Source organism: Typopeltis vanoorti, chromosome 20, assembly GCF_054136105.1.
Source record: "Typopeltis vanoorti isolate ZY-2024b chromosome 20, IOZ_Tvanoo_1.0, whole genome shotgun sequence".
Taxonomy (NCBI): Eukaryota; Metazoa; Arthropoda; class Arachnida; order Uropygi; family Thelyphonidae; genus Typopeltis; species Typopeltis vanoorti.
Genome location: NC_143568.1, coordinates 52,338,171 through 52,482,349, shown reverse-complemented (window position 1 = coordinate 52,482,349; position 144,179 = coordinate 52,338,171). Strand labels below are relative to the sequence as shown.

General features: G+C 34.2%; 1 long non-coding RNA gene across 1 annotated transcript; it reads left to right on the top strand.

The window, feature by feature from the left end:
• The first annotated feature begins 28,181 nt into the window (after positions 1-28,181).
• On the top strand, positions 28,182-94,995 carry LOC150095435 (uncharacterized). The gene is made up of 4 exons (XR_016550071.1): positions 28,182-28,424; positions 61,220-61,330; positions 92,602-92,681; positions 94,625-94,995. It is a non-coding gene; the product is annotated as an uncharacterized LOC150095435 (long non-coding RNA).
• The last annotated feature ends 49,184 nt before the right edge of the window (positions 94,996-144,179 follow it).

Sequence of the window (144,179 nt, the reverse complement as noted above, 5' to 3'; positions counted from 1 at the left end):
CGCTTCGCAAGACACGAGCAGCAAGAAACTGCAAAATATTAAAGCAAATGACCATGGTGTCGACATATGATGCTGGAGAGGGTGACACAAAAGAAGGATATCATTTCCAATCTTACGAGTTACATTATTCGCTTTCCACTTCGCGAAGCAACTGTTGCATACAGAACGCAAATTATTAAACCTGCAGGCGCAATTTTTCCATTCTGTAATAACATTGCATCCTCTCCCAGATTTCCATACAGATGCCCTGAGATGGGAAGATCTGTTTAAGAAATAGAGAATCTGTTAAAGAAATAGCTTAAAGGAAAAAAAAACTTCCAAACATTCAGCTATCAGCGTGATGAATTTTCTTTCTTTTTTTCCCTTCTTATTTTTAATATTGAATTAGACGATAATATACGCAATAATTATTATAAAATTGCATTAATATATTAATATTAATATGCATTAATATGTGGGTACAGCAGATCGAGAACGATTTAAAAGGAAGTGCTCTGCCCTTTCGGAGAACAAGTGGTAAAAATAAGAATGAAATTAAAATTAGTGTGAAAAACAGACACAAGGATGAAAATATAACACACAGCCAGGGATAATTAGACTGGGCACTACACAGCGGGAATTTAGAATTAAAATAGGCATATCTTTATTCAAAATACATATTTCTGTCTTTTCGAACAATATATTGAATTCTAACATGTCATGCGTTCTTAATTAATAAAATAATCCACTTCAGTGCATGATAACTGTGGCATAAATGTCTCCTTAAAAACTCTTGATAAATCACTCTCATAACTTCTGTGTGATTTTATCAAGTTATTTTTCTTGTTTTCACTAAATTTATAGCCCTAACAGAAAGGTTCCCATCATCTCTGTTCTGTACAAAAAAACCACCTCGTGGTTTTTTTGTACAGAATTTTGTACAGATTTGTACAGATTTGTACAGATTCATCTCGCTTTATTCAAAATCTTTCATAAAATTTCTCATGTGATACGATGGAAATCTTTTACTAAGTTTACCTCAAGTGTCACACCAGAACAGTGTGTTTAATATATGTTAACTATGAAAAGGGAAGAATGGACTGAACGTGAAGACCGATTAATGAAGTTTATCAGTTATCTCATTATTTATATTCCTTACTTAAACTCTTCGACCTTATTTATATAAACTAATGCAAGCATATCTACTTATCTGTAAATTTTAAAAAAAATCTTTTTGATAAAGCTGACAAAAAGTACAGGATTTAAGGAATAAAAAGAAGCAAAAGACTTTAGCTGTCAATATTACTACAAATGATTTTTGTAATAATATTGCGAAAATCATTTTATGATTCATCAGAAGCTGGATTACTCATGACTCATTGAATTTTTTTTATGATTTGTTGGAAGAAACGATGGTGTAACCGTTACTAATTATTAATGATGTTCACTTCACAATGCGTAACAAAAATTACGTTGCGAAGGACTTTTTTTAACTTTATAAAGATTTTCTTCAATCAACCCGAATAAAATGCCATAATTTTAACTTTCCTGAACGTTTTGTGCTCTTGCAGCGGAAGATTCTTCTGAGGGATTTTTTGCATTTTCTTTACTACGTGCTTAAGTGCTTAGGGAAAAACGCTTCTGTAACGCAGCAAATATGCTGTCAGGTGGCTTAATTATTTCTATACCAATAAAAGGGAAGAGCTGGTAAGGAGCACATTTAAATCCTTTCAATGTTATGGAGCTAATGGAATTTTTAAGATACGTAAATTCCTTTAAATTGGAGTTGACAAACTATGAAAGCGTTTTTACGTTAAGGTGCTGCTTCAAGTATGTGCATTCACTGCACTCAACTTACGGAGTTAAGTGAATAACATCGCTCCTAAGAAACCTTCGGCAACTGCAGCAAATTTTCTTTACTTTCAGTTCTTTTCATAAGGCGAACTTTTTTTTTAGTTTTTTTTTTTTTCTTATTTGATTTCATGGCAATTCCCGCAATTCACTCTGCGTCTACTGGTATTAATTTTTTATTTATTCATTCATTTTATTTGTAGGAAAATCTACGGATGAGGAATTTGCATACTTACCAAAACTCGCTTAATATTTTTACTGCGTTCCCAGCAAGGTGAGAGTAACAAAATGGGAAAATTATTGCAAGATAATTTAAATTATCTTGCAATGATTTCACAAAACTGATGGTTTCATTAATAAATAAGCTGAATATAAAATATCAAAAAACGTGAGCGTAATCATTGAAGGTGAATATAAATCTTCAATATTTCAGAAATTAACATCCAAAGATTTGATTGTTGGTCAGAGTATTTTCCCCATTTTTGACATTTATATCATTATATGTGGCAACTGCAAGAATATTATGAATTATATGTTACGTGATACATTTGGCAATAGTGAGACAAAACACGAATTTAATATCCCATTATTATATTATTTAATTAATATATAAATTGACAGTTGGAAGATGCTAATTAAATGACAATTTAACTTTAATTTGTATATTTTTCCAATTCACTCAGCAGTAGTTTAGAGACTGCTATTGTGGTGGGAAACACGTGACCATACATTATCGGAAGTGACGTCGTCGAGTGCTTACTGAACAGATACAAGCCAACAGAACCCGAATGAAATTTTTCTGATTTTCATGAAAACAGCCCCATATTTAAACTAATATCGCTTTCAGAATATTGTTTTCTTTGATTTTAAATACTTTTAAAGGTTAGACTAAAATAATGACTTGATTTCGTGTTTTCATGTTAAGTTATCGTATAATTTCATTGCAGATATTGTGTGCAGTTCTACAACCCTCTGCATCTGTCTATCATTGTCCATCAAAAGTAGTTCAGGTTAAAAAAAATCAAGTGAAAACATCTGAAAATTACTCACTCGAATTTAAGGAACCGTGAGGGTTTCAGAAATGTCATCCATGTGAAGTTTTGAATTACATTACTTGGAGAAAAAAACTCTTTGGTAACTGACGTAAGGCAAATTGGAAAATAATATTGCTACCAAATAGCATAAGAGTAATTTCAGTACTCCGTTGAAAACCTTTGGAGGTTGCTTGAATTCATATTTGATTAGATCTTGAACAGTTAAACAATATGGTTAGCAAACTCTGATGACTTTCTTTTCAACCATTTTAATCCTGATTGTCATGTTGCTCCTTTCTTCAGATTTTCATGCCACTGATAGCGTATTCCAAGGCTCCATACCTTTTCTGAATCTATTCTTGTAATGCATAAATTAATCTATTCTTGTAATGCATAAATGACCTTACCACCAAAATTATTTGCACGTGAAAGAAAGCGATGGTAGCTCATAGTAAATATAAAGTGAGAATCGTGTGTAAAAGTCGACTACATAATTACTAAACTTGATTGATCATTCTGCGTATTGGGATTAAAAACTTGCATGTGGCTCATGATATGCTGATCTGCATTAGTAAACGGAATATAAAATATATTTAGGAATCAGAGTTTTGAACCTGCTGTAAAACATGCCATGAATTTTGTTTTAAATAATTTCATTATTATTATTTTATTTATTTATTTTTATTTTGATTAAATTTACCTTTGCTGTGATACCAGCTGATTAAGTTTGTGTTAACTGCGTGGGTTAGCCTGGTGGTTTGCGCAATTGGAGTAACTCACCCGAAAGCAGTCAAACCAAAATTAGTGAAGAATCAGTGAAAATAAAAACTATATAAAATTATTAAAATTAAAGAACATTTAGAGATGAAACTTATGAATTATAAGGGGATTTTAATTTAAAATGAGCATCTGCACCTTAGTATTAACCGTTAAAGAACCAGTTTAAAAGTTCAGGTTATTTCCTACTATTAATTTAGTAACTATATTGGAAGAAACGCGCTTCAGAGAAGGGCAGCTTCTCTCCAAACAGTTTGTGCGATTAATTTACATTTTAAAGAAAACATTATCTCTATAGTACACTATGATCGGTTTCAAAGATGAATGATTGTAACAAGGCCCCTTATTTTAATGAATATAATTCAAAATGGGAGACTGTGACATTAAATTCAAATATTAAGATACGGAAGTAACTGTGATCAAAGTCAGATATTCTATGGCTGGAAAGTGATTAATTCTTGTTCGAGTTTCCTCCTTACATGTGAGTAATCAGGACACTTTGTTTTTACTCCTTACATATGAGTAATCGGGACAGATAATGATTACAGAGTCTAATTTCTAATTAGGCTCTGGAATCATTATCTGTCAAGCAACCACCATTTTGATTAAAGCTTGACGATGATTACAGCAAGAGGAGAATCTCATTTCGACTCGTAAAATGAAGGTTGATCGATGTATTGAAAGAAATTTCGTCACTGCTGAGAAGTGGAAACGCAAAAAAAATTCCTTCTCCTGAAATGTACAGGAAAAGGTATGTGAACAAGCCCCAGACAATCCAATAGGCGAAGGAGAACATTCGTGCAGAAATTACGGCGCTGCAGCCAGAAATATTAACAGCTGTCATGGAACATGCCGTATAAAGTGAAGTCGAAAATGGAAGGCAGTTACATGATGTGGTCTTTCATAACTAATTTTTAAAATAATCTCCAGGTTCTGTATTTCATTATAACAAAAAAAAATTTTTTTAAAGTAAAGTTATTAAATGTTTAAACTCCTTCGTGACTTATGGACCACCCTGTATAATTAAGGTTACAACGACATCCACTCGCCCACTGCAGGTTCTACTTTGCGGTTTCATCCGTATGAGATCTGAAGTTAGATTTTCCTCATAGGAATACACGTAACAATAAGAGAGAAGCATCAAGAGGGAATATCTTCGTATTGGGAACTTTCAGTTCTAATTTACTTTTCTGTTTTCCCGTCATTTCCTACTCTTTCCCTCAGGCACTTCCATCTTCCTCACAAGGCAAAATGTTAAAGTTTTACAAACTGGGGAAAACAAAAATTCCTTACCCCCTTCTGACAACCTCTGTCAACACTTACTCTGACAACCCGTACGTAGTAGTCAGATGATGACCATTCACTGCAGTCGCTTAGAATGGCTGTTATAGTAAATATAAAAGTTTAAAAAAACGAATCGATGCTCGTAGTCAACCCAACACCAACCTGATGACACAAAGGAAAACAAATATAATAGCCGTATTTGAACTATTTCGACTCTGCAAACTGGACTATGGAAATCCAGCCAGCAGTCATTAGTAGATTTATTCTACATCGGGGCATGGCTTTATTCGATTATTTTACATTTACTCAATCCTTTATTTCATGAGAACCGTTTGAGAAGAATGCTTATTCCAGATTTAGATTAAAAATAACTATGAGAACAATGAGAGTTTCTACTTGTTGCCGTGCAGAAAGGAGGTAAAATAGCATATTATTTACGATTCAAAGCAAATAGAACTGAACAGTGAGGATAAAACAGGTAATAAATCGGTTTTTGATGGAATGTTAGTAGTCAGGTACGACGTCATGCGAACTAGCATAGAATATCTTAGTCTGTGATGTTGTTTGCAGAAAACATCAAATGAATATCAGTATAGGAACAAGCCGTTACTCATAGGTCACAAATTTTGATATTTTACGTCTTCATATAGAATCAAAGTCCTGCTTTTAAAAACTGCTGTTGATTCGAAAAGATATATATTCCTAATTTAAAGAATTCGCTTTTAAAATCCCCACCCCCTAAAAAAGGCTTCTTACTCGTGATAAAACAGAAGTTGAAATGAAAATAATTGCACCTGTCAAGGTAGAAATTCATTTTGTTTTAAGGTTTTCCAGGACACCGAATGCGCTTCATTGCTTTTGATCATGTGATATTCATGTCCGGCAGACTTACGATTTGTGGTGAAGGTAATCATCAAGTCACGTGTTCTCGCGCTGTGAAAAACCACACTGGCTCTCACAGAATGCAAAACGAAACATTGGAGCGAAATTATTCCCTCTGGAGAGAGAGAGAGAATGAGATTTAAACTAATTACCAGTCTTGAATTACCACGTGGAGGCCATCACGGCGATATTATCGCGAAATAAATAATTTCATGTGTCCACCCCGATGGTCGGTGTTGTTTACTGCACCTTAAACAGTAGCTCCATGAATGCAATGAATGCACTTTAACGAAGTCAAATGGTCCGTTGCTGTCCGCAGAGTTGTGTCTATGGGAGCATTTTACGATTCCCACACATAAATTAGTAATTCTGCTAGACGTTTCTTGCAGTTCTTTAGAATTAATTTCTAGGCACCCAAAAGGATGGAACAAAAAATTAACATCGTTTAGAGATGGCAGAGATTTTTAATTTACCGACATTAAGTGGAATGAATATAACAGCTGTCTTTTGTATTCAGTCATGTGGAAGAATATGCAATACCACTACAAATGCAATGGGGTTCTCTTAAGTGTGAATCGTAGAGCACTACTCTAAGGGCACTTTTCATCTCACGGCAACTCTCATGTAATACGAGAATTCCTACTCCAACAGTGCCTGTAATCTCAAATTAGCGAATCTGAGCTCGACTTACTGATTTCTAGTAAACAGGTGTAAGATAAAGGCTGCGGTCTGTAGTGCAATATCCCAAACAAGAACGTCTGCAGAAGTCCTGTAGACTTCTGAGAAACTTGTGTTTCTCTCAACAGAGACATTATCACCTCTTCGCTGTTCCCTGGCTAGCCAAGAACGTCCCACTGCAGCTATAAAACTAACCAGCTATTTAGAGGAGTGTGATTTGTATTGCGTGGCAACATGACTGTACGGAAATTATTTGGTAGGAAACGCTAAAACTGATAGTGGGAAGAATGAATGGACAGGGACACAAAAGAAAGCATTGAATTGAGGAGAGCGAAATTATCGGTTGAGACATACAAAAATGTGAGAACACTCGGAATCCGAATAGTGGAAATTGTAAATGCATATATATTTTTTACGAACTAACAAAATTATTAAACCAAAAAAGCAAAATATTCAGGGAAAATATAAGAAATTATGAAATACATTTTAAATATATACCGTATGTAGCGGCATCTTGTGAGTCCATTATTAAAAACCAAAAGTCACTTCCATTAAAACAAATAGAATGCCATTAAGAACAATGCAAACGTAATTAATTCTTCGTGAGACCAGGAATAATTAACGTCAATTACAGCAATTGCAGATAATTTAATTTATGAATCAAAAAATTAAAACTGCTGGTAAATAATATCAGAGCTTTTAGTCATATATTCGCCTCCAAATGCATGTCAACATTAGTTTTGTATTTTGCTGATATTTATTTAATTCAAAACAAATTATTCTTAAACTTTGGTCCAAGCCGATATCCCGCTTTTCACATAGTAAACTTTTTATATAACAGCCCGTTTGTAAAGAAACAGTACTATATTGTAGAGCGTGACGACGACGTTTCTCTTGCGTGAGGTGTTTTGTCCGAGAATTACATATACTGTACAGCTCGAGTTACATTTCAGCACGTGTCTGGCACTAAAGGTTCTACTTGCTAATATTCATTTATTGGCTTTGCATGTATTGTACTAACTGTTATAACTAACATGTTATGTAATTCATGATAGATTTTTGTTCCCATAATAAACAAAACACAAATAATTGTGAAAAGTAGATACTTCTTAAAAAATGAGTTTTTAAGTCTAAATCGAAGCCGAAATGAAATATTTGTAATTTATTATTATAAACAATATTTCCACGAGATTCAATGTAGAAGGAGTTCCAAAATGACACACGGACACAGTCCCCAAAATTTTAAATACTTCGAAAATACGTGTTGACTTCCTCGATTAAAATTTGAGAATTATTACATTGTACTTAATTTTGGTGGACTAAATTCTATTATGAGAATAAATGGATAATGTCTGAGATAACTGAATTACAATATCTCGTCCTTATTTTGAATTTTTTTTTTTTTGTTGTTGTTGTTCTGTTTTAAATTTATTGGTTTGGGCCACAATCATTTTACGCTACATTGTCTGATATTAAAATTAAGTTACGAATGCTAATAAAAATACAGATTACTATTTTAATGGATATTACAAAATTTCCTGCAATAACGTGTACTTGAACATGAATTTAGAACTGAATTTTTTCCTAGATGGAATATTGAATTTTCTATGAGAGGAGAGATGGTTTACCTTAAACTTTGTATTGTTTTTCTCGATTATTCAAAGTTTGTTAGTTCTGGTGAGGATCAAAGGCGATACTCTAAAGCAGGAGTCGGTAAAGCAGCGCCCGCAGTGAATTTTTAGTGCGCCCTCATTGAAATTATTGTAAAATGCTTTATTTGTGCCTGTTAAGACGAGAGACCACTGATCATAAGTAGTTTGAGTTGTTGACGTCATCTAATTATCAATGCTACCGCTCTAACTACCCTTCACACCACTTCCAAACGTTGTTAGAACCCTTTGTGTTTAGTATGAGTGTTTGTTGAATCACTCCCGCTTCAATGCAAATATAAAATACTTTGTTTACAAAGATATTTTAACCCTTTATAATGGATTAACTGGATTTATTTTCCTTACGAGTCCTGTCTGGCCAAGCAGACAGGACTCTTTGTTTCCTAAATTTATTGCATATCATTGTCTTATTCATCAGGAAATGTTAAACGCTAAAACTGTCAATTATAAACATGTAATGTCAATCGTAACAAAAATTATTAATTCGCTAAAATCAAAAGCAACTCAACACAGGTTATTTAAATTACTTTTGAAAGATGAAAACGCTGAATATGACCTACCATTACATACTGAAGTGAGGTGGGTGAGCAAAGGTAAAATACTTAAGCGATTTATTATGCTTTTGCCCCAAATAAAAGAATTTATTACATCAAAAATCGATTTTTACGAAGAATTAGAAAATGAAAATTGCTTAGATATAATGGTCAAATATAATGGCAAATTTTAATTATTTAATTCTACATTACAAGAGAAAAATTCCCATATTGCTGATATGATTAGCACAGTCAATGCTTTCAAGTGTAAGTTGGAACTATTGAAATCCCATCTGATGAAAAATTCGTTGTCCCATTTTCAAAATGTAAAACATATCAATGAAAGTTTGAATAATGAAACATTTAGCACTACATCGTATATAAAAATCATAGACACACTATTAGAAGAGTTTTCTTCCGGCTTTCAAGATTTTGCGACTTTAGAACCTGTTGTTAGATTTTTCCTAAATCCGTTTAACGTTACTGAAGATGATATACCTGCTAAAATTTCCAATTACTTCGAGCTAAGTAATACAGAAGACTTGGAAATGGAAATAATTAATTTATAAAACAACGTAATTTTAAAAGCTCATCATGATGACAAAATGTTCTGGAAGTTAGTAGATAAAAATACTTTTCCTATTCTGAGGAAATGCTTGCTAAAAATGTATTCATATTATGCAACTACATATAACTGCGAGACCCTTCTTTCAAATATGGCATATTAGAAATCAAAATATCGATCTCAACTTACAGGCTCACATTTGGATAATAGTTTCAGGTACTTCAAACTACATGCTTGATTATAAAAAATTAGCAGATGATGTACAAGGCCAGGTTTCTCATTAAATCCTATTGAATTTATATTTTTTATTCATTTACTATTTTATTTTTTATAGTATTTGATATTCATTCATATATGACAAAAATATGTTGTAAAAGCGAGTTAAATAAAATAATGTTAAAATTTGAAATCTCATTTTTTCTTAAAAATAACTAATCATAGATTCTCTAAGCCTGAAATGAGAAAAAAAAATGCCTGTGCCATGAGTCCTCTGTAATTTTCAAATTTTATATTGCGATCTTCATATTAAAAAGGTTGCCAACCTCTTCTCTAAATCAATCACTTAAAAGCTAATGGAAATGTTTCGTACAGGTGCTCCGCTTTGCCTCGTAAGTTTGTTAAATTTCTTGAAGGGTTAAAAAATCAAAGTGCTTACTCAAATGAAGGCTTTACTATACAAAGAAGACAAATATCCTCCAATGCTTTTAAAGCTTCACCTCAAATCTGTAGAGATAGCTACACTTCCTCTGCTAAGGAAAATTTTGAACTTGCTAACAGTGGCGGCAGGTGAAAATTTTAAGTGGGGATGCTACATATACAAAAAAAAAAAAAAAACTTTATTTTCCTAATCAGTGACGAATTTATTAATAAATAAATTTACATATTAAAAATTGCTTTATTAAAAATATTTCATCCTCACCACGAACAAACACCAATAATAAAAGTTTCGTATCAATAGCAATGACAAGGTCAAACGAAGATCGCAGTGGGTTTGTTTCGTGTAACGATAATTGGAAAAATATCATTCTTTTCATATTTTCAACAGTGACACTCGTCGTAATTTAGCCTTGTATCTAAAATAAATAAATCATTATATGTTATTTTAATAAAATAAAATAATATTTACAAAATATAGTTCACCACGCACACGCACCAATAATAAACGTTTTGGTAGAGCCTCTGCTACTAATGGCTCAGTTAAGTCAGTTTGAGCGAGGTTAGTAGTTGGAAGGGGCCAATCGTTCGATGCTGTTGGCACACTCTCCCTCGATGAGTCTTTGGACTCCCTGTAGGTGTCAAATAATAATAATAATAATAATAATATCTCACAGAAATAAGGCGCGTAAACATACTAAAAATACACTGCCGCTTGAGCAGTTACAGTTGGGAATGACGTACCGTGCAATGACAAGAGCAAACTATCGGCGTTAGATCACAGTGCATTTGTTTCGTACTCTAAAGCGTTAATCGAACAATTCCAATTATTAACTATTCAATCAATGTCAAAACATAAGCTGTAACCTTTAATATGTTGTATTGCATTTATATAATGTTCTAAGCATTGTTATTATTTATAAACACAAACAAATTTTAATTTTTTCATTTTTTTCCTTGGGGATGCTGCAGTGTCGCAGTGCTTATGTACGGGCCTCCGCTGCTTGCTAATAAACAGAATACTTAGGGCGAGCTCTGAGAATGCTCATTTCCTCGTTTGAGTATTTACTTTCCTTACAATCAAATGAAGAAATAACTTTTTTTTATTTGAACAAATGCATTGAGTTCCAATTTATTTTAACATCGTTAATCTTCTTTAGAAGATACAAACGAAAAGAAATAATTAAATATGTAAAATTATTAAAATGTACATATTGTAATTATTAATATTAAAATTATAATATAAAATATTAAATAATTAAATCAGTGATTCTCAACCTATGAGGCGCAAAATACCTAAGGGGGAGGACAAAGAAAGCGAAGATCAAAGAAAAAAATTGAAAAACTACTTCATCATCATCATCATCAAATTCCTGCCATGTACCCACAAGGGGTGTACAGGATATGATAGTACTACATGAAAAAATTATATCATTACTAACTTCCTATCTACAATTTTCCTCCAAATCAGTCTGTTACTTGTCAAGACCCCAACATTATCAGATCTTATATAAAAACGTGAAATGCACTCTTAAAATAAAATAATAAAATGTATAAAATCCACTGTATTGAATAAACTAGTTGCGCTTACGGGAACATATCAGCATTACAAAATATATCGAGCAACTAATTAAAACTAAACAATAACAATGGATCTAACAATTAATGGCTTCCTTGGACCTGTGTTGCGGAGCAAACCTGCTCACATGATGGTGATACATTGGAAATCAATACTCTTAGTTCCCTTTCTATATTTAAGTGAGACCTATACAGGAAAACCTCGCTTAACGCGAATTCGATATGCGCGATAACCTGTCAGTGCGACTCAGTGAAATGATGTTATTTCCCGCTTTAAGCGAGTGATTAATCAGTTAACGCGATTTTTTTTTACTTTACGCGAAACTTTTTGTCGCCAATCTGCACCGAGCAGCACTTGTCAATGTAGCAGCCAGTGGGCAGTGCTGCGGACGCTGGAGGCGACAATCGGCATTTGACTCAAAGCTATCATCGCAAACGCACGTGCAAACTTTGTTCTCTGGGGCTATCCCTTGTCCGTTTGGTGGTTTTCCGTCCCTGTAGGGCAATGTAAAGTAATCTCTATTGATTCATTCTGTTCGCCAATATTAAGAAAGCTGCTAAGATCAACAGCCTTCAAGATCTTTCAAAAAAGACTTTATTAAGAGAAGAATGAGACTCATGAAGTACTCGACTTGTCTTGAGGGAAGCGAATCAATCATAAGGCTTTATTATATTCAACCCCTGATATGGAAAAGAGAAAGACTGTTAAAGAAAGTGGCAGTAATAAAAACAGAAGAAAAGTAATTACATTACATAAGAGCAAAGAATACGAAGAACAAGGAAAAGTTGCTACTGCTTCTTTAAGCATGCTGATCACCCGAAATCGAAGCTATTTAATAATCGAGATGGAACGTCTTCTATCATTCTGGATTGAGGTTTATAAACTAAAAAAGAATACCTTTTAGTAGAGGGAATATTCAGGCAAAAGCTCTCAATATTTTTACCTTATTGAAAGAGACCAAATTTCAAGAGGAATGTGAAAGTTTTACTTCGAATTTAAGATGGTTTGACCGTTTTAAAAATCGAACTGGGCTGCATAACGTAAGAATAACTGAGGAATCTGCTAGTGCTAATAAATATTCTATGGCCAAGTTTCCTGAAGAATTGCAAAGGATGAGAGTAGTAATTCAGGAGAGTAATTATGACGATCGGCAAATATTCAAAGTCTACGAAATTGGTCTATTTTTGGAAGCGTATGCCAACAAAATCTTTCCTAGCTAAAACTGAAGCATCTCCACCAGGATACAAAATATCTAGAGATCGTCTTACGCTTTTATTAGAAGGCAATGCAGAAGGCGGGTTTAAAGTCAAGCCTGTGTTAGTTTATCGTGCGCAAATTCCAAGATCAAACATTATTGAAGAAATCAGCACAATTGGAAAAGAACTAGGATTTAATGGATAATGAAGATGTGCGAAACTTGCTTAATTCCCATTCAGAACAGTTAAACGATAATGATCTCCTTCAACGAGAAGAATGGCATGAAGAAGAAGAAGAAGATAAGGAGTGCGAACAAGAAGAGAATGTTACGACTAAGACGCTAACTGCAAAATAACTTGAGCTTCAATCACATTTTCAATCACATTGGGCATGCTAAGCAAATTTTTGTTTGATGCTAATCCTGATATGGAACGAAGCTTCAAAGTTGGCCGAAATCTTGATAAAGCGATCTCCAGCTATCACGAAGTGCATGACAAGATAAAAAGTCGACCACCATTCAAACATCTTTAATTTTTTTTTTTTTTTTGTAAAAAAGTAGCTCAATCAAATGATTAAACATTAAATGAAAATTTTAGCAATCGAATTTTTATTCACTTTGATGATTTTATCCTCTAATATAGCTTATACTGTAATCTTGTTTTCAAATTGACACTAACTGCTGTAAGAATTATAATCATTCCTAATGTTTATTGTATTCGAGTAACGCGATTTCGCTTAATTGATGAATTAATTAAAAACCGTCCAGCAAGGTTTTCCTGCATTTTTTAAGGCACCCAATGCAGTAAACTCGATTTCGCAAAGATAAGATGCTCGAAATGGCAAAACTGCACGAAAAGGCTCTTGAATTTAGTGCAGAAAATTCATCTTCAACAGCGGTCCAAAATTCAAACAGCGATTTAAATACAAATTGTCTTTTGATTTCGCCGCTTGACGTGACGTCTATAAATTGTTCCTCTTCTTCAATTGAGAAACCTTAAGGAGTAATTTGAAATGGGTTTCTAAATTTCTTCGTCAATATTGTTAAATGATTTTCAATAGTTGCAAATAACATTTTGATGTGTTGCTCTTCTGCCTTGTAGGTTTTGATAAATTCATCCAAATTTGAAAACATTTCTAATTTTTGTTGCTTTACCTTTTTGTTCCATAACGCTAGTTTTTTTACAAAAAAAAAAAAAAAACGTTAACTTTGTCACTCATCTCTAAGATATGGGTATTTTTCCTGGAGTTGTAGGTTTAATATATTGAATATATCATATTCAAGTGTTACTGCCGTCTTGCCGTTTCAAGACTTATTTACACTCGCAGAAACATTTCCAGAACATTCGAGACTTCCCGTGATGAATCGCGAATGTTTCCGAAAGGCCGATACTATTCAGAAGTCTGTGCAGTGACCAGATATATACAATTTTCAGCAGAATTGATGACGTTTTTAAATGTGTATGGATGTTTTTATTTGTTCTCTTTTGTTTTGCTAACTTTTATGGGTTTTATCAGTGTCTCAACACAAGAATTGCAAGTGGGGGAAGGTGGGTGGGTGCCACAACTAATATTCAAAAATGGAGCACACATGAAAGAAGGTATGAATTAAATGCATTAAATAATTTAAATGATTAATTGTTTAATGCTGCCGGGAATTGTGAATATGTCTGAGACTCATTATAGCCGATCACAATATTTACTTTTGGTTGCAAACACTTCGTTTGAGGACAACGTTAGTGAATTCTTCTTGAAACATGTAAACCAATAACTTGTCTCTTATCTGCATAGTTCTAGAAACAGAAAAGTAATTTACTGAAAACTAGTTTACTTGCTTTTAAGTGTGTCTCTAACCCCGAATGAATACAGTATTACTTTGGAATCTCTCAAACTCTTGACGTTAATAAACAAATCTTCTTTTTCTTTTGGCACTACAACCCCAAGTAGGGCCCTGGCCTCCGATTTTTTTTTTTTTTTTTGGTTTCATAACTCACTACGAGGTGGGGTCGTTACCCCCACGCTCAACCATGTGTAATTATCTGTGAAACGTTATGTTCTTAAGACCAGTTTGTCTGCTTTGCAGGAGGAAAAACTCCAGATAAACTTGGGAGAAAAACCCTGCACTCCTTAACCAAGACCGGATAGCTTGCCTATGTCTGAGAAAGAACCTAAGCTCCTCACGTCAGCGACGAGAATCGGAGACTCCTTTCATAGGCTGCGGAGCGCCTAACCACTCGGCTAACCGCTAGGACTAATAAAGAAATGTACGAAATTTAACCTTTCTTTATTTGCATTATACAGAAATATATTTCTTAATGTAATAATAATAATAATACATGAAAAATCTCTCCAAAACAGTATTTATTTATACAAAGAAGAAGGAAATGTTGAATTGCATTTCTTATGAAGTTAAATTCTCGGTTGGATTGGTCCCGCGATAAATCTGACTTGTTTATTTTCAGTATCTACATATTTGGACTGTTTTATTATTAACTTAGTTTATTTATTCATTTTTTTTTGATAAATTTCAAGAAACTATCTGAAGCCTACAAGCTATTTATAATATTTGATATAAGATGTGCTTATCACACAATTTGGACGAAAATAAAGTTGGGAGTCATACTTTATATGGATGCGTGCTCATGCATATTAAGATATCCTCCATTGAGGGAAGCAAATTCAACGGAAATAAAAACGAACGAAACAAAATGAACAAATTTTTATTCATCATTTCATTCCTATGTTACTTTTTTTATTTCTTTTATCTATATGGATACAGCACGCTTTCTTTCAAGCGATAATTTTTCAGAGAGAAGACGTATCATGGGATCAGCGAGAAAATTGAAAGAATCCAAGGGGTGCTCTGGAAACACGGATATATTCATAAGGTTGCTTTGGTTTCGTAATAAATGTACAATACAATGCTAAAAAAAATCGTACTTGATGATACTTGAATTTAAAATATATATTTTTTTAATTCAAGCATCTATGGAACAGGACAGAATAGTTTAGAGAGAAAAGAAAAGAATTGATGGAATAACGGATAATATTAATAAAAAAAAAAAAACTTGTAGAGGAGTATATCAGAACTGAAATGGATAAAATGTAATTTATTCTCCCCATCAGTTATAGGAATGTGTTAAAACTCAATTCACCTGGAATGATTTGTTGAAGTGTTTTTGAATTTATTTTACTATACTTCTCACTGATGGCAAGAGTTTAGTTGCACTCCTCGGGGTTTGTATTTTAATGTATTTCATGTGTTTTAATGAATTTTCTCAATGCCTCATCGAATATTATTAAGCTGTAATTGAATATTAAGTTTTATTATTATTATTATTAGTAGTAGTAGTAGTAGTAGTAATGCTCAGCTGGTTTGAAGAGCATTTGTTTGATTTCTTGGGGATTGAATGGTTTTTTTTTTTTTCTATCGCAGCATCGATCATTATAATTGAATAAGATATGCCAACACAGTGAGAAATAGAGAAGCAACTTAAAATATTGCCAACTCCTTTGCACAATTTGGGAGCGAATACGTGTAATGAATTCTCTCAGAATCAAATTACAGACAAAGCATCTATTCTACATGAATATTTAGATATTTCTAAATAATCATATTAGTTAATTGCGTATGCTTATTAAACTAAATAGATAAAACCAAATTTACATTTTCCCCGCAAAATTCTTCACATTCAAGAGTACGATAGTGATTGATGAGTAAGAAAGAAATTACATGAAACAATTTTAAAAATGCAAGAGCCGAAAATAATATGAATTTATTCATACACTTTCTTGCTTTTCGGGTAGCTACTGACACCTGTTTGCACACTTTTTCTGATGACAATTTCAGCCAAGAGACTAATAATATACAGTATTATGTAAAGATTAGTTTGTTGCACTGGATTTGCTTCACCACCACCAACCAAATATATGAGGCAAACCACCTTCCGTGGTTTGCCTCGTATATTTGGTATATATATATATATATATATATATATATATATATACATGAAATATAAATATATTTCATGTATTTCCTTATGTTCATTATTCTCATATTATTATAAATGACAATCTCGCAGTTTATGGATTACACCTTCACCAAATCTCCGTATCTTTGTTTTATATTTTTTGTTTCCTATTCCGGCATTTAAGTGTCCCTTGCTAGTAGTAAATAGTCTATTTCACTAAAAACTAGTAAAAAGGCTTTCCTGACTTCTTCTTTCCCCTCTTCTGGTGCATATGTTCCAATTATTATGTGTGTCCTTTTAATGTTCTGTGTCTAATTTCTATTAACGTTTCAGTCTTGTAATTATAACATGCAACATTGTTATTCATAGATTTCTGTATCATTATACTTGCCTTTGCTCTTTCTCTCTTTTTTTTTTTACTCCGCTATAGATTTGTATATATAGCTTTTGGTACATTTTTCTTTTTCTTTTTTCTGTTACTATACATATTTTTACATTTACTTGGCTTAGTTGTTCATCAAGTTCTTCTTTATGTACGATTCCTTACATTCTAAGTTGCGATTTTCATTATATGTTCCTTCTTACAGATTCGTTTTCCTTTATCCGTATAAAGAAAAACGAAATCGTGGTCGTTTCCCCTGACTGTCTGTTCAGCTTTTCTTTGGCTAAAACTTGAAAGTATATGAAATCTCCCTAGGACAGGTTACTAGCCTTTCGCTGAAAAAGGCTAGTGACAGGGTTGTTACCTTATGCCTCTTCACAGACAGTTCTAACAGCATTTGCTCTGTTAGCGTTATACCTCCAATATCCGGTTACAAGCGTAGTTTATCCTTTTAGAACAGAACTTTTTATCCTTTTAGATCACCAGAAAGTGAGATTGGCATTTGAGTGGGTGAGGCTATATACTGCGCTTCACAACCTCTTCGCACCCTCGTGAATGTATATATATTCACGTGGAGTATTTTCAAGCTACTCTGAACTCCATTAGTGTTTATCTAGAGTTCATCGAGATAAAAAAAAATGTTTCAGCGTCATTTATGGATCCAAGAATTAGTCTTATTCCTCTCTCTCTTTTAAAGATTGCTTCGGACTTGTCATTTCTGAGTTAAGAGAGTTAAAAATTCTTGTGCAAGGAATGTGAAATCGCAGGAGACTTTTTTTCCCTGAGGTAACTGGAAAATTCGTTCATCGTGCCTGAGGGTACGGTGCAGGTCAATGAGGCTAAGCCAATGTTTATTTCTATTTAAGAAAATAAGAATGCAATAAAAGTATATATATACCTGACGTTGAGGAGAATTTAATTACAGTTGTTAACTGCAGTGTGATTAAACATGAAGTTTTCTTTAATATTCTGTAGAATATTTAAAAAAAAACTTCTCTTTAATATTCTGTTGAATATTAAAGAAGTTGTCTTTAATATTCTGTAGAATATTAAAAAAAAAAACTTTAAATGTTTAGAATGTACAATTCGCCAAGGATATTTTTGTATGCTCTGCTAATCTACAAATTCCATACCGAATTTTTCAGTATTACAGTGCATAATATAGTCTTTAAAAATGTACTATGTGCTATGTACTATTTTTAATGTTACGCGTTCTACACAACGTTTACCTTAGGTTGTTTATAACAGTTTGGATATGGGATTTCCATTTTAGATTATGATCTACGTGTATCCAGATCCCGGATACTGGTAGTTGTAAACCTATTGAGTAGATTCGCAACTACAGTCACTTCTGGTGTCGTAGAAGTGGTATGATATTTAATTGGCAGGACTGCTTCTCTACCCTTCAGTTCAAATAGCATAAATTTACTTTTGTGAATGCTCATTTTGATTTTGTTTTCACTGAACCAAGAATTCAAGTTTAATAAATCAGATCCCCCGTTACGCTTTAAGGTTGACATGTCGCTTAATGAGAAAACTATTGCCGTATTATCAGCATAGCTGATTAGGTTCTCTTTCAATTTCATTGAATAGAGCTCGTTTATATTGATAATAAAAAAGTCCCAAGGTCTTGAGGAATACTAGTTTTGATGAACTTGTATTAATTCAAACTGCGTTTCTTTCAACTGCGTGCTTGCCATCAATTTTCTAAATAAGATTGAAACCATGGGTGGTTGAAATTCTGAGAAAGAACTTTTCCTTCCAAACTAATTTGACTTAAGTAATCTAATCAGAGAAGAAGAAAAAATTCAATAAACAAAAACTGCGATACAGATTAATTATTTGTACACGTACATTCAGATTACGTTACTGGGAGTATTTAATAAAACAAATCTAAATGTGTCAGCAACACGAGTACCGTTATGACCTTGCATTACATTACATTACGTTATGACCATGTGTTGTTATGCTGTGTAAACAGCATAACAACACAATATAACATTATGGCTATCGTGATGGGAATAAGTCTTTTATCCCCCGCTGGGAGGTCTGTAAAATCAAAGGGAAGAGCAGGTTGTTTATTTATATACAACCTGCTCTTCCCTATATATATACAACGTGTGTAGAAAGTTTTTTACCTTGGGTATAATATATGTTAAAGATACCAAGTTATTTTAAACCTGGTTTTTACTCCATTTCCCAAGTAAGCAAACAGACAAATCAGTCAAGTTTGCGCCTGCAAGTAGTACAAGTCTGGGTGACCCGTAAAGTAGTACAAGTCCAGGCAACTCGTGGTAAAGTTAGAATAAGCTCTGATCATTATTCTTAATATTTAACCTTATGCAAAGCCCATCTCCTTGAGGAGATGTATGATGCTATGCATTAAAGGCAAAGGGCCACTACCCAGACCGGTTTCGACCTTTATTGAGGTCTCATTAGTGTGAGCCTGCAGGCGCAAACTTGACTTATTTGTCTGTTTGCTTACTTCGGAAATGGAGTAAAAACCAGGTTTAAAATAACTTGGTATCTTTAACATATATTATACCCAAGGTAAAAAACTTTCTACATCTATCTCTCATCCTGAGATTTTTATTTAATAAGGTCAAAGCACCTTTTGGTAACTTGTTTTGGTAAAATACTTATAAGCTCTATATTACTTAACCTTGATATTTCTAAGCCTGGCTCCCACTGATGAGACCTCAATAAAGGTCGAAACCGGTCTTAGTAGTGGCCCTTTGCCTTTATTGCATAGCATCATACATCTCCTCAAGGAGATGGGCTTTGCATTAATTATAAATATTAAGAATAGCGATCAGAGCTTATTCTAACTTTACCACGAGTTGCCTGGACTTGTACTACTTTACGGGTCAGTTTGACTTGCATTACATGCAGGCGTAAACTTGACTGACTTGTCTGTTTGCTTACTTGGTAATGGAGTAAAAACCAGGTATACATATATATATATATAGGTGCGCACACAAGCACACACACACACACACACACACACACACACACACACACACACACCAGCAATAGCAAAAAACACAAGGAGCGCCGTGAGTCACCCCGCTTATAGTCACAAACACAAATATGCGAATGTTTTTGGCATGAAACTATACGACCCCCTGTCTGGTTTCTTTGAACCAGAATGGTTGTATGAAATATATCCACTAAGCCCATTACACGTCTAATCAATAATCTCCGGAGCGCATGACAAGAGATATAAAATTTCACACATATGAAAATAAAATAAATTACCGTACGTCTATTTCGAAATATGAGGTCAATCTTAGCACTAGGTTTATTATTACTGGCAATATTTGCTATTTTTACAATCAGTGCAATACACAAGATATTTTATTCAGGTTCTTTCATTTTTCTGATAATATTGAAGAAAAACGTTTTCGTGCTATTTCAAATGCTTGGAAGAAAATAATTACTTTAAACATATGAAAAACATGATGGTTTCAAATAATATTTATTGAATATATATGCATTTTTTTACGTTTTTTTTGTGAGTGCAGTATACTTTGTCATTATGCTTACATTAAGATACTTGATTGTTAATTAGGTGTGACTTGGAATAGGAAAGAAGAAAAGAAGTTTAAACGTTCGTTGCAAGCAGAGGTGTGCCGAAATCATTTTTAACAATCGGTTCGCTAAAATTAAATAACAACCAACAAAAAAATTAAAAATGAGTGCCATTCTCCGTTTGTGAGAATGGCACTCAACTCACCTGGGCTTGTCAGAAGATTCCAATTGCATCGCAACACCAAGATGCCGGACATTTTGTCCCTCCTGAAAACCTTTTGTTACTATACACAACCATGCCAGCCAACTAATCCGTCAAGGTGCCAACTACAACCCTGGAGACATCAGAAAATATGAAAGACCGAAATCCATCACTGCAGACGCAACACCAGCAATCGCAAAAACTCACACGGAGCAGCCATGAGTCACCCCCGCTTACACTCGCAAACACAGATGACGGGATCAAATCGGCTCCCAAAAATTCTTGAAAATTCAACAACCCACTGAGGTGAAAGCCGGCTCCAGTATTGGATGGAAGGCTTTAGAAAACAGGGACAGAGAAATCATTTATTTCAAGTGCATTTATCGTAAATACATTTTACCTCAATGTACAGAGGCTCGTAAAGAGAAAAAAAAATGGAAAGCGCTTACTTCAAACATCATCCTGAAATAGACAGTTAATTATTTGCTATACTAGATAACTTTTATTATTAACACAATTCTTCTGGAGTCAAAGACTCATCGAGGGAGGATTGTTTACAACAAACCTCTTTAAGTACAGTAACCAATCGTCCCGGCTTTCCTGGCACATGTCAAATCGTCATCCTTTGTAACGGAACGTGTCTTAAAATCCCAGATTTTGTGAACGAGGCATAGGAATTCTCAAAGAAAATAATAATAAAAAATAATAATAGAAATGAATTTTGTAAACCAGAACCTGTAATAGAGTATATTGTTTTGGGTTCGAGCTATTGTTGTGATTGATTCTAGCAATAAGCAGCAATTTTTACGTCGCTTATTTTTAGGTTCCACAGACTGATAGTGAGTCGCGAACGCACTCTTTTAGTAATACTTAAATCATTCTTCATTAGAATGTAAGGGAATTCCAATTATAATTATTAATAGTATTATTTATCAGTACAAATGTAAACCATATATAATATACATTTTATTCAGTTGAATAATACATATACATTCTAAAAGAAACGACAAAAGGAAATAACTCTGGATGGGAGATTTATTATTCGATACTTCCAGAGAGTTGACTCATCGATGGAAGGAATGAATCCCCTACACTAGACATGATACCTTCTCTTAAACTCATTCACGCTGGATTCACTCACCACTTCCACAGGCAAACTGTTCCACTCACTGCTCTGTGAAAGAAAAATCTATCTCTTGCTCCCTTTGTTAGTTGCCCAGAAACTTAACTTCCACGGATGCCCCCTTTGTTCTTTACCCACCTTCCATATAAAGAAATATTTCAACAGTTGATAACCTATAACAGGCCCTCACGAAACATTTCAAATGCCTAGGGCAACAGTAAAAATGAATGCCTGCATACTATTCCATAGGTCTAAATATTTATTAAGTTATAAATCAAGATAACAAACAGTTAAATAAAGTAAGTTATATTCTCCTTTCTTGAAAAATATGCCTTCATAACGACGAATCGAAAAATATCTGTAAGGTTATGGTTTTTCCATGACTCATTAAAGATCGCTGAATTTAATTATTAATATTCATGTATGGAGGTTCGGTTGATGCGATTTGCATAATTTTGGAACAGTACAAAATAAATTATGATTTTAAGGTTTTGTTTTTTTATTTAGGATGGGAGAGGAATTATTATTCTCCATTTGATTGAAAGAAGGTATATTATAAACAGTTCAGGAAAACAACGGCTTTCCATAAAAAGCAGACTTGTATATACAGTACTGTTTATATTTAAGTGAAACTACCGTTTTTGTTTACAGTTTGTTTTGATAAATATTTCTCCTTCTTCGAAAATCTTCTAACAGCTAACTTTTGTTTGTCTTTTGAGAAAGCCATTATGCCGAAAATGTCATTTACTACTTTGTTTTTTATTTTTTTAATTGATGTAACCAAGAAACTTCAGTAATTATATTTTAATTTAACAATAACTCGAAAAGCATTTATTGACCACAAGACTAGTACTTGTCGGCAGTGTACGAAGCGTTCCTTCAAGTTATCATATTTTTCATCATATTATAACGCTTCACTTTATGACGATCCACTTATACGACTCAGTTATGACGATTGTTTATTTATACGACACAGCATTCGCTCACATGATTGTTTTAGCCACAAAACTTCCCACGAATCAACTGATGCGCAGTTTTCGTGACTCATTCAGAAAATCTCGTTCGCTCATTCAGAAAGTGTTATTCTAGTTCACTTGTGCAAGGTTACAACTTCTATTGTACTCCTCATAATTCTTCCCAACTTTGCATCATCTGCAAATAACTATATATCACCATTCAAGACCTTCCCAATATCATTTACATACAAATTAAACAAATTAAATTGGGGTACACCACTAGTGGCTTTCCTCTTCTGGAACATCGCGCTTACATACTCAACTTGCTGATACCTGTCAGACAGCAGTTCTTCAATCAACTGCACTAGTATTCAACCCATCTGTTCCAGTTTAATTACTAGCTTGTGATGTAGCAATCTATCGTTAACTTCTTGAAACATTCTCGAGACACGAGGTGTTATACTATCAAGTCCTACAGCTTCTTATCATCAAGTTTACTCAATTCCTCATATACCTCCTGATCATTCACTATTGGCTTTTTTTTTTCCTGTCTGGTCTCGAGAAAAGATATTTTACATAATCGTTTCCAGATTCTGTCAAATACACATAAAATACGCGAAACGCATATACTGACTAAATACAATATTCCTCTCCTCTCCAAAAAAAAAAAAAAAAAAAAAATGCCACGCACAGCTACATAACATATGCACTACTTGAGAAACAGTCAACGGACACCCCCATGGGCAAGGTGCCCATACCAGCCAGTATAAATTAGAGGAATACGATGCTACCAAGTCAGTGCAACTGCGTCCGGGTGAAATGGCTGCGAGAAGGGAACTGAATGAGTTTGAAAGAGACGTTGTGATAGGATGCCATGATGCAAGCCTGTTCGGCAAATTATTAAAAAATTGGGCAATCCAAGGTCAACAAACAATGATGACATATTGAAGGGAGTGAAGTGCAGGGAGTCAACTTCAAGTGCTACCGCAGTGGTAGCACTCGCCGAACGTGACCGTAGGGTAATACAAAGGATAATATGTAAAATCCGCCATTCGTCGGTCGACACGTTGAATTTAGAGTTCTGGGCATCGAGTGGAAGACGAATCTGCAAAAAAACGTTCAGAACCTACCTAACTCACAACATGCATATCCACTGTAGAAGAGCAAATATGTAAGCCCCACATTACCCGAGCCAACATGCAGCATCAGTGGTTCAAAGAACGTGTACGGTGGGACGTTGAAGCTTGAAAAGCTGTGTTACGGAGCGAGAAATCACGCTACGCCCTCTACAGAGCAAATGATCGGGTGTGATGCCCGCTGAATATCTTTTACCAGAGTGTGTAATTCGGAGGTGGTGGTGGGATGGTATCGTCCTGTCCTCTGTGCCACGATCATTGAACTCCGAGAGGTATCTAAACATTCTGGACAATGCGATGTTTTATGGCGTTTCTGCTAAATAGACCATTGTCTCTCTCAGCAAGGCAATGCACTATGTCATAATGCTGCTGATGCTGTAACTGCATGGTTTGTGGACATGAACATCAACACACTTGAATGAACTCCACAGAACCCTATTCTCAGCACTATTGGACATCTGTAGGATGAAATGTAGCGTTGAGTGTGATCAAAGAACATCTGTCCCACAACAGTCCAGGTCCTCATTACAGTCTACAGGAAGAATGGTCTAAATTACTCATTTATCGCTATCGTACACTTGTAGAAAGTATTTCCGCAGGATTGCTGCACTCACCTCCTTTCGATGCAGTGTCTGCAGTAATACTACGGACATACTTTCCACAAGTGTACTATAGCGATAAATGGGTAATTTATACAATTAAACTATTAAAATGGGCTCCATGGCTGTATGTTCATCACACTATGCTCTCATTGACCTCTTTCGATGCAGTGTATAAGGGGAATGACATGTTAAAATTCAACAGCATGACAAGTTAATCCAATACAAACTGCAGTTCATTTTTGAAAAATACACTTCACTTTATATGTCTTATAATCATTTTTGGTGAACTGTTCAGTTCATGATTCGTAGTTTCGAAGAATTGTTATTTTTCGAAGAATTACCATTCGATAAATTATGTTTTCGATTAATTGACGTTCGATAAATTACTTTTTCGATTAACTATTGTTCGACGAACTCTATTTCGATTAATTGTTTATTCGATAAATTGCTTTTTCGGTAAACTGTCGTTCAGTGAACTCTCCGGATAATCACGGGTTTGCGTGGTAGGACCGCAATATGTAAGCTCAGATTACCCGATCCGACATGCAGCGTCGTCTTCAGCGGTGCAATGGTGCAAAAGAGCGTGTACAGTGAGACGTGGAAGCTTGGAAAGCTGTGTTATGGAGAGCCAAATCACGCTTCAACTTCTACCGAGCAGATGGAAGGATGTTGCGGATGCCCTGTTAACATCTCTTAACCCCAACTGTAAAACTCATAGGTGGCGGGGTGACGATATGGTTCTGTTTTACTTGGTTCGGCCTCATTCAACTCCGAGAAGTTTCGGTACAATGCAATCTGTGGCGTTTTAAAGGAACTAAACAAATAACCAACTAAACTGTCTCTTTCAGTAAGACAATGCACAGTGTTATAAGGCTGCTGTTGTAACTGTGTGGCTTGTGGATATGAACGTCACCACACTCGACTGGCTTCCATAGATCTCTGATCTCAACCCTATTGAACATCAGTGGGAGGAACTGTAGCGTCGGGTGAAGTCAAAGGACGACTGTCATACAACACCTCATTACATGCCTACTGAATGAATGGTCCAAAATCCCTATTGATCGCTATTATATCATACCATTCTGCAAAGTATGGCGAATATGATTGCCGCAGTCAACTCAGCGAAATGAAGTCCTACATCTCATTAAGGTTGGCATCAGCTGCTTGTGCCTCACACTATGGTGCCTTTTGATTTCTTTCCAAGCAGTTTACAGTACCCTGGGTGCGCTAGGTTATGATTTTGTGTTTTTATTTATTTTTTTATATAACCTGGACCAAGCATGGAACTTTTTTCAAGTCCACTCCAAGCCTCCAGTAAGCTGATCGGTGGTTTCAAGCTGGAAGATGAAATTCGCCTTCTATCTAAAATATGGAGGAACATCTTTACTGAAACCCATTATATTAATGTTCAGCTTAGTGCAGTTTCAGTCAGTACTTAATATTTTCAGATTAATATTTTATTTGACTCACAGACATACCCAAAATTCTGAAAGTCCCGATTCATTTTTGTATGACTATCGCTACTTAAGGCAAGAAGAGCGGAGATGGCTACCCATCTAGGTTCAAATTGTTAGGAGCTCACACCTAACAATTTTGTGTGTGCTCCCTTTCGGAATAAAAAGCGTTACAGAATTTATTATATAAACACTAATAAAAATCGCCAATGATTTCCATCACATCATACTTTTATTTCCCATGCGTCTGTTTCCATTACAACATGACACTGGAAATAATGGCTAATTTACTTTACTTTAACGAGTCTTAGAAAATTTAGAAAAATATACTGATGTACTAATCTTCAACTATTAAAATCTTAATATATTAAATATTAAGATAATTGATATAATTTTAAATTTGTCAAATACTTTGTCTTCTTCTTCTTCCTAACACAGAATTTAGACCAAGTGGCCTGTTCCGGTCTCATGCCATCTCTTTCTTGATCTTCCGATTCTTCTTTTTCCACTTATTTTGTATCTGTATAATATTTTTGGCAGTGTCTGCTTTTGTCCATTCGATTTAAATGTTCTAGCCATTTTTGTTTATACTGTCTTATATAGTAATTAACTGGTTTTATTTTCAGGGATTGTAAGATTTCTTCCTTTGTTTTGTGGTCCCACTTGGTACACCCAGCTGTTTTTCTGAGGAACTTCATTTCTGCTGTTTGAATGTTCATCTTTCCTTTTCATGGTTCATGTTTCGCTTCCGTATAGTAGAGTTGGTTTTCACAAGACATTATGTAGTCTGATTCTAGTGTGTTTTTGTACCAGGGATGGCTTAAATATATTATTTATTATGCCATTTACTTTGACAAAGTTTGATATTTTAGTGTCTATGTCTTTTTCTTCTTCGTATGATAGATCACATCCCAAGTAGCTGAAAATGTTTACTTGTTCTAGTATTTTATTATCTATCACTATTTTACTTCTTACTGGGTTTTCTCCTTTGAATGCCATTATTTTTGTTTTTTCTTTAGATATTGTCATATTATATTGCTTTGAGATATCATTTATTGGTTTTAATGATATTTGTAAGTCCTCTTCTGATGTAGCTATACTATTTGATCATCTGCAAATAGTAGTATATCTATCTTCATTTGGGGGGTCATTTGTATACTAAATGGGTTATGCTGTTTCCAGATTGTTAATATTTCATTTATATATATATATATATATATTGAGAAGCAGAGGTGAGAGGGTACATCCTTGTCGTACTCCTCTTGATATATCTTTTCATTCTGAGATGTGTTCTAATTTAACTGCTATTTTATTTCCTGTATATATTTCTTGAATAGATTGTAAAAGTTGGTTTGGTATGTTTAAATCGGTTAAATGTGTGAGCCGATTTTAGGAACGCTAGTAACCTAGACGAAAGCTGCTTACCAAGTGACAGTGAGTTTGCAGCCTCGTGTAAAACACACGAGGTCTTCTCTAGATCTAGAGAAGACCTCATGCTCCTTTTTAATTTGATCTATATTTTGAGCTTGTCAATTAATATACAACTTCATTCAAAAATAAGAAAAGCTCGCTCTTCAACTTCTTAGAGATGCTTTACTGAACATAATTGCAACGCATTTTTTATGTGTGTGTGTTGGAGAGGGAATGCTGTCCTGAGAAATTTGATTAGCAGTACTTCGTGAACAAGTAACTCGGATTTTTTTTATTTTATGAAAAGCGTATACAACAGATGACACTGAACATTTTTTTGTATCTCAATGTCTCAACAAATAATAGGCCTTTTTTAAAGCTCTCTCTTCTAATTATAAGTGCAAATTAATGTGAACTTAAGTGAACTTAAGAACTCAGCTCTACTCATTTAGTTATATTCGTGTATTGTTTTTTCTTTTTTCCCCAGAGTTGAAATATCTTTCTTTTTTTTTTTTTTCAATTTTTCTCAAGTCCACCAGAGTCAACACACATTTGTTTACTTTCTTTCTCGTCTTGCTCACTACGTAACAACAGATGATACTGACACTTCACGCATCTCATTTTTATTTCTGCTTGCAACCCAAACAACGGCAGTGGATGAAAACAAATATTTACAAAGTGCGAACAAAATTATACGCTCATTTTATCGCAGTTTTTCCAACTGTTTACAAAAGTTTCATGAGATGTTTTCAAATTAATTTGCAACACTCAAATAAAATACTTCTGAACTAAGAAAAGTTAGGGCTGTGTTTAATGTACGCTTTAAAAATGTCGGCTGGAAACAAAATGTTGTGTATAAAGCATACAATCTTTAAAAGTTGGCTAAGAAGATATTATATCTGTCACAAAGGCACGTTTATTTACCAGATGCTTTGTCGGTCGACTGTTATGTAAGCAACAAAAAATAATTTACTGAGGTAAGTCACACCTAAAAAATTATAACTGTAAATGCTATAAACTTACGAAAAGAGTATCTTAGTTGCAAGCAATGAGTGTGAGGAAGGGAACTACTGACAGAAATAGCCACGTGATTTAGCTGTTAGGCAAGCAGTAATTAAAGTTGCATATAAATGCCACGTTTTAAAATTAATTAGTATCTACATATGATTGGATAGCATATATTTAAGCTTGTGAAAATGACTATGAGGATACAGTAATAAAGTCCGTTATATCACTTTAAATTATCTTTAAATTGGAGCAAATAAATGTTGGTTACCATGGAAGCCATATACATTGGCGTTTCACTTCTTTTCACTTACTTGACGCTTAAGATAACAGTTTCAATATGCGGAATTCTTCATTTACATGCAGCGCATAGAAACAGGAATGCATATAGTTGAAATGTGAAGAAATGAAATATGTCTCGAACTTTCTTCCAGAAAAAGTACCTTCAGGAAGTATTTTATTCTTTAGTAAGAGCTTCCGTCTCTCATACTACTAATATTTTTTGTAATTCGTTTGCTGTACATGAGGGATAGAAATACACACACACACACACACACACACACACACACACACACACACACACACACACACACACGTAGAATATCTAATTAAAACATTATTGTAGCGTTTTTAAATAATAACATACAGACAAATACCAAACGTATTTGACCTCGTCTGATCGTGAAGGTCAAATACGTTTGACTTTCACGATTACTATTACACTTCACGATACATACAATAAGCACAGCGATTACTGCTATCGCTGTGCTTATTGTATGCATGAAAACAAAAACTTCTCTGCACATCAGATTGGCTTTATATTACGTAACTTATATTAGAACTCTTAACTATATTTTGTAGGAAAAATTATCATCGTCATAATTTTTTTTTCCATGGATGACCGAACTTCATAACGGGAGAGTGGGAATTCATTCTGTGAGGCAGAGAAATCACTTCGTGTTGTATTTCTACAATACACGAGACTATTTTATATTTCTATATATATGACTATATTGTATACTACAATACAATATAGTTTGCTGCGTTAACTAAAGAATGACGCCATAACAGGAGAAGTGAACTGTTAAATGTACATGGAGTATAATAAGTGTATGGTGATTATATAGGATACGATGGTTAGGCGTCGGTTTCAGAAAATCATGCGTTCCAGGAAAACACACCCACATCATTTATACTCATTTGATCCCACTAGATAAATAATCGGCATATGTAGAAATCAGCACAAGTCAATGAATCTGTTGATTAAACTGGAATCTATCATCATCAGACCAGATAACCTCTTTTCTCTATTCTTCTTCTGACCAGCTTCCTTGTTCCTTTGTCCACTGTTTTTTTTTCAGTTTTTTTTCCTGTTTTGTGCACCGCACGGAGATGTCTGCTGTCGTAGTAAAACAAACAAGACATTGTGTTATTAACCCTGTACGTATTCGGACATTTTTATTGGATACTGTTCAATGGCCGATTGTAATTTTACTTCGCCATCTTAATTTCCCTCAAGTAATGATTTCTGAAATAGGCGTATATCTTTGCTAAATCGGTGGTGAATACACTTAATCGGAAGCACCTAATTTAACTAACACTAGTTTTCTCATTCTCAAAATGTTATTGTTAATCTGCTGGCTTATCTATTCTTTAATTGAAAACGCCTCGTTAAACTTGTTGGTTGTCTATGTGGCAATCTTATATCTCTGTATGGAATCTCCTTGATGTTTCACTGCCAAACCGAAAAATTAAACACCTTGTCTACACAAAGTAGCACAATAGCAACGTAATTAGATTAAGTGCTAGGAGGAAAGTGAATACATAATCGGAAACAATATTTTTTTTTAATTTTAAATTCGATCGAAAATTCGAAAAAAATAGAAAATTTTCCAAAAATCTTTTCCTAATTAAAATTCTTTTTTTTTTTAATTTATGTTGTGTCGTGTCTTCTATTTCTATACTACTTATGAATTAGCGATTATTGAGATGCTCAGTCATAGGTCGTATGCGATGTGTGTAGTGTGTATTCTCAAATCGTCTAGTCAATTCGCCCCCCCCCCCAAAGATTAAACCTTGAGTGCGCTACTGGTAATGGTAGGCATATTTGCTTAATTTTGTTACTAAAATTGTCTAATCGAAATGAAAACTGAAATAACCTTCCAAATACAAACTTTCATCGAATTCCAGAGCAAAGTTTTGTGTTGTATAATTTCAAAACATTTTTCCAAATTTAAATCAATTTTTGAATTGCTCTTCAAATTATTATAAGCATCAGAATTTCAGTAAAATCGATTCAGCCAGAAGATAGGAATAAACTGCCTAAATCGACACGGATAATATAAAACACATGTGCAGGTGCCTATCTTTTTCGTTTCGCAAAAAATAAAAATAAAATAAAAAATTAAGTTATTAATATTGTTTTAGGCAACAGTATATAGTTGCAAAGTCATATATTGGCGAATAATCATAGTTCCATAGAAGAGAAAAAGAAAGGAAGAATGAAGAAAACGAAAAGTTCATTCTAAGAGTCTGGTATAGTATTATTAAAAGGAAGGCTTATATATATCTACTCTATAATATAAAATGATAAGGCTTTTTTGTAACGTTTTTGTCAAGTTATTTGAAATGTTTTGAAACTCAGGGCTACCCTGAGTGTTCAGTCTTTAAACTTCGAGTCATCAGAATTCAAGGAGATCCAACCTACCAGTCCGGAACTCGGAGGATGTGCGCCGTAGGCGCCAGGGGGTCCCCTTTCGAGTCTTCAAAATTTGAGTCATCAGAATTCAAGGAGAACCGGCCTATCAGTCCGGAACTCGGGGTTGGGCGCCGTAGGCACCAGGGGGGATGGCTAGTGTGTGTATATATATATATATATATATATATATAACGGCTAAAATATCGATGCCAATTCAATAGAAGAATTTTGAATTTGTATGAGTTATATTAAAGTATTTATAATGCATTTAAAACGACCTCATTGACCGAGTGAACTGTTTGTCCACTTTTCAGCCATCAGGCAGTGATTTGAATCCCGCCTTCGGTGTGGATGTTTGTGAATGTCCTTAAAGTTGAAGATGAATTTAATCATCTGTTGACACCGATCCCCTACTTATTGGAGGCACAAACTAGTTGTATGTTTTAACTAAGATGAAAAGCCAAACGGCTATTTTTTTCGGCGAAGTTAATTAAATTAAGGGGATAAAAATCCCTTATTATTTTACAGCCAGTATGCGAAACTCTAAGATCGAAAACTACGATCTAAGAGTTTCATGCCGACGAACTATCGGCGAATCCAAGCGTAAGTGACCACCTGGTAGTACCACACCAAGGCAACTCGAAGCAAAGGTGGAGCAAGCTCCCTCACTATCCTTGATATTTTCTCATAATGTAAAAACACACAGCTCCTAGGAGATGTAATATTGCTTTACATTATGAGGAGAGGTCACTACCCAGACCGGTTTCAACCTTTTTAGAGGTCTCATCAGTGAGTAGCTAGACCTTCAAAATAGCCGTTTGGCTTTTCATCTTAGTTATAATATAATATGTGCACACCTTTCTGGCATTCGTATAGTGAAGGTATGTAAGTTCTTTTCCCTTAAACTTTGATGTCATCCAGGTCTAGTTACTCACTGAGGAGACCTCAAAAAAGGTTGAAACCGGTGGGGGTTAATAATATGAGTTCGCTCTCTTAAGGTTTTTGCCTTAAGGGAGCAATTTGATCTCCGGGGAAAGTGTTTTCCTGCACGGCCCGGTGAGGGGCTTTGTCGGTGAATGCTTTTCTTCGGAATATGAGCGGTTCTGCTTGGTGGTGGGTGGAAGGCCATCACTGAGTGGAGCCAACGCTGAGATGGACGGTCTTTCGTCCACAATTGAGTGGCCTTGGGATCGTCCGAATTTTTAGAGACGCTTTACTTATTCGTAAGGGTGGAAACCGGTGCGCGGCGGATCTGGCTTTGAGAGGCTCCACTTGGAGGTAGGTTTTTGCCTGTATCTGAGTGGGGCCACTGCTGAGATTATGGCTCTGCTTGGTGGTGGGGTGAGCCTGATAATGTAGAGCCAATGCTGAGAAGTTCTTCTCGGTGAAGGGGTGAGCCTGTCATCGAGTGGAACAACGCTGAATTGGGCGATCTTTCGGGATCGTCTTATTTTTAGAGCCTGCTTCACCTATACAAAAGGTTGAAACCAGTCTGAGTAGTGATCTCTCCTCATAATGTAAAGCAATATTACATCTCCTAGGAGCTGTGTCTTTTTACATTATGAGAAAATATCAAGGATGGTGAGGAACTTGCTCCACCTTTGCTTCGGGTTGCCTTGGTGTGGTAATACCAGATGGTCACTTACGCTTGGATTCGCCGATAGTTCGCTGGCATGAAACTCTTAGATCGCAGCTTTCGATCTTATAGTTTCGCATACTGGCTGTAAAATAATAAGGGATTTTTTTATCCCCTTAATTTAGTTGTATGTTTTGTTTCTGGATCACGGTATTTGATTTGTCTAACAGCCTCCCCTCTGTACTAATAATAATGTGCTATAGGTTTACAGCTTTCGGCGGGATAAAAAAAATGCCAGAAAGAAGTTAACGCTATTTGAAGAATAGTTGCTTAAAGAACCGTGTACCTTTGAAGATTTGCCATAAATACTGAACATTGAAACTCCATAACAAATATAATTATAATCTCAATTTTAGTTTACACTGAACCTTTGATGTTACATTATCAAGAAGAGTAGATCACTTGTCAATACGATCAATATTATGATTTTCTTTTCATACTTCGGCAAGATGGAACATGTTCCTAAATGCGACTATATGAAGATTGTCAGTGGAAAAGGATCCTAAATCTTCCTAAATAGAAGTAGTGCAGCACAACATTCTACAGTGTTCTGACAGTTACAAGCTTGGGTAAAATCGCTTAAATTCTAGGTCGGAAAAATCTTTTTTCTAAAGAGCAACCGAGGAAGACTGATTTATGCAATATTTGTTGAATGCACTTTGGAAATCAAACACTGCAGTAATCAAAGTTAATTGTAAGGGTGATTCATTTATGACACGTTTAGTATTTCTTTTCAGATAACGAGTTATCATTTGCTAAATAACAGGGGGAAAGCGATTTGTGAATGTTATTTTTTTCCACAAGAGTATCTTAAATTAGTTTCTTTCTGGAGACAAAACGCTAAACCTACTTGCTAACAAAGGCAAACTACTAATATACATTTTGAGTTTTGGCCGAGTGAATTGTTTAACCGAATTTCAACCAACAGGCTGTGATTTGAATCCTGCCTTGGATGTGGATTCAAGTGCATTTCCGAAAGACTAACATTCATGAACTTAGCGAATAGAATTTTTGCTCCAACCAACCTTCCTTAAACGCAACAATTAAGGATAATATATATTCTAATACTTGGGCTTGATAATTCACTAATCACACGTATATGTGTTTGCTGAATTATAAATGTCTAGTGACACCAATTTTTAGGAAATTTGACTACGGATTATTCTCTCAGTCATTTAGTTCATTTGATCGTTCATAGCGAGAAAACTTTTCGAGTCACTAAAATCGTAAATAAGCTTAAAGCAACCCTGGTATTGCTAGTAATATTCCTAAAGAATTATAGACTAATTCTAGCAGGTCGTCCGGTGTAATTTATAATTTTATATAATTACGTAGAAAGTTCATATCCAGTCTATTTAAATCAATGAAAAAACATGATTCTGATTATTTCCACGTCATAATTTCATTACTTCATTTTCAGCGTAGATGGAGTATATTCATTGAAAGTGCAGAATATAATGTCTCTCTCTCTCTCTCTCTCTCTCTCTATGTCTCTCTCTCTCTCTCTCACACACACACACACAATCTTTTCATAAAGACTCAAATACAAACTATCGAAGGGTAGTGCCACATGCATGATGCATGTATTCAGTTACAGTTAGCAAATCTATAATGTACTGGCCTCATAATATTAGCCTGCTTTGGCTGTAACTACAGTCAAACTAAACCAAAAATTTAAAGCGGAACGACACGGACTGCAGTATACTCGTGCTGCAGTCAGTGTCGAGAACTTTGTGCCTCGGGAACTGCAAAGCAACGGTAAACAGATGTACTCTGTCTAGTTTTATAAATAAATGGCATCTCATATATAGACTCGAGGATTAATGATCACCAATAACACAGTATTCAATCATTCTCGAAAGCTCTTCAAATTCAATGATGCCCACCATTTTGATAGGCTTGCTCGTAATTATAGAAATTTAGGGTGAAATGTTTAGAAAACATGCATTTGTTTGCAAATTAAGCTTGAATGTAATATCGGGAAACTGCGATAGCGGATAGCACCCCTGTCAAATGCATCATGATATAGTTGTTATGCATAATTTATATACAGTATGAATGCTCTTTTTTTTTAAAAGTTCTTAAGATGCTTAGAAATTTAGTACAATTAAGAAATTAATCATTTTGGGTGGACAGTCTGTATCTTATATTTCGTTAAATTTTATGGCAGGAGCAATTGTAATTTGGATTGTGATAGAAGACTATGATGTATCAGAGTTGTGTGTGTGTACATATAACATTCTATACGGAAAGAAAATATGGATATAATCGGAGGCTTGCACAAAAACGTGCATTTGTCAATATGATTCTTTAAAGTGATGCCAAGAACTATCAAAGCAGCTATACTTGAATTCATTGTTGGCTTTACTATAATGTTTATTATTGTAATTTGTAAAATATGTTTGTAACATTCGGTATGGTTTCATTTATTAATGATAATCTGTAGATAATTCAGGAATAAACCACGCTGTAACAGTATCAGACACGGTACTGCTGTAAGCCATTTCTTATTTTACATTTTACGAAAAAAAAAAAAAACCAGTATAAATAATCACTAAGGTAAAAATCATACAAAAGTATGATTTTTACTTTACATGGATTAATTCAAAAATTAAAACAAACTTTACATTGAAAATCGGTCGTAACATTTAAGACTGCCACCGATTTTTAATCGTAAACTTAAATACCAAATTGTTTAAATAATACCAGACAGCCGGCTCTCTTCACCGGTGCCATGTACAATTAGTGATAGTCTTGGGCCATCTATGATTGGCTAACGGAGGAGATGGGACTTTCCCCTCAGTCTCCAAAAGTTAGATAGGGCTAAAACGGCCTCGCCTACTCCCCATAGGGAAATAAAAGGCGTTACTGATTTTTTAATAGCAGCCAGCGCAGAGTTATCTTTCTGTATATTTTTTAAAAAACGTGCATAATTTTGACACAACACTACTATGATTTAAACCAAAAGTGAAATTACTCCAAGATGTTTCGCAAATAAATTTGAATAAAAGTGACATAGCTAGAGTCGAGTTATTATATGATAATATAACAGTGTAGGAGGTATGGAGCGGGAGGAGAAAAAAACAAACAAACAATGGCATATGCATTTTGCAAAACACCTGCAAATTTAATTTTTGTTCAATCACTAAATGAAACGTGATCTGTAGTAGATTTTAAATTGTAGCAGTTGTCCATTTTTCAGCATAACTGAAAAGATCAGTTATGCTGATCTTTTCTTCCTTTTGTACACGTGTAGAAAACAGCCGCTTGAATTATTACAAAAACATATTAAACTTGCGATAATTTAGTTCCAAGCGATCACTTGAAACCTTAGAATTCCTCAATTAATCAAAATTGCTTTTAATTAGCAACTCGTAATCTATGCCAAGATGTACCCTTAACTGCTAGTAATTAATTAGAACTCTTAGTTTCATATTTTGATAAAAGATTTTGACAGTATTCTCGACGTCAAAATTTAAAATGCGCATTTATAAGACGCAGATTTCCGGAGCAAGTGTTAAATAATGTGCATCGCATCCTTTCTAAGATTAACGGCTTTGCTTCTCTGTTCACTAGCACTTAAATATCTTTATCACCGAAAAGGAGTTTTGAACAAATACGTGCCATAATAATTTGCGCTTGATAACCAGGCTCAAGTAGACAGCAAAATCGATAGCAGTATTATTAATGCAAGGGAAGTAATAATAGGATTCAGGTGCACTAAGCATGGACGACGGCATTAATTATGTGGGGTTATGAAGCTAACATTCTCGGAAATCCGTTCAAACAAAGAAATGACGAATGAATTTATTCAGTCAGAATTTTTGGCTGATACGTACTGGAAATCGCAGAAGGAACATTCAACAGTCAGACATCTTTTTTAGATATGTAATAAATAAGTACATAAAAACATAAGTGTCCTCTCACTATGAGTCCTTGGAGGCATCAGGTAATGATAATAATAATAATGAATGTTTTTTTTTATTTATTTATTTGCTACGCTATCTTATCTGAAAAAAAAACCACATCCCTTGTTGAAGTTGTTTATTAACAGAATTTAGTAAATTGCATTTTCGAATGTGTGGTATTGTGCTTTATATTGTACAATATCTGTTACGAGTACGTGATAGAATGTAGTCGTACCAATTACAATGAAGTAGCCAACGACCTCTTAATATATCTGTAAATTAATATTTAATATTAAAGATAATTACTGAATTAACTTGAATATGGGTTATTGCAAAAAAAAAAATAATAATAATAATATCCGTATATTAAAGAACATTTGAACTGGAAGTGCTCATTTGAAGAGTTTTTATATGGTAATATTTATATTTTGGTATATAATTACAGTGAACTCAATTTTTGGGAGAAAATAAAGGACAAATCAGGAATTGTTTTATAATAATAATAATAAAGAAGAAGAAGGTTGCGTTTATTTGTTTCACTAAAACTAAAAAGCTTTATAACATTTATTATAAAATATAAGCGTATACGTAGCATTTTAAACAATTTTAAACATTATTACTAAAAAAAAACCAATTTAATTTGATACTTTTTACAATAATGAATTTTTTTTAATAAATCAGGTTTGTGCTTTCAAAAATCATAAACCTGTATACCATTCTTGTCAAAGTTGCATTTGGTATAAATGCATTCTTTCAATTTTTCGATTTTTAATTGCGTCTTTTCACTGGTCCACATATTGTTTACTAATGAAAATACTCGTTCAGTGGGGCATTAGATCGAGGGAGACAGAAGCAAAATTCAACGACTTTTAAAATGTTTTTAAAACACACGTGTTTATCTGTGAAATATTTAAAAATTTAAACAAATCTATTGGAACGACTCGTCATTTTGGCGCCATTCTTCTATCTTTTCTTTGGTGACATAACGACGATTGATCAACGACGCAGCCATATATGCCGTGCCTGTGATATGACAGTTTCATGTTTCTATGGGCCGTGTGCTGCACGCAAATATTCAATTTACTATTTCAATTCACAAAATAAAGGACAAAATGGCCAGTTTAGAAAAAAATATATATAAAGGATAGAGAAGTGAAATAAAGGACTGTCCTCTTAAATAAAGGACGTATGGTCACCGTACGTATAATACAGAATAACTACCATTATGTAAATTTTTGCAACCATTTCATTCATTACGGTTCAGTAATGGAAAGCGGTGAATACTATTCTAATTATCTAAAAGCCATTCTTAAATTTAGAGAATTTTTTCACAGTGTCATCATTAACCGGCAGTTAATACTAAGTGAGCGTCAGGAAGTTCATTCGTGAATCCAAGTATTCCACTGATGGCTCTGCACAGAGCTTGACACATTTCATAGCTCACCTGCTGGAGTGGCTAATTGATTACTTTCCCGCCACCTTTTAGTGGCTTCGTGAACTTAAAACCCTTTCTCGGCGGAACTCTTTCCCCTTCCCTCCATTCATAAATTACTCACCCTAGTCGCTGTAATGATCGTTCCCGCATTAGATGGAGAATGCATACTTTCGAAGAGAGAGATGAGAGAGCACTGTTTTACTTTAGGCCAATTGCTCACAGTGGATAGAATTATAAAGGACTTAAAAGTCACCATCTAATAAGAGAGAAAGAATGGTTGAAAGAACGAGTAGTTTTTTATTCCTGAATGACGCCATACATTTGGGATTTTCACAATAAAATCTATGTGAAATTTGAAGACAGTAATTAGTATTTTTTTTTCACTTGGCTTCATAGCATATTTTAAAGAATATTTTGCGCGTGAAATACCGTTAATAGATTGTTAACTTTAAAAAGTTTTGTAAAAAATACTTAAACACGCCGCATTTTTTATTGTCTGTCAGTTTAGTTTATCGTGAAGAAGACAGAATTATGTGAATTATATGGATTTGAATCTATTTATATTTGTTCTGAAATGAGTTACTGAGGACGAACAACAAAATCGATTGCAGCAAACTCATTTTAAATAAGAGCGAAAAGTCGGTGCTCCATCCGTCACTTTGCTGCGCATAATAGTATACCCTCATACTTAACACTCGGGAGGTCGCATCTGATCTGACAGATAAATGCTAATTGTTAACATGAATATTCTTTAACCTATCTATTTGTATAGATTGAAGGTCATGAGTAGCTGTGCATTCATATGTTACAAGTGATATTCCGCGCTTTTTTTTTGCTGTCAGTTTGGTTTAACACATGTTACGTAAAGGTTTATGATGTTTGACAGTAAATGTTATCTGAGAGATACCGCGACGCTCAATGTCAGTATAGTATAGTTTAGTTTTTTTTTTTTTAATTCTTTGTTCAATAATTTCTAGATTGTAACTGAAAATAAATAAACCATCATGTATTACTGAAATAGAGAGCGAAGGGCTTATTTTTATCACACATGTCCTCTAGGAGATGTGCTTTACTTTTATGGAAAATACTGAGGACAGTACTCTGGAGCTTTCCGCACCTTTACTAGGATTGCCCAACGTTGCACTACTTATGCTTGTTCCGAAGAAAATTTTAGTTTCTATATATATATTCGGCACGAAACTCTTGTAGTTTCTATATTCCGCTATGCAATAATGTTGGATTCAATAGTCACTTAATTTGTACTATCATGAATTATATTTGCAGTGTTTGGTCTTTTTTTTTTTTTTTCATTTTAGCACATATTAGTAATGAATGTTATCTCTCAGATATACCGCGTCCTACACTGCAAAATTACCACCGCGACCTCCCGAGTGTTAAGTGCACCAAATAATTCTCCCGAGTGTACCTGCTGAGGTTTGTTTATAATCTTGAAAATGCACACATGTAATAATATTTATCTTGTTTGGAGCACAATGCAGCATCATAGTTGCGATGAAGTATTTCAAAGATAAAGGTGATTTTGAGTCTTTGGTATGAATTTATATACGGAAATCAATGATAAAATGAACTACTAACATCTTATATCTTACAAGAAGTGTAACTACAGTATATTAGTAATAGGATGGAAATTTTGTAGAGGACAATACTTTTAATTTCAGATGTTTATCACTCCGAGATATATCAATGTCAATCACATTAGTTGATTTTAAATTTTGTTCATATTTTAATTCATAGCATTCAGAGATAGCAATGATATTGTGATCTCTAAATGCTATGATATCCAAAATTCTAAATCTGCAAATTCTTGATATTTCAAAATCTGTATTTTTCGTAATAACTAAAAGTATGCGATCATCTTTTAATAGATGATGTATAATTGGAATGCATTTTTTTTAATAGTAAAATATAGTTGGTAATGTCAAATTATAGTGAAAAGGTGTATCTGTTTCCATGACAATTATAGGCATCAATAAGTATACGTATACCCATTATATTAATATCATGATATTTATTACTTTCTCATTCTTATATAATTCTGTCCAATCTTTCTGTTCTTATCCATGAGGAATCTATATTGTTTAGATTTGAAAATCTACTTTAAAAGTTCTAACTGTATACATTTAATTTGGATTGTGGTTCATTAAGCGGAAGATGACTATCATACATTAAGAGCACTTCACTTGCTTGAAAGCTGGGATTATATGAAAACTGTGGTCTGAAAAATTATTTTGTACAGTGAATATTAATTATTGTTTCTCCGATAACATGATTCATTTTTCAAAAAAAAAAAAGAAACCAAAAAAAACTGCCATACTTATACAATAAAGTCCATAATATTTTTCATAATTTATACTGCAAAAATAATTAAAAAACCTCGAGAGTAAGAAAGCTGCTCTAATCTGACTACTTTGTGTGTGTGTGTGTGTGTGTGTGTGTGTGTGTGTGTGTGTGTGTGTGTGTGTGTGTGTGTGAAGAGGGCCCCAATTTAAGAAGAAAGATAAATTCGTTACTTCAAAATGGAATCGATGTTTTTTTTTTCCTCTACATAGTTTTTATCGCAATGTGTTTTTCTTTCAATTTGTTCATTCAAAGAAACTATTATACGTTATAACTAAATCTTTATTAGCAATGCCAAAGCCTAATAACTCTTAAGCATATAATAGCTACATATTGCATTATGCAGAAATGGGGGGGGAACTGCGTGCTTAGCAATTCATTTAAAAGATAGTTGTTGTTGTTTTTTCATTATTAAAAAACTTACTCAGATAGTTGCAATTTTTAGCCCGTGTGATAGTTTATTCTTTTAATACGTTCGCTTCCACAAAGATTCAATTCGCAATTGAGATTAACTTTCGGATAATTCAAGACCTACAGAAAATAAAGCTAACAGTCAGAGCAAAACAGAATTATAATGAACACATTTACTATTTAATTATGGTATGCAATGACCTTTCGAATTTTTGATTGCGTGAATTGTTTTTGGCATGCATTCTTTGAAATGAAGTTCTCTCCAAATAATCAGCAACTGAAAATATTTCTAAACACTGAAACTGCATCTTACTGTAGCAGCTACTACATCAGTATTTTCAAGATTACAGTAATAGACTTCATATAGAGCCTCCGCAGCTCAGCCAGTATAGACGAAGCCCTTTGGTCGGAAAGACCTGGGTTCGATGCCCGTCAGTGACGTGGGGAATCTGGTCTCTTCCGGCAAAAGGTGAGTTAGCCCGTCTCACATGGAGATTATGGGTTTTTTCACCTGGAAACTCGGATTTTTCGTCCCCCAGAATAGGCAAACCGGCCCAGTGATACACATGACTGGTAGTGAGGGGGGCTTTGAATCAGATAAGATAAGAATTTGTGACGTCATTGCGTGATTAGATAAGTGACGCCATGAGTATGGAATGCTTGGAATTTCCCTGGGTGGACACATCTCTCTCTCTGTGATGTCACGCTGTGTCTTTCGGTTCGCATATTGGATTCTGGGTAATTATTCGCGTATGGAATTGTTAGTGATGTTTAGAGATAAAATAAGGATAAGTGACATCATTCTTTGGTTCACGTATGGAATTGAGGGTGACGATTAGAGTATGGAATCCTTGGAATTTCCCTGGGTGACACATCCGTAAATGACGTCACGTGGTGTCTTTGGTTCGAGTGTGGAATTGTGGATAAAGGTTCGAGCATGGAATTCTGGGTGATGGTTAGAGTATGTAATCCTGGTTAATGGTTACATTATGCAATTCTGAAGACTGAGATGTTGATAAGATAAGATAAGAATTAGATAAGTGACCACGTTGTGCGTTTAGTTCGAGTGTGAACTTGTGGGTAATGGTCAGAGCATGGAATTCTGGGATGTGATATTATTTGTGAGTGACATGAGATGAGGTTTCTGTTTGCATGTGGCATTATGGGTAATGATTAGAGATTGGAATTCTGGGAGGATATTTGGTCAAGTGATGGGGTCTTTGGCTCGATTGTGGATCTATGAGAAAATATTTATCAATAGGTACCAGTAGACATTTTCTAAAATAAATAACTACTGGATATCAGTGATGTCCCCCTCATCCCCTCAAACACACACACACACACACACTTTTTTTTCTTTCATGTTCACATTTTCGATAATAATTAATTACTGGATATCACTGGTGTCCCCCTCAACTACTCCTCAAACAGACACACACATTTTTTTCCTTTCATGTTGACATTTTCTTAAATACTTAATCACAGGAGTCTCAGTTTTACTGCTTCTAGGTCATATTTAAGATTTTAAAAAGTTCATTACTTTTCTAATTAAATGTTAATTTTATTACAAATTCTAAGCAGAATAAATATTCTTAAATATAGAGAATATGTCAACAACACTTAAATTTTTTCATGTAAGTTTTTACAAATACACATTTATTTGACTGAAATATTATTTACAAATATATTCAATGAAAAATTCAAACATGTAATTACCTAGAAATAGTTCACAAGATTTGTCTCTCTTGCTATTTTCCCGAAGAAAGAAAAATTGCAAAGGGTGTTGAGTTCGCTCATTTTTTTACTTTATGAGATACACAAAACAGTACAGTACAGCACAACACACACACACACACACACACACACACACACACACACACACACACACACACGCAAGATGATCTGTGGCCTGAAAGAACAAATTGCAGTAAATAAACTGAACATGCAGTTGATTCTTGTTCCTTATAGATTTCTGTCGATTTCCTTAATATTTCTAAAATAATTAATTACAGGAATCTCAGTGTTACTGCTCCAATGTGATGTTTAAGATCTTTAGAAGAGCCATATTTGCACTGTGGCTCATGGCGATGTTTTCCCACAGTTGTGGATGTAACCTCGAAGCAACGTCATCTGGGCAGTTTATTTATTTGTGTCCATGGGAATTAAGATCGTAAACAGTTCATTATTTTTTTCAAATTAAATGTTAACTTTATTACAAATTCTAACCAGAATAACTTGGCAAAAAAAATGCATGTGAATGAAAAAAAAAAGAAAAAAAATGCATTTTGAATTCACTGTGAATTCAAAAATAGACGTTTATTTATTTATTTTAAAATCGATATTTGAATGGTTTTCTATTTTCTTCATCCTTATTATGTTACATATTTTTTCCACTACAAATAAATATTTATTTATTATTATTTCAACTGAATATTAGGTTTGGTACTATAATTTTCAACTTATTTCCTCTGTTACAACTTCCAAAGATTATACTTTAGAACTGTAGTATTTTTCTTTAGCATCAGTAAGTTTGACTAAAGGAATGAGACAAACAAGGGATTGGACTCTGTGTTAGTGTTTTCTTATTAGAAAGGCCCTATTATCATATTCTGTTAATTTCCCACTGTTGTGCAAACAGATGGGCACTACAACTTGGTAATTTGAACTAGTAAATATTTTCCCATGCATAAATAAACAGAACTCTTTATGTTTCCAATAATCTTTCCCCACTTTTTTTTCTTTCATTCCCTGCATTAATTTCACAATAGTGATAACAAATGGCAGTATGATTTTATGATTTGTAGCGTGCGATATTTCATGTCTACATCTGATAAGAACAGAGTGGGACGACAGTGGCATTCCATTCCCCCTCCTTCATCCTTAATCCTATTTGGTTCTTAGTGCCCGAATTGTTTTAAGGGATAATATTATGAATTGATATAACAACTTCGAAGCAGAATAACTGAGTAAAAATCTTAAATATTTTTTGTATGCATAATTAAATAGAAATCTATGTTTCGAATAATCTTTTTACATATATAACTCAACAAAATTAACTTTCTTTAAAAAAAAGTGTGTCATTTTTATCTATTCATAGAACTCTGAGCAATTCACAATTGAATTCACTTATTTGAAGGAGACAAACAGTGTTTTCCATTAAAGAGCAAAATAATTAATTACTAGATATCAGTTTTCCTACTTTTGTTTCCTTTCATTCCCTGCATTAATTTCACAGTTGTGATAACACCTAGCAGTACGATTTGGCGATTTTAGGGTGTGATATTTCATATCTACATTTGATAAGAACAATTCGTCTGTTACAACTTCCAAAGATGATACCTTAGAACTGCTGTATTTTTCTTTACCATTAGGAAATGTTAACTAAAGGAAATGAGATAAACAAGGGACTGGGCTCTGCATTAACGTTTTCTTATTAGAAACTTCTTTTGCCATCACAAATAAATAGTTATTTATTAATTGAATATTAGCTCTGTGGTATACTTGTATAATTTCTATTTTACAAAACACAAAACTTTGTTACAAAAACAAAAAGCTTTGTTCATTTAAGTTTACAAATGTATATTTTATTTTGCTGAAATATTATTTACAAGTATATTCACAGAGAAAAATCCGAACATGTAATTACCTAGAAATATTTCACAAGATTTAGTTTACACTCAACATTTTCCAAAGAGTTCAATCAAGAATATGTTTGTTACTCACTGTCTCTTGGTTATATTACATCAAAATAGCTAGACACACACAAAAGAGTCTTAAGAAAGGACAACATAAGAAGCACAGCTCCATAAACTTTCCATGTATTCTTTTGTCACATGATATGCACAAGCAGTCTTTGTATATTATTCGTAAATGTCCCAAAATAAAGAATCTTTATCGAATTGAATAAAATCTTGAAAGACTAATTTTACCATTGATGAATTTTGATGGTTAGCGATAATTTTAACCATGATACAAATACAGGGTAATTGAGTTTCCAAAAATAGTAAACGATTATCAATGTCATACATTTTTGATGAAAATATCTCAGCTTCTTCACAAATAATAGAGACAACTTTACTTCCACCATCTTCTGTATCATCGACCATTAGTTCACCATCTTGGCATTTGAGAATATAACAGTCTCCGATGTCCACTTCATAAGCTACTCTTCTTTGCAAGCAGGCGAGGATATCAGACCATTTCTGACATAACTTTTCCCAAGTGCTCCTGGATAACCACATCACAATGTACGTATCTTCCAAAATAATAATTGGTTTCCATCCTTTTAGAGCTATGTGGAGAGTTTTGTCTCATGCTGTTTTCCTAAAGAAAGAAAATTTCAAAGACTTTTGTGGCTCACCCATTATTTTACTTTACTGGGCACAAAACAGTACAACACAATATGATAGCTGCACTGTATGAACGAATTGCAGTAACTGAAAAGGCACTTGAAAGAAAAAAAATGTGTATGTATGTGTGTGAGGGGGGGATACTACTGATATCCAGTAGTTAATTATTTTAGAAAATGTAAAAATGAAAGGGAAAAAATGCGTTTGTGTGTTTGAGGAGGACATCAGTGATATCCAGTAACTACTTATTTTAGAAAATGTCTACTGGTGTATTGACAAATATTTTGCCATAGTTCCACAATCGAGCCAAAGATCCCAACACTTGACAAAATATCCTCCCAGAATTCCAATTTCTAATCATTACCCATGATCAAAATCCTCATCTCACGTCACTGACAAATACCATCACATCCCAGAATTCCACATTCTGACCATTACCCACAACTTCACACTCGAACCAAAGACACAATGTGATGTCATTTATCTAATTCTTATCTTATCAACATCTCAATCTTGTCAGAATTCCATACTGTAACCATTACCCAGGATTCCATACTCTAACCATCACCCAGAATTCCATACTCAAACCTTTACCCACAATTCCACAACCGAACCAAAGACACAACATGACGTTATTCATGGATGTGTCACCCAGGGAAATTCCAAGGGTTCCATACTCGAACCAAAAGAATGACGTCACTTATCCTTATCTTATCTCTAAACATCACCCACAATTCCATACGCGAAAAATAACCCAGAATTCTATATGAATCAAAAGACACAATGTGACGTTACAGAGACATGTGTCTCCCAGAAAATTTCCAAGCAATCTATACTCATGACATCACTTATCTAATCACACAATGACGTCACTGATCTTGTCAGCCAATGTCGTCAGGAATCTTATCTTGATCTTGATCTGGTTCAAAGTGCCCCACTTCTACTCACATGGATTACACTCATGAATACAACCCAGCCATATGCCGGTTCTGAGCCCGGATAAAATTCGGGGATGGGGAAAGCAATGGTAACTACCCTGTAAAAATCTCACCAGGAGTACAGTGTGGGCAATGCCTACAAAGCCACCTACGTTCGGAAACGACTGAAAGGGAAAAATCAAATCAAGCAGGATTGCGCATAGTATTCATTTCGCTTTCATCGATCTACCATCATAAGCCTGAATCTTGTTTAATACTGACCACCTCATATGACATCTTTAATAAATTTTTTAAGGAGATGGATTTAGGGAGGTCTTTATCGATCAATTTTTAGAAACCCAGAACTATGTATCTTACAGAGACAAGGATTGAACTTGAATACAAATGTAAACTGTCATTTGCAAACACGAATAATGTACAGGATGCACTTTTTCTATGGATGGGAAAGTATTTCTAGGCATGTTTCACTACGGCTAATTAACTGGACATGACACGAAAACACCAAAATCTATTCATGTCACATTTAATTACAACTGCAGAGTAGATGATATCCTCAGATTCCTTATCAATAAGAAATTTCTACAACGTCATTTGCGTGCTGGACAATCTAATTTCTTTCCTGGCAGATAGGAACAGTGGATACGATTAACCCAAATATTTTTTTAAGTAAACATTCCGAACTCCACTTCTGGTCAACAAGCTTCTTCATGTTCGTAGCTTTAATGGAATTGAGTAAACAGTTTCTATAAATGGGAAAAGTGAATCGCTGAATGAAATATTTTCTAGTTGAAGTGATCTAAGTAGTCTTATTTATGCAATAAATGATTTTATTTTACAGAAACAAAAAAAAAAATATTTTCGTGAAGTTGTGGTGATATATGTAGAATAATAATTCTAATATCTATTGATCTCTGTGTTAATACACTTAGAGATTAGTATTTGAAGCTGGTTTTTTATGCTCGACATAAACGCACTACAGATTCTACATTAATAGGTGTGGCACACCTGTAAAAGTGCCATGTGGGCAGCAAATATGCCTAGTTTGGATATGCAGGAAGAACTGCACTTCGGCCACCAAGGCGGATTAACAATTCTTCCCGAGTTATGTCTTGTGGACCCTGCTTCAAAATAAACTTAAATTTTTCTTTCAACTTCTCTGGTAATAATCTAAGACTATGTTTCGCAATACTATTTTTTATGTTATTACTTATTATCGCAGCAAATGAACTTAGAATTCAGTTGTTGAGATTTCCGTCTTTCGTAGTATAAAGAGTTTACCGTCCTCCTTTATTGCGATGGATTTAGAAACTGATGAAACAAAATTAACAAACTTTCTTTCGTTCCAAATCTTTGGATTCGATTGATTGACTAAAATAAACTATCCATACAGAATAAATTTGTGTTCTTTTCGTTCTGAAAACTTCAAATTTCGAAGTAAAAAGAAGTATTAAAAGAAATCCAAAATATCCAAGTTTTTTCATTCCTTTCGTTTTATTGAAAGTAACTTAAAACAAACCCATGAAATGGTCGAAAAAAGTACTCGATTGTTTCACATAGATTGTAGTGCCTATTAGAGTAGTGAATATTTTTAGTATAAGGAGATAATCAGAAAACTGTAAATTGCAGTATGAGGGCAAGAAAACAGCAGACTATGATCATAATGTGTCGCTTTTTATAAGCGTTGCTTCATTAGAGAAAATGAACGCAAAAGCAAAAAAAAAAAAAAAATTAAAAAATCCGTAACTCATTAAAAGCTAATGCGCTGACAGAGAACTCGCGTTTTATTGGTTGCAAAGACTTCTGTGCAAATGTGTACACAGATTTCATGTTATTTAAACCATCGCGATGTACTCGAAGAAGAGAGGATTTTATGTTTAATAACAGTAGTCCTGAGTGTTCCTTTGACAACAATGAATAATGGAATGCTGTCTCTCAGAGTAAAGCTTCCTCCTTTTACTAATAAAATTCAAATTTCTCAGATGAATATAGAAAACAAATCAAAGCAAAATTTATTCACATAACCAAAGCTATTTACATCCTCTCTCTTTCTTCCATGACATTACATACACTTGATAAATACTCCTGGATGCAAAGAAGGAAATAAAAACATGCGCACTAAAATCTCTAAAGTTACGATAGTCTGAGGTTAAACAGAGCCACAAGTATTAAAATACAACGGAGGTATTGGCGAGTGTTCATTGTGCAGGCATTCAGATGTTATCTCGCAGAGCTTCTGCCGAATGAGCTCAACCGCATAGTCACGAAACACAAAAACATCTTCATTGCATCTCCTGGCTCTAAGTCTGTTAAATCCATTTTGATGGCATTCATACATTCCAAGCATTATTTTTGCATTCGCCTAGCCTGCATCAACGAACGACATTCCTTCAACTCAGAGAAGTAAACCATTCTGGAAGGTATGGACTAAATTAGAATCTTGTCTTTCTTCTAAGCCACTATTTTTTGCATTAAAGATATTGTTTGAGATATTGAACAATACGTTGCGATGAATTTCGCGGCGTTTTTATTTGTAGTAGCTAACTGAATAGCCAAATGTGTTCATGGCATCTGAAAGATTAAAGTGTTCACATAGTTCTCAGGCTTTTCCACTTTAAAATACGGTGTTTATTACTGCGAAATGTTGCTATTCCGACCACCTAAAATAGAATAGATTTTTTATGGAACCAAAAAATATACGAAGATTTCTTTGTTTTTCTTTATGATTTGAAAAAGAAAGCATTTATTTAAAAATTATCCGCTAGAGTCAGTTATAAATTAGCTAACTTCTAATTAATATTCAGAGATCTCTTTTAGTAATTCTTTCACAAAATCGTTTTTTTGAGTTCATTTCCCACATTCTGATGCTATTATTGATGGATAAAACCCCACCAACTTAATTTGCCATTGCAAGTAACTATTGTTACTTGATACTTCGGTTACCGAAATTTAAATACGATATAATATTCAGACCGTATAAAAGGAAGAAAAATATTTTTCTTTTTCGAAAATTGTAATATTTCATAAACCGATAGGAAAATATTTATGTTAGATACTGAGAAGGAAAGAGTGATTGGAATTTGTAGGTGGCTGATATTATTTTATATGTTAAGAATGGGAATTGGAGAAGTTGTCACATTTGTAACAACTGCTAAATAATATCAGTAAAGTAGGTGATTCTGATGTCAGTCAACCTCCTAATTGTTAATTATTTGACTGTTTTTACATATGGATTTCCACTTTATATTACACTAAAATTAATCCTTGAGAAGCTAGACTTTTATTTTTACGTGTTTCTCTAATGCATAAATTAGATGTAATTTTGGTTTCTGTATTCACTGTATGAAGGCCAATCGATTCAAAATACAAAACACCACATTGGCAAACAACTCTACTGATTCAATTAGAAAGAATTTCTGCTATTTGAAGGAATGAGTTGACTATTGAACAAGTTTTGTAGGATAATTGCACACACTTCTTTGAGATTATTTTTTCAGTATTGATTCACGTTTATTACTAACATAATTTAAATAAGAATTGCACTGTAAATATTAAAAAATTGTAATTCATTCAATGGCTTTAATGACCAGTTTTAGGATAAGGTGGTCCAGTTTTATGTCCAAATATACGCGCGCGCGCGCGCGTGTGTGTGTGTGTGTGTGTAAATTTCACGTGGTCTCTCAATATATTTTTCCAGCCATTTTCAACGGTAAATAAATAAAATAAAAATAAAATAAACCAATACTATACTGACATCGGAGGTCGCGGTATCGCTCAGATACAATTTACTATCAAATATCACACACCTTTACATAACACGTGTTAAACCAAACCTGACCGCATAAACAGTGTGGAATATCACTCGTAATATATGCATGCGCAGCTACTCATGACCTCCAAGTTATACGCTGGATATGTGTAAGAATATTTATATTAAACAATTTGTTTATATCTGTCAGATCAGCCGCGACGACCTCCGCAGGGTCAATAAGGGTTGAAAGTTTGTTTTATCAACTGCAGCGACTTCTACTTAAAAGCAATCCCTCAGTTGTATCTCTGAAAACACATAGTAAAGGAAATAAATCTGCATTAAGTTTTAATCAAGGAAAAGTTAATAAAAGAACAGATTGAATATCTTCGAATGTGTAGCAGAGTTTTGTGTGTTGCTGCATGGGTATTGAATTTAGTGACGGAAAGCAACACCGTTCACTATTTTGAGACTAAAAGGTCATGAGCAGTCTTTTTCCTTTCTCTGTGTGAAAATCAATGCAGTAGAAATAAAGGAAGGATAATTTTTAAATCTAAATGAGAGGGGAGGTCTCTAAAAGAGATTTTAAATTGAGTTAGTTAAAAGTATTCGGGAGTGTTCTACTTTTCGCACTGCAGTCCTTTACTGTCTATCAATAGAAGAAGTGCATTCCTTAGCATGTCACAATGTTTTCTTTCCACATCTTTGGGCTACATGTAAAGTCGAGACGTTGGAAAGAAAGCAAAGAAAGGAGTATAACTACATCCATCCCTGGGGTAATGAAATATGCGTCGACGTGTGCATGCATTACACATGCAGTTTTCTCTAGCATTAACCTCCTTGAACATTCTTAAAAATTTCGTTAGAATAACTCACTTTAAAGACGTGAGGTATTTAAAGTACCGTCTGCGTGACTCCATTGAGTCACGTAGACAGTACTCTATGTAGTTTCGCTATACATCTACAAGGAAGTAACATCCATAGCCAACATCCTCGAATCCCTTCAGGGAAAATCTCGGCAGATTACTGAAGAGGATTCTCCAAACTTTAAGGTGTTTTACAGGAAACGTGAGAGGGAGATATAGGAAATCTATCCAGTTGCGAAGTATCGGTTGTATTTTCCTTTATTCCTTGAATGAGCATTTTGTTCAAGCCCCGATTGTAAAGGATGTCTTGACAGTTTGGTAACTCTGATACCTCCTTTAAAGAATTCGGTAAATTTAACATATTTTCTTTCCATATGTTACTGTCATAATACAAATATCTGGGACTTAATAGTTATGAAAGTTATGAATCATATTTAGGAGTTTATTAAGGATACAATCACCACCCAAGCCCATGTTAGCAGTCGTATTCAGATACATTAAAAACTACTGTATTTCATTATGGAAGTATACTAGAGCGTACAGAAGGTATGTTTTATTTTACTTCAATTATCTGTAGTCTTTTAGATGCTCGTGTCACAAGGCGTCTCTGTGAAGCACCGAACTCTTGTGCAAGTTTCCTCTTCTCATATGCTTTTCGTAATGCCACATCCACAATGATCTTCTCACTTTGGCTATAGCAGAGTTAGTTACACTGATGCATTTCTACGACTTTTACTTTAAGATTCATTGAGTTCTCATTCATAATATAAAATAAAATTCTTGGAACAGACCAATCAGTAATGATGGCATCTTTTTAACTTTGCCATAACTTAGCCTGTTCATTAGGTCGATCTTAACAATGTACTTTTTAAAAATTAACATTCTTAACAATTTAACTTCGTCTCTTCCTTTCCATCGAGAACATAATCTTCACTATAGAGTACTGGAGCTGCATCCATTAGATGAAAATGCGGCACTAACCGAAAGGGCGATACAGCAAAAGACTATTACGGCGGCTACAAAACAGTCGTCTGCAAGTTTCTTCTTCTCATATGCTTTTCGTAATAACACATTCACAATGAATGTGGATGTGTCATTACGTGTCAAAGCTATGATAATTAATGAAACAGCTGTGCTTAGTTGTGTTTATTTCTTAAACGCACTTCACTGAACAGTACGTTGTACCTAATTGTGTTCAGCTACACATTCGTGAATTTAATAAAACGCGTGTGAATATGAGACTTAGCACCTTCATTTGTATTCTTATTTTATTACGAATTCCAGAATCCCTCTGTTAGTTGGATTACTTCCGTTTGCGGAAGTAAACAATATAATTAAATTTATTTTAAGAGAACACTAAAGAGAAGAAATATAGCACATATAATTATAAAAGGAAAAAGGAAATAAAAAATGTCTCAGAGTAACGCAATTAGGTATTGAAATGACAACAACACTCACGCAAAGCAAATAAACAGAAATCTATTGGTTATACCAGCCGAATACTTATGAAAATACCTTTATAATGAATTCGAATCAAACGATAACGTTGTGATATGCGAGTTTATTTAAGTTTCAATAATGCTTATCATAAATTTGAATTTTTGAGAAGTTTCATAGTTTAAAGTAATTTTCAAGACAAAGCGTATTGCCAACTTGACAGATGAACTTTGCCTATCTTCATTTCTACAAAGAAAGGTCTAATTAATATACGGTGAGAACTGCCGACTGATATCTGTATGATTTGACATAATAGGTTTTTATGCAGCTTGGAGGACTTTTTCTCTTAGAACCAAAACCGTAAATAAATTTTACTGGCGTTTATTTTCATAAATAAAATCTCTCACGAATATACAGGGTGTTCGGGATAAATTTGACAGTTTCGTAAGGAAAAAGAAAATCTTCTTTGTATCTATTAAATTTAATGAATTGACAAAAAAACATTACAGGCAGAGTTAATTACAATACTATCAACAAGATTTACTCAAAATAACCACCATTAACATCGATCACAGCTTCAATTCTGCTTCGGAACCTCGAACAAGCTGATGCTACAGTCTCCCTGGGAAGGGCCGCAAAAACTGTTTTAATTTTATCCATTAACTGGGCTTTTGTATTACTGGAAGTGCGATTGGTGTCTTTTTCAACTGCGCCCCATACAAAATAATCCATGGGGTTAAGGTCTGGGGAGTTTGGAGGCCAAACATTTGGACTGGTGAAGTCGTAGAAATTTTCAGACAACCATTTTTGACTTTTCCCAGAGGTGTGGCAAGGGGCCGAATCCTGCTGCCATACATACGGCCTACCATTGGCTACCCTTGTTATCCAGGGCTTGACTACAGTTAGCAACTCCACGAACAAAGCCCGAATTCCAATGCCAGGGTTCTTCAACACCTGTTCCTGCAGATTTGCGAGGAATTCTGCTGTACGAACGCAATCAGATCGTCTGCTAGGGATCTTTCTTCTTGCTACATCCTCGTAGTCACCATTGCAAGTCTCTAGTTCATGCCTGATTGTTTTTACTGTATTCAGGGAGCATTGGGCAGCAGTCGTAATATCCTTATTTTGATGGCGGGCACGAATCATCATGATACAAGTTATTCTCTTCCATGATTCAGGTGGGTTCCAGCTATCCATCCTTTCTGACATCTTGTATATGAATGAAGAAGGGTCCAAACTTTTAAATGAAGAGAAGTGTGTGTTAATACATGTAACTTACGGAAAAATATAATTAATTATAAATATGTCAAATTTATCCCGAACACCCTGTATTTAATCACGAATATATGCTTCAACTGCTCTGTTAAATGGAAAAGAACTACGGTGGTTTAGGATTGCTTCCAGACTTATGAAATTGTCTGAAAGAGATTCGACATGCACACGTAGAGTTAGTTATGGAAGGATATTTATTATGGAAGGATAAAATTATCAAAAAAAGAAAGAAAGAATCATACTTCAAAACCATTCATATATTTAGCTACAGGAAAACGTAAGTGTATTTCTCGCCAACATATATGCTTTTATAATGACACAATCTGTTACTCTTTTATAGAAGCTGTTTGAGCCAGAGCTTCATAAGTAACTCTGCATAAGATCTCTGTTCTCTAGATTACATTAACGCTAATGTATCTACTTTGTCTTTATTGTAATCTTTAGCGTAAAGATCACAATAAACATAAAAGTTTCACATTTTAAGTAAGCTATATTAAAATACCAAATTAAAATTGGATGCGTAATATCCAAGTACTTCAAAGATTATATTTATTTCAGTCTTTTAAGCTGGTGTAAAATCCCTGAAGCATTTATGCAAACTACTCTGACTATTGGCTCTCTTTAAATATAAGCGTATTATGTCGTAACAATATTATGCTAGTGAGAAATGCAATTTCAGGCTTTTATTTCGATATCAGCATCGTGTTAGTTATTACAACAGAAAAACTGTGCGATTTCAGAGAGAAAGTTCAGCTATATATCTACTCTAATTTTTGGTCTATTGAAAATATTATTGGTATGTCTATTAGGTTAAGTTTAAGTGGTTTTTTTTATTGGGTGGGAAATTGTTTTGTGAACGGCACAAAAATTATTTCTATTATTTTATGCAATTTTTCCTATTAAATATGCATCTACATTTAAACACAAAATGGGCAATAGACATTCCAAAAACCCATTCCAGAAATATTTTAACAATGATGCAACGATGAACAAAGTGTGTTTGCTCATCGTTATACCTATTTTCAAAAATAACTTATTTTTAAAAATATTTTCCTTGGGAAAATAGAATTTTAACTCTTGCATTTTCAAGCTTATGTTTCCAGTCCTTATTATATTTGAGGAAAGTATCTTTATGATGGCGAAGAGCATGAAACCATTGTGTCGAAGGTCAGTAGCATACCGGTCACTTTAAACCAGATTAAGATGTAAATAAGATAAGGAGAAGTGACGACGTTGGCTGATTAGATCAGTGACGTTATTGGGTGATTAGTTACGACGTCATTCTTTTGGTTCGAGTGTGGAATTCTGGGTAATAGTTCTCGTATGTAATAGTTTGTGATGGTTCTCGTATGGAATTGTGGGTGATGGTTAGAGAAACGATAAGGATCACATCTCTCTCTGTGATGTCACGTGTCTTTTGGTTGGAGTATTGAATTCTGGATGATGGTTAGAGATAAGATAAGGATAAGTGACATTCTTAAGATAAGGATAAGTGACAACGTGACTTCAGAGATGAATGGGCCCTCAGGCCCATCCATCTCTGAAGTCACGTTGTCTTTGGTTCGAGTGTGGAATTCTGGGTAATGGTTCGCATATGGAATTCTAGGTGATGGTCTGTTGAGCCCAGTTGCCAATGACGTCACGTTGTTTCTTTTTGGTTCGAGCATGGAATTCTGGGTAATGGTCAGAGCATGGAATTCTGGGATATTCCGCCATTTCGAGTGTGGAATTCTGGGCAATAGTTTTCGCTTATGGAATTCTGGGTGATGGTTAGAGATAATATAAGGATAAGTGACGTTATTGATTTTTGTTTATTTGCAGATTTGAATAAACAAAAATCAATAACCTCACTTATCCTTATATTATATGGAATTCTGGGTAATGGTCAGAGCATGGAATTCTGGGATGTGCCGCCATCTATTAGTGACGTGATGTTGGAGGCTTAATGGATTTTTTACAACACTCAAAAAGAATTAAAATAGAATTTAATACTTTCTATATTTCATCCTAGTCACTAGGACATCTACGGGGATTACAAAAACAATTAATGTAACATGCACACACAGATCTTACAATACTAAGCCCAACCACGTGGGTGACACTAAAGAAGATTTAGCACGCAAATCCAAGCAATACGGTAAGTCAAAACTACGATTATCTAGGCAACTAAATAGGCTGGCCTTTTTAAAAAGATGTCGGGATACAAGAGTGATACCGAACTGCGTTAAAATGAAGATCAATTTCCATTCCAAAAAAGCACTCCGTATATATAACGTGCCAGCCTGGTATTACTACGCGAGCAAATCGCCTCTACTCGTGCCACCCTCTCAGTGACGAACGCCGCCATTGGCTCTTTACATTCAGAGCTCTCCACCGTGCTTAACCCTGAACTTTGGTCGATTCTCTCTGGCATTTCGGAAACTTCCGCACAGAGAGAATTTCAAAAAAATAAAAAATAAACACGTCAAGATATATAGCAACCTGGTTAAAGACAAGCCACAACCACAAATTCAACCGCTCCAGACAGTAGTAAACCTCTCTTCCAAAAGGCTCAATGATGATGCCGTCGTTGAGCCTTTTGCCTCGGCCGTAATTTTGCCGTCGCTCCGAAGGAAGTGCTGGTGCTCGATGTTATGGTTAACATCGAACGGGGGATCGGTCGCTTACCGTCGGAGATAGCCAACATCAGACTTGACGTCGGAGATAGCGAACACCTCGCTCATTCTTCGCCTCCAAAAAGCAACTTATCGTATGCCCAACGCATGGCTATCCTGAAACTACGCAAAGACAAAAGTATGGTCATCACCAGAGCGGATAAGGGTAATGCCACAGTCGTTCTTAATACCAGTGAATACAATCGTAAAATGAACATTATCCTCCGCGATCGCGCTACTTACATCCCGCTAGAACACGATCCCACAAAAACACAAGTTAAGAAATTAAAAATCTTACTTAAACCCCTGACGTCACGAATAAACTTAAACCTTTCCGCCCCCCCCCGAATATACGGTTTACCAAAAACCCACAAACCCAATTCCCCACTCACAACCTATAGTAGATGCCACCAATGCATCTTGCTACAGACTGTCTAAACAGCTGGCCAACTCTCTGACCCCCCCCCTCCTCACCGGAAGGTCCACTTCCTATATAAAAAACTCGACCCACTTTAAAGCCCCTCACAGAAAATTTAACCTTGAATAATGCAGACATATTGATAAGCTTTGATATCTCCTCTTTGTTTACCAATATTCCCTTAACTTACACCTTATCTCTCTTAGAAAACGTTTTTCCCTCTGACATCTTAGATCTCTTTTCCTTTGCCATTAACTCCGGGTATTTCTCTTGGAAGAACAAAATCTACAAGCAGATAGAGGGAACCGTCATGGGTCCCCCCCCCCTCTCACCCCCCGCCAATTTCTATATGGAAGATTTCGAAAAACGAGCCATAGACTCAGCCCCACTCAAACCTTCTATCTGGCTAAGATATGTAGATGATGTGTTCTCTATTTGACCTCATGGCCCAAACACGTTAGACTCCTTCCTCGGTCATCTCAATAGCCTACATCCAAGAATCCAGTTTACTATGGAAAAGGAAAAGAACAATTGTTTACCCTTCCTAGACACCTTAGTCACACGCCTGCCTAATGATACACTTGCCTTCACTGTATACAGAAAACCCATGCACACAGGCAGATACATTCACAAACTCTCCCACCACCACCCCTCACAACAATATGACATCATCAAAACTCTTACCAAGAGAGCCCACAATCTTTGTTCCAGTGGAACCGCCCTTACTACTGAGCTTAATCACATACACAACACTTTCCTCTCCAATGGCTACAGCGAACACAGTATCAAAAAAATAATCAGTTCCTCCCCTATTCCCCGTCCTTCTCGTCAACAAGATTTTAAAAATGCCATCACCTACAGCAAATTCAAGAAAGAGAGACTTTTCTTAGGAGCAGCAGCAGCTCTCAGAAACCAACCAAATCTTAATAAATACGGTTGCATTAAGCTTCCGAAGATTTGGGAAACACTCATCACCAGAGGTCCCACCTTACATTCCAGACCACCTACTACCGCCCTTAGAGGGCGCTCCACCTAGATAGGACTTCAGTGTCACCCTCGTGGTATTGTAAGATTTGTGTGTGCATGTTACATTAATTGTTTTTGTAATCCCCGTAGATGTCCTAGTGACTAGGACGAAATATAGGAAGTATTAAATTCTATTTTAATTCTTTTTGAGTGTTGTAAAAAATCCATTAAGCCTCCAACATGATGTCCTCATAGCACTTAAGCCTCTACACACGAATATTAGTGACGTGAGGTGAGCCTTTGGTTCGAGTGTGGCATTATGGGTAATGATTAGAGATTGGAATTCTGGAAAATATTGGAATTCTGGAGGAACACAACTATGGCCATTCAGGCTTGGCTGACCATGTTTTGGGCACCACCCACAGAGTATCATGGAAAAAACCACCATGCTCCACCACAGCAAATTCAAGAAAGAGAGACTTTTCTTAGGAGCAGCAGCAGCTCTCAGAAACCAACCAAATCTTAATAAATACGGTTGCATTAAGCTTCCGAAGATTTGGGAAACACTCATCACCAGAGGTCCCACCTTACATTCCAGACCACCTACTACCGCCCTTAGAGGGCGCTCCACCTAGATAGGACTTCAGTGTCACCCTCGTGGTTGGGCTTAGTATTGTAAGATTTGTGTGTGCATGTTACATTAATTGTTTTTGTAATCCCCGTAGATGTCCTAGTGACTAGGACGAAATATAGGAAGTATTAAATTCTATTTTAATTCTTTTTGAGTGTTGTAAAAAATCCATTAAGCCTCCAACATGATGTCCTCACAGCACTTAAGCCTCTACACACGAATATTAGTGACGTGAGGTGAGCCTTTGGTTCGAGTGTGGCATTATGGGTAATGATTAGAGATTGGAATTCTGGAAAATATTTGGTCAAGTATTAGGGTCTTTGGCTCGATTGGAACCATGTAAGGATATTTGTCTATAGGTGGCAGCACGATTTTTCCAATGTCAGTGTGTGGTATTTCGTTTTTCATATTTAATATGGGAATTTTTAGTTTAGAGTCAAGAGATGCCACGAGCATTTTTTTTTCTTTACATTCACGTTTTCTTATCATTAGGTACCAGGTAGACATTCTCTAAAATAATTAACTACTGGACATTAGTGGTGTTCCCTCTCACCCACACAATCGCACACATATACTCATTTTTTAAAGTTTTCTTATCAATAGCTAGCGGTAGATATTTTCTAAAATAATTTTAACTACTGGATATCAGTTGTGTCCCGACTACTCACCCCCTCACACACACACACACACACAAAGTTCTTTTTTCTTTTTTCACGTTTTGTTGTCAATAGGTAGCAGTAGCCATTTTTCTAAAATAACTAATTACTGGAATATCAGTTTTCCCGTTTTTTCATGCATAACTAACCAGAAATCTGTGTTTCCAATAATCTTTTATATATATATATGTTACTCATCCAAATATTTTGATTTGTCTATAAGCAACAAAATTAATAATAAAAAAATGTTCGGTATACTCACTGTTTTTTTTTTTTATATATATAGCTGGTCACACAAAAGAATCTTAAGATCGGATATCATATGAAGCACAGCTAGATACGTATGATACGGTGTTAGTCTCGAAACGACACCATGCCTGTTATCGTTTACATGTATCTTTTTCTTGCTTGGTCTTACATGATATGCTGTTATTTCTATTTGCACTGTGTTTAAGTATTTTGATTTATGGGATGATATTCATTTTTTCTTATTCTTCTTTCATTTTATTTCCTCTTTCCATTTATTTTAACTTTTCTTTTTCAACCTGGAAACATTTTCAATGTCCGGTTATTATCTCTGATATATGGCGCAACACGGGGAGCGAATTACTTAATTTAATATCTCCGCGGGATTAAAGGCTAATTAACTTTCTGATCGCCCACCGCTCACTCACATCCTAGAAAGTAAACTTTTAATTGCATTTCCCTTCATTTGCGGAATCACATGATCATTTCTCTTCATCATTAGCTTTCCCCCCCCCCTTAATGTTCTTATAAATCAACCTTCAGCTGTCATTAGAGGAACGAGCGTATTCGGATAGAAAGCACTTCAATAAGTGACAGTCAACTTAAGACGCTTTTTTGAGCATCTCAACACGAATAAAAAGCTCTAAACTCATTCGCAACAATAATATCAGTTCAGACTATAAGTTATGTTTTCTAAATATTCGATTGTTTTTCTTGTTTTGTTATTTTACTTTTCTTTTTAATTATCATATATGGCGCTTATTTCTCTTTATTCAGAAAGACCAAATGCTTTGCCAACTGATATAAAACATAGCACTAACAGCATAACTATAAGCAATAGTAGCATCAATAGATGATCCTCAGTATCCAATGGAAAGAACTAAATTATCTCCATTGGATACTCATGGAGTATCTTATGAATTTTGTTATTGTTTTGTGATTCATTATTTAACTTCGTGATTTTTGCCAATTTTGTCATTCATTCAAAATATGATCTTTCAATTTGTCCTACATTTAAAAACCAACCATAATCTCGAATTGCAGTACACATCTGTAGGATAAAGTGAGCATCTGCGCTTTTTTCAACATTTAAAATGTGCAGAAATTTAGCAGCGGAAATTTATACAAGAACTCGCAACATACACGATGAAGCAAAGCAAACCCACACAATCTCTGATTGAAAGATAAGTAAGATGATTATATAGAAATATGCAAGTAGCTGAATGCTGCTTTACTATATGAATATCAACGCCAGTTGCGTATCACGTGTGTTGTCTAGTGAAAAACAGGATCGAAAGAAACTGGTGAAATGCACTGTATATTCTTCTTTTCTTCTTTTAGGTTCAATGCGTAGCTTAAAGTAATTTCCTTGCATAATAATTTGGGTGTAGTTAGTTTGTTTTAGCTGAAAAATTAATTATCAATGTCGAAATACTATCAGGAGAAACGGTTTTAATTAGTGATATGTTCATTAAGTCTTCATTAGTTAATGCAATGATGTTTTGTGGTTTTGAGATACCCACATGTTGCTAGATCATTGTTTCAACCAAGACCCTTTTATATTATGTGGGAAGGCACGGAGTGTTAACGAGTTCCTATGCGGAGACACTGCATATTGTCTAAATGAATGAATATTTTCAGAGAAACCATAACAGTAAATATATGTGGTAAGAGGGGGAAATCCTTCGATCGCAGTCCCAAGTATTGTTAAAAGGCTGCTTTGAATCAATTTAAGATAAACTTTAGAGATTGTTTGATTACGATAAACATGTTTTGAATTAATACAATACTTGTTACCTCTGTGAAAGAAATAAAAAAAGGACGTACAGCATTGTTCATACAAAACTATAAATGTTCCTTTTGTATCTTTACAATATTATCGCTACACTAAAAAATAGTGTAGCGATAATATTTAACGAATATCTGCAGCCGAGTTTTTTTTACGATGTTTACTGTTCATTCTAAATTTTATTTAGAATTTTATTTTAGTACTAAAAGTTCAATCTTTAATTTTTTTTATTATTATTAAACTTATGCCAGATGTAACAATTCTTTAAAGGTAAAATCGAAATTGTTATACATCAGTAATACCGCTTGTTTTGTTATTTTCTCAAAAGAAGTAAAACTCACCCTTCCCTTCCAGAGTTCCATGGCAACAGCGGTGAAGCCTGAACGAACAACTCCACACTTTATAGAGAACTCCGAAAATAAACGCGGATGAATTTACAAATTCAAAGCGAATAAAACGACAAAGGTGAAAGTATTAAAGTATATTTCTTTTAAATTATATTTAAATATTAACACCCTTATGACCAAACATTTGTTGTGTCTAAACTGTCAATATACTTTCTGGTCCAGAAAACTGCTTAAGGAATTTTTCTGTTAATTTATTACCCAGTATTTTCTCAATGGAAGAGGTTTATAATCCTCGGTAATCAGATTGTCCTCCCGAAAGCAGAAATTATCTGAAAATAGGAGAAATTGAGAAGATAAACTACTGAGGCCTTAGTTACATTTAATAATATTCATAACTTTTATTATATATTTTTCTTCTCTGAATAAAAAAAAAATAATAACACACATACCTTTCTCGATTTATTCAGGATCCAGAAAAAACAGTTTGATCGAGAGAGAGAGAAACTCCGTACTGTCAGAGTTTAATACTTTGTTACTTATCTAAAATAAACATTGAAGTAGTCTCATAATTTGTAGAGCTTATTTAAATAGCTTACCTTTAACATCAAGTTATATAAGATAAATCCCCATATTTATTAAATAAATAAAGCAGCTATTGTCAGTAATAATAATAATAAAAATTACCGAATACAAACTGATATCAGAGTGGAAGCGTTTTATGATCGAGAGTTTTAGTGAACATGTGCAGATCATAAACCACAAACCAATTTTGTTGCTTATTAATTTAAACCTGTGGAGGTCGCAGCTAATCTGACAGATACAAACAAATTGTTTAATATAAATATTCTTACACATATCCAGCGTATAACTTGGAGATCATGAGTAGCTGAGCATGCATATATTACGAGTGATATTCCACACTGTTGTTGCGGTCAGGTTTGGTTTAACACGTGTTATGTAAAGGTTTGTGATATTTGATAGTAAATTGTATCTGAGAGATACCGCGACCTCAGATGTCAGTATAACATTGGTTTAGTTTTTATTTATTTATTTATTTATCGTTGAAAATGGCTGGGAAAATATATCGATTGGATAATCCATCAGATGTTAAAGAGATTCAGCGATTTTGTTATTCGAGTCCGATGATGAGAATGATAGAGTCGAATTTGAAAGTGATAATTGATAGTAAATTGTATCTGAGAGATACCGCGAACTCCGATGTCAGTATAGTATTGGTTTAGTTGTTGTTGTTTTTTTGTTTGTTTAATAATTACTAGATTGTAACTGAAAATAAATAAACCGTCACGTATTATATTTGCAGTGTTTGTTTTTTAAAGTTTTATCGCATTTTAGCACATACTAGTAATGAATGCATCTCTCAGATACACGCGACCTACGCTGCATTTTTCGACCGCGACCTCCGCAGGAGGTTGGTTGGGAGGAGGAGGATGATCAGTCTGATTTTGAATAAAGAATGTCTATCATTTGAATTTAGTTTTTTTGGTCTTTACATATTCATGTTTTTTTTTTTTTCAATAATCAATATATGGACATAGTATTTAGCAATTGTTAATTGCTGTTTATTTCAATGATTAAGTAACAAGCATAATTTCTACTCTTTTTACTGAAACTAAGTAATGTAAAAGAAAATGTCTTTACTGGACTCGTAAACATTCCTGACAAGGAGTTCTGAGCGCATAGATGTTGAACAGAAACAAATTAGAAAGATGATGCCCAATGATTAGTATTTGATATTTGCGAATGAATTTTCATTCAACACTGACATTAACATTAAAAAATATTTGCACCCGCACTTCCAAATGCGTGTGTAAATATTTGTTAATGTTAATTAACAAATATTTGCTAATTATAATTAAACAAATATAACAAATAAAATTTCTGCTATTTTATTCGTTTGTTCTTTAAACTCATCAGTGAATTAAGAACCACGTGCAGGGTGAGTCTGATCGAAAAATAAACGTCGTGTTTTCTGTGTCGAAAATTACTTTCGGTATATATCTTTCATGACTTTAAATGACCTGTTTTGTGCGGTCCAAACTAATAAAACTCCCCGTAAATTCGCATTACAAAACGCGGAGGACAAGTTCTGTTTAGCAATATCGTTAATCATGATTCAAAATGTGATGATTCTCCAAACCACTCAAGATAGACCAAGAAAGCGAACAGGCGTTGTCGAAATGATACGAACATCTGTAAAATACAACTCAAAATGGTCAGTTAAAAAAAAAAAGTCAGATACTTGGAATCGCCAGAGGAAACGCCCAGGAAGACCTTGTCCGAAATTAATAAATGCCCGTATAGACCAAGCAGAAGTTCTCTCTGATGAGGAGAAACTAGAAGAAAAAAAAAGAAAAAAAAAGAAAAGAAAAGAAAAGAAAGAAAGAAAGCAATGGCTGACAAACTGCTTACTGAAATGAGAAGAGTACAGATTTTTTTTGTTCTAGGCTCAATCTTCTGAGTGGGAGTAACCACCTCATTACAGAAAGACCTTCACTTCAAGAAGATGTTTTTGGATAACAATTTTCTTAAGAGGTCTATGGACCATAATGTCACCATCACATGCGAGCAGTATGTGGATATGACTGAGACATTTCGGAAAGAACTGGCATCACTTTATCACTCACTTCCGGATAAATTCGTGTTCCAGAAAAAACGATGATCCACCTTACATATCAGTTATGACTAGAGAATAGTCGTCAAATACTTTTTTTTTTCGGTTGGGGGAGGGGGATAATCAGTCTGATTTTGAATAAAGAATGTCTATCATTTGAATTTAGTTTTTTTTTTTTTTTGGCCTTTTTGTACATATCATCATACATATTCACGTTGTTTTTTCAGTAATCAATATATGGATATAGTATTTAGCAATTGTTAATTTCTGTTTATTTCAAGCGTAATTTGTTTATTATTTACATCATTCTCACGACAGATCAAGGTTGAACACCGCCTGCACACGAAAAGCTTTTATAAGCGCCTTTTCAGCTGAAGGTAAGCTAGCCCATTGCATATGGCAGTGATACAGTTGGTTTTCCAACCAGGAAAATCGAGTTTTTCATTTAGCATTAGAGGGAAAACTGTCAAGAAGAACACTTGCGATTAAGAGACGACACACTACTTTCATAGCATTAATTGCTTTTGCAGTAGTTCAAAACAATAAAACACAGCAAACCTATTTATAAAAATATTGTTCGAAACCTATTAAAATAAATTATATCAATATCCATTATTATTTTACATTCGTAGCGAAACAATTCGACTTTGAAACTAAACTTTTCAATAGAGTTCAGTTTACTGGGTTCCAAATGGCATCAAGAGTTGCTCATCTACTGCACTTCTTAAAAGACGACGAAATATGCCAGCTCTATTTGACACGTAATGCTTTTGATCAAGGATTTCACTAGACTGGCAGCGTTATATTTTTGGAAATTTTCCTGAATGTTTTTTAGAAAGTTTCCGAAGTGACCGATATGGAGATGAAATACTTCCGACTAGAACTTTTTTCCATGACTTTTTTTCTTTCTCCTTTTTTCCCCAGTTGATTAGTGAGTTCGTCGACCGCTGATATTGGCAAGTAGGATTTTTCCCTCCAGAAATTTGAGTTTTCAAATCCCCTGCTCAATAAAAAAAAAACGATCAAGAAACTCACATAATATATACTTGTTAGGACGACAAAATGAGAACACTTTGCCATATTATCTCCCCTAATATCTATGAAATCACTGACAGCTTAGTCACTGCTGTCGATAAGAGATGAATGCAGAATATGGCGACCTCCCCTCTCCCAGAAGAAAAGTCAATTTGGACTAAAAGAACTGTGCGTACTCAGTACGCACAATTCATGTGTATATGTATTATTATTTCCTTTATTAATTAAATTTATAATCACGTTTACTTTTTAATTTAAAAATCTGCTTATTTATAATTATATACATCTTTATTTCCTCCATAATGAAAATTATGGAGGAAATTTCCTGCATTATTTCCTCCATAGAGGAAATTATGGAGGAAATAAATTTAAAAGAAAAATGAATATTTTTATTTTTAAATATTTATTTACCGCTTAGATCCTGAAAATTTGAAACTAGGCTTTACTAATTACTAAAGAACCGCTACTTTGACTCCTACATACAAAGATAAATAACAGAACCGATTTGGAAGTAAGATTCAATGCCCTTTTGATAAGGTAGCTTGTTTCAGGTATGGAAACTTGGGCGCCTGTATATCATGAAAAGTTATGAATCATTTCGAAGGTTGTCTCACTGTCTCTCTCTCTCTCTCTCTCCGTGTGCACTTTTCCGTATTTTCCAGTTCGGGGGGGGGGGGTAAAACAAACATATTTGTTTGTTGAGTATAACGTTCTCATTTCCAAAAAAAAAAGTTAGTTGATTTATTTTTATATTTTGTAAAAGAAAATGGGAGGATCATATTTCTTTAAGCACCGTTTGATGTTGTTCACTTTGAGAAAATGATCGCATGTAGGAAAATGCTGGTGATTCCACGTAAATGTGAGAGGAGTAATAAATGTTCTCATAAGAGCAAAATGCATTTTAGAGTAATATGAGCTTCTTCTACAGGCACACTGGGAGACAACAAATGGCACATGGAAGTGTTTTCTCATTTCCCCTAAGCCTTACAAATGTATTTGAAGGAATAAACAAAGCAAATTCCACTCGAGTAATCGTCCCACTCCTTTTTAAAAATCACCGCCACTCTGATGGGAAGCAAGGAAGCAAGGGCGCTGTATTTAAGCACGTGACCGAAGCCTTGTTCAAATCCAACGTTCAATTTATCTTTGACAGTGAAAACGCTTTTTATTTTTGCTTTTATGGGTGATCACAGTGGTATTGTTAACAGCTTCTCTTATTCCCGCCTCCTGCTCACACAACAAATTTACGTTGAAGAGCCATTTCTTTCCAGGTTAGTTCACCAATAAATTGACAAAAATAACATTGAGCTGTTATTAAATTTGCCAACAACTTCGATTTGGTTTATGGGCTGCAATTGTTTATTATTCATAACATATATTTTTGTTTGAAATAATTTTGCTACTAAAGTGGCAAGATTTTGAACCAAAATTTAGTTCATTAATCTTTGATATCAATTTCAATAAGATCTACTAAGTCAGAGGATGGATGGGCAAAAACATGTGATATATACCTAAGCGTTTTTACCAAATCTGCGTATTACACATTACCAATTAAGAACTTCAACCAGTATCATATGGATGTGGCTAGCGGATCTTCACAGAAATTCGGGTCGTTCAAACAAAACAGGTAAACTGGCCAAAAGAACACACGCAGTTCAAAGCTATACAAACAGGTAGTAGTCTGACTTCACAGACTTAGCTGATTCAGCAGCAATTCCATGGCGCATTTCAGTTCTATGCCTCAATCGCGTTAATATGATTCCAATGTAACTATACAGGTCATTACAGTCGAAAAGTTCGAGTTTCTCCTTAGAGCAGATCAACACTGCACCAATATCTATATTTTGCGATCTCTCAGACTTGCTGGTGACACCACAAGCAATGAAAATGACTTGCGGCACTTGGTTCAGTAGCACATTTCAGCTGGTTCTATTGATGAATAATTGAAACAAGATACCAAGGCACAATCGAAATTATGTAGGCCAGCTGATGTTTATAGCCCTATTAAGCTATACGATATCTGTACCTATGACTTAGATTAGTTTCAGAAGTGTACAATTATCCTCGCGTTATGAATCTATTATCTGTTGTGCTCATGAAGAGAACTTAGAAGACAGCGAATGAAATTAAATAACAACTCACAACGTTATTATGTTTCGAATGCATCAGACAGAAATCAACATAGCTGTTCTTTATGGATATTTTGTAAATGATATCGTTAGGCCGCGAGAATATTCCCATGCAGGAATTATATTATCGAAGAGGTAACAGTATTATATTTTAGCCGCTGGATTACAGTGACATGTGAATAACACGGCATCAATCACCAAGTAGTTCACACTCGCCAGAAATGCTTTGAGAGATGTTTATCACTATGTGCATCAAAGGTATAGTAGTTGAACGAAGAAGATTGAATGAAAGCATAAGAGAAAAAAGCTAGATTAAACAGTTAAAGATTTTTTTATCCATTAAATTAGTTTTGTTAAAAACATACTTTTTTGCAGAGAAAATAGTGTCCAGAGAAAATCTTACGAAGATTTTTTCTGCACACTCCGTGAACAGGGTTCTCTTGAATTCCAAGTATTCAAAATAAAAATCTACATGTTTACTATTGGAATATCTGTGCATTTCAAGAATTTGAAACAGTTAATTAAAATAAATCAGACAAAGAAACTGAGGCAGTTGGGCGATGTTTTGCAGGTGTTGTAAAACACTTGCAAAATGAAATTAGATAAGATAATAGTCCACCTTGAGAAACCACAGTTTCGTGGAGGGAAGAAGTACATGAACTTATAAGAAAGCAGCTAACTTCGCTTTAGGCTATAAGCCACACAGGGTCCTCAAATATTAAACGGATTTCGCTCAAACGAAGCGCAAATATTGAACCATGACTGATTTACATAATGAAATGCTTGTGAAGCGCGCAATTTCATATTTGAACTTCTCTATTAGGACGCAAGCCCTGTGCTTTCGCGATGTCTTTACTGTTTGCATTGATCTTTCCGTCAATACCGATATGATTCATACATAAAAATTAATTTCACGCAATATTACTTTTGACACCATTACGAATCTCACGTGGTGGTGTCAAAATACTCACGTGAATCTCATGTGGAATCTCACCACGAATCTTTTCTTTAGGTACTAAAAAAACCATTGCGTTCTGATGACTGTTAATTGTATACAGTGATGAGCTATAAGAGGCTCGCGCGAGCCATTTGTTAATTTTTTCTCAAATTTGCGAGTCCCTTGGTCTTCTTGTTTACTTTTTTTTATTTATTTAAAAAAAAAATGTTTTTTTTTAACCATATTAAGCGACAAACCCATACGGTACCCTAACAAAAATTAGTCTACTCGTCAGTGTATAGATCATTTGGAATTATTATTTCAACTCCTCTATAACGAATGCGCCCAAGTTTGAAAATAAAATAAGCGCATGCGCTATCTTTACCCTTCTCCATTCTTGTATCCAATCGTATGGTAAAACCAGCAGCCAATAAAATGTTTTATAAAAGATTTCATTCTTATTATATTTTGATAGATTAAAAATGTTTTTCTTATGTAAGATAATTAATACAGTAGATTGTGTGCAAATATTTAATGTTTAGATCATTAAATATTTGTTTGAAAATGATAGCCTTTAGAGGTTGATCGTCCTCTCATACTTTTTGATTGGAATTTGTACACAAGCTGTATTAATAAAAGTTTTTGTGTGAAATACGGCATTTTTTTCCCTCTCGACGATGTGAGCCCTTTGTTAAAATTTCCATAGCTCACCACTGGTTATATATAACGACAAATGATTTTATATTAACAGCTATCTCGAAATGCATGTTGATCTGTAAACATTATCCGAAGTGGTGCTGCCATCTAGGGAGCAAAGTTACCATTAATTATTTAATGTAGTGATTATAGAAAATGCACAGGAAAAATTATTACAACTATTGTAATTGAATCATATTGTAATTGTAATTATTGTAAGTGAAGTATTACAACTAATGTTGTAATGATTCGCTAGTAAAAGATGAAATCCGTCCACGAAGTATTTTTTGATGGAATTAAAACAAAAATGATTATGAACATTATATATATATATATATATATTTAAAATTTATATCTATATAAATATAATTATATAATATAAATTATATAATATATATTATATATATTATATATTTTTATCTCTCGGGGGGAACCCTGTAACCCCTAGAGAGCGCGTCCCCTGGGTGCCGGATAGGGGAGCCCACCATGTGTGTGTGTGTGTGTGTGTGTGTGCGCGCGTGCATGTGTGTGTGTGTGTGTGTGTGTGTGTGTGTGTGTGTGTGTGTGTGTGTGTGTGTGTGTGTGTGTGTGTGTGTGTGTGTGTGTGCATGCGTGCGTGCGCGTATATGGTGGGATGGTCCGAATATACTGAATAAGGATTCGTGGACTAACAGGGCCATAAGGGGCAATCATCTTGATTGTAAGGGAAGCGGCACTCCCATGGACCCCTAGCTGGATCTATCCTCTCCTTCTACTACTTTGAGGAAGACCCACTTTAATCTTTCCTATAAGGCCTTATCAGCCAACTCTTTTTATTTTATGACCCCCCTATGCTATTAGAGTACTCGAGGGCCATGGCAGTCTTTTCATTTCGGGCCTTACAACTATGCCCTCTCTATAAACTTTACTATAATTCTTCTGTAATCTACTCTTTCCCCCTTCAATTTATCGTATTCCTCCTATAGGTTTAAATTCGGAAGAAGGCTAGTTCAGAAGCCTTAACGTAGCAGCCCTACCACTGAACTATTCCATCGTCAGGCTAGTCCCCTGACATGGAGAACATAATTCTACTAGTAAGCTGACAGAAAAAGATAATCGGATTGAATCTATAGGAAACGACCCTGGAATGGAAAAGGTAAAACAAAAATGGAAATGACAAAATATAATACACATAGCAAACTGGAATGTAAGAGGAATAGCATATAAAGAAATAGAATTAGACCAATTATTAAATCAAAGAAATTTTAAAATAGCAGTAATCACTGAAACAAAAAAGAAATTAATAGGAACCATGAGAACTGAAAAATTTAATGTGATATACTGTGGAGTTGACAGAGACCAAAGAGCACAAGCAGGAGTCATGATTTGGATTCATAACTCCCTTTCAAAACAGTTAAAACATTATAAATTATGGAATGAAAGAATAATAGAAGCTAGAATAAAATTAAGAGGCTATTTAACAATAATTGGTTTATATGCCCCAGAAGAGGGAAGAGAACAAGACAATATTGATTTTTATAATCAGTTACAAAACATATATAATAAAATAAATAAAAATGATTTACATAATTTTAGCAGGAGACTTAAATGGAAGAATTGGAAACACGAAACTTAATAATAATATAGGAATACACGAAGAACATACTCTAAACAGGAATGGTAAAAAATTTGATTGACTTTGTAGTTTATAATAACCTAAAAATAATGAATTCCCTCTATAAACATAAAGAGATACATAAATATACTTGGGCAGCAGGAGGATGGAAATCAATATTAGATTACTTTATACTAAATGAAAAGACATCAAATTTTCACTAGATGTTAGAGTTCACAGAGGATATGAAATAAGCAGTGACCACTCCTTGTTAAAATAAAATTAAGATTACCACCTAAATGGCTACAAGTAACAAGAACAGAAAGAAAAATTGAAACATTTGTTTATAAAACTGGACTCTTGAATGACACAAATGTACAATGGCTATATGAACAGAGAATTAACCAATATCTAGGCAAAATAAAACAAAATGAAGAAATAGAAATAGAATGGCTTAATATAAAAATGATGCTAAATGCAGCAGCAAATGAAAGCTTAGGAAAGACAAAAAAATTCAATAAAAGGAAAAAATTGAAGATCTGGGATGATACAATGAAAGAAATAATCAAAACGATAAAAGAAGCCTATCACAAAGGGTTAAGCAGTAAAAGATTAGACGATGAAATAGAATATAAAAGAATAAGAGCCACAGCTAAAAGAGAAGTCAGAAAAAGACAGAGAATCATGGAACAAATTTGTTTCTAATTTAGAACATGATTTATATAAAATAAGATATATAAAATTTTGAAACACTTAAATGCAGATACCAAAGAAAACATAAAATTAAACACTGAATTGAAATTAGAAGAATTTCTAAATTACTATACAGAATTGTGGACAGACAAATATTTTAAAAAAGACAACTGGCAAACAATTAACGAAAATGAAAAGGAAATAAGTAAAGAAGAATTAGAAATCAGCCTGAAAGAAAAAAGAAACGAAAAATCACCTGGAGAAGATAAACTAGGTTCAGAACTATACAAATATGCAGGAACTAGATTCAAAGAAAGACTCTTATTATTTCTAAATAAAATTTATTCAACTGGTATCTCCCCAATAGAATGGAAAAAAGCGATTGTGATTCCTATCTTTAAAACGAGTAATAGAGATGACCTTAAAAACTATAGAGGTATCAGTATACTAAATTCCTGTTACAAAATATATAGCAGAATCTTAAATATCAAACTAATGAAATATTCCGAAAACTTTATTTTAGAAGTAGAGAATGGATTTAGAAAAGGACAATCATGTATAGACCCGACCTTTTCCCTAAAATTAATAATAGAGAAAAGAAGAGAATACAATTTAGAAACACATATTGCATTTTTTGACTTTGAAAAAGCATTTGATAAAGTTAAAAGAAACATATTATATAACATATTAAAAGAAAGACAAATACTAAATAATATCTTAAAGCTATCACAAGTATAAATGAAAATTATCAAATACAAATAAGATTAAATCACGAGCTATCATACACGAGAGAGATAAACCAAGGGGTCCGACAGGGATGCCCCCTCTCAGCAACTCTTTTTAATATTTACCTAAATGAAATAATAATAAAATAGAATAAAAATTTCCATGAAGGAATTAAACTTTCTCCTACAGTTAACTTAAACACTCTCCTCTTTGCCGACGACCAAATAATAATTACAAATTCTGAAGATAAATTACAGAAAGCTATTTTAGATCTAAATGAGATATCCAAAGACTATGGTATGATGATATCAACAGAAAAACCCAAACCTATGGCCTTTAAAGAACAAGATCCAGCAAGAACTAAAAGAGTAATAGATAAGATCTCAGAAGAGGTGAATTCATTTAACTTCCTAGGATGTACGATCACATATTAAAATGAAAAAGATATAAATAAAAATTGCAAAATATTTAAAAATAATAGGTGTAATTAACTCTATATTTAAACCAAACCTAGTTCAAAAACAAACCAGGCTAAAAGTATACAATACATTAGCCCTACCAGTCTTAATGTATGGAAGTGAAATCTGGACAATAAAACAAAAAGACAAACAAAGATTAACAACAGCAGAAATGAAGTTTATGAGAAAAACTGCAAAGTATACCCTATTTGATCACAAAAGAAATGAAGAAATTATGAAAGAATTAAACCAAAAACCAGTAATAGAAAAAATTAAAATATAAACATAAATGGATGGAACACGTTCAAAGAATGAAAACAGAAAGATTACCAAAACAAGCCTTAAAGTACAAGCCATTAGGAAAAAGAAAACCAGGACGCCCTCTTAAACGATTCAACGATGACTTCTAAGATCGGAACAGGCCATGCTAGGCCTAAATCCTTGATATGCATGATGATGAATGATATATTTTTATGTGTTTAATCTTGTAGTTATAAAATTAATTGATAAAATTGATAAAATTATAAATAAGCACCTCAGCTACAAAGTGATGAATAAATGGAAATATTCAGACAGAAAATAGAACTAAATTGAAAGAAGATGAGTGGTTTCATAACTTAACAGCATAAAAACTGAAGAAACAACGTTATTTTCAGCTATATAAGAATAAGCACAGAAGCTGACTTCAGCACATTAAATAAGAACACAATAAATTTATAGAAATCCAAGTGAAGAATAAAACAGAATTGCCACCCAGTATTACTCACATAACTTCGAAATCTTTAAAAACTTTGATTCAGCATTTTGGAAGTTTAACACAATTAAAGGAACCCGGAAGGACATTTAAGATCAATCAATTTTCCTCAAGTAGACTTATTCTTGTATTTGTTCAACCACAAGATGTTCATTCCTTCCCCTGACATCAGTCGAAGCCTTACGACATGTAACCATGGCTTTAGTGCACCGCTGACGATTAGCTGGAAAGAATACTTCGATGTTCTAAATTCACTATGATGAAAAAAGGAAAAAAAAAAGTCTGCTTTTTTTCTTTCATTCTTGAGTTGGTCTATATCGAGAAAATTCTGATCTAAAAATGCAAATCACTTCTAATGCTCATGAGCTGGAGAGAAGGATTATCGAATCAACAGAAATTGTATAACAGTACAACACTATGTTATAACCTCTCTGATTATCACTCCCAGCTATCCAACTTTCGCATACCAGAGATCATGCTCACGCGAACTTGCTCAACAATAATACTGTGACATCCAGAACGCCCTCAGATGTCTGCAGTCCGTATATAGCTCTTGTAATGTATGATTTTTTTATATTTCTCTTTTCACGTTCCACGCCCACTGAAATAATTTAAGAAGGCGAAACTATTTATGCGTACAAATATATTTTTTTCTATTTTCTATTATTTTTTTTCTATTTCCTATTTAAATTTCTAATGGATAGCAAGAGGACATCTGCTGTTGCGGAAGCCGTCATCTGAGGTGAACAGTTGCAAAGATTGTCAGCGATTTCAGAGATCATTTGAGTTGTAACCGAGCCGGCAAATCGTCAGTCGATGTCTGGATAAAATTCCAAATTCTATTTTCTCTCTTTGTCTCTTTCTAACACACTGAAGTATATCAAAGATTTTTCCGAATCTATATATTCAGTCTATTCAAGCATTTAACTCTGTGACATTTACCTAAATATAAGTTTAGGTGTCTCGCACCAACGAATCGATGTTTACGATCTCATCTCTTAATGGAGATGAGAACTGAAAACTCTCATGGAAACTGAACAAACTTTCAGACTGTTATAACAAGAATATTGCATTCAATTATATCAACAGGAACATAAACTAAACACTTGCCAACTGTTACAGCACTTATTAAATTATTGAAGGGATTTATATAGTTTTCTTCGTATAACAAACTTTTTTTTGTTTCAAATTCACTTTATTTTCTATCCAACTTTTTAAACAGTAAAAAGTGAGGCATTCCTTGATGCAGATCTGAACATCTGTATTATCATTCTTCTGTCATTTAGGAATGAAACTGCCCTTATACCAAGGCATTTTATCGAGGATTTCCCCCCCGCCCCTTCTGAATACTCTTTTTAAACCGTTGGGGTTTTACAAGAAAGCATTAATCAACAAAATTCTACGTCGATTTCCGAGACAAAATATAAAGGTTTTCTGCCTCTCGACAAGATTTGTAATCTCACGAAACCTTCCCATCAACCTCTCAAAAAACCTGGCGTCTACAAAATCAACTGTACCTATGGTTTGTGATACATGGGACAGAGAGGTAGATAAAGAGAATTACGACAATCTGAACTCAAAGGACGTGGAGAACGAAAGGAAACACAAATCAGGACTAGCAGGAAACCAAAATGTTCAACAGTGTTTACAAATTTTTCTCAGGAGCATTGAAAGAAACAACTGAAATGATCAAACATCGTGAGCAGTACAACTTAAAACAACGGATGATTCCACAGCAACTCTAGTCTTTTCTAGTTAAATATGACAAGCACGCGGTTATCTGCAGTTCGCAGATGAACACGAATTAGTTTATGCAACAATTTCTTGATTGTGAAGAAACAAGACTTTTCATGAAACTAATAAACAAAAAAAGTTCTATCTCATCAGCTCCTTTCATGTGAGAAAAGATATTTATGTGACCCCACTATATAGTAGCTTATGCAACGTTACTTTTGATTCGCTTACTATTACGTGGCGCGGCTTATAAAGTTGTAATAACTTTATGGAGTCCTGTCTGCATTCGATGCTGTTCGATGTTTTATTCCAGTGACTAATTAAACGATCAATTAATAGGCATTTTTCAACCGAATGAACAGTCAGTCGATCTTTGCACAAGAAAATATAATTTTTCCTCTGAGGATAAAAATCAGATTTTTAAGCAGTCGGCTTACTGATTTTTTTCACCCATTCACTTTCTTCTATATTGCTCCTCTATTTGTTCTGATGTATTCCTTCTTATCTTCAACATTCTTTTCTCCTGTACTAACTTCAGTGTTTCTTGTCTAATCCATTTCTTCTTGATCTTCTCTTCTTCTGGTACTGTTTCTTCAACTTCATCTTCTATCGTCTTCATTACTCCTTTCACTCTTAGATCCAAATTTTTTTCTTCGTCCACACTTTTATTTTTCTCCTCTAACACTGTTCTGCACCTTCGTCCTATTTCTGCTTCACTTGTTCTTGCTCTCTTCGTTTCTGATGATGGGGTTTATATTTTCTTTTTTAATTTCAACTTGATGTTTGCAACCACTAAACTATGATCCGAGTCTATATCCGCTCCTTAAAGAGTTCGACGCTACTGTACCGATGTTATCCATCTTCTTTTAATCATAATCATATCAATCATGTTCTTGATTTTCCTATCATTTGATCGCCACGTCCATTTTCCACACTCCTTTTGCTGGAATATTGTGTTACAGATCATCATATCGTGGTCCAGAGCAAATTCTAACATTTTTCACCTCGTTCATTCCAGTCTCTTTCAATAATTAGTACATCTTGCTTTGGTACTGTTTCTATTATCTCTGTCAGATCTTTGTAAAATAAGTCAACAAACATCCTAATCTGTGCTGTCAGGTGTGGGTGCATATATCTGGACTATTGATATATTAAATCGTTTTGCTTGAAATCTTGATGGTATGATTCGTTCATTGACTAGTTTGTAGCCTGAGAGTGCCTTTCTAGCAATTTTATTAAGAAGGAAACCAACTCCTGCTTCATGCTTAGTGCCATGCGTGAAATTATTTTTAAAGCTTAACTACAATAATTCATAAACCAGATAATTTAACTGATAATAAAATTTCTGATGCTTCGTAGAGGAATTGGAACCAAGATCTTTCCAAAAGACATCATCGAAGTTCATTGTGATACAGAGGAACGGGTTTGAATTTAAAATAGAACAAAGTATGTGAAGCGTGTCGGCACAGTGGGTTAATACTGCGCTATGTGAGAGACAAACAATGGAATGAAATAAAGCTAGAATAGAAAGAGAATTTTATTCTTGAAATCCATGCGCACCCCATCCATCCACAGCGACAATTGTTACCTGTGATGCTGCTTAAGGTATAAAAAATGTTTTTCCCCTAAGTTCTTCTTTTGTAGCGTCATGTCTTTATCTTATCTGCTAGATCCCCTTTATTCATCCACGGTGCTCTTACTAGCACCAGTAAAAGCGGGTAAGATGTAAAGGTATCAACACTGAATACAGCAATTCAATATCGCGTTCCTATTTCCACCCACATCACAATCACAGTTCGTTCTCCGGAACATTTTTCAGTTTCGTGACCTCGAGGGGTTTGATGCTTTGCTCGGTAAGTTATGACCCACAAGGTGACGAGAAAGAACATAACCAACCAAGCGTCCGTTAGCACGAGAGGCAAAATTAGATCACTTTGAGAACTATAAAACACAGTTTGGTCATAAAATCCAACGGGGCCAAGGAAATTCATTAAAATCCGGCCAGTCTGAGAGGTCAACAGCGAATAAGATCTTTCTGCACGATAAAGCTAACAGCTGCAAGAAAGAAACGACTAAAACATCTAGCTTCTCAGTACAGATGATGTTAGCTTATATATGGTTTAGTGTAACTAGAAGAAAGGATAAACAGTTCAGTTTAATTTCAGGTCCTTCAAAAAACCAAGATAAACATGTTAGCATACTGTATTGAATTTAGTCCAAACAACGAGAACTGAAGGGAATAACAATGGATACGATTTTCTTCACACTACAGCAACACATTAGAATCTCTTTCGCTGCCAATCTCTTTCTTGGTTTTCTCATATTGAATATTATCCAAACAATAGAAAGAAGACATTTCGTTAGAATGAATGAATGTTATATTAACTGAAGTTCTCGGGTTTTGATTACAGCCACTTTGTCATTTACATCAACAGTAGAGTGAGTTACGTATTCAAATACATAACTCGCTCTACTGCCGATGGAATTATCACAAGATGATTTCTTACATCCTACAGAAGAATTCAAATGCAGTTCCTTCCATCCGAATAACTAATGTCGCATCTATGCTACACTACACTACACTGATTCCCTCAGTAATGCTAAAGTAGAACAATCGACAGTTGCTTTGGACTACAGTTTTATAATACTTCCATTTAAGGTTTCTTTTGCGCCAATAAAATCATTAAATTCGCTTTGACTATTATTCGATCATACATGCATACAACAATGGTGCACTGATTTGAATGAGTTTAATAAAATTGGATTTTCTTTTGTTATATATGTGTGTGTGCGTGCGTACATGGATATTTGTTAGGATATGTGTAGCCTTCCCAATTTTAATTTACATTATATCGTTCTGAAGTTCCAGAAGACCACATATGAAAATATGCTGATTGTGAGATGATTTGAAATTGAATCTCGCTGTTTCATGAGGTTTTTTTATTAATTACTTGGACATTTTTATGCCTTAATCATTAAACCATTCATTATTCTGCATTTATTTATTTAAAGGTAATTTTCCTGCAGTTTTGTTTTATTCTTGCATCTGTATTTGAATTGATATAATTAAGCATAAAATCCATAGTCTTTTGTGAATGAGAATGTCTCCTGATGCTACTCGTAAACAAGCAACTAATGGATTTCGAATGCAATGATATAGAATCATTGGAAACGTAATTCTACCAAGGATTCTCTAGAAATATCATCAGTGACGGCGAAAACTGTATAAACGTCCTTTTATGATCCATTTGGCAGTCGTATCATTTTTTATTTACGTGTTCATGTTCCCCAGCAGTTTAAATGACATTCAACTACAGTAAACATTCGGTCTTATCTGAATGTTTGCACGCGCGCCTTTTTATTACCGCTACCGAACCAAGTAAACGAAAGAGCAGAAGGAGGGCTGTTCTATGAAATGTATACCTACCAAGATTTACGTGTTCTGTTCGTTTTCTAGAGGCAGAATGGGGGACCACTGGTCTTGTTTAGAGTTAAGTGCAGTAATTAAGAACTGAAGCTGATAAATTCAAACATCCATTTTACTTTATGTTAGGGGAAAACGCACACTGATGTTGCTGATTCAAATATTTAAATGCTTAAATAAAATACGATTATGGCTTTCGGTGTAGCGCGGACAAAGAAGGGACAGCGATAATGTGGTCGGGAAATTTCTTGCCTTATCTGCTGGACCGTTTTGCGGTTTCATTAAATATTTGAAAAATCAAGAAGGAAACGCATTTTTATTCTGTACATGAAATGAGATTTTTTTTCTTTTCAGTGATAGATGAAGCTAATCTCTAAACAAAGCACGGTCAGAAGTTACGAAAGCTTCAATTAATGTCCGCCCTGTCCCCTTCAATTAAACAAGGATTGTCTCATCATTCTGGCTGAGATTAATACTGAAAAAAAATAGTTTAGACTTGAGGCAATATCTCAGTTTATTCTTTTCAATTTTTATTAATGATTTCCCGTTAAGGTTTAATCTTCTCTCTACTATATCATATTAGTAGGTAATTTTACCCAACTCATTATGAATTAAAGATTATGTTCTTTCTTTCTTTCTTTTTACACTTATACATATTTTTATAATAATAGGTAAAAAAAAATAGAAAGTTGTGTACTACATATTTTTCTCCATAGTATTTCGGCACCTTCTCCATTATTTTTATTGATATTAACAATTAGACATTAAAAAGAAAGCATAAATGAAGGGAGTCTACGCATCCGGCTGGCTTGATTAGCCGAGCGGATACCATACCCGCTCCCCAACCAACAGGTCGTGGGTACAAGTCCCACCGTGAACATAGGTGTTTGTAAAAGCCTGCTCTGGATGAGTTTGTAAAGTTTCTTGAGTTTATAGGGCTTGTCTCAAAACAACTTAAGAAAATAAGCGATGTTGTTATTCTTATTTGGATTACCGCCGAAGCAGCAGCTAATGCTGTGAGTCCGGTGCATTATTGTTTATTAATGAAGTTTTCCCTGGCAGGTTCTGGGATTAACTCACCTTCAGTTACAAATCCCTTCTCGGCGACCTAGACCTGATTTGAACCCAGATCTCTGCAACTAAACATCATCGTCGTTAATCACTTACCATGGAAACTGAAGAAAACACACGACTGCTTTAACTGCCTAATCCAATCAGAATATTTCATTTATTTATATTTACGTGAACCTCATGCAGAAAAAATTTGCAAAACAAAACCAACCACATTTAGTATCTTTAGTTGCCTAAGGTTTGCATAATCAGGAAACCAGACCTTCTAGAACCAAACATGGAACTTCTTAACCCCCCCCCCCTTTCAGGATTCCAGTATGGAGAGTATCTAATCTGTGCCAAGAAATTAGTCTCTCTAAAAACATTCATGATACCCATGGCTGCATTGGGAAACAGAAGATGAATCACTGCTCTCTTAAACTCAGTGAGTAATATCGTCAATAGAATACTATGAATAATAGGCAGAATATTCTTGTCTTTTGCTATCAGTGATATTTCTCTGCATGCATTTTCTTTTCTTTTTTTTTATATAATTCTCAATTCAATGAGGAAATGCTAGGTTAAAGTTTGATATTTATATTAAATTTCTTTTAAGAAACAACTGAAAGTTATAATAATAAAATGGAGCATTTATTTTCTTATTTGTCCTTTGAAAGATAAATAACTGGGGAACTGTTTGGAAATTGGACAGAATATTACATGCATTTTAATTTAAAATATGTTAATCGATTATTTAGTTACAATAAGACACTTGTCCATTCTTTCCGTCTAAAGTACGTTGAAGACAAAAAAACGAATGGCAAGATAACTAGAGGGTAATGTTCTTGGAAAAAGAGAAAATGGTATATTCTCAACGAGATGAATGGATGGTGTGTCTGGAGTGACTGATAATTAGAGTTGCAGACCCAAGAAAAGCTTACAATAGGACCGACTTGCAATAATTCGTAGCGCATATTACAAGAGGGACGGGTAGCCACACGACATCTGGTGATGTCCAGTGAATTTATGAGGTCACATTAAAGTAAACATGCTGTGTAACAACATGGCTTTCGCTTTCATGAATTCTTAAAAAGTAATTTTCGAAACAAATACTTCCAATAAACATTTTACGATGATTACAAATAACATTTTAATATAAATCTCAGATACCAGAGATTTCAGAATTTGTATCAAATCAGTGCCTTTTGTGAGTTACTAAAAGCAAAGTAACCTGGTAAATTGTGAAAATAGAGGACAGAATATATAAAAGGAATTGACTACGATAGAAAATGAGACCGAATTTTAGGCATTATTTTCAAATACCCATTTCTATTTCGTTTAATATCATCAAGTATCTCGTAATTCTAGTCGTTTTTTTATTTCAAATTAAAAGATTAAGAATAAAATTGTTTGTATCAGCAAATGTATCAAAATGTGCGAAGTCAGAAAAACGTTTGTTTCTCGTAATTCCGATTATGATAAACACTTTTAGCAAAAGGACAGTGTCTTCCACGGATAAAATATGGAATGCTGTTAATAATAGGGTGCTTAATTCAAATTCCAGAGACCTCTGTGTGTGTTAATTGCGTATGACCTCTGTCAAGTTTACGGAATGACAAACAAATTCTGGAAGCATACTAACACTTTCTTATAAACCAATCCCCCCCCCCCTCAAATGCAAAGTCGTTATGAAAAGTTCTTCGAATCCTGGACAGAATATGAACGTAGCTCATTCAAAACGAAGGTCATTGTCTGTTACCAACTGTGGTGCGGAGGCGTTGCATTTTTTTTTATCTAAGTTTGGCTAATCTGGTATATGTTTAATGCTGTTTTACAAAGCGTTTCTCATGATAAAGTTTCAGTTTCTTAAATTCGTACACTTCAAACAATCAAACTATCTACACGATCCATTAGTATTCTTTTTACATTTGTGTTTTCCGGGGGGAAAGACCAAGTTAAGTGTGCACCAACTCCCGGTAAATAGCTATGCAGATCTAAAGCTTCACCTTCACTCGTTAGTGTTATATCGATCGCTATCACCCGTTGCGCGCGGCACCCTCTTGCGTGAGCCGGACAGCACCTACAGTTGCATTACTTCGATCATAAAATAACTGAGAAAGACGCCGTTAGGAAGCGAGTAAGCGTTACTACGATAGTTTTCATTCAGAAGGTATTCATGCATTTTTAGTGCTCCTTTAAGTCTCGAAGAAACTTACCTTGGAAATGTTTCTGAATAGCATAAGCTTTTTATCTAACAAGGATTCTATGCATCCTTTACGGTGATTCCTCGGAACTACAGCTGTTAAGAAAATCGTGAATGCATGCATAGTATTGAAACGGATACGTGGTGTTTCTTAGTGCAGAATGGAGCGTTTTCTTTCTTTCTTTATTTCAGTTACATTCATCCTTCTGGCTACCATAAGAAAATCCTTGAAGTAATCTTTTTGATAGGAACCTCTTGATTCCTTCTGTGTGCTTTGATCCTGACTAGAATGACCAATAGTCGTCGCTTACGTCACTGTGTTAACAGCGACGTCAGCTGGTAAGTGAAGCTCTTTATATGAATGGGATGTTTCATTCCAGTTCACAAGTATACCCATCAAGGAGTGGAGGTGTGGTCGAAAGTAAAAAAGCGTTTTGTCGTTAATGAGAAGGGGGATTTGATGATTAGAATAAAATTACGAGTTTTGCTCTGCATCATTATTTTCCATGTCTTCACTGAAGAATAACAAAAGCAGTGGGTTTAAATTCCATAGTTTGGTTTATTTCTATTTTTGTAATTAACAATAGAATTTTTGCTTGTTTTGGTTAAAACGTTAGACAATGAATCTTTGTAAAAGGTCTTTTCCAACTCGCTCATTGTTCTTTTTTTTAAATAATTCATACGTTTATGTCAAAGAAATATGAGCAAGTCTCCGGATAATCAATACGCTATTTATGATTCACCTTATTATGTATCACCTTTTTAATTTTAAATATTAAAACTTTTAAATTTACATTTTTTAAAAATAAATATTTAAAAATTAAAAATAAGATTTTAATTATAAATTCTCTTAGAATTTTACCAAATCAAGACTTCATTAGCTCCACTTGCAGATTTGTGAAATAACATGATAATTGTAACATCGCTAATGTCTTTCATAGAATTTCACAAAATAACTATTTTAGTGGTATCACGATGTTAGACTCAACAGCAAGATTTCAACAGTGAAAACTTCAAATTTCTGAGAATGATACTTTCTAGTGATGGAAGTTTAGACCAGGAAATAATGAGGACGATTTCACGAGATGAAACTTGTTTTTAAACAGTGCAAGTAGTCTACTTTGGGATAGTGAGTCCCACTTAAGTGCAAGCTTAAGTGGGACTGGGACATCACTTCAAATTGTTCTTTAGTCCTCGAAACTTTCACTTCCATTACTTTTTGCCCATTTTGATTTATGCAACAGAGTCATGAAGACTAACAAAACAGAGACATGCGAATACAAGCTATGGAAGTGAAAGTTTCGAGGACCATGTTGGCAAAAACAAGAAAAGCTAGAATAAGAAATGTCAACAATAGGAATAATTTAGGGCTAAAACTGTTGAAGAAATGCTAATGAGCTCTCCCTGAAAGTGGTTTTGATATCTAATGAGAATGAACTCAGAGAGAATACCAAGAAGAATTAATGAATTGAAATTTGTATGGAAGAGACAAAGAGGAAGGCAGCGGAAAAAGTGAAGACACCAGATAACAGGAGATCTAGAAAAGAGAAAATAGAACTGGAACAGTGCTCATGAAGGAAGAATTTTGGACGATAGAAATTGAGAGATTTGATCGGCCTGAACTGAACACTTTTAGTCCGAACAGTTGTTGCTAAAGAAAGAATAACTATTTTAGTTTTCATCGTAATACGCATCTACTGATTTCAAAACTTTGTCAGTAGAAAAACGTTGATCATTACTTTTTTTTTCATTTTGTCTATCCGAAATCCTGTTTATTTTATCCGTGATCGTCAAGCACTTATCTTTTGGCCATTTTCTAATAAAAATAGTATTAGCGATATATCTGGATTTTAATGGACCTCTAATGTGGAAGCCTTCTACAAGATTATGAAATATGAGTAAATGGTGAATCAATGGAAAGTATTGTACATTTTGTATTGTATTGTATTTATTTGTAAGTATTGTATTTAAATCCGTACTCAACTGTTCAGTTTTTATAGTTTTAATTACTGGAAACAATTATACTAGAAATACTGGATAAAACGTTATAGTGGAAAAAAGCTATTTGATAATAAAAATCAATGAATTTATGGATGTAGTAGAAAACTCAATCTTGGTTTGACTCTAATCTTAACTGCTTCATTGAATTTCCGTTTGCAATATGAAGAGTGATATTCCTTGTGGAAAAGAAACATTTGAGTAAGAAAAATATTCTTAATCAGAAAAAGATGTTAACTATTCTAACTATAGTTTGAACTTAATTGGCGTAGCACCAGAGAACAGTTAAAAGTACTATTAATGCAAACGTATCCCTTAGTGTGAGACCAACTATTACCTTGCGAAACGGCAAGTAATCCATAACTAGATGCGTAATATCTAAATATAAAATAATCATATTTTCCCACTAATAGCACTCATTTATTGTATGATACAAATCTGGATATTTTTGCCTCACGTTATGCTTAATTTTTAATACGAGGTTCCATATTAGGTAACCTTTTCCAATGATAGTAGGATTCCAGAAATAATGTGAAGTTTTCATAAATTAGTAGATTTTTTAAAGATTGTTATTGTTGAGTATGGTCATTCATTATGACAGCAATTAAACCTAGATCTGTTGTTGGTTGGCTTACGTGTTACTCTAAAATTTGAGAAACGGTGTCTGGTGAGCCAAAGTTTCAGTTAGTCTCATCACAGAAAGTTGTAAGCACTTTGTTATTCTTGGTAGGCTAAGGTTATAGAATCTGGAATCCTGTTCTAGAGATCATTATGGCGTTTCAGGTCACTCTTCAGTTCCCCAATAAGAAATATAATAGTTATCTCACAGGGGAAGACAAGAATAGTCTATCCTAAAGATATCCTCGCAGCCACGGTGGAATCCTAACGCACCGGCAGCTAACTGGAGAGAGGACATCACTCGTCCAATCAAACTGTCAAAGCACTTTTCGTAATTTTTTGCTTATGGCTGTTTTAACGTAGTGGTGGCGCTTCATTCCTAATGGTGCCTATAAATCTATTGTTAGTTCTTTTTGATACGATTATTTTCCAGGTCTCAGACAGTGTAGTTTAAAATTCCTTAAGTGATGTTCTATAAAAGAAGAGATCATTTCCGAAATGAGGATTTTCGGGCTCAGTTGGAAGTAGAATATTAACAAATAAAGCAAGAAAAACTTCGATGGGTAAGATATTGATGGAGGATGGATAAGCAAGAACAAAGGAGGAGTGTATTTGGATGATAGTGAAAGTGTCCAAGAAGATGAAATCCCTTAAATAGTGGTGAAGAAATAGGTAAGGTAAAAAACGCAAATGAAAGGAGAGTATTACATCCTAGGATTAAACAGTCAGAGAGAAAGATAGAGAGAGGTTTGATCGCTTTACTATACTAGGAAAAAAGAATGGCTGGGAATTCCTTACATGCATTCAGTCACATATTTTCTTGGATATTTATCGATTGTCGCTTTAAGAAATATACACTGAGGATATCAATGTTGCTACCTTCCCAGCCTTTAACAACTCAACACTTTCCTGTGGCTCATTGACAGATTGTTTCCTATTCGTTTCTTGGCTGAGGTATCACTCGCATTTCCACCTGTTAATAATGTTTCCACTGTTTATTCTGTTCAGTCTCGTTTAGATCAAAAGCGGGTGGTCCATTGATATGACACCCTATGATACCACTTCTTTCGAAGTCTAAATTTGACTCAATATCATGTGGAGACTATACAGCATTGTATAGTCGACACTGTTGTACTTAGTTGCATTATATAAAAGTTATAAGTCATATGCGACAACAAAAATATACTGTTCATATCAGCTTTTCAGTCTTAAAACTGGTTGATCACAAGCAGCAATAATAAACTGTGCATCACGGTGGGCAACCCAAATAAAGCGAAGAACCAGTAAAGGAAAAAATACATTATATAATTTAATGGGTACTTTAAAGTGCTCTGAAGGACCGATATATAGTAGGACACACGTAAACAGCTACATAAAGTGTTACACAGGTAGAAGTTTTACGGAAAGACATGAACATATGCTGCACATCAATCGTAGCAATTAACAGCGCAGACTACACTCGAGTAAAGACCATCATGAGTGCTTTACGATAGAGAAGAGTGGGTCTGTGAAATGCAGTGATGAATACGACTAATCCGTTTACTAACAGAAATGGTGAACACAGGAGAAAGTTACGGTATGTTAAAATGGCCATCCTAAATGAAATTTGGAAGCACAGGTATAACGGGAGGCCTTTCTCCTCGAATGAATTGGAATAGGGCCTCTAGGTGAGTAATGCCAGATATACCAAAGCGTCTCGTTAATGCATTGCATACTACATTCTGTCAGTTTTATGTACCTGCGTCTCCTTTTGGCATGACAGAGCATCAGTACTATTGACAACATTCCGATGAGTACTCATTTTGGATCATTTTTATACAGACTTGGTCGTTTTTAAGAAAAATGGGTTCGAAATAGCTATTCTAAATTGCAATTTTCTATATACTTTTTATTAAAATTCACATGCATTTTACTTATTTTTTATATATTTGAATAGTCTACGCTTAATAAACGATTCGTTTATTAAGCGTAGACTATTATTCGTTTATTAAGCGTATGCACTTCGTTGCTTTTATTTCAAAAATATCATACTTATTAAGTAAAAAAAAAATCCATAAATAATTTTGTAGTTTTCGTGCCCTTTTAAGTTTCAATTTTTCGAAACTGTTGTACCAACAAGTACGGTTTTATAAAAAAAAATGCATGTAAACAGCTATGGAGTAATTATAACCTTTGTAAGTTGTTATACAGAGATGAAGAATCAAACAGATTTAATACATTATAACAATTTTTGAAAATGTATAAACATGTTTTTTATGCAAGTAAAAGACGAATTGGAAGAAATACATTTCTTAAGGAAATACAAATCACTCTAGCGATCATTAAAGCAGACGCAATGAAGAAACTCTGTTTCATAGATGTGAAAGAAAAATGGCATTGTTAGGAATATATGCGTGTAAAATGCGTTTGCCCGTGGAGAAGAATCTAAAAAAAAAAAGCCAATAACGCAATGTTCTTCTTCTAAATAATAACAATTATGTTACCGATCTCCAAGTGTATAAATATTTAGGTACAAACATCAGGACGTAGTTTGGAACCGTGAGAAAATTTGAACGATTTCATCGTTCAAATTTTCTCACGGTATTTTGCTTCAAGTTTGGCGAACTGCGTTTTGTATGAATTTAATATTAAAGCTATTTTCTTGAAAACTCGGAGGCTTTCTAAGAAATAACTGTTCTGGATAAACATTAGAGGAGAAAGCCTGTTGTGTTTTCTTTAAATATCGATTGATGAAATCTGCATTCTCGTAATCTCTGCGGAACATAAACATACAACCAAAGTAACTATCCGCCGCTCCTTGTCTGAATGAATAACTGAAGGCAACGAATAAACATCGTTTGAATTTACAATGTTTGGTTTGCTGATTTACATTGTAGAAGATATCTTAGACAGAGTCTTCGAACGCTAATTAAATCTGTTTGTTATATAAAAACGTCAGTTTCCCGAGAGGAAGTTTAAAATGTGCCGAGGTTTAACACAGTGGTCCTGGACATGATGACAGATCCAGAATGAGATTATGGTAGCGCTGGTGCTGTGGAAAATTCGTTATCCAAATGATTGGGACGGGGAGAGTTTATCCCGAGGGCATAAAAGATCGATAAACCGGTCTGTAATTCAATCGCATACAAAGCCTTGAAGCAAAACCCTGTGAGCGCTTTCAGAACTTTCACCTGACCAACTTACATTCCTAATAATAGACCCGACCCGACAATGGTTCCAGATATAAAAAAATTCCGAAACCTTTTCAAACTGAAGAAAATTCGGAGTTCGACTTAATTCAGAAGAAATAGAAGAAAACAGTATTGGTCACGAGAATGAGATCTGAAGAACTCATCAAGAGAACAATGTTCTTCTGCATGTGCATACAGTATTCAAAAGAGAATTAGTCATTTCTTTCTAGACAGTAGGACAACAGGGACAAGTAATTTGTTTCACCACTTACACGTTTTGTATCGACGACTATGATGTCAGTTATAGACACAAAACAAAGATATCAGCATTTTGTCGTCTGAAAACCATTATTGCATTCGTAGCATGAGTACCAAGATTGCATTTTTGTGTGGTGAATAAACAGTAAAACAACTGAAGTCTGACTTAGATATGCTTCACATAATAAATGATATGAAATACGCATCCAAACGCAATTCTAATTGCTATTTACATCAAACTTATCAGAATATAAGTTACCATACCATTAGGTTTAAACATACTATAATAATAATAATGACATTTTAAAAGACATTTAATAGAAATGAATTTATACAACCACAAAGTTCAGTTTGATAACTCATTTCGGTAATTGATCAACGGGAAATACCCAAGTGAAACTGAATTTTCATTCTCAGCAATTTCAATTTTAACTGAAATGAATACGTAACTACTTGCCGACCAAGATTTCGGTAGTCGAATTTTTAACATTCGATTTGTCATAAAACATGGATATTTCTTCGACCATCCATTTGCAATAATAATAATAATATATTTCTGTTTACATCAAACAGAAATCTATTATACAGAAATACAGAAATATTATACAGAAATACAGAAATATATTTCTGTTTACATCAAACAGAAGAAATGGCGAAAAACTCGCCATTTTTTATGAAATGGCGAGTTTTTCAAAGGGATCTGTTCTGATTAGATTGGAATTATGGTCGTCAGCGAGGTTAGATTACTATTATATCCTTGAACTGCTTGTTTTCTCTGTCGGTTTACCTTGTTTTGGATAAAAACAATAATTCGAATTTTAAGGAGAAAAAAAATCTACTGTTCCTCCTGTGAGGTCTGCTGACTCACCTTCAGCTAAAACAAAACTCTGATGAAGATTCTTCATGTTCTGGATAGGACTCGAAACCTAGTCATTCCATGTCATTTGGAATGACCTAGTTGTAAGACAATATTCTGAACGATGTTTTTCCCCTTTCAACAAACAAATGACTAGCTATTTTCGGATTAGTTGATAATTTTACTCTAGGACCAGTACTGACAATCCGAGAATGTTTATTGTATCAATATGCAATAATTCCAAACTGTGCCTGATTTCCTACATTAATTTATCCTGCACTCCTTTGACCAAAAATCGTGAAGTGCCCACTGTCAAATATACGATCAAAACAGTATTTTACAGAAATGAGGGGACACGTGCAAATGACTTTTCAATGCAATGTAATTATCTGTTGGTTCGACTAGTGTAAAATATCCTCAGCATTATTCAAATAATATTCGTAATCAAACTGACCATATACATTTCCGTCCCTCGCAGGGACGGAAATGTATATGGTCAGTTTGATTATGAATCCGAATGAAATGCGAATCCGAATGTGCGCATTCGGATACGCATTACATAGATTAATATCTGCAACAAAAATTGAACTATATGAGAATGCTACGAGGGTGGTCTGAAGGGTTCTCGGCTTCGACCATAGATGGCAAGACTATTGGCAAGATTTTCTTCATAAGTTGGTACATCTGTCATAAGCATCCACGTGAAATTGCAAGTCATCATATCAAGTAGTTTGTTTTATACAGCTGTCTGAAGCAAAGGTGTTGTCTGTATCCCTTGAAATGGACGAAATTGAGTATCGTGCGGTTAGCAAATTCTTTGTAAAAGAAGGTTTAACGCCAAACTAAATTCATTCGAAGTTCATAGAAGTTTATGGGCACTCATCTCCTTCGTTTTCGACAATTAAGAAATGGGCAGCCGAGTTATAACGTGGCCGTACCAGCCCTGAAGGTGGTCCACGTGAAGGACGTCCAAAAAGTGTGACATGAGTAATCATTGTTCAAGTGCACGATAAGGTATTGGATGACCGGCGAGTCAAAGTGCATGAAATTTCTGAGACTATAGGCATTTTAAAAGAACGTGTAGGATATATTTTGCATGAAGAATTGCACATGAAAAAGCTTTGCGAATGATTGGTGCCGCGCTTGTTCACAGCAGATCAAAAACGCACTCGCGTGAAAATCTTTGAACATTGCTTGGAGCCTTTTAGCAAGAATAAAACTGATTTTGTACGTCAGTTTATTAGTATGGATGAGACTTGGATTCACCATTACACAGCAATATCAAAGGGCAGTCAAAACAGTGGAGAGAAGTCGGTTGTTCAGCGCCAAAGAAGACAAAGTCGGTTTCATCATCAGGAAAGGTCATGGCATCAGTGTTTTAGGATGCTAAAGGCATTTTGTTTTTTAATTATCTTGATAATGGTAAAACAATAATCGGGAAATATTATTCCGATCTTTTAAGCAGACTAGACCAAAATATTCTTGAGAAAAGACCCAGTTTGCAGAAGAAAAAAATCATCTTTCATCAGGACAATGCACCTGCCCACAAAGGTGTTTTGGCAATGGGAACATTAAGGGATCTGCACTACGAATTTTTGGAACACCACCCTATTCCCAGATTTGGCTCCCTCTTACTTCTGTCTCTTCTCAAAACTAAAACTCTTCCTCGCTGGTCAGGTTTTTCTTCGAATCAAGAGGTGATCGCAGCTGTACAGGGGTATTTTGCAGATTTTACTTAGAACCCTACAGGGACAGGGACAAATTCTTTTTTTATTGTTAGGCCGAGAACTTTTCAGACCATCCTCGTATAAGCATGAGTTTCACATATGTTCATAGTGAAAACTTACTGTAAAATGAACAGCATTAATCTATTTTGAAACGATCCAAAGGAGGCTTAGTAGTTCGTCTATTTTTATGTAAAATAAGCTATATCGTTGTTGTTTAGGTGCATCTACATTCTAGTAATAAAATTAATTCAGGAGGTGACTTACCTACAAACAGTTTCAAATCACTGCCACTGTAAACGCAAATAAGTATCATACAGGAACTTATTTTCTCTTAAATGCTTTAGCTCACCATAGTTTACAGAGCGAAGCGTGATTCACAATTGCATGTCCTTCACCTCAATTCTATGCTGTGCTTATCTAAAATAATATTGTACCGCGTTTAGCCTCCTCCTAACTTAAGTTTGGCTAATATCGTGAAACCACGCAACAATCAGTTAGTCTACAAAAGGCAGTTTCATCTCCTTCTGTTCCACCTTTGAGTTAGATTACTACAACTTAAACGTTCCACTTCAATCGTAATTATTTTGTCATGCGGGTGAATTAATGTCTATTTTTTAGTTAATGCTAAACCACAGTATCCATGTAGCTGGATATAATGTAAGTCTTTTTATGAATAAAGGAAAGCATCTCAATAATTAATGAAGCAAAAAGAGTAACAAAAGCACTTGGCAACCGAACTTCTGTATAAGTATTAAAATATTTTTATTTCCTTCTGGTAGATCTGAGTCAGCTGTGTTTCATAAAAAAAATGTCTTCTTCCTCAAATGGGATTTAAAAACAAAGCATGTTTGAGAGAAAAAAAGCTGGGACGAAATAAGCTAGCACATGCATTGACAGACTGTCTACCAAGATATAATTATTATTGTTCTTTAGTTACTAAAATTGAGTTTATATTAAGTTAGTTGGCATAACAGATGAGAGGGAATGTGATGCTGCATTACCTACTATTACAGAGGCGTTATGATAAAGAAAGATAATGTTTATTTGACCAAACAATGATAGACGTGTATTTCAAAACACTCTTCACACTTTTTATACGTTACAAAATGTTTAAATCGAGAACGCTTCTGCGAATTTTTAAGAGTACTAAATTTAATCCAGCAGTGATATTAATCCTCTCATTAAATATAATAAACAATATTCCAGTCAGAAAAAAGAATTATCCTTGGCACCTCAATGATTTTGTTTGATTTAGATTTATCAGCGTGATTTCCCCTTTAATTCTATTTCCTTGAAGTTTTTCTACTGTCATTTCTTTATAACACGATGCGAATTAGAAAATATAGCAAAGAGAAAATAGCCACAACTATGCATCCTTTTGCAGTTCCTGTTAGGCTTCAACAGTTCTAAATTGGCATGTAATTAGAAAGAATGTTTAGAGAGGAACAACACAAGACGGTAGATTATGGTTCGTTTATTGAAACGTCCCTCTGGGAAATAATATCTTATTAATATTATGTACAGTGTATCTCAGTGATATCAAAGCACCTTACCAAAAATAGTGCCAAAATTCATATAAAAATATTTTTCCTAAAAAAAAAAAAAAATATATATATATATAAACTTGACTTGTCTGTTTGCTTACTTGGGAAAAAGGATTAAAAAACCTAGCATATAAAATTGCTTGGTATCTTTAACACACACACACACACACACACATATATATATATATATATATATATATATATATATATATATATATATATATATATATATATATATATATATATATATATATATATATATATATATATATATATATATATATATATATATATATATATATATATATATATACACACATATATATACATATACATATATACATACATATATACATACATATACATATACATACATATATACATACATATACATATACATACATATACATACATATACATATACATACATATACATACATATACATATATATATATATACACACACACACATATTAGTGCCATAAATTGACCTTTTCATTAAAAGTTTAATAAAAATTCATGAATAAAGTAACGCATTTCTATTATAAGCGGCTTATTCTTCTCTCACTGGAAAAGAAGTTAAGAAAATTAACCCACCGATAACCGATACTAGTGGGTTCCACGATAAGATTTGTGCAGTACTTACAAGTGTGATGCAATTGATCAGTGATTATTTTTCGTTAAAAATGTGATTCTTACATAATCCTTCTATTTCATCTTTTTTGCAATATCACTCGGCTATATCGTAAATAGAAATAACGCTTTACAGGTTAAGCTGCGGACTTTCTTCGATCCTTTTTTAAATCTATAAATGGCTCAAATTCCTCATAGATAGGAAAACACCTTCATTTGACGCATTTTAAGTACTTCATGACAAAGTGGTTTTACTGAAAAAAGTGGTTTTAGCAGCTTGTACTTTGTAAAAATAAATTCTACGTTATAGGCGAGGTTCTTAATAAATTTAGAAGGAAAAAACAATGATGTAAGATTAAAATTTATAAGCGATAAACTTCATGCTAATTTCACGCGGATAGTTAAAGAAGAACCGAATAAAATTATGAACATTTTCTATTCATGTTCCTTTTTTTTCTTCAATGTAAAAATTGAATTTTGAATAAAAATTTGTGCATAATAGATCCATTCAATGTTTTAGATTACATTAGTTTGACTGATCAATAACTGGATTACCAAACCGAAAGCTAGAATCACCAAGTTCTTCTCCAAACAAGAAAGGTAGGTAGCCTATAATTATTCGAAAACATTCTATTGTTCTAGAATAGTTGATATTGTGTAGCAAGCAATCGTTTAGACACCAAACTATTGTGTTTGCATCAGCGAACTTGAGTCAAAAAAAGAGCACGAATATAATTCTATAATTAATTTATTAAATTATGTAATTAAATAATTACCATGTGAACTGAAATGATTCATTAATAAATTCCATTCATAATTTGCCATATGCAAGATATAGTTTATGGGAAAAAACATCTCGTTTCTCTTCTTCCTTAAAATATATTCCTAGACAATATTTGTAAATGTTACTAAGCATATTAAGAATATTCAAAAGGAATGTTGATACAAATAAAGATAAATTTAAATAAAAATATCTCTATCACGAGATAGAGATTTGACATCTTGAAAGTTAAATGTTACTGAAAAAGTTATCATTATCATTCGTTAACCTGTTTATTCATTTAGTTTTTCATTATTGTGAAACACATGTAACTTGTCCAGAAGAATTACTATTCTTAATTCAACGGATATAATGTACTGTTTCTCAACTTTTCTTAAGGCAGAGGTTTCTTCGGCAAGGCAGCTTAAGTGTTCGGAAAAACACTAAAATTTATATATTTTATTCAGCAGTATTCATAAGAGTAACGATCTGCGTATCCCACTTATATTTCGGTAGTTAATCAGCTGATATTCCATGTACAGAGTCTTTCTCTGAACTGAAAGCTTTGTGTGTGTGTGTGTGTGTGTGTGTGTGTGTGTGTGTGTGTGTGTGTGTGTGTGTGTGTGTGTGTGTGTGTGTGTGTGTGTGTGTGTGTGTGTGTGAAGATTTTATGAGTGAAATGGCTATCGTTATGTTGTTTGGAAAAGTGTTCCCTTTTAAAAAAATCTGAAAAAAAGTTTGATTCGAACTTGCCATTATTTACACAACGATAATTTTCAAATAGGATGAGTTCATAACTATATGTGGTTTAGGTGATGAAATAAACTTCTTCCTAAATGTCGCTAATTTTTCTAAGTTCTCTTCAACAGTCATACAATGCTCACTGCTTAGGACATTTTGCCAAGATGGCTTGCAGTCATAAATTATGTGCCCCTGTTACTGTGAAACGAAAATTGCGATTGTATTGAAATATATGACGGAGCTTTCTAGTACAGCCTTCTACCACTTCTTACTCCACACGCAAACACACGCTCAAATCATAATAAACTTCCATCAGTATTCAAACATCTAATGATATCCTGGATGCTTGTGTGATGTCAGAGTGCTATTTGACTTCCATTGTGAATTGGATGACTTTCAGATTTCTATAAACCCTGCTTTGTCCGCTAGGTCTCACATTTGCTTTAGTTACTTTTACTGAGATGGTAGTAATTCTTGGTGATTTACCAATAAGTTGTCTACAGTATGTAATGTATTGTAATTATCCAGTTTTTGTAACAGAAATCACGCAGACGAAGAGTTATTGAAGTAATAATCAGTTTCTTTAAATGGTGCATTTATAGTAGAAAAAGATGGTTGGGAAACAAATATAAGTTCTTCCTTTCTTATTAAGGTCACACGCACAGTTGGTTACATGCGTGTAATGCATGTAACCAACTGTGCTGAGTGATCAGAATTGTATCGAAAGCAAGTAAAACAATGATTGTGCTGTGCCTATTAACATTGCGTGTTTTGCTGTTCCTTTTTTGTTATGTAGATGAGTAGGGAACCTTCCAGTTCCTAACAATGTAAACGATACTCAGAGCTGGGTCTCTCCAACCAAAGGGGCATTTTTGCAACTGACTGCGCTACGAAGCCCTATTAGAAGAGAAAATAAATTTGTAGTTTTTCAGAGATTTCTTTTCTGTAAGTTTATTTTATACAAACTGAACTAGTTGCTTGTGTTTTGCAATAATAATTTTATTATAAATTATTACATTGATTTTGCCACTTTTCCTTTCAGAGTACAATTCACAATTAACGAATCTTTTTTCATGCAAGGTTGCAAGCTGAAGGAATTTCATTTATTCTTTCGTGAAAACAAAATTGAGTGGACCCGTTTATGTGGTCCTTTCTAAGTTTAACATCAAGATGTGCTATCAACGTTTTGAAATTAATAAGTAGAAATTATTATTCGCCAGAAGATGGAGTACAAATCAACTGTGGAAAGAAAGAGCATGTGCAGATAATGTATAGTCTATATTAACCTAAAGATACATGACGCTGAAATACTTCTCTCTAAAGAAATATTGATTTAACCAATTAAATGTAGTAATGCAGAGTGTACAGTTAAGATGAGATTTTGTTTTAATTCAATAAAACAAACGGAAAAGATTCCTTATGTCAGTTCTAGAATAAGCACGGACTTTTATGAACAATGATTAACTAAATGTAAGTGAAATTGCAATTACAAGTCGAAACCTAATATTAATAAGCTCGAGTAAGTTGGAGAAATAAACTACTTATAGATCAAAACTGAATGTCTTGAAATACTAAATAGATATTGTTAGGAATAATGAAATCCGATTCTTAAATTGATAATGTATACAAAACAATTCACCTTGTACTTCGAAAATATTATAAAAAAATACATGTTTACGGTATTCTTATCTGTTTAATAATCTCGTTTGTCTCCTCCCTTGTCAGCTGATACAATGACAAGGACGGAGACAACCGCTAAACTGATTTATAAAACGTAGGCATAGAAGAGTTCTGCCAACTTCCTTTGGAGAATAAAAAAAAAAAAAACGGTAGAACGAAGAAACCTAGTGAATATGATAAAATCATACAAACCATGGCAGTGTGACATTTACATATCTGTAGTCAAATTTCCTAAAGGATGCGTCATCAAACTACAGTTTTCTATAAAATGCAAATATTCCATCGCATAAAACCAATCTCTCAATATACGGTACATAGCAAAATTTATCATATGCTAATATACCAATATATTCTGATGAAATACAACCACATATGTCTATGGAAGACATATATATGGTTACATATATACTTGCGCAAATTCTATTGAATATATTTTTTGCGAGGCGTGTCAATAGCGCAGTGGGAGAACGATGAGCAGCGAAGCAAATTGATAAGGAATTTTCGCCCAAAGGTTTAAACGCGGTTCTCATGCAAAAAGAGGGTAGAGTTACCTTTCCGGAAATTCCGTCCTCACGAAAATCAGAAGGCGGTCGGAGAACTTGCACAAGTCAACACATCGATACTGAAGGCTAAGGAGATAGGATTAATGGCTCGATCCAAAAATCATTGATTTTATTAAATGGCTAACTTTACGCGAAAGTTTTATTTTTTAATTTTTTTAAAGCCATAATTATTTTTAAGGCATGCTACTTGTCCGTAATAAGCAATTCAGGAATGCTTGATAAGATATTCTGACACTCAAATTATGCCCTGAATTTTCTAGTATTTCTTTTGATATGTTTTTTTTTAACTAACTTTCTCAATGGATTTTTTACATTTCCCAATATTGAGTCCTCTTTCTACACAGCGATAGTTCATGTGTTTGTTTGTGAATTTCTTTTAATTGAACAATTTTTCAATGAATATATGTTCGCCAAATTCCAGATATGGAAACAATATCAGAACTTTGCATATACAGTATTTAGTTGCCGAATGTATTTATTTAACAACAACTAAATACATTCAGTATTTAGTTGTTGTTAAACCCTGAATACTACCATACTATACTGTAAATGGTAGTCAGACGTGCCGCTATACCTAATGATACTGTCCTTATATCCATTGTTTTATATCTAAACAATGGAAAATTAACAAAATTGGAAAATTAACTGTTTACTGATTATAAGCAGTTATTAACAAAAACCAGCAACAGAATGCCGGAAAATGGTGAATGATAAAAAATAATAATCCAAAGACTAAAAACAAGTGGAATACTATTACAGTATTTTTATACTGTATATCACTTCAGATCCAGATATACACAAGATAAACTATTAAATATTGAGATATCTGGCTGCTCCTTATTTTGTTTCTACAAATTTTCCAAGACCGAATGCGATTTTTTCCCTCTGTTCTCTAAATCATTTCCATGAATGTTATGTTCTCCATCTCAATTTACCACATCTTAGAATGTTCTCCTTGTTTTCCTTGACTCCTCGTTATGAAGTGAAGACGATAAAGTTTATATGAAGTGCAGTTATTTGTGTATCATATTATCTTAAGAACGAGTGCCACTGGGCTCATCTTATGAAAACTGCCGAGACATTTTACATTTATTAATTTAATTCTTTCTCCGTTGGGTTTAAAGCCCTTTGAAAGAACACAAGAAGGTATTCATTTCCTTAAAGTTTCCATAAGCGTCAAAAACCAAAGTGGTTTCTTTGCAAAGACAATAAAATTTTCCTTGTTCAAAGGCTAATAAAATATATATCCATGCGATAATTATGATGACGAACAACATATAATTTTCTAGAGTTATAAATGGAGATGTGCAAGTGAAAATCAGTGCGATAAAGCACTAACACAAGTTTACTGAATGCTACCAGTATTGAATGAAATAGCCAATATATTTCCTAATGTATTTGTGATTTCCTTCAAGTATATATACTGTATTTATATATTTATAAGTATATATATTAAAGTCCAGTTTTAAATGCCTAAATTTAAACTGCAGTGACCCATCAAATTCAAAATAAATCAATTTTTGAATATTTTAAAAGAAATTATGCAAATTACAGGATAATTTTGTAAGGTCACCTCTTGGTCGCATCATCAATATACAAACTAAAGTACAAATCAATGTAAATTTCTAGATAATTACAAAATATTACAGTGTAACTGCTTTTTAGAAAAAAATATTATTATTGGTACATGACAGATGAAGGCAAACATCAAGAATCATGGAAATCATCCGATTTTGAAAAGCTGTCACGCACGCATGAAAAAAATTTGTTAGCAGCTAGCCAGGACCTCCATTCCAAGAGGGAATAAATTACGACAAATATGAGGTAATCCAGTGTGGGGAAATTACCTTAAATGGACAAACGAGTTTCTAATTACCATCCAATCTAATTTATGCCGAAATCAGTTTGCTGGACTCGAAATCCATGAGATAAAACATGTTACGTTCTGTAGCCGTTACCTAACTCAGAACCTCTTTCCTCAGAGAGAAATCAATCTAAGATTAATATTATATAAGGAAAGATAAGTTTAAAAGCCAAGGTATGGGAAAGGCAGTGTGGGTCCACATTTAGACTTTTACAGAGATGGCAACCATACAGTGTAGAAACCAAGAACACTGGAGATGTATCCTTCTTTCTACTCTCCCATTTGCTTACAACTTGTGAGATGAAATAGTAATATTGGGAATGTTCATGAAACATGCAAAAGAGTCGCTGATATGCCTGAAGTAATATGTTACCAAATATTAAAACAATATTGGAGATTACAATTATAGCACATAAAGTTATATTTTTGTTAAGAAGACAACAGCTCTTTCAAAATTGCCACTCCTGAGAAGCGTGATGGTGAAATCAGTTATTTTCTTCTGCTATCTATCGATCATTTGTTTTCAGCCACAGGAAAAGAATAATCGATGCGATAAGCAAACGAAAATCAACAAGCTCACTCAATGCTGGTTCGATATTTTATCTTTATTACACCATTCTCCGTATATGGGAGAATGGTGTGATGTATTTCATGTGCCATCCTAACAGGGAAACAATTTTCGAAATGTGTGACCAACCCGTTTTACTTCACTCTGTTCGAAGTCAGTGGCATCATCTTTGACATTATTATAACCACCTGAACGATACTATATGTAAGAGATAATCCGCTGCCTGTTTAAGCTTGGTGTTTGCTATCTTTAATCGCATGAATTTCAATTAACACGAGGATATATAATGTTTCTAGTCGGACAGTTAATGTCAACGAAGTATAGTAATTATACTCTAAATAATAATAATTTATGAAGCATCACTAGCCAACCAAAATAAATGTTAAACTTTAAAAAACAAAAAGAAATAATAAAAAGAAATGTTCACGAAAATGATGCTCGGATACTGGTGTTTCGGGCAAAGGTAGTGTGGAATCATTAATATTATCAGCAAGCATTATCCAAAGACTGAAAATCTATCTTGAATTTTTAATGTATATTTTAACTGAATTGAAAAGTTCGAGTTTCGAGGACGCACACATTCATCATTCAACGATTAAAGCAAATTCGTCACAGCTGTTGCCGACATAACCGAAGGAATTCGCTTCAGCTTTCTTCGATATCTGGATGTTGATAGACTGCAAATATCTGAATTAGTAAAAGAATGCAACTTATTCTACATTCCGTAATATCATATATAATACTAGAAGTAGAAATTCATGTAAATTATGTGTTTTTCCTGGAGTTAGTCTGACTGTGAAAAAAACCTGCAGATCTCTACATGTGAGCGGCTAACTGACCTTGAACTGCAATGCCCTTATAAAATCTTCAGCTGGAAATCTTTCACCTGGAAAGGTCTGGATTCAAATCCAATTCTTTCCAACTGAAGTATATTGTCGAAATCAACCAACCCAGACTTCGCACTATTACTAATATACCTGACGAAATTTAACTAGAATATATGTATGTTTTCATTTAAACCCAATAAATCAAATGTCAGGCTGTGTGTTTATAGAAAGAGAATAATTAATACAGCTAGTAGTTATGTACAACATTGAAGGGTACAATATTAGGATTGTACGCTTTATTACGTCGGAGACAATGTACACCATAATTCTCAACTTCAATAACATCTCGAAAGCTTAAATGCTTTACTTTGAATAGAACACGGAGTTTGAAGCGTTGAGAACCGTAGTTTGAAGAGAAAAAGAACAAACACTAATTTCTCTTGAAGTCGGAAAATGTCCAAAGGATATTAAGCTTCGCTTTTATCACGCTCTGGAGATATCACATGTCTCCATATGAGATCAGTTTATGATATCACATCTGGTTATTGTATCTGCAATGGTGGCTTCGATAAGGAAACATCTATTTCTTTCTTAGTTTTCGTTGTAGCTGTAATCGTTTTTGTCATCATCAGTCTAAAAGTTTTCTACGAACTGGATCAGGCTGTAGCAACAGTCCTGTTTTGTTGCTATATAAAATAATAATTCTTTCTTCGGCCACAATAGATGTGACGGATACACAAACCATGGCAATGTTTTTCAGTTTTTAGTGCTCAAAAGATATATATATATATATATATATATATATATATATATATTGTTTTTATTGAGTTCTTTATTATGCTAAGTTTTGTTTGTTTGATTCCTATGTAATCGTCATAAAATGTTGAATAAAATGTTGCTAGTCTTTTTTATTTTGGAGGTAAGCTCTTCCTTACTAACAAATAATGGGAGGGCAGAAGAATTTAATAAGGAACAAGGGATGTATCATTAATTTCGCTGTTACAAAAAAGTTACTTTTTTTTTAAATTTAATATCTTGCAATGTCATAAATTATTCACTGTCTGCTAGCATCAAGCAAATGGTAACCCAGTTTATTAAATTTATTTGGATGTACAATCCTTTGGGGCAGGAAATATGTCACGGAACTGATGAGTGTCGATTCGGAGGAGGGAGGAATAAAGAGGATTGGATAAAGAGGATAAACGCTTTTGGCTCTTTAGGCAATGAAGCATTGTATTTCACAAAAACAGCAAATAGTTCTTAGTCTTCTCAAATCTATTTTTTTTCTTGAACTAGTATGAATTTTATGATATCATAATAACTATTATTCAAATAACCATTTTGATAGATAATTTCGAACTAAATCTTTCCGATAGGAAAATATAATGAAATTCGCATATTTCTGTGTACGATTTTGAAAAACTGCATTGACATTTATCTAGAAAAATTCTCTCTAATTCACTTTCATAAATGGGGTCAAATGTCGTTATCGCAAATAAATATGGTTGTACTAAAACGATTTGCTTTCCCTCGCTTTTGTAGAGTCACATTGCTAACAAATGCAAACGTTTTGCATTCTTGACACCTAATTACAGATTTCTGAACTCTAGTCTTCATAATTTCAGTATTCTAAGCAACTAACTTCAATAACAACGCATCTAAAGATATTTCTAATTATCGTCTCTTGTCCACAATGAAATTTACAAATTGGTTCAATTTTTTCTGACCTTTGCCATCTCATTTCGCTGTCTCTTTCCAACTTTTTCTGTTAGAAACCTTTTCCTGCTATTTCTTGACGGGTGCTGCATCAGATTTTCCGACTTGACCAGCGCTGTGCAAAATTAGTTGCGTTCGTTTCACCTACTGGAGCGAGAAAAGAAACCAGAACTTTAAAGAACACAAAAATGCCAATGATTACATGCCATAGAATGATCATAGCTAGTTTTTAAAAGCAGTCGAAAGGAGTTATTTGAATATCACAAGTTTAGTGAGGAAAATCTATTGTGCTATGTATAAATTAAAAAAAAAAAAACAGGTTTGTCTAGAAAGTGATTCTGACATTTTCTTTTGATGACAAATTGCACTGAGTTATTTATTTCACCACAACAAGTTCAAGTATAAAACTGTGGAATAGGTGCTGTTAGATATCTTTTTCTGAAGATTTCATGCTGTTCTTATTAAAAGGCATTTTTTAAAATTAAAAAACAGGACAAATTGGTCTGAGTAAATTATTTTTATAATTGTATAAAATCAAAAGATATCTAAAGGTAACGTTTAAGTGCGGGCCATGCTTTATGAGAGGAAAGAATTACATTCTCTGAAGAAATTTATCAGTTTTCTCTCTGAAATCATAATAGCTTTTGGTAATCATATTACTGTACTCGTAAATTATGAAATATTAATGGATTTTTCACCTTTATTTACTATGATATTTCTATACAATAATTTCAGCATTAATTCTATCCTAATCAATATGACAGAAGATAAAATAGAATTTTTTCTGAGCAAATAACATCAACAAGAATGCACTTAAATCTTAACGTAAACTCCAATCTATTAACAGGCATGTGTTTTAGTTTCAGCGGCGAGTTAGGAACTGTTCATTAAGGCTAGCCGTTACTGTCGTTAATTGGAATATATATTAATTTAACTTTTTTGTCAGTTCACTTCCAGAAAAAAAAGCTTATTTATATTTCCTTTACAAGAGTATAATGGAAGAGAACAGCTGACTGACAAAATCCAAAGTAACGCTATATACCTTCCAATTTTTCTAACACACACACACACACACACACACACACACACACACACACACACACACACACACACACACACACAATGTATATATAACTACATCATCAGAATTTTTTGCTAATATCACACAGAAAACCTGAGCCGGTTCTTCAATGTTTAATGCATATAATACCAATTATGAGAAATGCACTGTGTATTGATTACTGTGATAACCTATATATATATTTTTGTGATCCTAATCGCATCAAAAGTGTATTAAAAATAGCACAAGAACATAATTTCTTCGCAGAAAATAAATACGTCAGACTTCTTGTTAACCGTTAATGTATATTCAAATCAAAAGAGGGAATATGTAGAAAAATAAATGAAATCTTTATGATACTATGACAAATGCCAGATTAATAATACCACTAGCGATTGTAAATAACTTATCCTATTCAAACACCAGTTTAATATTGTCAAATGAAGTAAATAGGAATTTTTTTGGATGCAAAGCTTCGAAAAAATGACATAATGAAGAGCAAATAATTCAGTTGTTGGTTATACTTGATATGTCATTTAGTATTGGAACTTATAACAGCTAAAACATCTTTAGTAGACATGTGATATTTGCGATGCTACCCATGTAGAAATAATCCGAACTTGTTTGACAAGGATAAGCGATCGATCGGATTTAAGTTTTACGTCTCTTCATCGTGCTTGAGAACAGATCTGGAAGCTAGCGGAGTGATGTGGTCCTACTGAAATTAAGACTGTTTAGTTACCGCTAAACAGTCTTAGAGAAAAAGCAATCATGTTAGTTCACGTTCGACATAATAAATCTCCGACATATGACAACGTTCGCTGACTCCTTAAAAAAGCGAGATTTAATTTAACAGCAACTATTAATCACCTGAACGAAGTACTTTCGAAGTTCAGATCTACGCAGTGTTAAGAACATTCCACAGTTGAAGCCAATTTCTTCTGCCCACGATGTGAGAAATGCACAGGGAAGAGGATAATGACCTCTCACTTGTAATTTCGGTAAGATTTACAAGCAAAGTAATTAGAGTTCTATTTGATGAGATCTTAGAAACACCTGGAGAATAACTTTCTTATTAAAACATAAAATATCAAGAAGATGCCACTCGCATGAAATAATGTCCGATTTCAAAAATTCCAAATACACATTTGGAATTTTTGATTTAGAGACTCTTAATGAACCATTCAATAGTTTCTATAGCCGATTCAGGTTAAATGATTATTATAACCGATTCTCTGACTGTATAACCGAATGCATTCATTCCTAAAAAATAAACTATAAAGGAGAGAGTATGAAACTTCCGAGCACTTTGGACATAACCAGGTTATAAGTAATGCAGTTTGCACTGCACTGATTTAGTTTTCTAATCAAGTGTTTCTGAAATATGAGACGTAAAATATTTGTATGAAAACAGAGAAATAAAAGTCGACTCAGCAGACATGAAAAGACTGTCATGCCTTCACATTAAAGATGTAATCGGTGGGATTGGTCGTACGGGTATACGGATATAATTTTCATGAAATCTATCCGAAGAATAATATTTCCATCAAGTTCAGAATCATTAGTTGAATTTTACATAATTTTATTGTAATTGCATATATATACATATTACAGAGGATATATATATATATATCCTCTCCACAGATACGACTAAACTTTCTATAAAATTCTAACAAGAATGCTTTTCAATAACCGGGAGTTTTAGTTTTTAACAGTTTTTTAAAGCTAAAACTGAAATGACAATGAATTTTCATAGAGAGCTTAAAGTAGTTTTCAGAATTCTTAAGAGAGATTGGTATCGTTTCAAATCTTTCTGGGGTAAAACTGGCCAATTATTCCTGAATGTAATACAGAAAATAATATACACTGCAGATGTAATCGGTGGGATTGGTGGTGCGGGTATAGAGATATAGTTTTCATGAATCCTAAGGATAATATTTCCATCAAGTTCCGAATCATTAATTGTAGTTCACATAATTTTGCATTGTGAGCATCCTAAACCTTAAATTTTATTAAATTTAAGGTTTAGGATGCTCAACCAAATTGTAATAACTTTGCCTTTATGAGTGCAAAGTTATTAAAATTTCAATCCATTTTGTCCCTTTGTACTGATGTGAATGTTCTTACAGAGGAAAACGAGATGAATTGAAAATTTTGTAAGAATTAATTAAGAATACTTAGTTTCATTAAAATTCCATCCAGTTAGTCCTGGAATAATTCGAATACCAAAGGATGGAAGAATCGAATACAAAAAGATAGAATGACAAAATGAATCCAAATAATAATTCATGCGTATTATTTACTGGGTTGAAGTAGTAATAATCAGATGAGTTTGTTAGAATGTGCAGTCAATCCATTTAATCATTCTTAAACATGCACAAAATTAATGTTCAGGGTGAAAGAAATGGAATTATTTTGTGATCTTTTAAATACATGAACAGAAAGGAAAACAATTTTTTTTTATTTTATTGAAAGAATGATCCATATTTTTCCAAGCGTTCCTAACTAACGTGCAGTAAGGTTTGCATGTACTTTCCAGATGTGTGCGTTGGAATATGCTACTAAATGGCTTTATCTAATTTAAATGTTGTTAAAATATTGTGTTTCTTTCTCTCACATTTCGTAATCCCAGAAATTTCTAACAACAGCATTTGAACACTTCCCTGAAACTTCTGTGTACAAAGCAAACGAATAGAGAACGCTAATGACCTCACACCTACCAACACCACGAAACAATTTCTCTAATTACTGGCCAACTCATGTTACGTGATAAACTCCTCCCATCCACATTTCCAATGAACTTTACTGAAGCCCGTGTGTTCAAAAATTCTGACTTTTTCGTTAAAACTCATTCATTTTAGTTTCCCGTTAGGTAGAGGGAGGAGTTCTGCACGAATTTATCCCTTTTATTTTACCCCTCTTCGAAATGTACATCCTTTCCATTCGTAAATTAATTTCCCGCCCATCACGATTCATTCTAATTATTTTTCTCAGATGCTTCGTGTAGCATGTGACCACTAGGTGTCGCGACGTATCTCACACCCAAATATTCATCTACAATATGGTTTTGATGCTATATATCAATTAACAATGGGATACGCTGTTATAAATCTCGATGTTCATATTTATGTGGTGTGAAGCATTGTTAACGACAACAGACGGCCATGTGATTTATACTTAATATTATATCGTATTTAGATTGTTAGCTTTAATTAATGCATCTTACACTTCCTGTTAAAATGTTTTATTCTACTTATCAGAAACTTTTTTCCCTGAAATGCTTTTACCTGTGAAATGCTTTTTAAAATTCTTTAACCCTAATCACCAGACTGTCTAGCGCTCATAGTTAAGCACAGATAAAAAAAACGAAAATTACTGAGAAATATTTAAACACACTAATTACTCTCCTTAATGTGACTGAAAACTTAAATTCTGTCTTATTCATAAAGAAGTTTTACAAAGTCAAAGTTTTGCTATTAGATTTGGAAATATTCTAAACTTTTTTAAACTAATTCTATTAAAAACAAAAACATTTACTGTTTAATCAACGTGAAATTCAGTGATATTTTAACATATGGTTCAAAGCATTTTTCGCAGAAAAAATAAAAATGAAGTTAAAGCTATCTTCGGTGAATAACTTTGGAAAACAGCTGTGGCAGACTGGAGCCATTAGTTACAACCCCGATCAAAAATTATATTTTGTATAACACCGTCTATTTTGTGGGAACACTCGATTGCCCTGTTATTTTGAGCTAAGTAATCGTCTTCCAGATTATACTGAAATATTGGAGCAACATCGTTTGGTTTCTCTGTTTTGGAAGTTCTTTTGAGGAGACGACAGTTCCGTTTAATAATAATGAACTCTGCTAATGTAGGTTAATCAACTGAAATTCGTTCGACGTCACTAGGAGATGTAGAAATGACGATAATCTCATTTAAATTAGTGCTGAGAAAATTTAAGCAGAATTTTACGACTCGTGAGTTCAAATACACTAGACTGCTAAAGGTATCTAAATATCTATACCGAAAAAATGGGAAAAGGAGTTAAGAACTTTAAGTACTGCAACAGCTTTAAGAGGATAATGGAGAAAGTAGTTCCTGTGTTGTGTAAGACGGAGAAAAACTTAACAGACAGTGGACTAACATTTGATGAAACGATCTTCGCAAACGATGCTGATCAGTAAATTTGCCAAAGAAAATACTACATTTATACATAACAACAACAATAACATCACATCAGAACCACATTTTTGTAGCTGGCCACGAAAAGGTTCTAAACCTGTATTGAGTGGACGAACTAAGAGTTGGAGTCCTACTTGCGACTCTAAACATGGAACTTTCCAAATCCTATTTAGGCTTTCATTAAGACACTTAAGCTCGATACAAAGTATCTAAAATATCACGTGGTTAATGCATTCTATTTGATACTAGTTTCCAAAGGAAAAAAAAAAATAAACAAGATGTGAAAATTAAATTTTAATATTTGTTTAATCTTGATATCTCTTGAATAACAAAACGGATACATTTGTCATTTAGATGGCTGTCAGCAGTTTCTGGAAAAATTAAGTAGGAAATCAAAAGTCATATATTTTTTAAAAACAACAAAACGGTGGCAGTTTTCAAATGCGCGCGCGCGCACACACACACACACATACACACACCAACGCATCATTACAGTCACAGTAATAATAGAACTGTCTGTTTCCTGAAAAGACCAACTGATGAGACGAAACTATGGCGTGAGAGTCGCTAACACATCCAGAATCTTCATGCTGTTCGGCAAACACGTCACAGGAAACGGAACCTAAAAGACAGGGGGAAAAAAGCTCCACAGAGCTGCTGTCTGTTTGGGAAACTCAGATATTAATGGAGAGAGAGAGAGAGAGAGCTACGTGATTTAGAAAGCTACCGCGACATTATTACGTCCGCTGTGAGCTGATCGCGAGAGACTCTTCCATAAAAAATACGACCAGTCCGCAAATGCGTAAAGGTATTAATCCAACAAGCTTTTATCAAAACAATTTCAGGCCGTATTGTAAATGACATCAACACGAGCTCTTACTGTCTCAGAAGAGAGTTATCGTAAATCATGAAGCAGCCCTGTGATGTCATGCATAATGAGTTGCTGTTAATGAGTTCCGTATGAGATACGGAAATTAACGAATTGCATTCTTAAATGTAACATGTCATATTGCAGAGTCACCTGAAGTTGGACACAAGCGATTTTTTTTTCACCTTCTTATTGAAATCAATGATAAATACCAACTGCGGCACTCGAATAAAGGTGAACTGAATACACGTGAGGAGACTGCATTCTCTAAATCTTTCAGTGCATGAACATTTCCGATTTCCTTCTGTCTGTAAACAAAGCCGCGTGAATGAAAAGACAGCGCAAGGCTACAGTACGTGCACCACAACCATGATAATAGATATTTACTAACAAACAGCCGCAAGTGTATTTGCATTCGAGCACCACGCAGCTTATTTGATTACAGTTAAAAGAGTCATCAATTCCGCTCCTTTCCAGGGGAAATTGTTAAATGAACGTAGATAAAAGCAGAGTTCCAATTCGCGTGCATAGACTTCAGTTTAATAAATTACTTTAATTAATCAAACGCGCGCGCGCGTGTGTGTATATGTGTGCATGTGTGCCTGCGTTCGAGTGATGGAACACGGAATCTATCTTATAATAATTGTCGACATCCAGACTAACTGTGATCGATCCACTGACACACAATAGGCAACAACATCATGATACCCACGAGGGAATATTTTCTTATTGCGACAGCAAACACATAACAATCAAGCATGGCTACAATAAACGCTCACCCAAAGTCTTAAATAATAATACCAAAATGGCGATAGAGGCTTCCCGGAAACAATAAATGACTACTGTAGCCTTCGTCGTGTCCAATAGTAATCTTAATCTCCGAATGCCGGTATATGCTAGCGAAAGAAATTTAATTCAAAGATTTGGAAAGAATAGCAGGCATTCTGATAATAATCAGTTCAAGACCTCTAATAAAAAAAAAATCCCGAAGAGGGTGAACTCGCCTATCCAGTCAAATAATCTTCATAAAAATAAGCAAGTTATTTGAAAAAGTAAATTGTTGATTTCTACAATTTACTTTTTGTAAAACTCTTAGTTTTACCTTTTTTGGGGGGGAGAAAAACAAAACCTAGTTTTCTAGAAGGGAGTAAACTGCTATTTCCATATGAGACGGGTTAGCTCTTCCTCAGCTAAAATGTCAACATAAATTTTATTCGTCCCCTGAACTAACTGACTTTTCCCCTTCCCCCTCCCTATATAAAAAATCAACCCTTTCACCTTTTCCCCACTCTATATAATATAATATATAATATATATGTTTTTATATATATTACTGAAAAAAAAACCGGGTTTTTCTAATTTAATTCTCCCAAATTGCCTACCCCCCCTCCATATACTCAGTAGTTTTTCGACATCGCAGAAAGAGGAAAAGCCGCAACACCCAGAAAAAGGTATGTGAATTTCTCTTCCTTATGCTACATATACGTTTTTGTACATTTACATCTACAATGCCCTAAGAATCCGTGAGTAAATAGCCAATGACGCTTAAACAGGGGCACTCCTACTGAAGCAGGCAAAATAGCCGTAATTATAATAGGAAGAAAAACGTTTTTATGAAACACTCAGTATGAAGAAGTGTAATATTTTTAATTCAAACAAAAATGTTATTGCATCCTGTTGACATGTAAGTGTAATCTTAGTTCCTCTTTCCAAGGAACTTTAGTTTCGATATCATTTATCGGGCGACTTAATGGTCTTAATTCGAAGCTTGGATCTTACTAAAGCACTCAATAAATGACTTCCTGTTCTTAAGTAATTCGTTTAAAAGCCGGTTAATGTACAACAGACGGCTAGATAAACAAATTACACTGAGTGAATTTAGATTCTTGCCATTCTGGTCACCCATTCGCTGAAATTTCGAACGTCCTTCGGTCTTTGACCACATAATTCGATGTTAACATAAATTAGGGATGTTCACGTTTCGAATTCGAACATTTGTCCTTAGATAACTGCTTTCTATTTCCTTTAAGAGTGTTCACAGGACAAGCAAGCGATGTTAATGGCTAAAGGCTAGTGTAAATCTTGTTAGAGTTAAAATATTGTCTTTGCTAGCTAAGCATTTCTTTTTCTTCTCTCTTTTATTTGATGATTAGATCCCTCACTGAAAGAGAGATTCGATCTGTAAAGGAAAGGTATCTTAACCAGTATCGATACGCAGAATATAGCTACTAATTTGTAATGCTAAGGATAGTGCATCTTTTTGACAGATTTCTGTATGCTTTCAGTTACTTTAATATCAATATAATGTATTAAGGGACGTTAGACCATGAAATCTACTTGAACATTATAAAGCGGCAATTATACGCATTCAGTTAACAGACCAAATGCGTATAATTGCCGCTCATTTCGAAATATTATTATTAAATACACTGGCGATGTGATTTGAATCCCGTTCGTTCTAGATACCGAATTTCCATCTAAACGTATTGTGCTCTATGCAGACCAATGAGTCCTGTTTAGTAAAACTTCTCCGATGGATGTATAATCTGATCGACTCTGCTCTCATTATGAAGGTGCAAAAAGTAACTATGTAGCTTGCCTATTTTGATGAGGCAATTTTTTAATCTTCAAAATTTCAGAAAAAATTTGCTTTTTGATGAAAGTTTAATGAATTACTTATTACTGTCACGAAGTATCTCAAGAATATAAGCATTCTACAATAATACAATAATTCTACATTCTACAATAATTCTACATAATACAGAATATGGTAAAAGTATTTATTTCATAGATTCATCAATCATTCGTCAACATTCTCAAAAAACAACAGACACTAAACACTACAAAGACTGTTCATGAAGAATGAAGTGGTAGTCAATGAATTCCCAAATTTATTGATTATCACTAGTCCGTAAAAATAATTTATTATCCGTGTTTCGTTTCCAATTGATATGTTCTCTGGGGTTAAGCCTAAAAACTAATTAAATCGAATTCCAGCGTGTTTAATAATTAAATTACGTCGAATGACAAAAGCCTCAGGATTATACTTAAAATTATTAATATCCATAGTTCTTTCACTCTATCCCAAGCTAATTGTAGATCGACGTAAACACGATGTTTTACTTCAGATATACGATCATGAATGAGAAGTAAAAAAAACAAAAATGACGGTAATCTACACAAACTGTTTTTAATCTTACTCTCATTGGTTGTCAGGAGCCGTTGCAATGATTTATCGCACAATTTCCGGGATGAAACATTCTCGTATAATCATTCATACTGGTGTTAGAGGCTATCTTTGTTTGATGATCAGGAATAATGTTTTTAAGAGAAGAGCAGGCACTGCACGTAAGATCAGTATAACGGGCGAGGTAAGAGAATAATGTTTTAGATAAGTGAAACGAGCTTTGTAGTAGACACTCTCTTGAAAATGAGTAATCAATTGTTGGTTGTGAGAAAAGGATTATGATATTAGATTTATTTACCACAGTAAAGTGATGGTATAATTCCACATTTTATTCCACAACTATTATTATGATTATGTTAAAATAAAACAAGTAAGTCAAGGAGAACATATTGAGAATCTGAAATATAAGAAAATCAGGAAACAATCACATTTTGTTTAAATTCATGTTCTTATTATTTAGCTAAAATAATCAGTAACTCTTCTAATTTAATAAATATTTATTTTTTTAAGAAGTGGTATGGATGGTCCTCTTAGCGACCTCTATGATTCATATATGCAGAAATACGATTATAAATTCTTTTCTAGTCACCAACGAAAGGAACTTAATTCCTAATTCCTTTCAGAGTCCGTGGCTGTTTAGCGCAAATAGCCAGTAAATCTCCTACAACATATTCGACTGCATGAAAATTAATAACAGGGAAAAACTGGCTACCTACTCTTTTGGGGAATGATTATTTTAAGGAGGTATGAATAAGAAAATATTTTATGTCTCCTAAATGTGGTTATTGGCTTCGTGAATCAGGAATGGTTCGTAATATGCTAGTAATAACTACAAATTAAAAGAAAGAAAAGAGTAAATGAGGATGAATTTATCATCCACGTCTTGAAATAATCATTACAAAATGCTATTTGCTGCTACTCTAGTCCCGTTGGATACGTGATTGGGTAGTTATCCTAGGATATTCCGATTAATTTATCCATTGCACTTAAAAATTAAACACGGTCATGGTGTTGACCAAGAGCATTACTATCAATAACATTCATGTTACATCGGTGAGAATTAGGAACAAACAGTTTCTTAGATGTATATTAATATCCGTTCGCTGTATTTTTTAACTACAGAAAACTCTAAACCATCATCGCAGGTGAATCTAATGTTAACTTCTAGGGTAAATTAGATGTTGACTATTTGCACTTCCGATTAATTAAGTTAACATTAATTAAGAACAAATGAAGTTACTTTTTCGGAGTCTTGAATGAAGGAGAATGAAATCAGCTCAAGCCTATATATTTCATTCCCCAAATAGCGTTCCATCATTCGTCACTCTACTCGAGAAATGGTATTATAACGGATGATTGCCTAAATGCAATGCAGACATGTTCTAAGTAAACCGTACTGAGTGGATTATTTGATTTGCAAATGAACTTTGGTATTCTTCTTTTAATTCACTCTCACCTTCTCTTTGTGAAGTTAGTTTTTTCAAGAAAATAGACCTCTTTATGTTCACTCCATTCAGAAACAGAAATTTCTTAGGATAACCACTCCGATATTACATCGAAAATCTGTTATCCATCCTCGGAGATTACTCACCTTCGACAATGTTGCTCTGAATTACATAAATACCGTTTCCGTTTAGCCACACACACATGCAGAGAGAGAGAGAGAGAGAGAGAGAGAGAGAGAGAGAGGATGGAAGAAGACAATAATGCCCTTAGAATTAAACATTAGCGTTACGATTTCTTTAGCGTTCGGCATCTTCTGTGTATTCAGCATTACGAATGTTCCGATTCTTTATTTCCAGACAGATGGCGCGCATGTTGATATGCTCGAAATCGATTTTGTCACCGGAGATCAGAGAAATGGAGAATCCAATTTTTTACTCCGCCAAACAAACTCCACGCTTTCTTGTGACATGTTTACTTTCAGCAAAGGAAACCGAAAGATTCCGCCTCACGCACTGAGTCGCTGATGCAGTAGGGACGTTCTCACGTCTAACAATAAAAACAGTTGTTGAACTCTTCTAGTCGCACAGGAATCCCAACCGTAATTTGCAAAGTATTCAGTAAACCATTGTTGAATCACATTATTCTGACGATAATGGTTGCAAATGGTCTTCCCTCGGAAAGCCAGTTTACTTGACATCAAGTATAAATTATGGATGTACTTAAGGGAAACTGTCACTCACTAACGATCAATGCTAGATATTCTCCGAGTCATTCTCTCAATTGATCCCTTGTGCGTGGACCACTGTTATTAAGGTGAAAAGCGGGGTTTGTCTTCTACGAAAGAAACCCTGGAACATGGAAATAAAACAAAGTGCAAGAAGCAGCCATACAACATAACTATTATTTTGTTGCATATAGTGATCTTCGGACCAGCACATTAATATAACGATATCACTTTTCGCAGGTTACACTTCCCATAATCCAGTTCCTAGTTACCTTAATAAATATTTATGATAGCTATGACAAAATCTCCAGTAAAATTACATTATAACTAAACTTCGGGTGCATTTCCACTGTAAGAAATTTAATTACTGCTCTTTTATCTGATAGATGCAGATAAACAAAAAGAGTGTCAGAAGTATAAATTTCTGACACTCTTTTTGTCTGATACCAAGGGAGTGTATGATCTTATTTGACTCTTCAGATTACGTCTAGGTTTTCTCTGTACATACGGCGGTACACCATTGAACTTAATAACGTCAAATGTTGCATGGTTCCCATTTTACTAGGGAAGGGCTACTATAGGCAGCCATGGTGAAAAGTTTAATTCTTTTGGAATTAAATTCTGTTGAAATCATCAAATTCTACTTCATATGAACCTGAAAACATTTGCCGCATACGTTTCAATTAATTCGGTCATTTTTTCTGATGAAAAGCAACATCTGTTGTTGCATGATAGTACCGTTAATCGAGATAAATTAATCGAGATAGATAGGATTTATTCCTTTTTTCAGAAAATTTGCACGATAATAGCTTATGATTTATATGTGCAAGAAATAAAGAACTCGATTTGATGAATACTATGCATATTGTGGTAAATAAAACACCAAATCTATGAATTTGTAAATTTAACAGATTATTCATAATTTTTTCGATATACGGGAAAAGGGCTCTCTCTCTCTCTCTCTCAGAAACGGCATTCTTTGATTCTAGAACTGCTGTTCATATTACGGAACCGTCATATGAGTTTCTAACGAAAAATGATTTACATGTTATCAGTTTTCCTAGAATCTTGGATTTTTATTGAGCATAACATACAACCTGGCTCGAGAAAACATAGTGGAATAGTTTGGAAAGTATTCCAAACTGCACTTACCCTCCGTTTTCCCCATATTCTTCATTACTTTGGCATAACCTAAACAAATTAGCTCTTATTATTTACTGACTACTTCTCAAAATAATAACAATTACAAGAGATAAGATACGTAAATAAATTAGAAAACAAGTCTATGTTGTTGAGAGATCTTTGTCCAAATAAATGAAGAAGTATGGATATTTAAATTTAAAACAAAATTAGTTTACACAGTTTCTAAATTCAAAATGGAAATTGATTTACTAGAATAATTTTATGGGTGTCTACATGTTCCCGATGATGGCAGAATTTGAAAAAAAAAAAACGTATTAAGCACGTGAGACCTTTTGCTAAAAAACATTTAGCATTTCGTAAAAGTTGATTTTTCTTCAGCTTCAGCTGATAGATTTCCTAAGTTACTTTACAATGATACCTTTTATAATCTTAACCACTGCGTTGCTGAATATCTGAGACAATTTTGTACAGATCTAACATCTTCCGTCGCATCGTTCATTATAGCAGATTTTTATCGCAGATAAGTTGATTTTTTACATAAAGATGAACTAATCTTAATTGTTGAGAACTTAGTGTAGTGACTATTTTTAACAGGGATTACGACATTGAGAGGAGTATGGTATCACTGTTTACGCAATTAATAGAAACGTGAAATCTCAACCTCCACTTGGTAAAGGGAAATTTAATTTTTTTTTGGGTTTCTGAACTGCATTTAGTCCATAAGGAAAGCAAATTTATTTTCTGCAGTTATTGACAATTTGGTATCCTCGATAGTGTTCCTTTATTGAGAATATACACTTATCTTAAGAAAGCCACATATGTTTATTGTTGGTCCTATGAAACTATTATTGTGTGATAACGATATGCCTTCTGAAGAAAGTACTTCCAAATTAATGAGAAGGAACTCTTTAAAATTGCTAGCAAGTCGTTGCAATGGACCTGAAGCTAGTAAGCTATTAAGAGGCGTTAACACAACAATATAAAATTATGCCTTTTCCTTAAAAAACCTAGGAAACAGAACTTGGGTAAAGCTATGCAGCATGGTGTTAAAAAGTTGAGATCAACTCATTTATTTTTCTTAGAGCATTTGAAGAACCGAGTGGTGGCGATAGTCTTTCTTTCTACTATTGTAAATCACTAGGTAGTCTGTCTCATGTTTTCTTAGAGTCATTTATGAGACAGACTACCTAGTGATTTACAATAGTAGAAAGAAAGAGTATCGCCACCACTCGGTGAGTGCTGGCGAGGTACTCAAGTAGATCATTTAACTGAAATATAGAGCAGCACGCACGTACATACAATGCTTTCGTATGTCACGACTTTGTATTGGGTTTTCCGAGGGTTCTAGTCCAAATTAGATGCATTTTGTACACCGTAACACCAAAATTGCTACACTTAATGGTAGTACAAATGTAGTCTGATATTGGATGACATGATGGAAGCCATCATGTCCACACCTCCATCTGATTTAAAGAGTGCGTATGGTGACTGGTTACTACAGAGCAACTCTCGAGCGGTATAAGTCAATGTTTCTTAAATTTTTTGTAACTTCGAAACTCTACATAAAACATTTGCGGAAGTCCTATGAAACTTTACATAAAATTATAAATTAATCATGAAAATAAATTAATTTATATTTTGTATAAGTTTTTATAATTAATATTATAATTCAAGTAACAAATGTTCTCGAAATTAGTCAATTTGATAAAAACCAATATTTTATCCATCCACCCTCAGAGAGCCTTTTTTTCAGAAATTACATCTAATCACCATCGTATGTTACGCTTTCGCGCAGGCCTACACATTTTACCTCGTAAGCTTCTGTAACCAATAATCCCTCGGAATAGGTTGGTTGCCCCTTATTCCCGATGGTATCCCATGTCTGTCGAAGCGTGTGTTCAAGGGGCCGATTTGCCTGCTTTGCGGGAGAAAAAAACCCTTCGAAACTGGGGAAAAAACTCTGCTGTCCACGCCCAAGACCGGCTAACTTGGGCGTGGACAGCAGAGTTTTTTGGGGCGTGGACAGCAGTAGACCGGCTAACTATGGCTGAGGAAGACCCTTGAGCTCCACACGTCTCCGACGAGAATCGAACCTAGGACACTCCTTCTGCAGGCATATTGTTGCGAAGCGCACAGCCACTAGGATAACCGCGCGAAGAACATCTAATACAAGTTATAAAAGAAACACTGATCTAAGCTGGGTTAATGAATTTATTCAAGTTATTTTATTCCATTATTTCCTTTTTTTACCTTGTTGCGCGTTGCCTGAAAAGCAAGATTCTTTTAGGAAAGAACTCCAATTTATTACTTCTATAATTATTCGCATTTTAAAGAAGGCGAAAATGACTTCGTAATTTCCGTCAGAAGAAAGTCTTCGTTTTCATCAAAGACAGTTCACTGATTATGCTGATATTTTTGCTATGTACGAGTTAGGATTCCCTTTCAGACAAAAGAAAGCATATCTCCCATTGCTCGATCAAAACAGAAAAAAAAAATAAAGAAAGAAAACTTACGGGATGCAGTAGTTGAATTACGAAAATTACCACAGCAGGTAGCACTGCACGTGTTCGCAGCATTAATAATAGAAGGGCACCCATTCTAGGGTGTTATTCGCTTGCAAAACATCTACTTCATATTCATGTGGCGTGGCTCACGTTCAACACTGGGGAAGGGAGAGTTCTTTTTAATATGCAGATGACATCATTATCAACGTAGTACACTCTAAACACACTTGATGCACACACAGTAAGACATGTAATAATCCGCATGCATTAGTACTCTCTCTCTCTCTCCCTCTCTCAACTCTTACTGAGATGTATTATGCATTGGTAAGCATACGAGTGTGGCAAGCATATAGTCCGCGAGAAAGAGAGAGAAGGAAGGAGTGAGAGAGAGAGACAGAGGGAGAGAGAGACTGACAACTAACAGGTTATACTTTTGGAAAAATACTGCTGAAAAAAGTTGTTCCGAAGAAGACTTAAGTTTCAAAATGAGGGAGAGAGAGAGAGAGTATAACATTTGAAAAGTGAATTATGATCAATGAGTTTCGTCTTTTACTCATGCATGCAGCACTTTTATGAAATATAGAAGAAATAGGATTTTCTTTATTATTTTATACGTATAACCTATTTAAGCTGTGAGTCTGACCATTCTCGATATCTTTGATTTTTAAAATATTTGTTGCTTTTATTACTGATATTAGTTTTCAGGAAACTTGGATTTAAAATCCATTACTAGTACATGGATTACTCCGAAACAGTTTAAGACCATGTCAGTTTAGATCAGTTCAGGAAAATTTATGGCATCATTTTGTGGTAAATTAGCGAACCACTGCTTCTACATGTGAATGTTGTATTGTATTTTGGAACTTATAAGACTATTAGGTTAAAGCTGAGCCACTACTTAGCTAGTATCCTTAAAATAATCTAAGGATCTGTCCTCAAATGGGCGTGTCCAAATAATCGCTTTTGTGCATAATAAAGCATGTTCACACTATGTGAATTGAAATGGGAATTAAACGTCGCAGTACTGATTAAGTATAAAACGTTTATTCCTTATATTTTCAAAATAATCTCCTATAAATAAAACTAGAGTAGCGCATGTAAGTTGCATTAAGAGTTTATTTTCTAGTAAAAATTAAAATAATTAAAAATAAATGAGCAAAACAACTTACTTTATTAATTTCTGGCGAACGTAATGCAGTATTTTGTATTCCGTTTCTTCCAAAGAAACCAAAAAGGCCACTTAGAATAATTTTTTTAAATTTCAACTAATGAAAAATAAATTTTCAAAATAAGGCTTTCTTCTGTGTTGCCAGCTGACTGATTAATATATCAAACATTTATCCACTCTCCGCGCCACTAGGAATTAATTTATAAGAGGGATTATACTATCTTTTGAGAAAATCCACTTCGAAATAGAAACAACTGGCGTTTAATTTTTCAGAGGTTCTATAGAATATTTTATTGAGAATCAGGGCCGAATGCTGGTCTTGAAATTCACGCTTGATCTTGCTATCATTCAGGGAGTGAGAGGTGTGATTGAAGTCTGATTAGCGGAATAACGAATTACTGACCATTAAAAATTATTTATTTAGAAATTTATGTACATTTAATCATACAAATACAACATTTATATTACAAATGATATTCTATCTTTTTCAATTTAGCTACTTGAATACAAATACTACCCTACGGTTCTTCTTTATGAGCTGATCAATAACATCGTCATAAAAAGTTGGTAGTAACTTAATTTTCCCAAGCAACACGCACACTTCTAAAGGCTGGCTGAAGCTCACTGGCTAGAGCTACATTGTCTGCGTATGACATGTGTTTAAGGCGACGTGAAAGGAGCGGAAATGGCTATGCGCACGCATGAAATCACAGTGCTGCTGCGAGGACCTGGAAACTCCTACAACCGAGCAAGCCAAGGCATCTTTGACTAGGTGAACAAGCATCGGCCTTCGATACAACGCAAAGCTCAATTATTGCCGCGCAAGCTTAAGACGTCTTCTGTCTACAAAAATAAATGCTTATAAATGCATGCATTTATTAAAAAATAAATATTACTTCTTTCTCAGTTAATGAGCTTGCGCAGCAAGCATGGATAATTCGCCCCTGTTGAGAACAATATTCATAATCATATCCACCGAGTCTACATTCGTTATTACACAAAAAGAATGATCAACATCCCTGAGGAGGAACCGGGGGGAGGGATGAATACGTTGCTATACAACCGTATTTGTACACACACCTCCATTCGGTTGCAGAAACAACAGCACATTGCTGTGGTCGAGGTGTACAATGGCTTATTAAGGCAAGTGAAAGGTTGGCATTATTCGGAATTGTATATTTATCATAATCCCTATTCTACATTTAATATCGTGATTGAACTAATGATAAGGTAATTCGATATTATAGAGAACACATTTTTTCATTTGAATATAAATGGAGGGTTAGCCGAGTGGCTATGCGCTTCGCAACGATGTGCGTGAAAAAGGAGTGCCCTAGGTTCGATTCCCGTCGATGACGTGAGGTGCTTAAGGATTTTCCTCAGCCATAGCCAAGTTAGCCAGGCGTGGACAGCATGTTTTTTTGCCCAGTTTATTCTGTGGTTTTTCGTCCTGCAAAGCAGGCAAACCGACCCTGTGAACACACGCTCCGGCAGACATGGGATACTACCGGGAATAAGGAACATTCCGCTGGATTTCGGTTACGGAATCTTAAGCGTTAAAATGTGTGGGCCTGCGCGAAAGCATAACATACGATGATAAAGAGAAAAATTAATGGAGGCATTGTTATATCTGTCCTATTCATTCATCACAATACATTTCCAGAAATTGCAATAATGAGAACGACCGTTAAATAATGTGCAGCGAAATATTTAACTTTTAGAGAATGTGAACCTGCAGAGAATTAATTCATGTCTAAAAGAGTAATGAAATGTTTATATTGGTAAAACTTTCACTGAACCTACGTCATATTGGACGTTAATATCAATTGATAGAAGAGAAACTTTAACGATAAATAAAAAAATGTGCTGTTCGCGTTCATAATTTTTTTCCGCAACCACTTCGCTTTTATTCCCTTAATTACGTAGTCATCATTTTGATGGCAACCACCAGAGGAATTAGAGATGAATAAAGAAAGCTTCGGCCTAGAGCATTTTCTGAATAACATACGAAGGCGGTTTGAAAAGTTCTCGGCGTCGACCATAGATGGCAACACTATCGGCAATATTTTTTTACAAGTTGGTACATCTGTCATAAGCATCCATATGAAATTGCAAGTCATTCTATCAAGTAGTTTGTTTTATACAGCTGTCTCAAGCAAAAGTGTTGTCTGTATCCCTTGGAATGGATAAAATTCAGTATCGATCGGTTATAAAATTCTCTACAAAAGAAGGTTTAACGCCAAAAGAATTCGTTCGAAGTTCATAAAAGTTTATGGGCACTCTTCTCAATCGTTTTCGACAATTAAGAAATGGACTGCCGAATTTAAAGATGATTCACGTGAAGGACGTCCAAAAAGTGTAACAACACCAGAAATCATCGATCAAGCGTACGATATAGTATTGGATGACCTGCGAGTCAAAGTGCGTGAATTTACTAAGACGATAGACATTTCAAAAGAACGTGAAGGATATATTTTGCATGAATAATTGCATATGAAAAAGCTTTACGCAATATGCGTGCCGCTCTTGCTCACAGCAGATCAAAAACGCTGTGAACAGTACTTGGAGCGTTTTAACAAGAATAAACTGATTTTGTGCGTCGATTTATTACTATGGATAAGACTTGGATTCACTATTACACACCAGAATCCAATTAATTTTGACGCTGACGTTGTTCAGCGTCACAGAAGACAAAGTCTGTTCATCAGCAGGAAAGATCATGGCATCGGTGTTTTGGGATGTCAAAGACATTTTGTTTATTAATTATCTTGAAAATGGTAAAACAATAACCAGGGAATATTATTCAGATCATTTAACCAGACTAGACGTAGAACTTCGTGAGAAAAGATCCGGTTTGCAGAAGAAAAAAATCGTCATTCATTAAGACAATGCACCTGCCCACGAAAGTGTTTTGGGAATGGGAAAATTAAGGGATGTGCACTGTGAATTGCTGGAACATCCAGTTCACCAGATTTGTGTCTCTCCTTTTTTCTTCGAATCAATTGCAGCTGTAGAGGGGTATTTTGCAATCTTACTGAGAACCACTACATGGACTAGATAATGGCGCTGGAGCATTGCTGGAATAAATGTATTAGTCTTAAGGTAGATTATGTTGAAAAATAAAAATAATTTTGAAATTATAAATTCGTTTTTTCATTGTTAGGCCGAGAACTTTTCCGACCACCCTCGTATACTACTAATGACAAACAATCTTGGCGTTCTGTTGCATAAACGAAACGTTTAGCTTTCGAAGTTCTCTTTAAGAATCCAGTTTTGCTTAGATAAAAATGGACAACAAATAATACAGGGTTTAATGTAATCGTTTTTTAAACTAATACTACATTTCCATGATAAAGAGCCAAGAGGCTATTTTTTTCCGGCGGCGTAAATTAAGTTAAGGGGATAATAAATCCCTCATTATTTTAAAGCCGGATACGAAACTCGGAGATCGAAATCTAAGAGGTTCATGTCGAAGAACTATCGGCGAGTCCAAGCGTAAGTAAGCGCCTGGGTAGTACAACACTAAGGCAACTCGGAGCAAAGGTGCAGCAAGGTCCATCACTGTCCTTAATATTTTCTTATAATGTAAAACGCAGCTCCTATAAGATGTGTTACTGTTTTACATTTTTATGTGAAGTCACTACCCAGACCGGTTTCGACCTTTATTGAGGTCTCATCAGTGAGTAGGTAGACCTGGATAATACCAAGGTTTAAGTGAACCGAACTTGTATACCCTTACTATACGAATTGCCAGGACGGTGTACCCATATATTATTACTACGATAAAGAGCCAAGAGGCTATTTTTTCCGGTGGCGTAAATTAAGTTAAGGGGATAATAAAATAATGACGGATTTATTATCCCCTTAACTTAATTGATACTGTATTTATTTTAGCTTTCCCATCTTTGGCCTACGGAAACACACATATGTTCATAATAATTAACAGATCTTTCAGTTTTGTCAGTTTCTAATCAGGTTGCAATGCGTCACAAAAATGTCTCCAGTTAATACAATCATGAATGGATGAATTCAGTTTATCGTCCCTTCGAATAGCAAGCACCATTATCTCCAGTTCTCTATAATCTATTTAAATTAATCTCCCATTTTGTATAATCTTTTTACGCTCTGTTATTCCACTGATATCTACCCTACAGTATGTAAATTAGCTCCTTCAACCTATCTGTAAACAAATCATTGTCCTCAAACTACCACCCAAATTCTCTTACTCCATTTCTTTTCTAAGTAATTGAAAGAACTATCAACATTCAACTACTATCTATCTATCTTGAAGACTCTCAAGCTAATAAAGTACATTCAGTATGATTTCAGCCACTGTCGGTCAACTACTCACTTATCTCACCCACATGTGGACAAATACTATGGAAAAGTTAGGCGAGTCCCTTGACATATCCAAAGCTTTTGACCGGCCTGGAACAAAGGTCTGTTAAGTAAGCTGCCATAATTTGGTCTAACTCCTGACTTCTGCAGTTGGACTGTCACTTTTCTGACTGAAGTTCACTTCAAATGATGGTGATCCGTTACTTAACACAAGGCTCTGTTCTCTCACCCACCCTATTGCTTCTATATATAAATGACTTATGTCACGAGACTATCAGCCCAGTACATAGTTTTACTGACGACAGCACATTGCATTCTTCCTTTTCATTTGCCAAACCCAGCAATGGAAAAATCACCACAATGTCCAGAGCTTTAACGAATACCACCCTAAATAAATCTTCTAAACATTTATCAGTTGAGTTTGGATAATCTGTCCACTTTCAATGCAGGTAAAACACAAATCTGTCTTACTTCACACAATAAACAGCCCTTCTCTTCGCCTTACTTTTGACAACACTTAAATCCCCCATGAGATGGGATAACACTAACCCCACATCTCTCTCTCGGCACACATATATTGCAAATATTTCCTCCTCTTCCTCCCAAAACAATATCGGTTTCATTTTTTCTCTAGAAGTTACTTTGACTCCAAACAACTAACTTTATACAAATCACAAATCCATCCGACCATTGAGTATTGCTCTCATATCTGGGGTAGTGCCCCCAAAAGCTCCCTAAAGATACCGGACTATGTACACAGAAAAGGGATGTCAGACTGGTCAATGTTCCCCCACTCACTAATACATTTCGCCTTTTACACAGGCAACAACACAGGAAGATGCAAGCAGTTCCCGCTGCTTGCATCTTCTAGCTGCTGTTCTTCAGAATTAGCATCAATAATGTGAAATCAGTTCAAACGAATGCAGCAAATAATCAACACACTCTCAGTGCATCTCCAAACACACAAGACAAATTACTTCTCTTCATTGATCCCTTCACCTGCCCTCTGGAAATGTCTGCTGTCTTATGTGTTTCACAGGGAATGCAATCCACAGCTCTTCAAGATAAATATGAACAAGATCCTTCTTGCTCATTCATGGTACTAGTGTACTATAGATTGACCAGCCTCTCGTTAGTGGGTTACTCATATAAAAAAAAGTTCACTGAACACCAATTGTGTTATCAGTAGTGTTAATCACAATAGGAAAAACAAAGAGCTTATCGTGAATGCCCGTCTGGCTTGAGCCACAATTTTGAAAACAGCAGAGCTGATTGGTTTCTCAAAAGGTGAAATACCCAGAGTATTTAATCAGTGGAAAAATAACCCACATTGCATGTCTAAGAGGCGTAACTGTGATCCTGAGAGAGTCTGTCAGGAAGGAGTTCGCCGTCGTCCTAGAAGCAGACAGAAAGTTTTGTTTGTAGACAAACAGAACTTCCTATGTGCAGCAATTGACCGAAATATTTAACAAACGCTGTTCCCGCCCTATATCTCGGGGAATTGGCAGTTGCATGCCAATACGGAAACCATTGATTTCTGCTAAGTTTTTAATTCGATGGCCGGTATGTGTAGTTGTTTATGAATGACGAAACGATATTGGGAGTTATATGGAAAGCTATGTCCTTCTAAAATAGGCTAATTTGAACAGATGAGTGATGTTGCTAAGTGCAAGTTTGTAGACTTGCACTTAGGAATATAAGTGTTGTAGGTTATTTCCCGAGGAAACGATCTGGATAATGCACGAAATTTTGGCATTAAATATAACAATTTATCTATCATGTAGAGATAAAGGGGAAATAGTACCATACTACAAGGACTCAATTGACCACTTATAGATCATGAGCAGATTTGGTCATCAGGTTGACAATGTTAATTCGACGATTATACAGGATTCATACTGAGTTGATTATACATGGAGTGGAGAGTGAAAACCGAGGCAAACTCTTCAAATTTCAAAATGTAGCAGTAAACGAGTCAACGAAGAATATAACTTTTATATACAGAGAATTTTGCGTGAATATAATATGTTATGGTTTGTGGATGTGAATTGGTTTAAACTTAAGCAACATAATCAACAACATGGTAGTTCTTTTGTTAATTGAGTGACGCCTATTCGGATAATTTACTTCACTCCATGGAGACTACATTATTAGTCAGGAAAAGAGTAAGTTTTATAATGACTTAATTTTGCTTTTTTGATGAAAATTACTATTTAAATCAACATAGTTATTTGACAATACTGGAAAATAAAAATTTGAGACGTCCATGAAGGTAAATAGATGAATGCATTTGCATACACTGGAAGAAAACTAACATTCTTGCGTCTGATTAAGATTCCTTTCATTTACTATATAAACAAGGAATAGAGCCACTGGAGGTAGGCAAATCAGACAGGATGTAAATTTCCTCAGCACATACTTTATTCACTTCTACAAACAGTGAAGTTGTGGATCTTGTTAGTCCACAGAGATGAAGTATCAGAATACGGCATATGTCGGACCGCAAACAACGATGAAACGCTGTACATGCCATGGATTATATACTAGTTTTGTACTAATCGTTAACATGCACTTTCCTTTATTTTAAAGACAAATTTTGTTTTGGTAAACAGTCGTATTCTCTCGAGAGTGTAGATTGCAATTCTCCTTTACAATTACTTGTTAAGTAATTCTGCACAGATCTAAACGCAAGTCCTGGAATGAATCCCAAGACATCTCGCAGTGTCTCAGTAGAAGAGTGCTGTCGAAAGTACATCGTTATTACTCGTCGTCTAGAAGCATTTTTAAGACTAATAGTTTTTTAAAATACATATTAATAAGAGTAACGGCACATAAAATAAAATTTTATTTCATGTATAGTATAACATAACTCAAATAAAATTTGAATTATATTATACTATAATAGCAAACTGAATCAGATATGCAATCAGATATATAATTTAAAATAAGTATGAATATATAGTATGATATTTTTCAAGTTCTCTTAATGTGGTGCTCTGGACTTGTATTGCTTGATATTGGTGATGATAGAAGGCAGCGGAAGTTGTTGGTCTTTCTCCTCCCCTCTCCAATACACAGTCACTCAAACTTCAGTCGCGCATCACAGTCTGAAACTACTATGACAGTGTTCGGTCAACTCATTGGGTTAGTTATTTATGAAACCGTCTGTAATAATTATAAGCAGTACATGAACTAATGTATACGCTGTTAGATATCTAGAAAGCCTTCCACCGTCCTGTCGTATTGCCAAATAATTGAGGCAAATGTTATCTTCGTGACAATGAGCAAGTCGTTTCTCTACATTAAATATCTGTTTGGTTTACTGCACAGGACTTCATCAAGCCTCGACGAGTTATGTTTGTGAATTGCAGGTTTATTTTGCAAGAGAAAAAACCATTCCCCTGAATTTGAGACTACTAATGCCTTCACTAAATCATTTAAACCTGATTCAAATAGATCCTTTGTGATTAAAGTCAACATATATAGGCTACTGACGTTAAACACAAGAGAAAATTCTGATTATTTCTAACCAATATAGAATATAAAGATGACACTTCGTTGGATAAACTTTAGATTTTATTCACGTTTTAATGTGAATAATTGAGGATTTGTTGTTATTATTCGAGTGGAATAAGGCAACGTATAAAATCATATTAAAAATAAAACTGCATGGGTTAATTTTAGCCACTTAAATTAATTAGCTAAAGTAACTATACATTTTAAGAATCATTTAATAAATGAAGAGTGTGTTTAACAAACTGTCCAAAATATAATTTCTCTAAATGGAAGGGTCTCTCTGCTTCATAGTCCATAGTTAAGACATGGTATTTACAAAATAAATTCTGTTTATCTTCTGAACAATATGCACGAGAGAAAAAATGCCTGATTTAAGGAATAAATATGGCTAAATGCATTTTCTCATCTCCGTTTAAGAAAAACGTGATACTATTAATTATTTGAACATTACAGCATTCTCTTTCTCATCTTTCAAAAATGTATCATTATTAGGCAAGGTATTTCGCTGAATGAAGTTAATCACCAGGTTGAGACGAACTCATCCAGTTGGTTTATTATCCTTCCTAACACTTCTAATTTTTCACTGGAACGCAAAGACTTGATATTCTATTCATTAGGTTAATTCAACATGTTCCCTGGTTTCAGTTTTTCATCAAACTAATTTAGGAAATGTTTTCCTTTGTTTTTAATTGAGGTTCTTCAATGTTAACGCTTCTTAAAATAACGATGTGTTTTTTATAAAATACCACAGTGTTAGCAATTTATTTTATGTAATTAAACAAACAATTGCAAGTTGTTCTTAGTGTTAAAGATACTGAAAATGAAGCATCGATCTTCTTCATCGGTTTATGATGTTTCCACAATTGCATAAGTCATGTGACGTGATTTATCCTGAAATAATTTTATTGAACAGTAGCTTGGAAACCTCTAAAATCATGAGAGTTAACAGTAAATTCAATACATATACTGTACTCCATAAATATACGGAAATCTGGGAAGTTTGCATTTTTCCTATTTCTCTGCTAGTATACATATACACGTGGAAAAATAGAAATTTCATGTGAAATAGTTTTCACATGCGAACTTTTTTTCAAAATATGCTTCAGTGCTTTGACATCTAAGGATGAGTTTCCTCTCCCTCCAATATTTTTTGCTTCCGCGTTCCTGAAGATGCGGGGAGGTGCATGAGTAGTGCACACATCATGTCAGATATGATGTGTGTCTATGAACGAGATTTTTGAATCGCTCAGCTGTAATCTCCCTTCGTCTCATTCTTCTCCCGGAATTTATAGTATGCAAATTGATGAAGAAAATCAATCAGTGTTGAATGATCCACGATTCGTTGACACTGAAATATTACCCAGCCGTCACTTGATTGAAAGCATTCCATTAAATGTGCACTCACGATTTTAACCTGAAATGCAAAATGTGTTCTTGATGCGGAAGTTTGGCGTCGAAGCTTAAGTTGTTTCGATAACCAGGAAGCGAGTACCGTGGCCCGTCTGTTATCGTGAGATGCATTCACTCGCTGCCAACTTAAAACTGGAAGAACATACGTTGATATATTTGTTGGGCATACAGTCTCGGGAACTCATCTCCCTTTTTTTCTTACCGATTTCTTTCTGGTCACAGTGGTTATTAATGTCTTACTTTTGAATGTATGGGGAAAGATAGCTTCAGATCGTCTTCAAAACACAGTATTTAGTAAAAATTTTCCGCAAAGAAAAGGACGAAGTTGAAATCAACCTGTTATGACTTCTGAAATGTTCGTTTATTAGCTGCTTATTTCACACTAAAATATCGATTTTTTTTGTTCTTGCAGTTGTCATTTATCGATGTATTTTTGAAAACTGAAATGCATTGATCAATCTATGGTCTTGCATACGATAGCAGAATCTCCCAGTATGCGCAGTGTTTATTATTATTATTGTTGTTGTTGTTATTTAGAAAATAAAACCTAATCTATCAGGGAACAACCGTTTATCTCTAACAAAAAGGACTAAAATTTCTTCTGTAAGAGATCAGATATGAACGTATGCCACTCCCTAATGCAACTTTCCAAGCCTGTTTATCCCGCAAATTTGCATTACAAAATTTGCGATGTATAGTCACTCAGCCTTTCAGTCTACATGATGTAGTTCGAATCCCACTATAGCATGGACGTGTGAATTCCTTTAGAAGATCGAACGATGGTCTCACTATACTTAGTGGATTATCTGAAATGGATTGAGAAATGCAATCTGAATCATTTTGCCTCTAACATTGGTCTAGATGTTGCCTCTAGACCAATGTCAGTAAGGCAACATCTATTCCTTCATTGGTAAGACTGCCATAAAAATGTGATCTATGAAAATTTCCCCTGAAGGCCCAGATGAAACTTGCTTCTTATATCCTAAAGCACGTAGTAAGCTGCAATTGCATTTACAGAGAGGAAACTAAACTAATTAAATCATTGTACTGTCAATGATTTAGAAGATAATTCCGATTTTTTTAACTCAGTCTGTTCGTATCACTGACTTTCTTTAGATGATGTTCATAAAATTATTTATCCAATGGAATGGGAATAAAAGACTAATGGTTTTGACATATTTGGAAAGCGCAAATGTGATCTAGTTGCAGATATTTCCTACAGTTCTTAGTTTCGTGTGAGAAAAAACAGTTACTATGATATTTTTATGCAAGTATTATATGGAAAACGAGTACGTACTGTAACAAGTGATTAGTGACAGTTGTTCACCCTTTCGAGTTTAACACCAAATCTTATACCAAATCATGATTCAGTTTCTACACTTCAACATGAAAATCACGAAAGAATTATTTATGTGAGCTATTTTTTCTCAATTCTGGATATTTGTTTTGACAATGCGATCAAGTAGCTAGGAGCCGCTATTTCAGACGATTTTAGGATAATCCGATAAAATAAAGTTACGGCTTAACGAATGAAAGATTTTTTTTTTCTGTTCGTGTAACATAAATCCAGAGAGTACTCTCAGAAAGAGGAACCTAATAATTCACAAGTAAATTTTTTATATTTTATAAACATATACATAAAGGCATCTTTTAGGTGGAATTCTAACCCCGATAATGCTTTTGAATTAGAAAAATTAGAAAGCATCATCGCTACCAGCTGATCTAAGTTGGCGCGCCTGTGGGAAAAATATCAAAACAATAGTTTTGAATGCGAAGAGGAATTATGTCGGACTACCGTAGTCAGCTGTAACTAAATCATATTGCCGATAGATGGATATACATAAAAAATGCCGTTAATGAGGAGTAGCAAAGATAGTTATCGGTTTAAATTCTTTCTCCTGAGAGGGATAGAAAATATGAAAGCCTTTCCTCAAAAATGATGCCTGTAAAGTGTGTCATTATGCAGACTCCGGCTCGTGAAAGAATAAGGATTTATGCGTCAGTCAGCGGATAGAATTGAAATATACGACAGCACCGCTGATGGACGTCGAAATGAATATAAAGCGGCCATTTTATTCGGCGGAAGTTTTGCATAAAAATTCAATAAAAAAAAAACAAATGGTAAGGCGCTGCTATATTCCGTAAAGCTCAAATGATGCAGTTCTGGGATAGAATAATATGTGAAAGCGAAGGATTGTTTCTTGACAGCTCGAGTGATCTTCGCTATTTGTCAGACTTGACTAGGTGCTTTTTTTTTTACTATTGAGGTGCACTTTTTAGGATTTTTTAATGGGATGGAAAATCGTGTAACTGGAATTAGTTAAAAAGAAGAAATGCTAGTGAAGACACTGATTTTTTTTTCATTTTATCTGCGTTACATTAGAGAAAGTATATGTGCTTTTAAGATGAACGAATGACATGCACAGCGTTTGTTGTAGTATGTTGTGTTAGTTTGCTGTATAACGTCACAGTTCTAACTGCTAACCAATTCTCTAAATAAATTAAATTCACAAAACACACACATAATAATCCTAATTGAATGGTTTCATTCTAAAGGTTTCTAAGGAAATACAAACTGTAAGTTGTAGGCTACTTAACTAATAAATAATTGTAAATTTTTACTCACGAAAAACAGTATACGTGTAGTAATATCAATACTGTGGGTGGACTAAAGGTCAATTCCAGAAATCCTGTTAGGCTAACACAGAACTTTTTCAAGACGCGTCAAATCTCCACCAAACAGGTTGGTGGTTTACTCAGACTGGGTGTTGAAATTTATTTACTACCCAAATAAGACTATCACAAACCACAATGTCGTCAAAAGGGTTATAAACCAGGTTTGCTGGCTGTAGAGCAGAAGCAGAGCTAATCAGAACCTGGAGTTGACTTGAGTATTGCTACATATCTTATACACTAAGCTGATTTAAATGTATTCTTCATTTTTAAATGTATCATATATGATTCAATTCTTTCTTTGTCGCTTAGATTTTTTAAATCAGTACGAAAGAATCTGACAAGTTGGCAACAGCAATTACTTTATGCTTAAATATGCTTATCATGATGTCGTTTTTATCTAATTTGCTGTTTCCAGTTATGGAGAGTTTCATGAACTTAATGTAACAATGTTACTGGGCTAGTGTAGAGCTCCACGAACATATTATTATTTCAAATGAAATGATTTCACCAGTCTCAGAGGGAACTAGAATGCGTCCATAAATATGGTTTCCTTTATTCTGTGAAACAGGCAAACTGGTCAAAGAAGACTTTGTTAATAGACAATATTGGCAGCGTAATCACATTCATTACTTCTGCTCAATTCTAACTGGAACTAATACTACACCCATTTAGAGAGAATTGCTAAGTCATAAGTGAAATATGTCATATTATTTGCCTCAAAATAGGTTCTCCAGTCACTAAAATCTCAATAATGCTTAAAGAAAACTAAATGTTTGGATGAAATTTTACGGAATGCAAAGTATATCCACCTGAAACAGAATTCATGCATTTCTGTCGGTGTCATGTGCACATGCGGGCAAGAACCGAAATCGCAATGGATCCTCGTTGCAAATTATAAAACTTTCTCCTTAAGAGAAAGTTTCTGCTATGATAACGAGTATACGTAGAGGAGATGCAAATAAATCTATTTGGAAACATGGTTGGCTTTCAAAAGCTCTCAAATCATAAGTTTATAAAATTGATTATCTTCAGGAAGTGGACAGAGTAAAATATTTTCTCTGCACACTTCGTTTTTCATACATGGTGACAGGAAAACTATCACAGTACACGATTGTCAGAACATGCAATTAACAGACAATATTCTGTCTTCAATCATATTCAATTGGGTCATACTATGAAACCAAAACTTCTGTATACTCAACTTTTCATCCTGCAAAACATAATCGCCTAAGAACGTACTTAATAATAAACATGCAGACTAACGAAATGGAATCTGTCGTATGCTTCTCATTAATTGATGCTATAGGAATCTGAATCCTTTTCCCCGAAGCTTTGTAGCAAATCTGATTTTAAGTAAAAGCTCTACGATTTTGAAGAGCCAAACCATTTTTGGCTATTCAAAAGGAAGATGAACAACTGAAACTAGAAGTTGTTTTACAACATGATAGAGAACCTTATTTATAAAAATTTGATTTTCAGGTTTCATAAACCAAGTTAATTTCTATATATGTAGTGCAGCGTGTATTTTCATATTCAGTAGATAAGACGAGTAGATATCAAAAGCTCTTTTCAGAAACACGATCAGAAAATAATCTAATTAATTATTCCTTCCAATTTGTTAACAACTACATGCGACACATACACTCGTACAGTCTTATCGTATAGATGATTTATCTGTCTATTCCTTAAATTATATAGAAATCATTGCAAAAATCGCAAAATGAAATGCTAAAAACAACTTAATGAAAATTTTATTCAGAAATATTTTAAGAATAGGAAAATTTACTTACTTGAAGTAAATTTTTTACTTCAAGTAAGAAAACTTGCAAGAAATGAAGCGTCGGATAGAGCTGCACCCTTTGTCATGAGGGAAATGGAACATCAAACTGACAGGTAACGTTACCTAGAAGATTAACGCCAGCCTAATTAACAGAACCAAGGTTATTAACCACTTTTATCACTTTATGTGTCCCCCATAAATCGATATAAGCGACGTTTTCCATCAGACCGCTCATAACGATGACTTTTGAGGCCACAAAGTGAAACTTTATGGAAGTTCTAAAAGAATTAATGGCAATATTGATCTCCGTAAACAATCTGAACATGAGAAAATAAGAAAATGGAAATTGATACGATCTAAAGCATAAAATATTTTTAATATAGCAAATATCTCACTTCATCTAGAAGAAAAAAAATATATATATACTGTATATTACAATTGAACCATATTTGTTAAGTAAAGGTGGTCTCGAATTTTAAGAATTTTCAGCATTGATATTTATAGGTTCATATTTATGAACCTATGAAAAGTGAATCTGTTAAATTTGTTTCATGGCTCTGCCACAAGCTATCCCTGATGGGTTTTATTGCAGTTCGATTTTTGATATCCTTATAAAAACATGTTGCGCTGCCTCAGCTTATTTCAATCGGACAATTTTCAGTAGAACAAAAAAGGGGCAAATTTCGAAATTATATATTGCAATTTAATCTGGGTGAATAAAATTAATAAAATTTGCCATTAAGAATCACTATTGCAATTTGCTCTGTCATTTCTATTTTGATTGGGCCATGTATAAATCAGAAGTAGACAATACAAAACTTTTTCTACGATAAAAACGCTGAAACCGTCTACAGCTAAAACTGGTAAAGATTCCAATGTGATAATGAATAGTAAGTGCACTGAACAGGAACGCGATTATATAAGAAACGTATCTTTTTATGCTTCTCTGTAATCATTTCCACGACACTTCTAAATCGTTCAGATAGACATTTGTTAGATGTGTGCCGTATCAAACAATATGTCATGACATTAATTTATCTGTTTTTGTATTCCTTTATTTTTGGGATACAAATGTCTGACATTTGGTCATTTAATAATCACAAATATAAAACTTCGAGGTAACGTATATCCTTTTGTTTATACTAAAAATTAGAACTTTAAACCTCCATGATTTGGTTACTGCTCTTAAATCTCTACTGTTTGCCAAGTGGGAGTAGTTTGAACGGAGCTGCTTTTTGTCCATTTCAGTTTCATAGTTCTCTGCTGTTTTTCGTGGTTGCTTTTACTTCTGTATAAGTGATAATTCGTGTAAAAAGATGATAGCTTAACTGAGAAAGAAGCGATTATTATTATCTGTTAAGAAAGCGCTTTCATTTTTCAGGAGATAAAGAACCAAGAAAATATCTTTTTAGATGATACTCTGGTAGTCGAGAAGATGAGATACTGTTATAACGTTGTTAATTATATGAAGAGCCAAAGGCTTCAATTCGGAGACATATAAACTTATTTAAGTTAAGGGATATTACATCCCATATAGTTTCATAGCCGAATAAGAAACTCAAAGAGTTTCATGCCGAATATAGTAAATATATAAAGTTCGGCGAGTCCAAGCATAAGCAAATACCTGGATACCAGTGTTGCACTCCCTAAAGGGTCAGTTGTAACACTATCCAGGTATTTGCTTACGCTTGGACTCGCCGAACTTTATGTATTTACTATATTCGGCATGAAACTCTGAGTTTCTTATTCGGCTATGAAACAATATGGGATGTAATATCCCTTACCTTAAATAAGTTTATATGTCGCCGAATTGAAGCCTTTGGCTCTTCATATAATTAATAATTTATTAGGACACCTTCTTTGCAATTCTCATAGTAGGGTATATGTAAGTTCTGTTTGCTACAAACTTGGTATTTCTAGGTCTACCTACTCAGTGATGAGACCTCAATAAAGGTTGAAACCGGTCTGGGTAGTGACCTTCTCTCACTCATAATGTAGAACAGTAATACAGCTCCTAGGAGCTGGGTTTTACATTATGGGGAAATATCAAGAATAGTGATCGGAGCTTGTTCCACCCTTACCATGAGTTGCCTCAGTGTTGCACTCCCTAAAGGGTCAGTTGTAACACTATCCAGGTATTTGCTTACACTTGGACTCGCCGAACTTTATATATTTACTGTATTCGGCATGAAACTCCTTGAGTTTCTTATTCGGCTATGAAACAATATGGGATGTAATATCCCTTAACTTAAATAAACTCTTATAACGTGTTTCCTACAATCCTTTCATCGAAACCGGATGCCAGAAAAAGATTACGCTTGGACTATAACACTACACTACACTCAGGTTCTACGTATCTAGAAAGTATTTAAAGGATTCATCCGCTGAGAAGGGACTGGGATGAAGATTATTTCTGTGTGTTTGTGCATTCCAATAGCGGAACCCGTTTCCTAACTTGGTAGTTCCAGTGATAGAATTTAGAAACCAAACGCGTCCGCTTTTTTTTTCTTATATATAATTGTATTCTTAATTACGTTTAAGCAAAAAAAGCCTTGTGTTTGGTATATTTCGCAAAATTTACATTTGCAATGTATCGATTCTGTGAATATATTAGGCTTTTACTTTAAATCCGAAATGTAATAGTTGGCTTGAATTACGACCAAATAACTTAATACTGCAAGGATAGTCTATTATGTCTGTTGATTCACGACTTCTTCAACCTTACCGTCTGTTTGTAGGATGACAAGCAGAATTTCGGAAAGAAAACGATGCCACATCCCCATGAACTTACCTATATTCGTTTGAGCTTCAAATTATGATGATGTATATTGTCATATAATATTATAACAGTGCTTGCCACATAGTTCATACGTCCATTCATATGAACTGGTTTGTGAGGTTACCGTGGATATTCGAAATCCATACTTAAGCAAATATATAGTTATGGTTAATCATTCAATATACAAACTCTAGGAGATATAATATTCGATTCTAAGAGTGATCTATTTTTGCTTATTGGAAATCTGAATTAACATGAAACGAACCATGTTTTTGATATACAACAACACGATTCCCGTATCATCTAATTCTTAGCGCAACTGGTTCATTAATGTATCCCAGACTAACAACTTTTCGTTTGTGAGATTATCATTAGAAAAAACCTCATAAAAGACTATTTATTCAGAAAAGATTATCCCCGACAATGAAGAACTCCGAATTTGAATGATATAAATTATTTCGTAAATCTCGTAAATTTAGAAAGAATAAACGCTTTTTCTTCATACAAGAAAAAATATTTGCCTGTATAATAACAACAAAAATATTCCTTAGAAAACACAACATGATTCAAAATTATAATTCTGATGAAAGAATGCAGGGAAAGAAAAGGATCTACGTGATGGGGTTTCTAGGACAAGAAAAGTTTAAGGACTTTTCAACCGAGGAAGAAAACTACTTACAAGTAGGTAGAAGGGTCTTATTCTCCTGAAGAATAAGATTTTTCATCTCGCAAAACATTCCGACTAGCCAAAGAACACAACTAATTAACATTCCTACCATATTGTCTCAGATCCTCAGTTTCTTCAGCATCAAACTAGAGTTCGAGGGTGAAGTGCAAATGAATGGTGTTCAGTTGCAACTATGTTATAAAAAGGTTCTGCAGAGATTATGCAGAAATGCTGGGCCATATAACCCCTCTTCTATTCATCCTACTATTCAGAATCAACATATTTACAAAATTTTGAAAAATATTCGCGCTCTGGAAATTCCTTTACTCCAAAGAGAATCGAATTTATAACAGTAGCAACCTCATAAATTCTCACTCAAGACGTCGATGGATGGTCAGATTTTTTTTTTCTTTTTATGATTTTTATCGTTTAGAATGACGAACGACACCAGGGTTGGAGGTCTTTGAATTATACCGATAGTTTATATTTAATAACCTGTACAGCTTTCAGTATACGAAATTGTTAGCAATTTTTTGCGGTGTATGAAATAATTCAAGTGCCTACCATTTCGGAGTGAACACTGATCGATTTAGTGAAGTTGTTACTTCTATGTTTAATATTGACAAAACCCAACAAAGTCACCCAAGTCTCAAAACCACTTCCTGAAGAAATCCTGCAGCTTTTTACTTTTAACTGTTCGCCGTTGCGCTTTATATCAGTTTGTGTGTACGAATGTGGTACTGTACACTTTGAACTTTGTGTATTTGTTCGTCTCATTAAAACTACAACTAAATAAGAGTATGCAATCGATATTTATGCTGTTAGCTACACGCGTTTACATTTTATTATACGGATGAAAAACACGAAGTTTACGAGAATTAAAAAAAAAAACTGATCAATGCAGAAGACCGGCTAACTGATGTTCAACTGAAAAAAATGTTAAGACGTTGTTCTCTTCCTAGACGAATTTTATAAGCAGTGCACTACGAAACATCTCAGTAAATCCTAATTGTCGATATCATTTTTGGTCCCTTCTTGTGGAATAGTACGTACCTGTCAGTTTGATCCGTTTGAACTTATGTTGTACAGTTTTTGTCATTAAAAAAATCAACCGATTTTTTTAATTTCGCCAAGCACGAGATGATTCGATGAAATTTAATAGAATCAAATTCCAAAAACCCTCAAACCAGAATGGGATTTTTATTTTATATACGCGCGAATAAACAAACAAACAATAATTCTTAGCCGATGAGACAGTTTGTGAAATTTAAATTTATTTATTTTGTATTTAAATTTTCTCATGAACACTAACGTTAACTTTACATACCTCTTCTTTTAATTAAAGCAATTATTGCAGACTACCAACACCAAAAAAGAAACTTTTTTTATGCAAAGGTATTTAATGAATTTAAAATAAAATAAAAAAATGTAAAAGTAAAATGAAATTTGACCCTTTGAAAATTTGAAACCTGTAAATGCAGCAACATGGACGAAAGAGGTCAAGTTGATGTAAAACAGAAGGGTGGATAATACGGTCTTTCACTAACGCTTAAAATGACTTGACACGGTCCCTTCAGATGTATCAGGTGGTCAAAATAAATGTCTCGCTGTGACAACAGGGGAGTATATTTAACACTAATAAATAGCTTCTGCAAGACAATTATCACGTCTAATAGAACAATTCAAACTCAAGTCAGATGAAATTTCGCCTTTAATATCTCTCAAAATGTCTCTTCCTTGAAACAGAAAGCCATCAAGGAGCTCTAAGAAACCTTAAAATCCAAACTGGTTTTAAAGGAATACTATCAAGGTAGCGAAACTTCACTAGGACGAACTGAGCTGGATTTCTTATGTCTGACTAAAGTGTGTCTTTACTTTCCATTTTCATCTCTAGCTGGAGGTGTCTAATAATAAATTCAATTTAATATAAATTTAAGACCTTGTGTGCGATCATCACTATCTAATTGATAACATGTCCTAATCCAATATAGGTAAGTTACATTGGTTTAGTGTAGAAGATCTAGTTTACACTTCGTGTATACAGTATATTACAATGGTGTTGCTTAGACTCGGTTTAAATATTGCATTTAATATACTTTAAGCCTAGAAATTTGACTTTAACTCAGTTTTAAATATAGTATTCGTAATGGAGCATATTTCTAATGCATACTTGGAATCGCACTTTTTAAAAAAAAAAACTTGCCCTTAACAGGTTTTTGTTTAATTCCAGTTTGAGTTCTTCGCCCATTTTTCTCACAAAAGACATTATTATTATTATTATTATTATTATTATTATTATTATTATTATTGGCATGGATGTTTGCGATTGTTTTTCCATCATCATTCATTCATCTAAGTATAAATACACTCTTCCAAGACGGACTAGGTCACCATGGAAGAATTAGACCCAACCCTCCCGTAATGAGAGAGGCCTTCATTCTGATCATCATACGCTGTATGTTAACAAACTCTGATATTGATATGGAATTACCATCATTATTACATGCAAGACATATAAAAACAATATTGAAATGTAAATACAAATAACGATATACAGAAAACATGTGAGGTATAATTGTCCAATTGACAATTATATCTCACGCTAATGTTTAGAATTATGCAATACTTAAAAAAAATGTTGGCATTGTTACCGTGCTAGTAACACAACTGCCACCTTCAATTGTCACTTGCTCTCTAAATTTTCTTAGCAGAAAATTTAGAGAGCAAGTGACAATTGAATATGTCTTGCCTTGAACAATTTCTGTTCAAGGCAAGACATATTTGAGCTGCTATTTGGACCAATCTAGTCAGATAGAACTGGTGGAAAAGATGGCTCGTGATAAAAAAAAAAAACTAAATCAAAAGGAAATAATGTCCGACGTGAGAGACAAGGGTAACCCGTAAACAGGGAACAAAATGTTGAGATCTCTATACAAAGAGCGCCATTTCAACGTTTTGTCAGGGAAATTGGAACCAGAGAAAATCCAAACCTGCGATACCAAAGCAGAGCAATGACCGCACTTCAAGAAGTCACAGAAGCATACATAACAATGCTGTTAGGTATGGCAAATTTTATTTGCGAAATAAATGAAAGGCAAGTTGTCACATTAGAGGATTTTTACATGGCTATATTTTAGAAATTTACATTGCAATAAGTAAAGCTAGAAGAAAGCTGTTCTCCCAAATTGCCTAACCCAGATAATGTAACTCTGTTATTATAATTATTATTTTGCGTTCCTCTTCATGTGGTTTATTTCACTTTTCAGTTATGTAAAATTAATGATGAAAATGATGAGTTTGATTAAAATATTTATTAATATCTTAAAAATTATTATATTATTATTATTACGTTACATCTCCAGAGAGTCCAAGGACTCCTCATGGGAGGGCACACTACTCTACTCTTCTAGTATTTGTTATTATTACTACTACTCTATTATTCTAGGATTCAAGGTGCTTTCTAAAACTTTGACTTCATAAAGTAGTTACCAATGTATTCTTCAGCTACAGCAAAGCAGAGCGCTAGTAAAAGTATTACAAAGTACGAATATATTCCCTACGCTCTTATTCTACATCTTTATAGTTTTATTAATCGACTATTTTAACCAGACTCACTCACTGTTCTATTTTAGACAAACTTAGATTAACTCATTCTTCCTAGTTAATTTCCCAGTATGTGTCATTCTACTGCATAATGCATTCTGGAAGATTGATGACAATGACGTAACAATACTGTTCGGCTTATAATTATCCAAAGTCATTATACAAACTTTGGTACTAATCGAAATAAAGCGAAAAATGTATCAGTAGAACCGCATTACACTAAACGATTAAGCTTTATATTTGAACGACGAAGTATTCAATAACTGACAGTTTGAGTTTATTTCGCATATTTAGTTTGCTGCTGACTTGACACGGTCCCTTCAGTCTCACACCACGCTTAGATTTGAACAATTAAATAGCGTTTAAGTTGTTCAGTGGAAATGATGAGATATTTGTATGAAAGGATACTTCGAATTCCAGCTGTAAAAACCCTTTATAAGGAATTTAAATTAATGTGAGTTAACTGGTCTCATAGGGAAATAGATGGGATGATGGTCTGGGAAATTTAGGCTATTTCATCCTGCAAATTAGACAGAGGCCACGCGATAATTAACAAGAAAAAAACGTGTCATAGTCTTAAATTGCTTTGATGTCATATAAACGATCTTCCAGATTTGGTTGCAAAATGAGTAAACCGATGCAATAAAATTTTAATTTTAATAATAAGAAAGGTTTTATATTTAAAACATTACACGTTATTTTTTTTTTTATTTATTTTTAATAATAAGGAAACTATACATTAAATGCGTTTCCCACGAATAACACATTGTTTACTAATCAAACTTCAATCAGTGCCCAATTATCTTGTTTTTCTTTCGATCATTTCTATCATGGTTATAGAACTGCGTTTATCAGAGAGTTAGCAATAAAATACTCTCATTCATTTCTGAAGTTCAAAGTTGAGAGGGATAACGATTCAGTTAATACAATCTTCAAAGTTTTAAAGCAATCGTTGCAGCAATAATATTATTATTAATTATAAATATCGAAAACCAGTAACAATTTCATATCAAAACAGACCTCATCATATAACATATATTACAAGTAATTATAATAATGATATGGAAAAAGCAACCCGTGAGTTCTATATACCAGAACTGACGGGTTGCTTTTTATTTTTATTGTATTACATGAGCTTCCGTACAATATAAAGAACCTAACTTTATATGCTGCCCTAAATAAAGCTTTGTGGTCCTTATAATCAATACAATGCCTGATATTAGTCAAATACAAAAATTTATTAGTACTCGAATATCACCTAAAACATCTTCATATAAGCCAAATATTTTCTTCGAATACAATAAACACTAAGTATACTGGTAAGGTATAGTTATTGTATTTGCTATATGTATATGCATATGTAATGTATACGTATATGAAATGTATAGGCATATGCAATATAAATGTGTATAGGTATACAGCATACCTATTTGTATTATTTGTTAATTGTATTACGATAGACCTCTAGTGTCAGACTCATCGAGGGAGGCCACACACACACACACACACACACACACACACACACACACACACCAGCTATCATAGTTATTCTTAAATTGATTCACACTGCGTGCACTCACAATATCCAATGGTAATTCATTCCAATCACGCACAACTCTGATAGAAAAACTAGTTTTCACTCCCTCCTTTACAGCATTCATTCTCAGCTTCCAGGTGCTCTCTCTTTTCTTTCCCTACCCTCATAAAATGAAAAATTCCATCAATTGAAATCCTGTATGAGCCTTTGAGAAGTTTGTATATCTCAATCATATCATCTCCTCTTTCTCCTGTTTGCTAGTGTCTAAAAGTTCTCAACCTGTCTTCATAATCAGTATTTCACAATCCTGATATCATTTTAACACTCTTCTTTGCACTTTCTCTACCGTATCAGAATCACAACGAAAACCAGGACCTGCGTAAAATAGTCCAAGTGAGGTCTTATCAAGGCCTTGTAAATAGGCAAAATAACATCCTTATCTTAACATGTGAACGTTCGTTTCAACATTGCAATTACCTTTTGAGTTGTATTTGCAATCTTTGCTACATGGCACCTGAACTTCAACTTTATATATCAGTACAATAGCATACTTGGGACGGTTTTCTAAAATTAATTTTCCAAAATGACATCACATACCATCTAGTAGACGTTAACCGAGTTCAATGTGCAACTTCACTATTTCGAGTGGTCAGACTGACCGTTAATGTCGCTGCTAGAACTGTTAGGAAGGATGGGTGAGCACATATAAACAAGCTTAGGTTTCTGGGAGAAAATGATAGTGTCATTGGTCTTTAGCCTAATATGTGACCTCTCTAGTGCATTACTTTGCGTTTTGTAGTACTGAAGGAAGGTGAATGATGTATCTTAGGGAATTATGGGACAATATTCCTCATTTATGGATTTATAGTGTGTATAATGTTAAATTAATAGATTTAGTACAACAATGGATATTGACTGCTGATATTTTGGACTTTACTGATCATTTAATGAAAACTGCATCTGTTGATTACAGCCGTAGTACGTCATATTCGAAATCGATTTAAAGAGATCTAATTCATTAGAAAAATCGTTCGATTTTTCTAATGAATTACATCTCTAAGTCTTCTTCTAAGCAAGTTAGCAATGATCTGTTTTAAATATTTTCCTTCAACAATGCCTGCACAGAATCTGTTGCAATCGAATCATATCGAATCATGAATTTCATTTCACTAGCCAGAAAGAATCTTTCTTGTCATGCCAATGCAGCAAATTCTTATCAAAGATAAAAATGTAACCTGTTGTCGTACAAAAAAATCAAAAGCCTCTTTACGTCAAGCCTTCTGCATCATTTCCATCTATAGTACATTCATTCATTCTTAAACCATTTCCTTCTACATCGGAAACACAGCTTAATGAAACATTGCCATGAAAGCTTGATTTGCTTAATGAAATGAAAATGCAACCTTCATACCTTGCAGTCTCGCTGCTACTTTAATGTTTGTGGCAGCCATTCAAGTGGAACAAATTCACGTAAGATAAATGGCAATAGGATGAAAATAGCTTTAATCCGTTGTGAACACTTCACGTTGAAATGTATTAGATGTGCATTGATGCGAAAAGATACTTCGGCTGGTGAGTGTTCTTTGATAAAGGAAACGGAAAGAATTTCCCAGTAAGTGTCGAAGATTGATTATTCCGACAAGGCTAAGAGAGACTCAAGGAAAGAAAATGTTTGCTACACACTCGTAGCAGTAAAGCGCGTCAGATTTTATTGAAACTGTAACACACTTTTTATTTTCTTTAAAATGAAAGAATTCAGAAAAAAATCTGGACTTATTATGAAGGAATTTGTTAAAGGAAGTTCAGCTGTAGAGAGATGGAATCAAGTCATCGCTCATCTTCTAGATAGTCGTGAAGAAAAATAAACATAAAATGTTTCTGTTTCTTATGCTGTATGACTTCATTGAAATGTGGGAATTTATCAGAGGAAGACAGCAGATGGCACCATTTGCTTAACAATTGAACTACTTAAAATTGCATATAATATCTCAATTCATACTATATTGGAGGGTAATGGATGGCAATGCTGTAGCCAATGAAGTTCTAACTGAGGCTCGGCTATTGCTGTTACCCTCTTGCCCTGATCAGAGCTTTACATAGCTCAATAACACCTTATCCCTACACTGTCCTCTACAGATAACGGGGAATATGAAAACCATTCTTGCTTCGCCCCTTTAAGCCAGTCCTTTTAAGGACTTAACCTTGGTATTTAGGGTCTAGCTACTCACTGAGGAGACATCAAAAAAAGGTTGAAACCGGTCTGGGTAGTGACCCCACTCATAATGTATTGCGTTATACATCTCTTAGTGAGATGTGCTTTACATTATGGAAAATACTAAGAATAGTGATCAGAGCTTTACCCACCTTTACAATGAGTTGCCCTGGTGTTGCACCACCTTTAGACTTGAACTACGTTCAGGTGCAAACTTAACTGTTTGCTTACTTGGGATTAGGAGTAAAATAACCAAGTTTATAAAATTACTTGGTAACCCTAATATATATATATATAGGGTAAAACCAGGTTTAAAATTGTCTGGTATTTTTAACACATTATATATATATATATATAACTAGTCTTTTTTGATATTTTTTTTTACTTTTAAAGGTAACTTATTTCCTATCTCTGTGATCTCATTCCTATACAAGATTTGAATGTTTGCAGTCATTTTACTTTCTGTCTTTAAGGTGTCATAGTATAACAGTTTTGAAAGAGTGTTGTATATCTACCCGAAGTTTGAAAAGATGAAAAACTACTTTTGCAATATCCTTGTCTACTAATTTGTTAAGATAAGGTTTGTTTCCTAATTTGCTTTATATAATATATACATAATAAAGTTCTAATTATGTAGCTTAAATTTGTTCACAGATCATTACGTATGAAAATTGGTGAACGTTTGTGTCACATTTCCAAATTCTGAATAGACATATATGGCGAAAATATTTTGGAAAATAGGAAAATATTTCATCTCTGAAATTAAAAGTTTTAAATATAACTTGTATATAACAACGATACAAAGTTCTTGACAATAAACCAAGAACTTTGTACATCTAAGTAGAGCGTATCTGCTCTCCAGCCAAGAAGCTATAGGTTCGAATCTCGTCATGGGCATGGATTTTTGTGAGGGTCCTGCTAACTTTGTGAAAAGTGAATCTGCGACCCTACAACTTCCTCTAGCAGAAGACTTCACTCCAGGAATCCAATAAGGTACTGGAGTGATCGTAGGGTGTCTGGTGACACCACACATGTGAAAAGGCTAACGATTTAGCATGGATGTGCAAGAATCACAGAATGACCTACAAGAGTGAGGAAGCATCAGCATTTTTCCTTTTCTAATCATTCCTTAAGCGTGAGTCTTGGAACAGAATAAAAGTCTGATTGTTTAAAAAAAAAAGCTTTTGACAAGGAAATTAATACCGTGAGCTGTTAGTGTATTTTTCAATTATACGTGATCTTAGACTGAATTGATTTGTTACGGAGGTTGAAAAACTATCAGATGGAAGGGAAAATACCTAACATATTCATCCCATTCAGAAGCTGAGAACTCGCCAATTATTTGTTTTCAATATTTGATCTTTCCCAGACGAGTTTCATTCTTATCAGTGATTAAATATCTAACAACTTTAGGCTTAGCTCTGAATACTTTTTTTAATCAAGGAAAATATTCTCATGGAAAAAAAAGAAATATTAAGAATTTGGAGATCAAATGCCTGAAATTTATATCCCAGTATAAAAAAATCAGGTTAAGGATATTTTCAATTAACAAGTATTAAAATAATAAAAGATGGCTAAATATTATGTAGGAATAAAGAAACTGCTAACATTTTAGCATCCCTAACATTATTATAATAAAATAATAAACATCGCCAAATGATGAGAAATAAAAATTTCGGTGTTAAATTACAAATATTTCTCTTCTCACTTTAAAGCTGATAACTGTATGAACCAATGCTTAATTTGAGAAAAAATTCAAATTCGGCATGTTAGCTTAACTGTGAAGTAAACAAAGATTTCAATGCAAACATATGAAGCTAAAATATATTGTCGTGGGGAAACGAAAAAAGTATGGGAAAGAAACGTGTGGCCACACAGAACATTTCGTTATGAGTTGTTTATCGAGAATTGGGTGATCAGGATATTGAATACACTTCATCTGCTGGCAAGGAAATATGAAAAATAATTAGCTAAAAAACTTTGGGGATTTTCTAGAGAGCTTTGTTGCAATTTCAACAGCCATGTTGAGATTCAGCGAAGCAAGAACACACGCAGGATAATCACTCTCTGAAGAAGGGAGAGAGAACTTCATTTAATTCATGGATGCTAATGCCTTATGCGCAGAATATTTATGGCAATGTTATTAAGAAATAAACCATTTTTATGCTTGGTTTGCGGTATCTTGATTTCCGTTAGAACACGATAACCCAAACAGAAATGCTCATTAAGCAGATCAAATCGCTGCTAGAACGATCAACGAAATGCATGTTTCTCTGATCGGTAAAGTTAACTCGGAATCCCAGCAAAATTGGCTGCACAACATAGAATGAATAACAATATGATTCCTAAATTAGCACTAGAATATAAACCCACAGGAAGAAGAGACCGTGGTTATCCAAGATTAAGATGGAAAGATCAACCTCGTCTGTAGAGCGGGAACAGGACATAAAAAGCCTATACCTAAACTTCTTCAGACGACGACGAACTCGGAATCCCCTAAACATGAAGAATCTGTCACCAACTGTTTTCGGAAAGTTCGACTATTCATAATTCTGTTGTAAATTCGTGAGATAATTGTC